Source organism: Nicotiana tabacum, chromosome 3 (assembly GCF_000715075.1).
Source record: "Nicotiana tabacum cultivar K326 chromosome 3, ASM71507v2, whole genome shotgun sequence".
Lineage (NCBI taxonomy): Eukaryota > Viridiplantae > Streptophyta > Magnoliopsida > Solanales > Solanaceae > Nicotiana > Nicotiana tabacum.
In genome coordinates this window covers 185,589,871-185,734,049 of record NC_134082.1, presented here as the reverse complement: position 1 = coordinate 185,734,049, position 144,179 = coordinate 185,589,871, and the positions used below count along the sequence as shown (strand labels likewise).

The window sequence follows — 144,179 nt, the reverse complement described above, 5'->3', positions numbered from 1 at the left end:
CTAATGGGAGAAAAGGGTGAGTTTATTTGGGATAGGAAACTTATCATCTTGGAGGAAATGGTTAAGTGGCTGGTAGTTGATGACTAACCTAAGTTTTCCTCTTGTCTGTTCAGCTCTTTTGTTGACATAAAATGCTTCGCATGCCCATTGTGAATCTGATGGCTCTATTAGATCAAATTCCAAAAGTTCTTTACATTCTTTCTTTGCAAGCTGAAGATGGTCTAGATTCATTCCTGAATGGTTGGCTTTTGTTGGATCGATATTTTCATTCTTCTTGAAAGGGAGCTTGATAAAAAACTCTTCGTTTTTCCATAACGTGTGTTTCCCTTTCTTCATGAAATCCTTCTAGGATTCAACACATGAATGTTCAATGAGATTTTGCTCAATCTCTTTGATTTGTTCGTCGTCGGCGATTTGGAATATCCTTGGAATCTCAAAATAAGGTCTGAACTGCTTTTCAAAAGCTATCCCATTAGCCTAGATCTGGAGTTGATCTCTAAGTTGTGTATAAATGTCGAATCCAATAACAAGATCCTTTCCTAGTACATCAGACCCTAGCAGCTTGGTTCTGTACTTCAATCCTGGAAAGAGCTCAATTGTGACTGGGTGCTTTGTAACAACAATTGTTCTTGGAGGAAATGGTTAAGTGGCTGGTAGTTGATGACTAACCTAAGTTTTCCTCTTGTCTGTTCAGCTCTTTTGTTGACATATAATGCTTCGTATGCCCGCCGCAAATCTGATGGATCTATCAGATCAAATTCCAAAAGTTCTTCACATTCTTTCTTTGCAAGCTGAAGATGGTCTGAATTCATTCCTGAATGGCTGGCTTTTGTTGGATTGATATTTTCGTTCTTCTTGAAAGGGAGCTTGATAAAAAGCTCTTCGTTTTTCCATAACTGGTGTTTCCCTTTGTTTATGAAATCCTTGTGGGACTCAGTACATGAATGTTCAATGAAGTTTTGCTCAATCTCTTTGATTTGTTCGTCATCGGTGATTTGGAATAGCCTTGGAATCTCAGAATAAGGTCTGAACTGCTTTTTAAAAGCTATCCTGTTAGCCTTGATCTGGAGGTGATCTCTAAGTTGTCTGTAAATGTCGAATCCAATAATAAGATCCTTTCCTGGTACATCAGGCTCTAGCAGCTTGGTTCTATACTTCAATCCTGGAAAGAACTCAATTTTGGCCGGGTGCTTTGTAACAATAGTTGTGGTTAAGATTGCATTTGATACAATGTTGAAATCCTTAAAATGCGGCACCCATTGATCTTCAGGGAGAACAACAGGATTTATGAGTGAGGAAGCAGCTCCGGTGTCGATGAAAGCAATAACTCGAGTTGGTTTATCCCATTTGGATGAATAGACTTTGAGTTCTACTTAAGGAACGACTGTGAGAGCGTTGATCTCCTCTCGGTCTTCGATCACTGGTTCTGAAATTTGGTATTGATCATTGCCTTGATCTTCATAGATATCAAGAGAGAATAAAGTTTCTTCATTAGGTTCATCATCCACAGCGAATATGGATTCAAGGTCCTCTTCCTTTCCGAGATGTATGCCAGTGTAATCTTCAATATCTTCAATAAGTTGACAGATCTTCTTAATTATGGACAATTGTTTGCGAAATGTCCCATCTTATGACAAATAAAACATCTGTTTTTCTTAAACTTTCTGCCCAGGCCTAGTTTCCTACTTCGTGAACGTGGTCAAAGCCTCACGTTTGCGAAGCACAAAAATCCCGTTAACCAAAACTTTTCTTCTCGAACGCGACCTCACCATCGCGAACGTGATGCCTCAGCCTCACCAACCTACGCGAACACGACCAAGCCTCTCGCGGACACGATGCTTACAATTTCGGCCCCTTCATGAACGCGGAACTCCCCTTATCGAACGCGAAGGCCAAACCTGACGCCTCCCTTCCTAAACCTTGATGAACGCGAGGGTCCACTCGCGAATGCGAAGACCAAAATATCTGCAATAGCTGAAACCATTTTCTTCAATTTTTCTTAACTTAAAATGATCCGTTCAACCCCTTGAAACTCACCCGAGGCCCCCGGGACCTCAACCAAAGGCACAAACATATCCCAATACCTTATCCAAACTTGTTCCAATCTTCAAAACACTTCAAACAACATCAAATCAACCAAAGCACATCGGATTCAAGCCTATGTTTTCAAAATCTTCCGAATTTCGCTTTTGATCAAAAACCCAACCAAACCACGTTCGAATGACCTAAAATTTTGCACACACATCACAAATGACATAACGAAACTACTGCAACTCTCGGAATTCCATTCTGACCCTTATATCAAAATCTTGCCTACCAACCGGAAATCGCCAAAATATCAACTTCGCCAATTCAAACCTAAATCTACTCCGAACCTCCAAAACTCATTCTGATCGCACTCTTAAACCCCAAATCACCTCCCAAAGCTAACCGAACCATCGGAACTCACATCCGAGCCCTCTAACACATAAGTCAATATCCGATTGATTTTTCCAACTTAAGCTTCCTTAAAAGAGATTAAGTGCCTCAAACCTTACCAAATCCCTTTTCGAACCCTAACCAATCAACCCGATCACATATAGAACCATTATACAAAGCAATTAGAAGCAGAAATGGGAAAAACAGAGTGGTAACTCATGAGACGACTGACCGGGTCGTCTCATCCTCCCCAACTTAAACGAACGTTTGTCCTCGAATGAGTCAAGAAACATACCTGAAGCCTCAAACATGTGAGGATATCGGCTCCGCATCTCCCGCTCGGTCTCCTAGGTAGCTTCCTCCACGGGCCGACCTCTCCACTGCACTTTCACTGAAGCTATATCCTTTTACCTCAACTTCCAAACCTGACGACCCAAAATAGCTACTGGCTCCACATCATAGGTCAAATCATCATCCAACTGAACCGTGCTGAAATCCAGAACATGAGACGGGTCCCCAATATACTTCTGGATCATAGAAACATGAAATACTAGATGCACACTCGATAAGCTGGGTGGCAAAGCAAGCTCATAAGCCACCTCCCCAATCCTCCGAAGCACCTCAAAAGGCCTAATGAACCGCGGACTCAATTTACCTTTCTTTCCAAATCTCATAACACCCTTCATGTGTGAAACCTTCAACAGAATCTTCTCACCAACCATGTAGGACACATCTAAAACCTTCCTGTCAGCATAACTCTTTTGCCTTGACTGTGCTATATGAAGCCTCTCCTGAATCACCTTCACCTTCTCTAAAGCATCCTGCACCAAATTAGTCTCCAATAGCCTAGCCTCACCAGGCTCGAACCAACCAGCTGGAGACCTATACCGCCTCCCATACAAAGCCTCATACAGAGCCATCTGAATACTCGACTGATAGCTGTTGTTATAAGCAAACTCTGCGAGCGGTAGAAACTGATCCCATGACCCTCCAAAATCAATGACACAAGCACACAACATGTCCTCCAATATCTGAATAGTGCGCTCGGACTACCTGTCCGTCTAAGGATGAAAAGTTGTTCTTAACTCAACCTGAGTAGCCAACTCTCGCTGCACAGACCTCCAAAACTACGAAGTAAACTGAGTGCCCCTATCTGAAATGATGGAAACTGGGACACCATGCAAACGAATAATCTTACGGATATAGATCTCTGCCAACCGCTCTGAAGAATAAGTAGTACACACAGGAATGAAGTGCGCGGACTTGGTCAGCCGATCCACAATCACCCAAATAGCATCGATCTTCCTCAAAGTCCGTGGAAGTCCAACAACAAAGTCCATAGTAATCCTCTCCCACTTCCACTCGGGAATATCCATCTGCTGAAGCAAGCCACCTGGTCTCTGATGCTCATATTTCACCTACTGACAATTGAGACACCGAGCTACAAATCCCACAATATCTTTCTTCATTCTTCTCCACTAGTAGTGCTGCCTCAAATCCTGATACATCTTCGCGGCACCCGAATGAATGGAATACCGCGAGCTATGGGCCTTCTCCAGAATCAACTCCCGAAGCCCATCTACATTGAGCACACAAATCCGGCCCTGCATCCTCAACATCCCATCATCTCCAATGGTCACATCTCTAGCATCATCATTTTGAAATTTGTCCTTAAGGACAAACGAGTGCGGATCATCATACTGGCGCTCTCTGATGCGATCATATAAGGAAGACCGAGAAACCATACAAGCCAATACCCGATTGGGCTCCGAAATATCTAACCTCGCAGACCGATTGGCCAAGGCCTGAACATCAACTGCAAGAATTCTCTCCCCAACTAGAATATATTCCAAACTCCCTATACTCATTGCCTTTCGGCTCAAAGCATCGGCCACCACATTAGCCTTTCCCAGATGGTACAATATAGTGATATCATAATCCTTAATCAACTCCAACCATCTCCGCTGTCTCAAATTAAGATCCTTTTGCTTGAACAAATGCTGAAGACTGCGATGATCAGTGAACATCTCACAAGATACACCATACAAGTAATGCCTCCAAATCTTCAAAGTGTGAACTATGGAAGCCAACTCTAAATCATGAACGGGGTAGTTCTTCTCATGGCGCTTCAACTGACGAGAAGCATAAGCAATAACTCTACCCTCCTGCATCAACACACAACCAATCCCAACTCTCGAAGCATCACAATACATGGTATATGAACGTGAGGGTGATGGCAAGACCAACACTGGAGTTGTGGTCAAAGCTGTCTTGAGCTTCTGAAATCTCTCCTTACACTCGTCCGACCATACAAATGAAGCACCCTTCTGAGTCAACTTGGTCAAGGGCGATGCGATAGATGAGAATCCCTAAACAAACCGGCGATAGTAACCCACCAAACCAAGAAAGCTGCAAATCTCTATGGCTGAGGATAGTCTGGGCCAACTCTGAACCGCTTGTATCTTCTTCGGATCAACCTGAATACCCTTGCTGGACACCACGTGCCCTAAGAAAGCCACTGAACTGAGCCAAAACTCACACTTGTAGAATTTTGCATAAAACTTCTCCTTTCTCAATCTCTGCAACATAACTCTCAAATGCTCCGCGTGCTCCTCCTGACTACGCGAATATACCAGAATATCATCAATGAAGACTATGACAAACGAGTCAAGATAAGGCCGGAACACACTGTTCATCAAGTACATGAACGTTGTTGGGGCATTGGTCGGCCCAAAAGATATCAACAAGAACTCATAAAGACCGTATCGGGTCCTGAAAGTTGTCTTAAGAATATCCGAGTCCTTGATCTTCAACTGGTGATAACCTGAATGGAGATCAATCTTGGAGAACACTCTCGCTCCCTAAAGCTGGTCAAATAAATCATCAATGCGAGGCAAATGATACTTGTTCTTAATTGTTACCTTGTTCAATTGCCTATAATTAATACACATCCTCATAGTGCCATCCTTCTTTTTCACAAATAGGACCGACGCACCCCAAGGTGACACACTAGGCTGAATGAACCATTTATCAAGGAGTTCCTGAAGATGTTCTTTTAATTCCTTCAACTCCGCTGGTGCCATACGACACGACGGAATAGAAATGGGCTAAGTTCCTAGCACCAAGTCAATACCAAAATCAATATCCTTGTCCGTTGGCATGCCCGGCAGGTCTGCAGGAAATACATCGGGAAAATCCTTCACAACTGGAATAGAATCAATACTGGGAGTCTCAGTACCGACATCATCAAGAAGGCTATATATGAAAGACAATCCTTCCCAACCATACACTGGGATTTCAAGAATGAGATCACTCTACCAGGAACATAATCAGTCACACCTCGCCACTCAATCTGTGGCACACCCGGTATAGCCAATGTGACTATCTTAGCATGACAGTCCAGAGCAGAACGACATGGAGATAACCAATCCATGCCCAAAATGATGTCAAAATCCACCATGCTCAATAATAACAGATCCACTCGGGTCTCCATACCCCCAATAGTCACCACACACGACCGGTACACACGGTCTACAACAACACTATTGCCAACCGGGGTAGATACATGAACATGTGAAGCAAGAAACTCATGGGGCGTAACCAAATAACAAGCAAAGTATGATGACACATAAGAAAAAGTAGAACCAGGATCAAATAATACAGAGGCATCTCTGTGGCAGACTGAAACAATACCTGTAATAACGACATCTGAAGCAATAGCATCGGGTATGCTTGGAAGTGCATAAATTGGGCCTGACCGCCACCTGATCGACCTCCCCCTCTAGGGCGACCCCTAGCTGACTGACCTCCACCCCTAGCTGGCTGTGCGGGTGGTAGTGAAGTAACTAGCGCTGAAGCCGATGACTGACCTCTCTACTGAGATGAACTCGTGAGACGACGAGGGCACTACCTCCACATATGACCCATCTCACCACACTCATAACAACTCCCAGGTGATGGAGAAGGGGACTGAAGGGAACCCTCACACCGGAGTGACTAGCAGATGCACTCGGCATAGAAAAGCCCTGAACTAATGAAGCACATGACAAACTCTGAGCTGGAAGGGCACTAAGTGATGACTGACCCTGATGAGAACTGTGAGAACCATGACCCGATGACGCCCCACGATAACCTGGGCGAGCTGGTTGAGCATGCCTGAATGGAAGGCCTCTGCCATACTAAAACTGACCCCTCGAAAGAGTACCACTGTAACTACTAGATCCTCGAGACTCCTCTCGCTCCTGGCAACGAATAGACTCAATCTCATGGGCAATATCCACAACCTCCTTGAACATAGCACCAGTCACCCTCTCCCTAGTCATGAGAATACAGAGCTGATAAGTGAGACCATCAACAAACCTCATAATCCTCTCTCTATATGTCGGGACCAACTAGATAGCATGACGAGCTAACTCGAAGAACCTCATCTCATACTGCGTCACAGTCATCTCTCCCTGACACAACCACTTAAACTCTTTACGCAGTTCCTCTCTATGGGACTGCGACATATACTTCTCCAGAAAGAGAACGGAGAACTGTTATTAGGTAAGGGGTGCTGCACCAACAGACTTACGCCTCTCAAAAGCCTCCCACCAAGTAAAGGCAGCTCCAAAAAACTGATAAGTAGTAAAAGCGACCCCGCTGGTCTCCAGAATACCCGCTACACAAAGCATCCTCTGGCACTTATCTAAGAAACCCTGGGCATCCTCGCCCTCTGCACCACTGAAGGTCGGAGGCTGCAGTCTACCAAACCTCTCCAACCTATGTTTCTCATCCTCCGGCATAACCGGAACTACATAGTCTTGAGCAGCTGCAACCGGTTGGGCTGGATGGGCCCCCAATGTCTGAAGTCCCTGCACAACTGGTCAGGTGTGTGAGCAGCGGGAGTCTGATTGCCTCCCCCAGCCTTAGAAGTAGCTGCGGCTGTAGCGGCAGAAACTGCCTGAGCTAGGCCGGTGCAAACTGATATGATCTGAGCCAAGGCCTCCTGAAGACCCGGAATCACAATGCGCACAGCTGGTGTCTGAGCTGGTGTTGCAGGAGCATCCATAACTGGGACCTGATATTGAACTGGGGCAGCTGGTGGATCTACAAGTGCTGCCCTAGCTGCTCTGCCCCTACCATGACCACGGCCGCATCCTCAGCCTCTGGTGGCCATAGCTGGTGGTACTAGTGGTCGTCCATCCTGACCGGTAGTGCGTGTCCTCACCATCTGTGAGAGAATAGAACAACAGAAGTTTAGTACTCGGATCAACAAATTCGCACGACAAGAGTTTCAAGAATATGAAGTTTTTCCTAAAGGTTCTGCAGCCTCTTGAGGATAAATACAAACATCTTCGTACCGATCTGCGAGACTCTACTAAACCTGCTCATGACTCGTGAAGCCTATGTAACCTAAGCTCTGATACCAACTTGTCACGACCCTAAACCCGGACCAGTCGTGATGACGCCTCTTATGAAGACAAGGCCAGCCAGTTAAACCCAATTCCATTTTTAAACAATTAAACAATAAGAAAACAGCCTAAGCATGAATAAATACACCAAACTAGCGGATGACATTATAAATAAGCGGAAGAACAATCCAACACAGCCCGATACTGGGGTGTCACTAGTCATGAGCATCTATAAGTCATAATACAAGTCTGCTAAGTCTATAAGCTAGTACAAATGTCTGAAAAGAGATAGAAATGATAAAGGAGGAGAAACACGGGAGTGCGGACATCAAGCAGCTAACTCGTGGGCTCCGATATCTACCGGGAGCTCTCAACTCGCACTGGCAGGGTTTGCAATGCCTGAATCTACACACAAGGGTGCAGGGAGTAAAGTGAGTACTCCAACTCAGTGAGTAACAAATGTAAATAAAGACTAAAAGTAAGAAAACACGTAAGGCACAAGGCATTCTATAATAAAGAAAAAAAACCATTTAAAAATAGTAAACCAGTTAAAAGATAAGTAAAATCCTTTTTCAACAAGTAAGCAGATAATTGACAGGCAATTAAGGAAAAATAAACACGTAAAGGTTCGCCCCTCAGGCACTGTATCAACAAAATCGCCCCTTGGGCGACATCTCAAACAACACCAACCCCTCGGGATCAATCTCACATCACAATGGGTACCCGCGCTCATTGGGGGTGTGCAGACTCCTGGAGGGGCCTCTTACGGCCCAAGCGCAATATCAAGCCACCTCGTGGCATCATCACTAGGCCCTCGGTATCGTATCAATCAATCCACCTCGTGGCATACATATCTCAGGCCGTCGGCCTCATAATCGGTATGAAATGTTTCCTCACGACATAGTCCCTCAGCCTTACTCAGTCAAAAATCCTCACAAGCCACTCGGGCAATAGTAAAACAGTGTTTCTCAGCCCAATCATCATTTAAAATATCATTTAAGCATTAAAACTGAGTAAACATAGCCGAGTATGAAAACAGTGGAAAATAATATGACTGAGTTCAAGTATAAAGTCTAAACAGTAAAGAAATATGAATAAAAATCCTCAAAGGGTTCAAATAGTTGGCACGAAGCTCAAATATGGCATTCAACCCAAATAATGATGATAGTAAATAGATTTCAGTCAAATGCGCAGTAAAACCATCACTCGGGACGGACCAAGTCACAATCCCCAATAGTGCACGACCCCACGCTCGTCATCAAGTATGTGCCTCACCTCAATATAGCACTGCGATATGCAAATCCGGGGTTTCAAACCCTCAGAACATCATTTACAATCATTACTCACCTCGAACCGATCAAATCTCTAGCTCGCAACGCCTTTGCCCCTCGAATCGGCCTCCACTCGCGTCGAATCTATCCAAAATTAGAACAAGGGTGTCAAAATATGCTAAGGGAACGAAGCCAAAGCGAAAATAATCAAAATACGACACAAATCCCGAAAATACCAAAACCCGAGCCCCGGGCCCATCTCTCAAAATTCAATAATTTTTACATTAATAGATTCCTTATCTCACCACGAGTTCATACATATAAATCCTCAATCAAAGGTCTAAATTTCCAAGCCCTAGTTCTTCAATTTTTGACTTAATTTCCATGATTATTTAGGTGAAATTCACATTAGAATCGAGTTTTAAGTCCAAGAATCTTACCTCCAAGTGATTCCCCTTGAATACCTCTTCAATCCCCTTCAAAAAGCTCCAAAAACAACCAACAATGGAAGGAAATAACCCCACATTCGTGGACAAGACGACCTTTTAAACCTTCTGCCCAGGCCTAGTTTCCCTCTTCGCAAACGCATTCAAAGCCTCGCATTCGCAAAGCATAAAAATCCCGTTAACCAAAACTTTTCTTCTCGAACATGACCCCACCATCGCGAACGCGATGCCTCAATCTCACCAACCTACGCGAACGCGACCAAGCCTCTCGCGAACGCGATGCTTACAATTCCAGCCCCTTCGCAAACGCGGAACTCCCCTTATCGAACGCGAAGGCCAAACCTGACGCCTCCCTTCCTGAGCCTTGATGAACGTGAGGGTCCACTCGCGAATGCGAAGACTAAAATATCTGCAACAGCTGAAACCATTTTCTGCAATTTTTCTTAACTTAAAATGATCCGTTCAACCCCTCGAAACTCACTAGAGGCCCCCGGGACCTCAACCAAAGGCACAAACATATCCCAATACCTTATCCAAACTTGTTTCAATCTTCAAAACACTTCAAACAACATCAAATCAACCAAAATACATCGGATTCAAGCCTAAATTTTCAAAATCTTCCAAATTTCGCTTTTGATCAAAAACCCAACCAAACCACGTCCGAATGACCTGAAATTTTGCACACACATCCCAAATGACACAACAGAACTACTGAAACTCTTGGAATTCCATTCCGACCCCTATATCAAAATCTTGCCTACCAACCGGAAATCGCTAAAATATCAACTTCGCCAATTCAAACCTAAATCTACTCCGAACCTCCAAAACTCATTCCGATCGCACTCCTAAACCCCAAATCACATCCCGAAGCTAACCGAACCATCGAAACTCACATCCGAGCCCTCTAACACATAAGTCAACATTCGATTGACTTTTCCAACTTAAGCTTCCTTAAAAGAGACTAAGTGCTTCAAACCTTACCAAATCCCTTTCCGAACCCTAACCAATCAACCCGATCACATATAGAACCATTATACAAAGCAATTAGAAGCAGAAATGGGGAAAACAGAGAGGTAACTCATGAAACGACTAACCGGGTCGTCACACTCTCTCAGCTCGGCTTGAACCATAACCCAAATAGGATGAGATAAAAAACCACGTTTCTCCACCTAATAAAATAAAGTTTGTGGCCACTCTTTGAAATAGGTCTTTTAATCTAATAATTACGATTTTTAAATTTCTTTTTGGGTCTTGGTCGTACAGATACAGTCAATGAAATATTATATTGTGTTTTTCTTTTGTCTAAACTATTAATGCTATAGGCTGCCTGTAATTGTTGTGTGTATTGACAACTTTCATTATGCACTTTAGCTGTGAGTGTTGCTTTATTGAGCAGTATTTTTGTTTATTGATATTTTTTAATAAGCAACATTTTGACATTATAAAATGACTCGAAGGATGCAAAAGCTAATTCTATTTATATTTTTATGGAATTTTTGGGGATTGGTTGCATTAGAGTTATTTTGTAACAAACATATGAAGAGTTTTTTAGCATAAAATGATTATTCTTATCATTTTATTTTGATGGTCTAATATTAATAACTTATTTGGGTACGGGTCAAATCGGGTTGAAGGAAATTGAGCCAAACAGGGTAAGGTCATTTAAGCTAATGTGATCATTAGATTTTTGTAATAAATTTAATGCCAAGTAAGAATAGTGAGTTTTGTGAAATATACACTTAGTTGGATGCTATGTAACCACGAGATTACGAGTTCGAGCCATGGAAACAGCCACTTGCAGATATGCAAGGTAAGACTACATACAATAGATCTTTGTGATCCGGTCCTTCCTGGACCCCGCGCAAAACGGGGGTTTAGTGCACCGAGGCCGAGATTGCCCTTTATACACTTAGTTGGATGACCACCACTGAAATTAACCCTCCAAAACCAAATCCCTTTGCTTTCCTTTCTCTTCTTATCTCTTTCATTGGCGTCAGACTTCCAGATCAGAGGCAACCATTTTCCTTCTAATGACCCAAAGAAGAAGGATGATAATTAGAACGAAGAAGATCTTGATAGTGTAACACTCCTCAAATCTATTAAAGTTTCAAGACTCGTTAAATATAAAATTTAATATTTATAATCTAAAATTATACTTCTATTACGGATTTAAACCTTGTGATTGATTTTGAGTTACTTCTCTATTTATAAATAATTGAATATACAATTAGAGGAATATTAATAATTTTAATATTTTTAATTATTAAAAATAGATATAATTAAATATTAGTTAAGTTAAAACAAAAAAAACAAAAAAGGGAAAAACAAATAAAACAAAAATAGAGGACAAGACTGATTACGCCCAACTATGCCTTATAAAAAGGACAAGCGGTCGTTACAAATATAATCCGAGTATTTATCCCAGAGTCGAATCCCACAGGGAATTAACCTACCAATTACTCTTGTCAGACTCACTAAATTCTTCGTAATCAACTTTTCAGATATTTTGAATAATAATTGGTGATATTTTTACTAACTATAACTGAATAAAAGTAAGTAAACTAAGAGCTAACTATGACTGGGTTGTAAACAAATAAGAGAATGATCTAAGGTTGTGATTTTTCCTATTGATGGAATCCCTTCGTGTTATGTTTCGCATAGAATTTCCTAATCGTCTCTATCGATCATGAACACTTTTCCTACCGTAAATCTCTCCCGAGTAATTACGACAATTTACTAGACGTACTCTCCCGAGTTATGCTAGCTGACTTTTATTACAGCTCACTTTAGATCGCACCCAAGGTTTCGTTATCCCTAATCCCACCTTTAAACCCTCAGTTATTGATTCCTCATATACTTTGGGAGTGATGTTGTTCAACAATTACCTAAATATGCACTCTCTCCTGAGTAATACATACTAAATAGGCACAACTAATTGAGGATCATATCAATTAACTACAACAAGAACGTAGTTGAACAAATAGAGATTAAACTGGGCAAACTATATTAACATAACACGAAGTTCATCCTTCAACAGGTTCCATCAAAACCCTAGACTAAATATTTAGCTACTCATAGTCGTATTCATACTAACAACATCAAAATTCATCATAAATGGTAAATACAAAAGGAAGAAAGGAAGAACTCGATGTCGAATTATCCTCCTTGCCTCTCCATGCCTTCAACTAAGCTGTAAAAACCTTGATAATGTCCCTTTGGGCGAGCTAGACCTCTTATAGGTTAAGTGGAATTACCCCCGAACTTCCAAGTTTACCCCGAAATTATATGTTCCGAACTGGACTAGCGCGGCTGCGCTCGTTCCCACTCTAATGGCCGCGCATATAGCATAGTATTCTGTTTGGAGGTTCTAGACTAGTGCGGTCGTGCTAAGGCCGCGCTAAGCCAGGTCAGTATTTTAACTCTTCTTTTCTCTCTTCTTTCACCCGTACTCAGCTCCGATGGGCTTCCCTTGCTTTAATTTAGCTCCAAACACTGTCCTAAGTCCTTATAAGCGCAACTCGCTCCTGGAAAACATGAAATTCACAATTAGAGCCAATTTTTTGTCATTTAACTATCCTAGAACAGTGAAGCATAGTCAAGTTGGGGAATAAACATTCGCCAAATTACATGAATCTAGCCTATTATTAACACCACACACTTAAATCATTGCTAGTCCTCGAGCAATCTACCACACTCTATAAAGGTTCCTTCACTAAGCCTTTCCCCTAATGTATCACACCAAGAACAAATCACCAAAGTTACGTCTAGTAGTGTACAATCTTTTCCTCAAAAGTCGACTCTCACGTGCCGTGCAATATTCGTACTTACTCAAATTCCTTTATACATAGGTCAAGACTTACCTTTCCTTCGTGAATCACATGCCCTCACATTGCACAAGAGAGTAGTTCCACAAATAATAATATTAAGAACAATTAGGAACTTAGATAGATAGAATTCGCTCACTCTCAAAAAGAACATTCACATGCCACACAGATGCACCATAAGCTTGACCGTAGTGTAATACTCTACTTATCGAACCCATTCAGTCTAAGATCAATTAAGACTTCATTTGGTTGTAATGTAGGCTAAGGGACGGGTAGAATTTATTTGGATATAGTGGCTAACCTCCCTAAGCACTTTTAATACAATTACATTAACATTCAAAACCATACTGATGTCAAACCAGACATACCACAACACTTCTATTTATAACACCCCAACTCCATTAGGTGCAATTGTATCAAGTCACCACTTATCAAATACTATATTTACTCATTCTCTCTTTTTTTCCTTTTTAAGTGGTGCTTATTCTTTTACTTTTTCAAAATATTGCACCTTTTTCTCTATTTCATCGGTTCCACTCAAAAACCAAATCACCACCCCACACTTTAGCTTTTGCATATTTTATAACCATTCAAGTGCTCATGAGAGGTAAAAGGGTTCAAACAGATGAGCCGTTCAAACAATTGGGTAAGGTTTGTCATGTGGCTGCCAAAGAAACAGGCTTATAGGCTTAACGAGGTTAACTACGATGTATCGCATTCAGGTGGGTCTACTTTATATATATGGCTTAACAAAGAAATGCCTATATCACTTCTCAGACTGAATAATGCTAATATTTCGCTTTGCAAACACATAGGGCAAGTTCTAGGCATCAAATGTAGAGCATAGAATACAGTACAACTCACACATACATGTCACATGAATTACTCCAGATTGGCTTATCAAGACACTCTCGTTTGAGTACTCAAGTCAGTTACAAACATACAATTTAAGGCATTCTAGCAAGAATCAACCATTGAGACTAAGCGTCACACTCTAGTGTCTACTGTGTTCAGGTGTATCAACGCCAAAGACTTCTCTTTTTATTTCAGCTCATAGCCCATCAATACTAACTAAAAACTAGAAACAAAAAAACAAAAACTAACTACACCCGGTTCAAGCAAAATCCATGGAAAAGAACCGTGACCTAAAGAAAAACCAAGGGGGAGTTACTACACTACCCAAAAAAAATCTTTTTGGTATTTTATTTAGACTTACTTCCCTCAAGAAAACTGTCTAGAAGATCCGTCATCAGGAAAAGTCCAACATATTTCTGTTTTTTTCCAGATTTTCACGTCGACTTAGACCCTCAAGAACCTCGTCGAAAGAGATCCGTTGTCGCGACAAGTCAACTTACCTAATTTGACTATTACTCAAAACCACCGAAAACAATCAAGAAAAACAAAAAAAACATCAAATAGTCAAGTTGTTACATATACACACATACATTGAAGTATCCCCCACCCCACACTTAAAAGGAAGACATGTCCTCATGGCATACAAAATAAAGAATAGTGAGGTAAAGGAACTTCCTTGAATATGACTCTTGATCGGAGACTGTGTCTGGGTTCAGATTGCAAGCACGACCCAGAGCTCTCAGCCAACACAATATTTTCTTCTCCGATTTCACTTGCTGGGCAGCCACCACATCAACCCGTGTACCTTAGTCAGCTACCGAGGTACGCAATCCCTTCCTTAGTTACTAGACTTCATCCATATAATTTCCTTGCCGGGTGCACAAATTGTTGCAAAGAACCTCTCCCACTATGTGTGATCTGTCATACATCTCATAGTAGTTTTCATACGGATCCACAGGAGCGGGCAACTGGTATATCCTCCGTATAGCCTCAACAAAGGCATCCATCGCCTTTCTGCGCACTGTTACTACGCCATTCACATGTTCTTTTACATTAGCGTAGAATTCACGGACAACCATCACATTCCCCTCGTCCGGCTCTTCAAGGAAGATTTGTAGCCCCCGTCTTACTAGCTCATTATACAAGTTAGAGTATCCCAGCTGGACCGACCCTATATCTATGCCCCTTTCGGTATCGGTTTCTTAGGGGCCTTATCCGCAAAGCAGTCCTAAGCCTTGGCGGAGACGAACCTGCTACTATCAAAGGGATGAGCAGGAGCTGACCCGCGTGCCCTGGACGATCCAGCTTGAGCACTGGAAGAAGCACCTGTGGTGCGGCATTTCCTGGATGGTACCATAGTACCTGGAAGATGAATAACATTAGCACAACTCAAAAGAAATATGACTCAAATGCGGTTACTCATACTTCACTCACACAATTGGTCATAATTACTATTTACACTCACTTTGACATTTAAACAAACACCTGGTGGGCATTATATACCGTAACTCTAATTCAAACAAGTTGTAACCCCATAACCACCAAAATTTCCCCAAATTCACCCACTATGTTAAGAGACAACTCCACCAACATCACCACCCACAAACACTACACAAACACCACCAATTACTACTAAGAAAAGAAAAGGAAAAAAAACTACTACATAATTAAACAAATAATTAAAACGAAAATCTGTAAAAAAAATGGCAAAAAGAAACCTTACCTGTGGTGGGATAAGATGGTGAGAAGTGAAGAAGAGTAGGAGGGTTGGGCTTGATCCTTGGGGAATTTGGGAATGGAGAAGAGGAAATTTTTTGAGAAGATGAGAGTTAGGGTTGGAAATTTGAGCGTTGGGGATTTTTGGGGATAAAGAAGAGGGGAATAGTTAGGGGGGGGGGTTACTAAACACTTAATATAATTAATATACAAAATAAAGAATAAAAAATAAAAAAATAAAAATATTTAAAGCAAATGTTAAGTTAAAGTGTTAAACAGGAGGGACTAGCGCGGTACGAGAGCGACCGCGCTAGTGAAAATAGTGTACTTGGCCATATGCGCGGCCACTAGCACGACAAATAGAGCGTCCACTAGCATGGTCGCACTAGTGGTTGAGATGCTGAGGTAGAATGTTTGCCCATATGCGCGGCCTGTAGCACATGCGCTCTCCTGGGCTAAAATATTTTCCACTTTTCACCTATTCTTTCTGCGTCCGATGGACTTATCACCTGCCCAAGCTCACCTGCATTGGTTAGTACTTACCAAAATCAAAATTAACAACTACTAACTATTATTGGGTTGCCTCCCAAACAACGCCTTAGTTAATGTCATGGCACAACAGTTATAATAAATCAATGGGTTGCCTTTCATGCAACGCCTAATTTAACATTGCGTCACGACGCATATAAGCGAATTTAAGGATCGCTCGACCTCTGAGGTTCAGTCATATGAATCACTGACACTTCCTTTGGTTTATCCATGCCTACATATGGTTTCAATCTCTCCCCATTGACTCTATATGTATGCGAGTCTTTCTCTAAGGCAATATCTATGGCACCTGAAGGGAATACTTCAACCACTCGAAATGGTCCCGACTATCGTGACTTGAGTTTACCCGAAAATAGCCTTAATCTTGAGTTAAGCAATACCATGTCTCCGGGATTGAAATTTCACTCAACAATGTTCTTGTCGTGCAACCGCTTCATTTTCTCTTTGTACAACCTCGTGCTCTCAAAAGCAAGATATCGGAACTCGTCGAGCTCATGCAATTCAGTAACTCTAGTTGTTCCCGCAGCCTCAGATTCAGCTGTTTCATTGCCCACCAAGCTCTATGTTCTAGTTCCACTAGCAAGTGATAGGACTTCCCGAACACTAACTTGTATGGTGACATACCAATTGGTGTTTTGAAAGCAGTTCTGTAGGCCCAGAGTGCATCATCTACCTTTTCCGCCCAATTAGTTCTTGTGGCATTCACAGTCTTGGTCAATACACTCTTTATCTCTCTATTAGACACTTCGACCTGTCCACTAGTCTGAGGATGATATGGTGTTGCCACCTTGTGGCGCACAACGTACTTTGCTAGCAATTTCTCGAAGGCTCGATTACAGAAGTGAGTGCCTCCGTCACTGGTAATAGCTCCCGGGGTCCCAAAACGGGTGAATATATTCTTCTTCAAAAACCCCACCACCACTCTTGCATCATTGGTGGGAAGTGCTGTAGCTTCCACACATTTGGACACGTAATCTACAACAACAAGTATGTACTTATTGCCAAAGGAGCTGATGAAGGGGACCATGAAGTCTATCTCCCAGACATCGAACACTTCAACCTCTTGAATTGGGTTCATGGGCATCTCATGGCGATGGGAAATGTTCCCGGTTCGTTGTCATTCATTACAACCCTTCACCCATTGATGTGCATCTTCAAACACTGTCGGCCAGTAGAACCCGACTTCTAGCATTTTTGTTGCCGTCCTAACTCCTCCAAAATACCCGCCATACGCCGATGCATGACATGCCTGCAAAACAGAAGATTGTTCTATCTCGGGGACACACCTTCGGATCATATTGTCAACACATATTCGAAACAGATAAGTTTCATCCCAGTAATACATGCGGCAGTCACGATAAAACTTTTTCTTTTGCATAGAGGAGAGGTCATAGGGAACTATACCGCTTGCTAGGTAATTAGAAAAGTTTGCATACCATGGCACTTCCTCAAGGCTTGTAGCGAGTAGCTGCTCGTCTGGAAAGGTTTCCAAAATATCCTCTAACTCAACTGAGTTTTCAGCTTCTTTAAGTCATGATAGATGATCAGCGACTTGATTTTTTGTGCCCTTACGGTCACGAATCTCCAGGTCGAACTGTTGCAGTAACAGCACCCAATGAATCAGGCGTGGTTTGGACTCCTTCTTCTCAATCAAGTACCTGGGAGTTGCATGATCAGTATATACAATTACCTTAGAGCCAATCAAGTATGATCTGAACTTGTCGAATGCAAACACCACTACCAGTATCTCCTTTTCAGTCACAGTGTAGTTCAGCTGGGCATCACTCAATGTTCTACTAGCATAGTAAATCAGGTGCATTAGCTTGTCTTTTCGCTGTCCCAGCACTGCCACCACTGCATAGTTACTGGCGTCATACATGAGCTCGAATGGTTACTCCCAGTCGGGGGCAACAATGATGGGTGCTGTGACTAGCCTCTTTTTCAACTCCTCGAATGCTACCCTGCAATCATCAAAAAATAAGAAAGGGTCATCTTTTTCCAACAACTTACAGAGAGGGTTGGAAATTTTTGAGAAGTCTTTTATGAATCTTCGGTAGAAACCGGCATGCCCGAGGAAACTCCTGATTACCTTGACTGAAGTGGGGGGTGGAAAATTTGCTATCACATCAACTTTAGCACGATCCACCTCGATTCCCTTGCTTGATACATGGTGTCCCAAGACTATGCCCTCTTGTACCATGAAATGACACTTTTCCCAATTAAGTACCAGGTTAGTCTCAATACATCTTTTCAACACTCGGGTTAGATTTATAAGGCACTCGTCGAATGAGTTTCCCACCATTGAGAAATCATCCATGAACACCTCCACTATGTCTTCGACCATGTCAGTAAATATGGCCATCATACACCTTTAGAATGTGGCGGGTGCATTGCATAGGCCAAAGGGCATCCTCCAAAAAGCATAAATTCCATATGGGCATGTGAAGGAGGTCTTCTCTTTGTCCTCTGGTTTAATGGAGATTTGATTGTACCCTGAGTACCCATCCAGAAAACAGAAGTGGGACCTCCCTACCAATCTTTCAAGCATCTGATCAATGAAGTAAAGTGGGAAGTGGTCTTTCCAGGTGGCCAGATTTAATTTCCTATAATCCATACAAATTCTCCAGCCTGTGATGGTTCTTGTAGAGATCACCTTATTGTTATCATTTTTGACCACCGTCATACCACCCTTCTTAGTAACACATTGCACCGGGCTAACCCAGTTACTGTCAGAGATAGGGAAAATGATTCCCGCATCCAACCACTTAATCACCTCTTTCTTCATCACTTCCTTCATGTTGGGGTTCAGCCTTCTTTGGTGCTCCCTAGAAGGTTTGTGCCCCTCTTCCAGCAGAATTTTATGCATACAATATGTCGGGCTGATCCTCTTAATGTCTGCCATGGTCAACCCAATGGCAGTCTTGCACTCTTTGAGTACCTGCAAAAGTTGTTGTGCCTGCACATCTAACAAATTAGATGAGATAATAACAAGTAATATGGAGTTAGGTCCTAGGAACTCATACCTGAGATGGGCGGGTACTGGCTTCAACTCCAGCTTTGGTGGTTCTTCTATAGATGGTTTCGCTGGAGGAGTTTTTCTATTTTTGTAAATGCAGAGGCTCGAATTCAAGTGTTCTATCCCAAAACCCTCTGCCCTCTAAAGCCATCACCCATTCTGCCAATTATTCCCCATTTACCTCATCTAAATTTACAAGACAAGTAGCAAGAGGGTCCTCAATAGTCAACGTCTCATCATCTGCTTCTACGATTACATCCACAGCATCAATAAGAGAGCAATTGGCGAATTCACTAGGTCACCTCATAGATTTATGCACATTGAATGTTATCTCCTAATCATTCAACCTCATATTGAGCTCCCCAGTTTCACAATCAATGAGATCTCACCCTGTGGCCAAGAACAGCCTTCCCAAAATTATGGGAATTTTTTCATCCATCTTGAAATCCAGAATCACAAAATCTGTAGGGAACACAAATTTCCCTACCTGAATCAACATGTCATCCAAGATACTAGAAGGTCTTTTCACGGTCCTATGCATCTACCCGTTCACTCATTTTCGCATTTGACCTAATAACCTGCTGCATCATTGCCTTGAGTCTAGCAAACCCATCTTCATGTCTCCCACCATGTTGCTGTTGAGGAGGATTATAACCATGATGCTGATTTTGATTGTTGTATCCCTGTGGCCTTTGGTAGGGCGCCATATTATTGTGAGGTCGCATGCCTCCCATATTTCCATTGTTGAGCTGTGGCTGGACTGGCCTATATGGCTGATTCTGTTGGCCCCAATTCTAACCACCTTGTCTCTTGCCCCCATAATTAGACACATAATTCATGTCCACAGGGTAATGGTGATGATCACTTTCTGCATTCCATTGGTTACCAATTGGCTGACTAATGTAAGATGTGCATAAGCCCCCATTGGTAGTATCAACAATGTGCACTTGCTGCTTCTGCCCTGACTCTTCCACCTTTTTGGTGAGTATACTCATCTGTGTCATTAAGGTGGCCATATTTTCAGCAAGAGTGTTGGACGGATCTAAGGGCACTAAGTGAACTACTGGAGTGATAGGTGCATTCCTGGTTGTCCACCCCGAATTCTGCGCCATCTTGTCAAGTAGGCTCTAGGTTTCTCTCCATGTTTTGCTCAAGAATGCTCTACCAACTGAAGCATCAACATTAGCCTTCACGCTATCTGTCAACCCCATGTAAAACTGCTGCCCCAACATCTGATATAGAATACCGTGGTGCGGACATATAACCAACATCCCTTTGAATCGTTCCCGTGTTTCTTGCAGTGTCTCCATTGATTTCTGTTTGAAACTCAAATTTCATCAATTTACTGAGCAGTTTTGTTGGGTGGATGAAACTTATTCACAAATTGCTTGACTAACTCCTCCTAAGTCGTGATGGAATTAATGGGAAGTGAGTTTAGCCAGGTCTGGGCAGCTCCTGTCACTGAGAATGGAAATAACAGCAACTTTATTACTTCCTGAGTTACGTTGGGCTGCCTTTGAGATGTGCAAATTGACAGGAAATTCTTCAAGTGCTGCTGAGGGTCTTCAATGTGTGACCCCAAAAATAGTCTCTTGTTTTGCAACAAGTGCAGTATGTTGTTTGTAATTTGACAAGATTCGGCCTGTATCTGCGGGACTAATATCACTGTGGCCAAATTCTCTACTGTGGGTTGTGCCAAGTCATATAGAGCAGCCTCTGGCACAAGAGGTGCTACTGGCGCAGCTGGGTCTAACACGTTATCCCCCATGTCTGATTCGAGTTGTTCAGTTGATTGTTGTTGTTTGTTTTTCCGGTTGGCCCGATTCAAGACCTTGAAAACTTTTTCGGGATCAAATAATGCTTTAAATACTTCACCAGTTCTCGATGAGTTTCTAGGCATGCACCTGTACAACCAAGTCAACAAACATTAAATTTCAATGTCTAGATTGAAAATAAAGAAAACTAACTACATTAAGAATTTTTTGTATTTCTTTCAACTGTAATTTATAACACCATTAATTCTCCGGCAACGATGCCAAAATTTGATCATGCCCAACTATACCTAATAAAAAGGACAAGCAGTCGTTACAAATATAATCCGAGTATTTAGCCCAGAGTCGAATCCCACAGGGAATTAACCTACCAATTACTCTTGTCAGACTCACTACATTCTTCGTAATCAACTTTCCAGATATTTTGAATAACAATTGGTGATATTTTTACTAAATATAACTAAATTAAAGTAAGTAAACTAAGAGCTAACTATGACTGGGTTGTAAACAAATAAGAGAAGGATCTAAGGTTGTGATTTCCCCTATTAATAGAATCCCTTCCTGTTATGTTTCGCATAGAATTACCTAATCATCTCTATCGATCATGAACACTCTTCCTACCGTAAATCTCTCCCGAGTAATTATAACAATTTACTTGACGCACTCTCCCGAGTTATGTTAGCTGACTTTTATTACAGCTCACTTTAGATCGCACCCAAGGTTTCGTTATCCCTAATCCCACCTTTAAACCCTCAGTTATTGATTCCTCATATACTTTGGGAGTGGTGTTGTTCAATAATTATCTAAATATGCACAACTAATTGAGGATCCTATCAATTAACTATAACAAGAACGTTGTTGAACAAATAGAGATTAAACCGGGCAAACTATATTAACATAACATGAAGTTCATCTTTCAACAGGTTCCATCAAAACCCTAGACTAAATATTTAGCTACTCATAATTGTATTCATACTAACAACAACAAAATTCATCATAAATGGTAAATACAAATGGAAGAAAGGAAGAACTCGATGTCGAATTATCCTCCTTGCCTCTTGCCTCTCCTTGCCTTCAACTAAGCTGTAAAAACCTTGATAATGTCCCTTTGGGCGAGCTGGACCTCTTATACGTTAAGTGGAATTACCCCCGAACTTCCAAGTTTACCTCTAAATTATATGTTCCGAACTGGACTAGCGCGGCTGTGCTCGTTCCCACTCTAATGGCCGCGCATATAGCATAGTATTCTGTCTGGTGGTTCTAGACTAGTGCGGTCGTGCTAAGGCCGCGCTAAGCCAGGTCAGTATTTTAACTCTTCTTTTCTCTCTTCTTTCACGCGTACTCAGCTCCAAGGGGATTCCCTTGCTTTAATTTAGCTCCAAATACTATCCTAAGTCCTCATAAGCGCAACTCGCTCCTTCAAAACATGAAATTCACAATTAGAGCCAATTTTTTTTCATTTAACTATCCTAGAACATTGAAGCATAGCCAAGTTGGGGAATAAACATTCGCCAAATTACATGAATCTAGCCTATTATCAAAGACTAAAAACCCATAAAGGGATGTTGGAACTAAAAAGGATTTAGAATCCATATATGACAATAGAAGGCACCCTAGGTGCAAAAACAAAACATTCTCACGAACATGGAAACTGAGGCAACGTTGATTTCACACGGAGGCCAGGAAAAGATTCTAGAGTTCTTTACAAATAACAAATTATTGAACTCAGGTATATAATATTCCCTATGGTCAATTACCCTACAGTAGTAATAGGTAAGAATTGAATAGTTAATTCTCTTCTTCCTCTATATCAACAAAAAATTTCATGTTTAGGTATGAAACTTTAAAGTTGATTAAAATTCACTGGTTGTTGTAGAATCGATTATTTGACTAGTGTCAATTGGATTGGGTCCTACGTATTGGCTCGAGAAGTTTTGAGTTGAGTTGATATAACCCTTTACTAAAGTGGTTTATACTCACAAAAGCACGCATACAGGGTGTTTGATGAATTGCTTAAAAGAGTTTATATGTACTTAATTGGAGCGACTGATACCTATTAACTTAGAATTGTTCTAACTAAAGTTTAACTGATTTATTATGATATATGTGCATAAATTTTCAGATTTTTGTGTTATTCTTATATGCCATTTTCATGTTGAAAATTCATGAAGGAGAAAGAATCTTTAGATATCCTTTTAAATATTTATTTCATTCTTATGCCATGATTTACCTTTAAGGGTACCGCTATGAGTACGTATAGGATGTTTTAGAAAAGATTTAAACTTGAAAAGTCACAAGAAGAAGTTTAGAAAGAAAAGATTTTTGGAAGTATCCTCTATTCTGAGAAGGGGTCATCGTCCAGGCATAACTTAATAGGATGGCTCCAGCATAACTTAATGAGTTGAGAGAACAGTTGAAAGACCTTGTTGACAAGGGCTTCATCAGGCCGAGTGTTTCACTGTGGGGGTGCCCCGGTCCTGTTTGTCAAGAAGAAAGATGGGTCCCTCAGAATGTGCATCGACTATCGGCAATTGAATAAAGTTACCATTAAGAACAAGTACCCACTACCAAGAATTGATGATTTATTTGGTCAACTTCAGGGTGCAAAGTACTTTTCAAAAATAGACTTGAGGTCGGGGTACCACCAGTTGAGAATTAGAGAAGAGGATATATCTAAAATAGCATTTAGAACTCGCTACAGGCACTATGAATTTCTAGTAATGTCGTTCGGGTTGACAAATGCTCCAGCTGCATTCATGGACCTCATGAACAGAATTTTCAAACCATTCCTTGATACCTTTATTATCGTGTTTATAGACGGTATTTTGGTATATTCTAAGAGCAAGGAAGATCATAGAGAACACCTCAGAATAGCCTTGCAGACCTTGAAAGAGAATGAGCTTTATGCCAAGTTTTCAAAATGTGAGTTCTGGTTGCAGTCAGTGGCATTCTTAGGCCACGTGGTATCTACTGAAGGCATAAAAGTAGATCCCCAGAAGACAGAAGCAGTCAAGAACTGGCCTAGGCTGACAACGCCAACCGAAATTAGGAGTTTCTTGGGGTTAGCTGGCTTTTAGAGAAGGTTTGTAGAGGGGTTTTCCTCACTTGCAGCTCCATTAACTAAGTTGACTCAGAAAGCAGTTAAGTTCCAGTGGTCAGACGCTTGTGAGCAGAGTTTTCAAGAGTTAAAGAAGAGGTTGACCACTGCACCTGTGTTAACCTTACCGATATGTTCGGGGGGGTTCACAATGAATTGTGATGCCTCTAGGGTTGGTCTTGGTTGTGTTCTTATGCAAAATGAAAAAGTTATTGCTTATGCTTCCAGGCTGTTAAAGAATCATGAAAAGAACTATCCCACACACAACTTGGAGCTTGCAGCAGTGGTGTTTGCATTAAAGATATGGCGACACTACCTTTATGGCAAGCATTCTGAAGTGTTTACAGATCACAAAAGCCTCCAATACATTTTCAAGCAAAAAAAATTAAATTTGAGACAGAGAAGGTGGCTCGAGCTATTGAAGGATTATGACATCAACATCCTTTATCACTCAGGCAAAGCTAACGTAGTAGCAGATGCACTTAGTAGGAAGTCAATGGGTGTCTTGACCCATCTTGACGTATAAAGGCGAACTTTGGGTAGAGAAATTCAAAAACTAACAAATGGAATTAGATTGGATGAGACCGAAGAAAGAGGTATAACTGCTTATGCCTTAGCGCAATCCTCCCTTGTTGCGCATGTTAAGGCTAAGCAAGACGAAGATCCGTACTTAGTGAAATTAAAAGAAGGAGTCAGAAGCAAAGAAATCACTGCTTTCACTCTAGGAAGTGACGGAGTTTTGAAGTTGAATGATCGGTTATGTGTGCCTGATGTAGATGGTCTTAGGAAGGCCATAATGGAGGAGGCTCACAGTTCGAGATACTCTATCCACCCAGGTGCTACCAAAATGTATCTAGATTTGAAAGAGTTGTATTGGTGGAAAGGCATGAAGAAACAAGTAGCAGATCATGTGGCTAAATGTTTAAATTGTCAGCAAGTCAAAGCCGAGCATCAGAGGCCTGGTGGCCTAGCTCAAGATATAGAGATACCACAGTGGAAGTGGGAGATGATTAATATGGATTTCGTAGTAGGTCTACCTCGCACATACCGTAAACATGATTCAATTTGGGTTATTGTAGACCGACTGACAAAGTCCGCGCATTTCCTACCAGTAAAGACGACAGACTCCGCAGAGCAGTATGCGTAGTTGTACATAAAAGAAATAGTCCGATTGCATGGTACTCCAGTTTCAATCATATCTGACAGAGGCCCTAAGTTCACGGTGCATTTTTGGCAGGCATTTCAGAAAAGATTAGGTACCAAGGTCAATTTGAGCACCGCTTTCCATCCACAGACCGATGGCCAGGCAGAAAGGACCATTCAAACTCTCGAAAATATGTTGCGAGCATGTATTATATATTTTGGAGGTAATTGGGATGATCACTTGCCATTTATAGAATTTGCTTACAATAACAGCTATCAGGCCAATATTGGTATGGCTCCTTATGAAGCGTTGTATAGGCGAAGATGTAGGTCTTCAGTGGGTTGGTTTGAACCAGCAGAGGTACCATTGATTGGTCCAGAGTTTGTTTGTGAGGCCTTAGAGAAAGTCCAGCTAATCAGAGAAAGACTGAAAGCGGCTCAGAGTCGTCAAAATTCCTATTCTGACTAGAGGCATTGTGACTTAGAGTTCATGGTTGGTGAAAAGGTGTTTTTGAAAGTTTCACCAATGAAAGGAGTTATGAGGTTTGTAAGAAAGGGAAACTTAGTCCTAGATTTAGTGGACCTTATGAGATTATAGAAAAGAAGGGAAACGTGGCTTATGAGCTAGCGTTGCCCCTTGAGTTGTCTTCTGTTCATCCTGTTTTTCATGTGTCTATGCTTAGAAAGTAAATTCATGATGAGTCCCATACAATACCTGCCAATACCATAGAAATTAAAGAAGGCTTGACTTATGAAGAGCTACCTATAGAAATTCTCGATAGGCGAGTAAGAAAGTTGAGAACAAAAGATATAGCTTCGATAAAAGTTTTGTGGAGTAATCATGATTCAAAAGAGGCTACGTGGGAGGTGGAGGAAGATATGAGGAAGAAATATCTATATTTATTTGAGGAAAAAGGTATCTGAACCTAGGTTTGGTTTCGCATTTATATTTTATTTATTAAATATAAGTTAGCATGTGTTTATGTCCTTGCTGGATTACATATAGTTGTTGAAGTAATTTAGTTTCTGTCAGAGTATATTTAGTTATTTAATAATTTAGTGCCATGCAAGAGTATATTTAGTTATTAAAGTTATTTACTTTTTGCAGAAGTATTGTGCTTTAGATTTTGGTTGGTTATTGTGGTACATCCTTGCCGAAGTGTGAGTAATTAGTTTATGAGCTGTGTATGGTGTCTATAAATGGCTTATTATGGTATATTTTGTTGTGGTTGGTGTAGTTGTGGTATTTGTGACAGAGATAATTTTTGGATAATCCAATTTATGGGGAAGACTCTGCTGAAATTTTTGAAAATTTAGGGAGTTAGCCAAAATTTTAAATCTTTTAGAAGAGTGAGTAGTGCTAAGAAAACTTAAGAGGTTCAAGGACCTAAGGAATGATTGTTAGTTTAAAAATAAGGCCCTAGCAACATTCGAGGATGAATGTTTTTAAGGAGGGAAGATTGTAGCACTCCTCAAATCTATAAAAGTTTCAAGACTCAATAAATATAGAATTTAATTTTTGTAATCTTAAATTATACTTCTATTAAGGATTTAAACCCTGTGATTGATTTTGAGTTACTTCTCTATTTATAAATAATTGACTATACAATTAGGGGAATATTAATAATTTTAATATTTTATTATAAATAGGTATAATTAAATACTAGTTTAGTCAAAACAAAAAAAGGAAAAACTAAAACAAAAATAGGGGACAAGACTAAAAGCCCATAAAGGGCTGTTGGAACTAAAAATGATTTAGAATCCTTATACGACAACAGAAGGCACTCTAGGTGAAAAAACAAAACATTCTCACGATTCACGAATAGGGAAACAGAGGCATCGTTGATTTCACATGGAGGCCAGAAAAAGATTCTACGGTTCTTTACAAATTATTAATTCTTGACCTCATGTATATAAAATTCTCTATGGTCAATTACCCTACAGTAGTAATAGGTAAGAATTAAATAGTTAATTCCCTTCTTCCTCTATATCAACAATAAATTTCATGTTTAGGTGTGAAACTTTAAAGTTGATTAAAATGCACTAGTTGTTGTAGAATCGATTGTTTGACTGGTGTCAATTGGACTGGGGTCTACGTATTGACTCGATAAGTTTTGACGTGAGTTGATATAACCCTTTACTAAAGTGGTTTAACTCATAAAAGTACGCATACAATGTGTTTGATGAATTACTTAAAAGAGTTTATATGTACTTAATTGGAGTGAGTGAGTACCTATTAACTTAGAATTGTTCTAGCTAAAGTTTAAGTGATTTATTATGATATATGTGCATAAATTTTCAGATTTTTGTGTTACTCTTATATGCCATTTTCATGTTGAAAATTCATGAAGGAGCAAGAATCTTTAGATATATTTTTGAATATTTATTTCATTCTTATGGCATGCTTTATCTTTAAGGATACCAGTATGAGTACGTATAGGATGTTTCAGAAAAGATTTAGACTTGAAAAGTCACAAGAAGAAGTTTAGAAAGAAAAGATTTTTGGGAGTATCCTCTATTCTGAGAAGGGGTCATCATCCAGGCCGAGTTGACTTCTTGAAACTATTTGTGCCAGAGTAAGGAGTACACGAGCCGAGGGTCTCGTCGGTGAGAATTTACTTAGCCAGGCTAAGGTATGATACATGAGCGCTGAGAACCATGAAGCGAGTGATACCTCGTGGATTGAGCCTATTCGATCAGGTTGGGATCGAACTCGTGCCGATCACACGTTGACTAAGACAAAAATAAGTCAGGATAGTTGGAACTCCCAAAAGTATAAAGTGAAGTATTTTTTTATAAGAAAGAAAAAGAAAAGAATTTCTTTTAGAATATTCATAAACTGCTATTATGCAATTATTTTAGAATTGTTCTTATAAGCTTTATATTTTACATGCATTTAGAATCTTTGTTTGTAATATATATGTTATTAAAGTTTTGTGCCATGTCGTTGAGACTCACTGAGTACAATGGATGGTACTGACGTTCTCTTTTGGGAACCTATGTTGGTCTGCGGTACAATGTAGGAACCGATTTTGCAGGCGAGCAAGCTACAGTTAAGGACTTCCCTCCCTTCCAGTGCTATTGGTGAGCTCCGCTTTTGTTCGTAGAGTATTCCTGAGAGTCAAATTTATTTAGTTATTTCTTTGTTTACTTAGAGAATATGCCAGGAAATCTCATGTCCTAAGCAGTGCGTCAGTTTATCAGTAGAGGCTTCATAGATACAGTCAATGAGTTAAGGTTCAGATGTTTTTGATAATAACTTAGTAGTATTTCATTGGTTACTACGAACAAAGTTTTGGAGTTGATTTATTTTAGATATTTAAATTAATTAAAAGTATTTGGTTATAGTATTGCCTTGTGGCATATAAAGTTTGAAGTTATAATAGATTTGATAAGCGCAAATGGTTCACTCGGTCATGTTTAGTGATCGGGTGCCGGTCTTGGCTTGTTTAGAAAATAGGTCGTGGCAGATAGTATCTATACTATCACTCGACTAGATTTGGAGAGGAAATTTTTTTGACAATCCAATGATATGATATCATAGGTACGATTGTGAAAAAATAGGGGAAAAGGTGTATTATATGGAAAATTTTATTTTGTGTCTCATACAACTGACACTAGTTGTATGAGGCAAGTTTTTTATCTCACAGTTTTGTAGGTCCATATTTTTGTGGACCCAAAAGTATAAGATTGGGGTCCACAAATTTATGAGACAAAAAAGAAGCCTCATACAACTAATATAAGTTGTACGAGACACAAAATAAAACTTATGTTTGCCGTACATATAAACGGGTGAATGGATTAGGAAGTGTGACCAAGATATACTTTTCCAATAAGTACATTTTGACCTTGCCGTATAATATAGTACTATGCATCAACTTTTTGCAGATAATATAATTGAAAATTTGAAATCTGTCTAACTGCTTCCTTCGTGGACTCGTGGTATATTACGTCTTGTTCAGTCATCAGTGTCCTCTCTTCTTCCCTTTGAATCTCTGTTTGTGTGTGCGCGCACACGTGTTGGGAGTTGAAGCCTCTCAAGTCTCAACTACAGGTGATTTCAATTTTCTATTCTTCTGCTATCATGTCCAGGGCTATGCACGGATCGGATCGGATCGGATCGGATTTAGTACATTTCGGATTCCAATTTCGGATTCTAGAAAATGCAATTCGAATCCGATCCGAATTATATCGGATTGGATCGGATTTTAAAGTTTGGATCGGATCGGATTTCGGATCGTATTATTATGCCTCAAAGTTGCAAACTAATATGTATATTTTCTTTGTAAAAGAGGTAATACATTAAGAAAAATTCATGTTTATGCAATTATGAGAGTACTATGATGCCAATATAGTTAAATCTAGCAATTGTAAAGGTAATAACTTGGAGGAAGATGTAAAGGAAGTAAACTATCCGAAATTAAAGTGTAGTATTTATACATTGCCTAATAATTTCGGATTTCGGATCGGATCAGATCGGATTAAAATATACCAATCTGAATCCGATCCGAAATCCGAAATTTTAATAAATACAATCCAAAATCCGATCTAATCCGAAATCCAAAATCCGAAATTGAATGGATCGGTTCGGATTTCGGATATCCGATCCGAATGAACAGCCCTAATCATGTCCGTATTAAATCAACCCCATTATGTAGGTCGCCTACCTAGTAGCGGCCCAAGCGTATATGGGCTTAAAGTGAGTTTAATATGGAGCCTTATTTTTTATTGTTTGTCAAAAATTTGTCAAGAGCTTCTTTTTGAGATTTTATTAAATTTTCAACTTTTTTTTTCTTTTGTATTTTTGAATAACCAGATGCATATTTTCTTGTTGACATATTTATATTTTAAAAAAAAATTAAACAATATGTACAGAGTAAAATTAATAAAATAATAAATAACAAATAAAAATAATATTAGAAAGTTAGAATAATATTACAATGACCGACTGATTCAAGAAGTTTGAACACTTTGATTCCAAAATATCTAGTTGTTGGCTTGTTAGAGTCTTGGAGAAAGAAAGAAATCTAGTAGAAAGAATTATGAAGATGAGCATAAATCATGAATAAAGACGAGAATAAATGATATTAGTACTAGAATTGAAACGTTGGCTAGGGATTACTTGGAAGAATAAAAAGTAGAGTTGTCAAATCAAATCAAATTGACAACTACTTTCTTACTATTTTAAACTTTAATTTGTTAATATATCTAAAGTTTTTCTTTCTTTTTATATGAAAAGTACAAAAGTACTATATACATAAATTTGTTTGTTTTAAAAGAAAAACCTATAAACCTATAAAATATACTTCTTATTCCTAAAAAATGGGGGCCTAAGGCACTTGCCTAACCCCATGTTAGAGCCGCCCTGCGCTTACCCTCTAGTTGACTTAATGTTAATTTCCTTGCTCAAATGCGGGCAGAGTAGGAACTTGTCTGAGCCTTTAAGGATTAATGTGAAGGCATTTCTGACATAGCTCTTTGGCTATAAGGTTAACGATTCTATACTTTAGAATTTTTTATCTTTATAGTATATATTTTCACTAAATCTATAGGAAATTTAACGTTTGGGTTAATATTTTCAGGCAATTATCAAGAAAGATGCAGAGTATAATTACTGTTTAAGAATCAGATATTGCAACTGGCTTAGGTGTAGGTTCATTCTTATTCCTTTTGGCTAGTCAGCTACTCATAATGTTGGCAAGTCGATGTTTATGCTGTGTGAGGCCACTGCTACCAGGAAAATCAAGAGCATGGGCTGTTGTCTTATTTATCACCTGCTGGTTTGTTTATTTTTTTCTGGTGGATTTAATTCCATCACTTATTTTGTGTCCTTTACTCTTTGGGAAATTTTCTGTTCTAAGATTATTTCCAAGTATACGGCTTTCTTTTCAAGGCAAAAGTTTCCAACTTCAATATTAGTAATTCGGACAAATCAATCTAGGGACTACCCAAGTCCTTGTTTGCCTTGATGGTACAGGTTCATCTTCTTGAGTGGAGGAGATTTTTATTTCCCCTTTTCAAACAATTTTTCTATATTTATTTATTTTTAAATTGTATAAAATCTTTGACTATCGACTTATTATGACCTACCCAGAATGCCTTTATAGAATAAGACATTACTCACAAGGCCGAGTGGAAGGGGGCAGTCAGATGGCTGCTTCTTTGCCTTGCGCAGCAACTACATCCCCAGTGGCCTCTATTCCTGACGTGAGGCACTTTGCATTAGTTAGACTTCACACACTATATAAATAAATAGTTAAAGTGTCACGTGCTCAATGAAGAACACAGTCAATGCAATCCTAAAGGGTTGGGATGATGAACAACCCTTGAACAGATTTGCACAATTGAACTGGAAAACAAGAATTGAAGAAGAAGAAGAATGTGATCTTATTGATAGAATACTCAATTTCTCTTGGATGATTACAATTGATCCCCTCCCTTGTATTTAACTACCCCATTCTCTATGTTTACTAACTGGATTCACAACTGACTTCTAACTACCTCAGCTAATATAATCGACTACTAACTACTTATATAGTAAAAAGACTATTATGCTCTTAGGCTCCTACCTTTCTAGTTATAGTTCATAACAAATTTCCCCCACTGAAAGAGTCCTTATCCTCAAGGACTGGAATGAGGAAATTGCTGAGAAAGTGCATAAGTATCCATCCAAGTGTTGTCTTCCTCGGGACAATTGAACCATTTGATTAACACTTGGTCGACCTACTTCCCTCTGGACTAGACTGACCTCCTATCTAGGATAGCTTCAGGCTCCAAGACAATGTGGCCATGAGTGGATAATGAGACCGGCAAGTCTGAAACAGCAGCCACATTTCCAATGTACTTCTTCAACTGTGACACATGAAAAGTATGGTGGATCTTGGCCTGGGAAGGAAGTTCCAGTTGATAAGCTATTGTGCCCACCTTCTGCAGAATCTTAAATGATCCAAAGTGTTTAGGATTAAGCTTATGATAAGAGTGTCCTCTTAAAGACATTTGCCTGTAAGGTTGTAGTTTGGCAAAGACCAAGTCCCTTATCTCAAAGCTTCTGGGAGATCTCTTCTTGTCAGCCTGAGCTTTCATCCTACATTGTGCCAGTTCTAGGTGATTTTTGAGCAGCCTGATAGTTGATTCTCTAGCATGTAAACTCTTCCACTTGATCAACCATGGAATGATGAGCTACATAGGGTAAATGGAGGGGTGGTTTCTGTCCATACACTGCTTCAAATGGAGTCATTTTGATGGCAGTATGATAGTTGGTGTTATACCACCATTCTGTCAAGGATAACCATTGCACCCATTATTTTGGTCTTTCACTACACATGCACCTGACATACCCTTCCAAACATTTGTTCACAGCTTCAGTTTATCCATCTGATTGAGAGTGGTAGGCAGTGGAATAATGTAATTGAACTCCTTGTTCTTCAAATAATGCCTGCCAAAACTTGCTGAGGAATATAACATCTCGATCATTGACTATAGTTTGAGGTAGGCCATGGAGTTTATAGACATTGTCTAGGTAAGCTTGAGCCACTATGGAAGTTGTGTAAGGATGGACCAATGTGATGAAATGAGCATATTTACTCAATCTGTCTACTACTACCAAAATCACAGATTTGTTGTGTGCCTTTGGAAGCCGTTCTATGAAATCCAAGCTAATGTCCTCCAAATTTTCTCAGGAATAGGGAGTGGTTGCAGTAGTCCTAGATATTTGACATTTTCTCCTTCGCACTTCTGACAAGTTTCACAACTCCTGATATGATTATAAATGTCTTGTTTCATCTTCTTCCAATAGTATAGTCGTCCAACCCTGAAGACAGTGGCAACTATACCTGAATGACCTCCAACTGCTGAGTTATGAAAATATTGTAGAATCTCCTCCTTGAGAACAGGGTTAGGACCAATAACAATCCTTCCCTTTTTGTATAAGACTCCTGCATGTAAGAGGTATGGTAGATTAGATAAAGGATCTGTTTGTAGTTGAGTTAGCAGATGTTATATCTGAGAATCCCCTATGTATGACTACTGGACCTTCAGAAAGGAAATCAGAAGTAATAGTGGTTAACATCTGCAACTGAACTAGTGTAGCTGGGCATCTTGATAGTGCATTAGCTGCTATGTTGTCTTTCCCTTTCTTATACAGTATAGTATAGTCATAACCCATCAATTTGGCTAGCCATTTTTATTGGCTAGGAGTGGAAATCCTCTGCTCCAGTAAGTACTTGAGGCTCTGATGATCCGTTTTGATGACAAAGTGTCTCCCAATTAAGTAAGGCCTCCATTTGTCAATGGCAGTTACAATGGACATCATCTCCTTGTCATACACTGACAGCTGCTGATGTTTTGGACTCAAAGCTTTGCTCATATAAGCTAAAGGTTGCTCAGCATGCATTAATACTGCTCCAATACCCACCCCACATGTATCAGTCTCAATCACAAACTCCATAGAAAAGTCTGGCAAAGCTAGTACAGGGGCAGTACTCATGAATTACTTCAAATTCTGGAAAGCTTTAGCAGCTTCTTCTGACCAACCAAACTTATCCTTCTTAAGCAATTCAGTTATAGGTCTAGCTAGTATTCCATAGCCTTTAACACACCTTCTATATAAGAACCCCCTAAGTTCTTTAAGGTTTTGTGGACTAGGCCAATCTGTCATCACATATATCTTGAAGTGGTCACCCATTGCTGTATAATAATGTGACCTAAGTACTCTACCTCAGGCTTCCCAAAAGAACATTTACTGAGATTCACAAACAAGCTCTGTTCTTGTAGAATATCAAAGGCTTTTTGTAAATGAACTAAGTTTCAGACCAGGAGAGACTAAAGATAAGGATATCATCAAAGAACACCAAGATGAATTTCCTAAGGTAGGGTTAGAAGATCTTATTCATGAGGCTTTGGAAGGTTGAAGGGGCATTAGTGAGGCCAAATGGCATTACTACAAACTCATAATGATCATTATGGGATCTAAAGGCTATCTTCTCAATATCCCTCTATGACAACCCGGCCAGTCGTCTCATGAGTTATTACTCTGTTTCCCCCATTTCTATTTCTTTATGCTTCGTTATGCGTATTTTATGTGATCGAGTTGGTTAGTTTGCGTTCGGAGTGGATTTGGTAAGAAATGAGACACTTAGTCTCTTTTAAGAAGGTTTAAGTTGGAAAAATTAACCGGATGTTTACTTATGTGTAGAGGGCTCGGATGTGAGTTCTGATGGTTCATTTAGCTTCGGGAGGTGATTTATGACTTAGGAGTGTGATCGTAATTAGTGTTGGAGGTCCGGTGTAGAATTAGACTTGAATTGGTGAAGTTTGTGTCACACCTCCTTTTTCCGCACCCGCGGGGCGCAGGGGGAGTTTTTCCAATTAAAGGACAATCGAAACGGGATTGGTTTATTTATCTCAGAGTCGCCACTTGGGAGATTTAGGGTGTCCCAAGTCACCAATTTTAATCCCGAATCGAGGAAAAGAATGACTCTATATTACAGTCTGCGTACCAGAAATCTAGATAAGGAATTCTGTTAACCCGGGAGAAGGTGTTAGGCATTCCCGAGTTCCGTGGTTCTAGCACGGTCGCTCAACTGTTATATTTGGCTTATTTATCTGATTTTTAGTACAATATGAACTTATGTGCAAATTTATCTTTTAACCGCTTTACTATTATTGTTTTTTAAAAGAAATGTGAACATCATTTAAAACACGTCTTTGGACTACGCCACATGAAATGCACCCATAATCCGGAACACATTTTATTTGATGTTTTGGGATCGGATTTGGGTCGCATGAAATGCACACCCGAGCTTAAGAAAGTAAATTATTAAACACGCGCCTAAAGAGACTATCGCGTTATTATTTTGGGAAGACCACGAAATTCACTAAGCGGCCCTCCTGAATTCTAAGTAATTTAAAACAAGTATTTACTGAGGGCCCCGCAATTTGTATTTTTATTCGGCGAGGCTCATCTCATTCTTATTTTTAAAGGAATTTGCAACGTCATGGAAATACATCTCGGCCACGCCACAATCAATGCGCCCGTGACTAGAGACACATTTCGACTCCGTTGAGATTTGGATTTGGGTCACATAAATGTGCACCCGAGTTTAGGGAGATAACATTATTAAGGCGCGCCTAAAGCAACTAGCGCATTATTATTTTTGGGGAGGGCCGTGAAATTTGTTAAACGGCCCATCCCGGAATCTAAGTATTTAATACATATATTTTGTGAGGGCCCCGCAATTTGTCCCTTTTATTCGGCGAGGCTCGTCTCATTTTATTCTTTATTATTACTATTATATTTTTTATTTTTATTTTTTATTTTTTAAAAGGGATGCCATTTTTTACGCTTTTAACCATACTAAACCTTACAGCTTCTTTACAACTAAAATCTCATAACTTGTTAGAAGTTTAATAAAAAGAGTTTTAGCGAATGAGTATTTCGGGAGTAGTAATAACATGTACTAATAATAAAATTTTTGAATGAACTAAGCGAAGTAAAGGACGAACAAATTAACGTCAAACTTGTGTCATAGAACAATTAGTCAAACTTAATTACATGACGTCAAGTAAACAATAATAACATAACACAAAAATGAACTAATGCATACGGTGAAACATAAGCAGAATCTCAATTGATATATTGCAACTTCAAACATTGAACGTGAAATTTCTTTAATCCAATACATCGAGACTTACTAACCTGAATAAACAGAAATGCTTAGAGCCATGGACCGAACCTCAACATCGACTTCAACGAACAAACTCGACGCGCCGGACCTCGACGAACAAAGACGACCTCAACGGACTGAATAAACAGAAATGCTTAGAGCCATGGACCGAACCTCAACATCGACTTCAACGAACAAACTCGACGCGCCGGACCTCGACGAACAAAGACGACCTCAACGGACTGCACGACAACAGTGAAAGAATAACGATAACATCAGCTGAAGCAGTGGTGGTCGCGTTTGGACGGTGGGGTTGCGGGCAGTGGTTGACGGGCCTGTTTGGTGGTCGACGACCGGACTGGGACGACGAACAGCTGAGGTCGTCGGAGTGCAGCGATGGAGGGAGTTTTTAGTGGTCGTCCATGGTGGTTTTGAGGCAGCAGGTTGACGGGGATGGTACGTGGGGGTGCCGGAAGGTGGTGACTGGTTGGTCGCGATGGCTGGAGCTTGGACGTGAGAGAGTGGAGGCTATGGCGTTGTGGGTGTTCGTGGTTTTGGGGAGTTTGACGTTGGTTTAGGGTGGTTTTCCGTAGGGTTTTTTGGTTTTTTAAAGAAGACCCAGGAACAGTGGTCGTTGATGGAGGGTGTTCGAGCGTGGGGGCGTTGGTCCGGTGCTCGGGGGAAAGTCCGGAAAAAATGGAGGGGAAGGTGACGGGGTCTCCTCTCTTTCACAGTAGGGTTTTTTGCTTCTTCTTCGTTTGAAGAAGAAGCGTGAACAGTAGTATGTTTTCCTTTCAAAATTTCCAAAATCTCCAGTTTTTTCAACTTTTTTCAAAAGTCCTCCCCCCTCTCTTTCGTCCGTTTTTTCTTTTTTATACAGTACCCCCTTTTCCAAAATTTCAAAATCCCTTTTTCGTTGGTCCCCCCTTTCTTTGTGTTTGTCCGTGTTTCAATGCCCATGAAAATGAGCCCGCCGCGTGGTGGGGTTCGAGGCATATGTCCCCCACGCGTGGTGGGGTTCCCCACGTGTCCTGGACACGGTTTATTATGGGCTAGGTCCGAAAATTAGGCCTAAAACCGGGTAGTTTGAACCCGAATATTATTCTTTTGCCCGGACTCGAGAAATAGGAACACGTTGCTTAACTAGTCCTATGTAAGAAAAATAACTACCAAAAATAAAACTAGTATTTAAACAAAACTATATATATTTTTAAATATTTTTTCAAGATTTAAAATAGCTACAAAATATTAATAAAACTATTTTTTTGTAATTTTCGTTTTTAAATATTAAGATAAAATATGAGGTAACTTTTTTGTATTTTTCAAAGTTTAAAATGACTATAAAACCTTAATAGAACTATTTTTTTTTTGTAATTTTTGAAATTATATAAAGTACAAAAATAAAGTGCAATTTTTGTATTTTTCAAGTTTATGAGAGATACATAAACTAAAATTTATATATATATTTTTTGAAATTTTTTCTTTTTGCAACGAAATAAAGTAAAAATAGTTAAAATAGCTATACTAGACCCAATTTCACATATTCACACTAAAATGTGAAAATTCTCGGGGAGGGTCAAAAATCACGTGCTTACAGCTGCCCCTCTTTGACTGGAAACACGAAGAGTTTTCCGACAAAGAACGACTAGACGTGTTTTTGACCCGACCATTATTTGGACGGACTACACGTAAGGAAAGGGAGGGAATGTGACCGAGCCCTGGTATCTGAGCTGCCTACATATCCTTGGTTATACAGGAATCAGGCCACGTGTAGTTCGGGAATGAGAGAGATAGTGAAGTGTACCGAGGTGAAGAGCCGATCGAGGTGCCGTTCCGTTGAGGTTCCGGTCCGCGGTCCTGCCATTACAACAAAAATGAAAACTGAAAAAGACTAACTAAGCCTATCAGTTACTAGTTACAAGGATTCCTATCTCTTAAGTCTTCTGAAACTTGGTCTTGAGTCTTGAATGGTGCTTCATGCAGACTTTGGATTTGAACCTTGATACTTGCTAGTTGTAGGCGCTAGTTCTTGAGCAGATCACATCTGTTCTCCACTTCCGTGCTTTGGATTCATTCATTTTTCTTCTTTTTTCTTCTTGTTTTTGTTGTTTTTTTTTTTGTGTGTGACCAGCTTCTGTTGATCATCCCAGACTGTTGACTTGCATTCTTGGGGTGAGCTTCTTGTTGCTTCTACCTTGGATTGAGTGCTGGGGATTTTTGTTGTAACCTTCTGCTTTCCAGTGGGTCACTGCTTGATCTTGAAAAATGTTTCTCCGTTCTACAGGCGGACTCCTGACTTCTTCTATCTGCGACACGCAACAACCTCCGTTCTACGGGCGGGTCCCTGACAATCAAAATAAATAAAACAAACAAAATTTTCTAACCCAGTTTGTACTGGGAAGATTTGTGAGTCGTTAGCAAAATTGTAACTCACTTACACTACTGATGCAATGATGAGAGTAAACTAAAGACTAGGCTAGGATGTGCATCTCCTATGAGTAAAACCAAAACTCTTGCTAGCAAATGTGTCTGCTAAAATAAAACCCTCAATGACTCAAACTAGAAAGTGTGTCTTCTATGGTTGAATCGGAATGAGCTAAACTAGGAAGTGCGTCTCCTAAGGGTGAAAACTTCAGTGACTAGAACTAGGAAGTGAGTCTCCTATGAATAAAATCTCGATTAGGAAGTGCGTCTCCTACGGGTAAACTTCAAAAAAACTGGACTAGGAATTGTGTCTCCTATGGTCGAACTTAAAATGAATCAAACTAGGAAGTGCATCTCCTAGGGGTGAAATCTCAATTCCGGAAGTGCGTCTCCTGAAATATAATCTATAACCTGAGTGAACCAGACTAGGAAGCGTGTCTCCTAGTAACGAAAACTTAATTCAGGAAGTGTGTTTCCTGTGCATGGAATTAAACTTAGGAAGTGCGTCTCCTAGGGGTAAAACTAAACTTTAGGAAGTGCGTCTCCTAATGGTAAAACTGAACCTAGGAAGTGCGTCTCCTACTGGTGAAACTTTTTAGGAAGTGCGTCTCCTACTTGTGAAACTTTTTAGGAAGTGCGTCTCCTATTGATGAAACTTGCTTAGGAAGTGCGTCTCCTATTGGTGAAACTGAACTTAGGAAGTGCGTCTCCTATCGGTGAAACTTATCTTAGGAAGTGCGTCTCCTGCTGGTGAAACTTGCTTAGGAAGTGCGTCTCCTATTGGGAAAAACTGTTCTTAGGAAGTGCGTCTCCTACTGGGTGAAACTATTTAGGAAGTGCGTCTCCTACGGTGAAACAGAACTTTAGGAAGTGCGTCTCCTATTGGTGAAACTGACTTAGGAAGTGCGTCTCCTATTGATGAAACTTGCTTAGGAAGTGCGTCTCCTATTGGTGAAACTGAACTTAGGAAGTGCGTCTCCTATTGGTGAAACATATCTTAGGAAGTGCGTCTCCTATTGGTGAAACTGAAACTTAGGAAGTGCGTCTCCTATTGGTAGAACTGAACTTAGGAAGTGCGTCTCCTATTGGTAAACCTGAACTTAGGAAGTGCGTCTCCTATGGTAAAACTTGTCTTAGGAAGTGCGTCTCCTACTGGTAAAACTTGCTTAGGAAGTGCGTCTCCTCAGGAAGTGCGTCTCCTATTGGTGAAACTGAACTTAGGAAGTGCGTCTCCTATTGATGAAACTGGCTTAGGAAGTGCGTCTCCTATTGATGAAACTTGCTTTAGGAAGTGCGTCTCCTATGGTGAAACTTGAACTTTAGGAAGTGCGTCTCCTATGGTGAAACTGACTTAGGAAGTGCGTCTCCTATTGATGAAACTTGCTTAGGAAGTGCGTCTCCTATTGATGAAACTTGCTTTTAGGAAGTGCGTCTCCTATTGGTGAAACTTTTTAGGAAGTGCGTCTCCTACTGGTACAATGGATTTAGGAAGTGCGTCTCCTATTGGTAGAACTGAATTTAGGAAGTGCGTCTCCTATGGTAAAACTGAACTTAGGAGGAAATGCATCTCCTATGGGTAAAACTAAAACTTAGGAGGAAATGCATCTCCTATGGGTAAAGACGTGGAATGTATGCCTCTGTTATCTGGGCGGGCTCCCAATTTCAACACTTAAAAGTAAAGACTGAAATGTATTCCTCTCGTTATACAGGTGGGCGCCTGGAACATGAAATGCAAATACTGAAATGTATTCCTCTCGTTATTCAGGTGGGCGCCTGGTGGTAAAGATATGAAAAATGATATGCCCGCATTATACTGGTGGGTGACCTAGAAAAGAAATGAAAAGACAAAAATGTATTCCCGCATTATACTGGTGGGTGACCTAGAACATAAATGAAAAGACAAAAATGTATTCCCGCATTATACTGGTGGGTGACCTAGAAAAGAAATGAAAAGACAAAAATGTATTCCTCTCGTTATTCAGGTGGGCGCCTGTCTTCAATAATAATTTTGAGAATAATATCCTATTTGAGGGCGGATGATCCCAACATATCCTATTTGAGGGCGGATGAACCCAACATATCCTATTTGAGGGCGGATGAACCCAACATATCCTATTTGAGGGCGGATGAACCCAAACATATCCTGTTTGAGGGCGGATGAACCCGACATATCCTGTTTGAGGGCGGATGAACCCGACATATCCTATTTGAGGGCGGATGAACCCGACAGATCCTATTTGAGGGTGGATGAACCCGAACATATCCTATTTGAGGGCGGATGAACCCAAACATATCCTATTTGAGGGCGGATGAACCCGGCATATCCTATTTGAGGGCGGATGAACCCAAACATATCCTGTTTGAAGGCGGATGAACCCGACATATCCTGTTTGAGGGCGGATGAACCCGACATATCCTATTTGAGGGCGGATGAACCCGACAGATCCTATTTGAGGGCGGATGAACCCAAAATATCCTATTCGAGGGCGGATGAACCCAAAATATCCTATTCGAGGGCGGATGAACCCAAAATATCTTTAAGACTTGAAAATGTCTTACCTTGAATACTTTGCTGGGGATTGGGATGAATTTTCCTTGTCTACCTTCCCAATTTTTATTATTATTCTTTTTTTTTTTTATTTATTTATTTATTTATTATTATTATTATTATTATTAATAGCTTCCTCCTTCGAAGTCTAACCGCTGAGGATACCGATTTTCCAACCTTGTGTTGGACCCCTCGCAACTGCTAGGGATAACACTGTTGAGGAATTATTTACTTACCTGTTGGGGGTAAAATGTTATCAGCTGGGGGTACCTGCCTTCCAGAAAATTTTCTAAATGGAAGGAAAATTTTCTGCCCCAGTTTGATAATATCCCTTGTGGCATGCGTTTCTGCCTCAATGCCATTTCCCTTACCTGTTTCAAATCAAACAAAATTGTTAGTCTAAAACATGGTGGTTGGTTGTGATACTCCTACTGGGATGGCTTTTCCCTTTCTCCTTCCTTGCTCTGCGTTCAACAACTTGTTGGGGATGATCTTATGTGCTGGGGATAATCCCTTCCTAATGGGGGATATCCCTCTTCTTTTGTGGCATAGCTTGGAAACTGGCATTTCCCCGACCTTTTAGTCTAGTATGGATCTCGCTAAATCACGCTCACCGCTTTCCTTGCTTTGTTCATGGGCCTTGGCCTTGAGGTTTATAACTTTTGTTTTGGCAAGGATATCTCTCTTGACGCTTGTCAATCCTTTTGTCAATTCCCTTTGCTGGGGATATCTTTTTGACACTGGCCTCGCGTTTGTTCCCTGCTGGCTACCACTTGGATGTACTAGTCAGATCTCATTTTGGAAAGCTGATGGCCTATTTGAAGTTATTTCATACTTGTTCTGACCAGACAGACTCTATTGGGGAAATTTTTATGAAAGGAGAAAGATAAAAGAAACAAAATAAAAGACAAAGGAAACGAATGACTCTTTTACAAAAGAAACTATAAATAAAAATCTGTCAAACGCAGATACCGACTCTAATGGCCATGACATGCGTATGTGGCCTATCCTCTGCCGTCAATCATCTTTTAAGATCTTCAATTGGCGATTCCCCATCTGATTCTTAATCTTGTTCGACTTGCAGTGCCCGAAGGGTTTTCACTATCAAGTCTCTCTCATTTTTAGCTTTTCTCTCAGCTTTCATCGCCTTATGGTGCCTGTGAAGGTTTTCACCGATAAGACTCTCTCATTTGTATCTCCCTCCAGCTGGGGGGGATTTGGAGTGTTGCCGGTATAACTCTTTCTGTTGGAGATTAGAGTCCTTTCTGCTGTGGAACAGAATGTTATGTTCGCCGGTAAGACTCTTCATTTGTCTGACTTGGCATCTTTCGGAGACTGATCAGAAGGTCTTTCTTTGGACCGTAGTGTGGGTTTTGGATAGGCTAGAAAGAAAAGGTATAAAAGGCTCAAAAATGCATTAATTTTGGGTTATTAGTTACAACCTTCGGAATTAGATTTATTTACATCAAACGCAACATCTGCCCCAGTTTCTTGCTTGGGGATATTTTAATTGATTATTTTTCAAAACTATGACCGAGCCGTGAAGCGCCTACGTATCCTCTTTGAGGAATCAGGTCAAACGTAGTTCTCAATTCCTCTTTTTTTTCTTGTGACTTTCTTTTCACTCATTCTTATCTTTGTTTTCTTTTTCTTTTGCCTTTTTCTTTCTCATTTCTCCTTTCTTTTGTCGTTTTTTTTCTCTCTTTTTTCTTTTATTCTTCTTTTCCGTTTTGCTGTTTTCTTTTCTTTCTTTTCTCTTATCTGCCATGCTTGCGTATTCTAATCGCTGCTACCAATTCCGAACGAGGGGTATGAAAGAAAATAAATAAGGGTCAAAGGGCTAACGAAGGATAAAGTGTTTGGGTAGCAGAACAAAATGCCTTCGTCATTCCAGTCTTCAACACATGCCAAGTGCAAACAACACAATTAAATAATAGATTTATAGTCTCTTCCGATGGTGCCGGACTTGACAATTATATTCAACATCTGTTTGTTCACTTGTCACTTCTAAAACACCGTTGGGCGACACTCTCATCCTCATTATTATGAACGACCCTCATGCCAATTTAGGCGAATCTTTCTTTAACGGTTTTCTTTGTGTTTAACTTGCCCCAGTTCCACATGACTCGGGCTCCAAATAGTCTCAAACCGTCCTTATTTTCTTTAAATGGTTTGATCGCCTTTCTGGGGTTTTATGATTAACTTTAAAGACTAGGCCCAAACTGTGTGCGCATGTCGTGTCACTAGAATCAGTGCTGAATAAAAATGACATAATGACTAAACAGAAAGATGACTGGGAATAATCAAAGACTGAATTTTTTTGCATTGGACTGAACAAATGGTTTTAAAAACAAAGCAAAACGGAATAAAATCCTAGACAACTTGGACAAAACTTAAACAAACCGCTATGACAAAACGGAAAAATGAGCGGAAAGTCATTGACACAAAACAAATCCGAACTACAATCCTAATAATCCGAACAACGGAAATGACAACAAAATAGACCATCAAAGATCCTCTCTGGTTGACCCAAAATGGAGTGTCTTTCCAACTATCCAAGCACGGCATCTCCGGCTGACCCAAAATGGAGTATCTTCCAACTGCAAAGCATGACATTTTAGCCATTGAGCTCTATATCAACATTGCCAAGACCATCCCCAACTTCAGTATTATCAACATCAATCAACAAGTTCTCAAGATGATTCGCCTGCTCCCTGTCACTGTCGTCGATCACAATTGCCCCTTCCTGAATCATTCTTTCGATTTCCTTTTTCAAAGAACGACAATCTTCAATGCTATGTCCTTGGACATTAGAGTGGTACATGCATCGTACAGCAGGATTGAACCCTTTTGCATATGGATCTGGAGTATAGCCAAGGAGCGGCTCAATTAGTCCTGAAAGCTTTAGCTTTTCAAACAAACTTGCGTAGGACTCCCCAATTGGCGTGAAATTGTTTCCTTGCCTTTGTTTTCCCCCATGCCCCAGTTTTCTAGGGTCGTTGGGTGCTTGGAAACGATGTGAAGGCAAGAATGCATTATGTGGTGCTGGCTCTCGCCAACCGGGGTGACTTGATGGTTGACCCTGCGACCGGACCTTGTTTGGAGGATAATATTGAGGCGGATTATATGGAGCTTGGGGGCAGGCTTGGGCATGATAGGCTGAAAAGAGTGGCTCTGATGGTGGGTAGTAGGGTTGTGGAAGGTTGTATGGAGTGCGTGGATAATTTGGATGACTGGGTTTGGGCTGGTAGTGAGAGGAAGGACCTCTGAATTTGGACCTAGTACCTGCTTCGACTGATGCGACCTCGCGCGCACCTCCCGTGCCGCTCTGAATAGCCTGGGTCATTGCCTTGAGCGCTGAGTAATTTAGGATCTTGTTAGACCTTAGGCCCTCCTCTATCATGACCCCTATCTTTACCACTTCATTGAAGGATTTCCCAACCGTTGTCACCAAGTGACCAAAGTAAGTTGGATCAAGTGTTTGCAAGAAGTAGTCCACCATTTCTCCCTCTTTCATGGGAGGATCAACTCTGGCCGCTTGCTCTCTCCAGCGGAACCCAAACTCACGAAAACTTTCCCCAGGCTTCTTTCCAGTCCTCAGCAATGTGAGACGGTCAGGGACTATCTCGAGATTGTATTGAAAATGACCTGCGAAAGCCTGCGCCAGATCATCCCAAGTATACCATCTGCTGGAATCCTGCCTGGTATACCATTCTAGTGCCGATCCACTCAGACTTTGGCCGAAATAAGCTATCAGCAGCTCATCTTTGCCGCCTGCCCCTCTTATCTTGCTACAAAATCCCCGCAAATGTGCCATGGGATCACCGTGCCCTTCATATAAATCAAACTTGGGCATCTTGAACCCAGCCGGGAGTTGGACGTCGGGGAAAGGGCATAGATCTTTGTAGGCCATGCTGACCTGGTTGCCCAATCCGTGCAGGTTCCTGAAGGACTGCTCCAGGCTTTTGAATTTTCTCAACACCTCATCCTGTTCAGGGGCTTTAACCGGTTTTTCGATCTCTGCCGGTACCTCCAAGTGTGGATTGTAAGCATGTGGTTTGGGGGTATGGAATGCAGGCTCAGGGGGATAGTATTGTGTATCGTGAGCCTGAAACAATGGCTCACTGGTCGTTCTCTGCAAAGGGGCTGATGTAGGTCCCACAAAAATGGGAATATTGGGTGTGGGGAGAGGTTGATGGGGTGGTGGAGCCTGGGAATCATGATGGCTTCTTTCTTGATGGTAACGGGGATTTGGGAGGCTTGTTGAAGGGCCGGAGTGAGGGTATTCCGGCATGTGCCCCAATGGCTCAGGGCTCTTTTGTGCTTTGGCTAGAGCTAGCTGCATTGCATTCATATCTAGTCTCATCCTTTCTATCTTTCCCATCGCTTCCTTTAACAACTGGCTCATCGGCCTTTCCTCCTCAGTACTATTCTCTGAAGTAGTCATGCTTGTTGTTATCGGTCCTTTGGATCTAGTTTGGTAAGGGTGTGTTGCCAGAATTCTTTAACAACTAACTGTTTGAGATTCGGAAAACAACAAACTTGTTAGCGTTTAGAGTGTAACAGAATTGATAACAACACATTGAGGATGCAATGCCCCTAGGCAGTTAACCGTTTCTAACATGCTTTGCTTCAAACAACATGCGTCATCCCGGCTTGCTTATTTGCCCCTTTGAAGTACTTTGGGAACCCCTATATTTTATTCTATTCGTATTTTCTTTTTCTTATTTTTTTTTTATTTTTTTGTTGTGGTCGAATCTTATGGAGATTGCCTACGTATCATGCCCCCGCATGAATCAGACCTTGCGTAGTTCGGGCCAATAAAATAAACAATAATGAACATTTTTTCTTTTCACTTTCCTATTAAAACAAACTGGGTTTCAAAGGTTTAAAGATGACCTACAAACTTGAAAATCAAATAACCCATATACTTTAATCAAGAGATTTATAAACTCAAAAACAAAAGGCTAACTCCCTTTCTCTGTTCGACAAATGCAACCAAATGGTTATTTTTGCAAATGTGGCCCCTTCCGACTTTCACATGAATTTTGAGGCCGGGGAGGATTATTTTATGACACTTTACAAACTTGTCCATTCTTTTACGAAAATAGCCTTTCGACCACTGAAAGATACTCTAAGGCTATTTCGGCAAGAACGGTTTAAGACGCGGCCGAAACTGGCTCGGCTTATTTTATTTTTTCATATTTTTTTTTTGACTAAACATCCAAACGGCATTCACCCGACCGTTGACTCTTTGTTTTTTTTTTTCAAATTATGATAAAAACTTGGTGTTGCAAACACGGCCCTTCAGCGCCTCGGAGACGAAGATTTATAAGGCTGTGTGGGTCAACTAGACCAAAAATCTTAAACATGACCCGAAGGTGGCTATTTATGCAAAGTCAGCCTTCCGGCGTCCCTTCCGGGAACATTCGGCTATTTATGGCAAAACAACATCACCTGACTTATTTACGACTCTTTTTATCATTTTTTCAAATTAGAAAACTCAATATTGCAAGCACGGCCTTTCAACGTCTCGGGGACGAAGATTTTTAAGGCTGTGTGGGTCAATTGGACCAAATCCCAAAACATGACCCAAAAGTGGCCGTTTATGCAAAGTCAGCCTTCCGGCGTCCCTTTTCGGGAACATTCGGCTATGTCTTGATAAAACAGCGTCACCCGACTTCTTTATGACAAAACTAAAATTTGACATGTATTTTTTATTTATTATTATTATTTGTTTTTTGGCTTTTTTAGCAAAAGGTGGGGTTGGACCCGATGAGGGTTGCCTACGTATCTCACATCCGGTGAGAATCAAACCCGCGTAGTTCGGGCAAATAAGCTATTTTTGAGAAGACCCTTTTCCATTTCTATTTTTTTTATTATTATTTTTCCCACAACAATCAAATAGACTATTATTTTTCATTCATAACAAACAAACAAATTAACGAAAAACATAAAACATTCCTTCTTTTTTGAGAAGGTGGGGGTTGGACCCGATGAGGGTTGCCTACGTATCTCACACCCGGTGAGAATCAAACCCGCGTAGTTCGGTCCAATGAACTACTTTAAAAGAAGAAAGGAAGCATTTTTTTTGATTGATTTTCTTTTTAAAATAAACAGTTCTAAGATATATTTTTTTGAATTTTCATTTGCTCTTTTTTTCTTTACTCTAAAGAAGAAGAAGAAAATATTTTTTCGGAATTTTACTTTTAATAAAAGAAGTGCTTTCTCAAAATGTTTTTTTTTTTGAATTTTGAATCTTCTTTTCAATTTTGAAAAAAAGAATCAAAATATTTTGCTTTTTTATTTTATTTTATTTTATATTATATTATTTTTTTGAAAACAATTAGAAAAACTTCCTAGAGAAGCCAATAATGGAGAAAATATTTTTGGATTATTTTAATTTTTGTCATTTTCATAAATAAATAAATAACACATATTTTAAAAACAAGACACTTTTTTTTTCATTTTTATGGCAAGACAAACAATTTGCTTTTCTATTAACACTTTTTTTTTATATATAAAACAAACTAATAAGACATATTTTTTATTTTATATTCTCAAAATTTTGGCAGAGTTTCGACACTACTTGGACATTTGTTGTTTTTCTAAAAATAAGTAGTTATATTTCTATACTGCCATTTCCTCATCTTTTCACGATTTTCTAATTTGTGGAAAACGATGACAATATACAAAATATTTTGAATTTTCATGCCTTGTTTTTATATGTATTTTTTATTTTTTTATATTTATTGTTATTTTCTTTCAAAATGTGGCATGGGAGACATAATGATTTCCAAAACTTCTTGGATTCCGCAAATGCTCCCCATGCGCTTTTCCCAACATATGAAGCGTGGGGGACATATGGGAATTCCAAGACTTCTTGGATTCCACAAATGTTCCCCATGTGCTTTCCCAAAAAGCAAGCGTGGGGGACATAGGGAATCCCAAGGCTTCTTGGATTCCACAAATGTTCCCCATGCTTTGATTAAAATAACATCATGCTGGAAATGACCAAATGACCCATACGCCCTTGACTAAATATAACATGTAGCACATAGGATGCCGAAAGATCGTCTATTATTTTCAGGTTGCTTGTCCTAGACGGACCCAACCCCTATGTTGAGTCCCCTAAGTCAAATGCACATGATGCAAATAAACGTTCCTACTAGGGATCCGGCATGTGGCTTTGTTATACTAGGTTCAAAAACCTGGGTCGGTGTTCTAGACAGTGTACCCGAGCGGACAACTCGAGCTGAGGAAGGAGCTCCTTTCCGGGAACCAAAAGGCCAGCCGGCTTAGAAACTTTCTGAGCCTCTTTTATTTAGGGTATGACACTAACAGAATAGGGAGTCTCAACCAGTGAGCACATCCCCGGAGGTAAGAAGAGAAAGGTTTCGGCACAGTTTATATACAGTTCAAATAATATCAAAGCGGTAAAAGCAGCATTTAGCACATTAGGCTCAAAACATGTAATAATCAGGTAATAAATAAAGCCAAATAATAACAATTATTCTAAGCTCGAATTCTTAACCCTGAACCAGTGGTTCTGGGTAAAAACTCATCCCCAGCAGAGTCGCCAGAGCTGTCACACCTCCTTTTTCCGCACCCGCGGGGCGCAGGGGGAGTTTTTCCAATTAAAGGACAATCGAAACGGGATTGGTTTATTTATCTCAGAGTCGCCACTTGGGAGATTTAGGGTGTCCCAAGTCACCAATTTTAATCCCGAATCGAGGAAAAGAATGACTCTATATTACAGTCTGCGTACCAGAAATCTAGATAAGGAATTCTGTTAACCCGGGAGAAGGTGTTAGGCATTCCCGAGTTCCGTGGTTCTAGCACGATCGCTCAACTGTTATATTTGGCTTATTTATCTGATTTTTAGTACAATATGAACTTATGTGCAAATTTATCTTTTAACCGCTTTACTATTATTGTTTTTTAAAAGAAATGTGAACATCATTTAAAACACGTCTTTGGACTACGTCACATGAAATGCACCCATAATCCGGAACACATTTTATTTGATGTTTTGGGATCGGATTTGGGTCGCATGAAATGCACACCCGAGCTTAAGAAAGTAAATTATTAAACACGCGCCTAAAGAGACTATCGCGTTATTATTTTGGGAAGACCACGAAATTCACTAAGCGGCCCTCCTGAATTCTAAGTAATTTAAAACAAGTATTTACTGAGGGCCCCGCAATTTGTATTTTTATTCGGCGAGGCTCATCTCATTCTTATTTTTAAAGGAATTTGCAACGTCATGGAAATACATCTCGGCCACGCCACAATCAATGCGCCCGTGACTAGAGACACATTTCGACTCCGTTGAGATTTGGATTTGGGTCACATAAATGTGCACCCGAGTTTAGGGAGATAACATTATTAAGGCGCGCCTAAAGCAACTAGCGCATTATTATTTTTGGGGAGGGCCGTGAAATTTGTTAAACGGCCCATCCCGGAATCTAAGTATTTAATACATATATTTTGTGAGGGCCCCGCAATTTGTCCCTTTTATTCGGCGAGGCTCGTCTCATTTTATTCTTTATTATTACTATTATATTTTTTATTTTTATTTTTTATTTTTTAAAAGGGATGCCATTTTTTACGCTTTTAACCATACTAAACCTTACAGCTTCTTTACAACTAAAATCTCATAACTTGTTAGAAGTTTAATAAAAAGAGTTTTAGCGAATGAGTATTTCGGGAGTAGTAATAACATGTACTAATAATAAAAATTTTGAATGAACTAAGCGAAGTAAAGGACGAACAAATTAACGTCAAACTTGTGTCATAGAACAATTAGTCAAACTTAATTACATGACGTCAAGTAAACAATAATAACATAACACAAAAATGAACTAATGCATACGGTGAAACATAAGCAGAATCTCAATTGATATATTGCAACTTCAAACATTGAACGTGAAATTTCTTTAATCCAATACATCGAGACTTACTAACCTGAATAAACAGAAATGCTTAGAGCCATGGACCGAACCTCAACATCGACTTCAACGAACAAACTCGACGCGCCGGACCTCGACGAACAAAGACGACCTCAACGGACTGAATAAACAGAAATGCTTAGAGCCATGGACCGAACCTCAACATCGACTTCAACAAACAAACTCGACGCGCCGGACCTCGACGAACAAAGACGACCTCAATGGACTACACGACAACAGTGAAAGAATAACGATAACATCAGCTGAAGCAGTGGTGGTCGCGTTTGGACGGTGGGGTTGCGGGCAGTGGTTGACGGGCCTGTTTGGTGGTCGACGACCGGACTGGGACGACGAACAGCTGAGGTCGTCGGAGTGCAGCGATGGAGGGAGTTTTTAGTGGTCGTCCATGGTGGTTTTGAGGCAGCAGGTTGACGGGGATGGTACGTGGGGGTGCCGGAAGGTGGTGACTGGTTGGTCGCGATGGCTGGAGCTTGGACGTGAGAGAGTGGAGGCTATGGCGTTGTGGGTGTTCGTGGTTTTGGGGAGTTTGACGTTGGTTTAGGGTGGTTTTCCGTAGGGTTTTTTGGTTTTTTAAAGAAGACCCAGGAACAGTGGTCGTTGATGGAGGGTGTTCGAGCGTGGGGGCGTTGGTCCGGTGCTCGGGGGAAAGTCCGGAAAAAATGGAGGGGAAGGTGACGGGGTCTCCTCTCTTTCACAGTAGGGTTTTTTGCTTCTTCTTCGTTTGAAGAAGAAGCGTGAACAGTAGTATGTTTTCCTTTCAAAATTTCCAAAATCTCCAGTTTTTTCAACTTTTTTCAAAAGTCCTCCCCCCTCTCTTTCGTCCATTTTTTCTTTTTTATACAGTACCCCCTTTTCCAAAATTTCAAAATCCCTTTTTCGTTGGTCCCCCCTTTCTTTGTGTTTGTCCGTGTTTCAATGCCCATGAAAATGAGCCCCACGCGTGGTGGGGTTCGAGGCATATGTCCCCCACGCGTGGTGGGGTTCCCCACGTGTCCTGGACACGGTTTATTATGGGCTAGGTCCGAAAATTAGGCCTAAAACCGGGTAGTTTGAACCCGAATATTATTCTTTTGCCCGGACTCGAGAAATAGGAACACGTTGCTTAACTAGTCCTATGTAAGAAAAATAACTACCAAAAATAAAACTAGTATTTAAACAAAACTATATATATTTTTAAATATTTTTTCAAGATTTAAAATAGCTACAAAATATTAATAAAACTATTTTTTTGTAATTTTCGTTTTTAAATATTAAGATAAAATATGAGGTAACATTTTTGTATTTTTCAAAGTTTAAAATGACTATAAAACCTTAATAGAACTATTTTTTTTTTGTAATTTTCGAAATTATATAAAGTACAAAAATAAAGTGCAATTTTTGTATTTTTCAAGTTTATGAGAGATACATAAACTAAAATTTATATATATTTTTTTTGAAATTTTTTCTTTTTGCAACGAAATAAAGTAAAAATAGTTAAAATAGCTATACTAGACCCAATTTCACATATTCACACTAAAATGTGAAAATTCTCGGGGAGGGTCAAAAATCACGTGCTTACAGCTGCCCCTCTTTGACTGGAAACACGAAGAGTTTTCCGACAAAGAACGACTAGACGTGTTTTTGACCCGACCATTATTTGGACGGACTACACGTAAGGAAAGGGAGGGAATGTGACCGAGCCCTGGTATCTGAGCTGCCTACATATCCTTGGTTATACAGGAATCAGGCCACGTGTAGTTCGGGAATGAGAGAGATAGTGAAGTGTACCGAGGTGAAGAGCCGATCGAAGTGCCGTTCCGTTGAGGTTCCGGTCCGCGGTCCTGCCATTACAACAAAAATGAAAACTGAAAAAGACTAACTAAGCCTATCAGTTACTAGTTACAAGGATTCCTATCTCTTAAGTCTTCTGAAACTTGGTCTTGAGTCTTGAATGGTGCTTCATGCAGACTTTGGATTTGAACCTTGATACTTGCTAGTTGTAGGCGCTAGTTCTTGAGCAGATCACATCTGTTCTCCACTTCCGTGCTTTGGATTCATTCATTTTTCTTCTTTTTTCTTCTTGTTTTTGTTGTTTTTTTTTTTGTGTGTGACCAGCTTCTGTTGATCATCCCAGACTGTTGACTTGCATTCTTGGGGTGAGCTTCTTGTTGCTTCTACCTTGGATTGAGTGCTGGGGATTTTTGTTGTAACCTTCTGCTTTCCAGTGGGTCACTGCTTGATCTTGAAAAATGTTTCTCCGTTCTACAGGCGGACTCCTGACTTCTTCTATCTGCGACACGCAACAACCTCCGTTCTACGGGCGGGTCCCTGACAATCAAAATAAATAAAACAAACAAAATTTTCTAACCCAGTTTGTACTGGGAAGATTTGTGAGTCGTTAGCAAAATTGTAACTCACTTACACTACTGATGCAATGATGAGAGTAAACTAAAGACTAGGCTAGGATGTGCATCTCCTATGAGTAAACCAAAACTCTTGCTAGCAAATGTGTCTGCTAAAATAAAACCCTCAATGACTCAAACTAGAAAGTGTGTCTTCTATGGTTGAATCGGAATGAGCTAAACTAGGAAGTGCGTCTCCTAAGGGTGAAAACTTCAGTGACTAGAACTAGGAAGTAAGTCTCCTATGAATAAAATCTCGATTAGGAAGTGCGTCTCCTACGGGTAAACTTCAAAAAAAACTGGACTAGGAATTGTGTCTCCTATGGTCGAACTTAAAATGAATCAAACTAGGAAGTGCATCTCCTAGGGGTGAAATCTCAATTCCGGAAGTGCGTCTCCTGAAATATAATCTATAACCTGAGTGAACCAGACTAGGAAGCGTGTCTCCTAGTAACGAAAACTTAATTCAGGAAGTGCGTTTCCTGTGCATGGAATTAAACTTAGGAAGTGCGTCTCCTAGGGGTAAAACTAAACTTTAGGAAGTGCGTCTCCTAATGGTAAAACTGAACCTAGGAAGTGCGTCTCCTACTGGTGAAACTTTTTAGGAAGTGCGTCTCCTACTTGTGAAACTTTTTAGGAAGTGCGTCTCCTATTGATGAAACTTGCTTAGGAAGTGCGTCTCCTATTGGTGAAACTGAACTTAGGAAGTGCGTCTCCTATCGGTGAAACTTATCTTAGGAAGTGCGTCTCCTGCTTGGGAACTGCAAGTGCGGTGTTGCACGTGCGAAGGTAGGGACCGCAGATGCGAGAGTAGTCTAGGTGGCCGCATCTGCGAAGCCGCAAATGCGGAATTTTCCATAGCAGATGCGGTTTTGGCTAGTAAGTGAGTGATCGCAAAAGTGGTTAATTGGGCCGTATATGTGGTACCGCCGAAGCGGGGTTTGGACTGCAGATGCGGAAAAGCCTGGGCATAAGGTATATATTTCATCTTTCGCGATTTTTGAAGGGTTTCATCATTTTTAACTTCGGATTAAGGGCTTTTGGGCGATTTTGAAGGGAGATTTCAAGAGAACTTCGATAAGGTAAGGATTTTGGACCTAAAACACACTTCTACGGTAATATTTCATGGATTGGGACTGAAATTTAAGGAATTAATGGACTAAAAATGGAGATTTAGGGCTTGAGTTTAAGAGGGCTTAAATTAAGGATTTGAGGGGTCAATTGAACTCCGATTTTTGTGATTTTGATATGTATGAACTCGTGGGGTGATAAGGAATATAATGATTTAAAAATTTCTGAGTTTCGAGAAGAGGGCCCGGGGCTCGGGTTTTGCTAATTTCAGGATTTTTTGATATTTTTCTATTATTTTCGCTTGGGCTTCATTCCCTTAGCATATTGTGACGTATTCGTTCTGGTTTTGGATAGAATTGACGCGCGTGGAGGTCGATTCGAGGGGCAAAGGTGTCGCGAGCTAGAGTAGTAGCCGGTTCGAGGTGAGTAGTGATTGTAAATGATGTCCTGAGGGTTTGAAACCCCGGATTTGCACATCATAGTGCTATATTGAGGTGAGACACGCGCTGGATGATGAGTGTGGGGTCTTTTACTACTGGGGATTGTGACTTGGTCCATCCCGATTGATGATTTTACCGCGTATTTGACTGAAACTTACTTGTTATCCTCATGATTTGGGCTGATTGCCATATTTGGGCTTAGGCCAATTATTTGGATCCTTCGGGGATTTTTGTCACTATTTCCTCTCTGTTTGACTTATTACTTAAACTCAGTCCTGTTGATATCTACTGTTTTACAAACTCAACCACTTTTACTTATATTTGAAACTTAAATGATATTTTTAAATGATGTTTTGGGCTGAGAACTACTGTTTTACTAATGCCCGAGGGGCTTGTGATGATTTTTGGACTGAGTGAGGCCGAGAGCCATATGTGAGGATATACTGAGTGATATGAGGCCGAGGGCCTGAGATACTTTTATACACCATGAGGTGGCTTGAGTGATGTGAGGCCGAGTGCTGAGTGATGTGAGGCCGAGTGCCTAGAGATGATGCCACGAGATGGCTTAATATAGCGCTTGGGCCGTAAGGGGCCCCTCCGGAGTCTGCACACTCACAGTGATCGCGGATACCCATTATGATACTGAGAGTGAGCCCGAGAGGCTGATTCTGTACTGAGAGTGAGCCCGAATGGCTGATACTGTTCTGAGTGATTGATATTGTGCCGAGATGCGGATTTCTACTTGTTAGTTACTTGTCAAATTACCTGTTTACTTGTTAAAAGGGATTTAACTTGATTTCTTCACTAATTTACTGCTTTAAGTGATTTTACTGCTTCGGTATAGATTGCTTTGTGTGTTCACGTGTTTTCTTGCTTTCAGCCCTTATTTATAATTATTACTCACTGAGTTGGAGTACTCACTTTACTCCCTGCACCCCTGTGTGCAGATTCAGGCACAGCAGGTCCCGCTCCTGAGTGCTGATCCCTCCAGTCCAGGCGGTGTTTCGGAGACTACGAGGTAGTTGTTTGCGTCCGTAGCCCCCGTGCCTCCCTTATCTATTTATTTTTGTGTTTTTGAACTATTGTATCGGACCTCATATCGAGTAAACTTGTATCAGGATTTGTTAGCTGCTCATGACTAGTGACACCCCGGTTTGAGCTGTGTCGGGTTGGTTTCCACTATTGTTATCGTCGTTTCCATAAATTATGGTTATTATATCATGTTTTAGAACTATTTATGATATTCAACTACTTAAAAGAAGTGTTCTGTTTTGGTCTGGCTGGCCTTGTCATCATGAGAGGCGCCATCACGACTGGGTTTAGGGTTAGGGTCGTGACAAGTTGGTATCAGAGCCTAGGTTACTTTGGTCTCACGAGTAATGAGCAGGTTTAGTAGAATCTTGTGGATCGGTATACGGAGACGTCTGTATTTATCCTCGAGAGGCTGCAGAACCTTTAGGAAAAATTTTATATTCTTGAAATTCTTGTCGTGCGAACTTGTTGGTCTGAGTACTAAACTTCTGTTGTTCCATTCTCTCACAGATGGTGAGGATGCGAGCTACCAGGCGAGGTGGACGAGCACCAGTGCCACTAGCTGAGACCACCAGAGGCCATGGAAGCGGTCGTGGTCGTGGTAGAGGCAAAGTAGCAAGGGCATCACCTGTAGATCCACCAGCTGCCCTAGCTCCGGATCAGGCTCCAGCTATGGATGCTCCAGCAGTACTAGTTCAGGCACCAGCTGTGCCCATCGTGATTCCGGGTCTACAGGAGGCCTTGGCACAGATCTTGACAGTTTGCACAGGCCTGACTCAGGCAGTTTCAGCCACCAAACCAGCAACTACTTCACAGGCCGGGGGAGGCAATCAGACCCCCGCTGCTTGCACACCTGAGCAGGTAGTGCAGGGACTTCAAATTTTGGGGGCACCTCCAGCCCAACCGGTTGCACCAGCTCAGGAGTTTGTTGTGCCAGTTATGTCGGATGATGAGCAGCGTCGTCTTGAGAGGTTTGGTAGACTCCAGCCTCCGTCATTCAATGGTGCTGAGGGCGAGGATGCCCAGGGTCTCCTAAATAAGTGCCAACGGATGCTCCGTACAATAGGGATTCTTGAGTCTAGTGGTGTGGCATTTACCACCTTTTAGTTTTTTGGGGCTGTCTTCACTTAGTGGGAGGCGTATGAAAGGTGTAGGCCGGTTGTAGCAGTTCCCCTTACTTGGCAGGAGTTCTCCACTCTATTCTTGGAGAAGTATGTACCGCAGTCCCGCAGAGAGGAGCTGCGTAGATAGTTTGAGTGGTTGAAGTAGGGGGATATGATTGTGTGATAGTATGAGTCGAGGTTTTCTGAGTTGGCTTGTCATGCCGTCTGTATGGTTCCGACAGATCGCAAAAGGATCAGGAGGTTTGTGGATGGCCTTAACTACCATCTCCGTATTCTTATAACCAGAGAGAGAGTATTGGGTGCTACGTTCGAGTGGTTGATATCACTCACGAGATTGAGACGGTTCGTCGTCAGGATAGAGAGGAGAAGGAGGCCAAGAGGCCTCGAGGATCTGGCAGTTATAGTGGTGCTCCTTCGAGGGGCCAGTTTCAGTATGGTAGAGGCCGCTCTTTTAGGCCTGCTCAGTCAGCCCGTCCAGAGTATCGCAGGGCATTTTCAGGTCATGGTTATCATGGGTCTCAACAGGGCTAGCCTTTACTCAGTGCCCTCCCAGCTCAGAGTTCGTCTCATGCCCCGTTAACTCAGGGTTTTTCTATACCGAGTGCATCAGCTAGTCACTTCGGTGCGAGAGGTTCCCTTCAGTCCCTTTCTCCAGCATCTGGGAGTTGTTTTGAGTGTGGAGAGTTTGGGCATGTGTGGAGGCAGTGCCCTCGTCGTGTTGCTAGTTTATCCCAGCAAAGGGGTCAGCCCTCGACTTTTTCTCCAGTTACTTCACCACCTGCCCAGCCAACTAGGGGTGGAGGTCAGGTAGCCAGGGGTCGCCCCAGAGGGGGAGGTCGATCAAGCGGTGGCCAGGCTCTTTTCTATGCTATTCTAGGTAGGTCAGATGCCATTGCTTCAGATTTTGTCATTACAGGTATTATTTCAGTCTGCCATAGAGATGCCTCTGTATTATTTGATCCCGGTTCTACCTTTTCTTATGTATCCTCGTACTTTGCTCATTATTTGGGTGCCCCGTGAGTTTCTTGCTCTACCTGTTCATGTATCTACCCCGATGGGCGATATTATTGTTGTAGACCGTGTGTACCGGTCATGTGTGGTGACTATTGGGGGTCTGGAGACCCGAGTGGATCTATTGCTATTGAGCAAGGTGGATTTTGATGTCATTTTGGGCATGGATTGGTTATCTACGTGTTATGTTATTCTAGACTATCATGCTAAGACAATCACTTTGGTTATGCCGGGTGTACCGCGGATCGAGTGGTGTGGTGTGAGTGATTATGTTCCTAGTAGAGTAATCTCTTTCTTGAAGGCCTAGCGTATGGTTGCGAAGGTTTGCCTTTCATATTTAGCATTTGTGAGGGATGTTGGAATTGAGACTGCTAGTATTGATTCTGTCCCAGTTGTGAGGGATTTTCCCGATGTTTTTCCTGCAGACCTGTCGGGCATGCCGCTGGATAGGATATTGATTTTGGTATTGACCTAGTGCCGAGCACTCAGCCCATTTCTATTCCGCCATATCTTATGGCACTAGCAGAGTTGAAAGAATTGAAGGAGCAGCTTCAAGAACTCATAGATAAGGGGTTCATTCGGCCTAGTGTGTCACCTTGGGGTGCGCCCTTTCTGTTTATGAAGAAGAAGGATGGCATCATGAGAATGTGCATCGATTATAGGCAATTGAACAAGGTAACAATTAAGAATAAGTATCTTTTGCCTCGCATTGATGATTTATTTGACCAGCTTCAAGGAGCGAGAGTGTTCTCCAAGATTGATCTCCGTTGGGGCTATCACTAGTTGAATATCAGGGATTCAGATATTCTTAAGACTGCTTTCAGGACCAGATATGGTCATTATGAGTTCCTTGTGATGTCTTTCGGGTTAACCAATGCCCCAGCAGCGTTCATGCATTTGATGAACAGCGTGTTCCGGCCTTATCTTGATTCGTTCGTTATAGTTTTCACTGATGATATTCTGGTGTACTCGCATAGTCAGGAGGAGCACGCGGAGCATTTGAGAGTGGTATTACAGAAATTGAGATAGGAGAAGCTTTATGCAAATTTCTCCAAGTGTGAGTTTTGGCTCAGTTCAGTGGCTATTTTGAGTCGACAGGTTCAAAAATTGAGATCAAAAGATATAGCATCAGTGAAAGTACAGTGGAGAGGTCGGCCCGTGGAGGAGGCTACTTGGGAGACCGAGCAGGAGATGCGGAGCAGGTACCCGCACCTATTTGAAACTCCAGGTATGTTTCTTAACTCGCTCGAGGACGAGCGTTTGTTTTAGTTGGGGAGAATGTAACGACCCGAACCGTCGTTTCCTGTATTTTCATCCCGTATTCCCCGTTAAATGCTTATTCATGTTTCAATATGTGTACTTGGTGAATTTGAGTCAATTCGGATCGAGTTTGGTATGAAATGGGACAATTAGTCTCTTTAAGGAAGAATTAGTTTGGAAAAGTCAATCGGACCTTGACTTGTGAGTTAGAGGGCTCGGAATTGAATTCTGATGATTCGGTTAGTTTCGAGGGATGATTTAAGGCCTAGGAGCGCAATCAGAATTAATTTTGGAGGTCCGGTGAAGAAATTAGCTCATTTTGGCGAAGTTAGTGTTTTGGCGATTTCCGGTTGATAGGTGAAATTTTGATCCGACGGTAGGAATGGAATTCCGAGAATTTTGTAGCTTCGTTATGTCATTTTGGACTTGTGTGCAAAATTTGAAGTCAATCAGACGTGATTTGATAGGTTTCGGCATCAGAAATAGAAGTTGGAAATTCTAAAGTTCATAAAACTTGGATTGGAGGTTGATTCATGATTTTAGCGCTATTTGATGTGATTTGAGGCCTCGAGCAAGTCTGTAATGTATTTTTGGACTGGTTGGTATTATTAGTCGGGGTCCCGGGGGCCTCGGGTGTGTTTCAGATGCCCAACGGGTCATTTTTGGAAGATTTTTGTCGTTTTGAGCATAAATGTAATGATCTAAAGGTTCATTTTTAGTTCTAGATATCAGAATTTGATTTCGAGACTTCCAGAATTTAAATCATGAATTATAAGACTGATCTGGAAATTTTGGTTTAATATCATCAAGTCGCGATTGGGTTTTTGACGTGAAATGTGAGTTAATTGTTTAACGAGCGAAATGGGTATTGAACTGGGCAAACGAGCTCCGAATTGAGTTTATATTGAAAGGTTGTGTTTGTATTATTATTTGTGACTCATAGGAACAAGAATCGTCTAATTCCGAGTTCATATGATGGAGTTAGAGCCATTTTAGTGAAAAATGGTTGTGCTGCAAATTTCTTAAAAGTTGTTGTATTTTCTGCAGCAGTGAACAGTACCCGCGCGTGAACAGTAATCGCGCAGGTGAACAGTGAACAGTGACCTCACACGCATGAACAGTTCCCCCGCGTGAACAGTACCAAAAATTTCGGGACAGATTTAATGTCCAGCAGTCCGAGTTTGGTCATTTTTTTTACTTCCAAACTCGGATTTTGGGCGATTTTTAGCAAGAAATCTTGGGAAATCTTGAGGTAAGTCACTTGTAATTATTTCTACTCCATAATATTGAATTATCGTCGAATAATCTGACTAGATTACATGTTTTTGAGGAGTAAATTGAAGATTTAGGCCTAGGGATTTGAAGATAAGATTTGAAGATTTGAGGGGTCATTTGAACTCCGATTTTGGTAAATTTTATATGTACGGACTCGTGGCGAGACGAGGAATCCGGTAATGTGACTTTCGTAATTTTTCGAGAAGTGGGTCCGGGGCTCGGGTTTTGCGAATTTCGTGAATTTCGATATTTTTCGAGTCTTTTCGATTGGGTTATATTCCCTTAGCCTATTATAATGTATTCGTTGTGGTTTTGACCAGATTCGACACGCGAAGAGGTATATTCGAGAGGCAAGGGCATAGCGGAGTAGACGTTGAACCGTCTTGAGGTGAGTAATGATTTTAAATGATGCACTGAGGGTTTAAAACCCCGGATTGCCCAACATACTGCTATGTTGAGATGAGACACGCATTGTATGACGAGTGCGGGGTCATTTACTATTGGGGATTGTGACTTGGTCCATCCCAGTTGATATTTTTACCGCGTAATTGATAAAGATTTATTGTTTTTCACTATGATTGGGCTTATTGCCATATTTGGGCTTCGTACCAATTATCTGAAATCTTTTGTGAATTACATCACTATTTTCCTCACGAATTGAAATATTATTTGAACTCAGTCCAATTGAATTATATTATTTTGTGAACTCAGCTACATTTATACTCAACTCGAGATTTTATGATATTTATAATGTTGTTGAGCTGAGCACTATTGCTTTACTGATGCCCAAGAGGCTTATGATTATTTTCTGGACTGATTGAGGCCGAGGGCCATACGTGAGGATATGTTTAGTGATGTGAGGAGTCTTTCAGGCCTCGAGTGTTATATGAGGAGGCTTTCAGGCCTCGTGTGTGATGTGTGAAGGCTTTCAGGCCTATTGGTATCGCGCTTGGGCTGTAGGATCCCCTCCGGGGTCTGTACATACCCCCAGTGAGCGCAGGGTACCCAGGTGAGTTGGGAGTGGGCCTGAGAGGTCGTTGCTTGTGTGTGGTGAGTTGGGAGTGAGCCCGAGGGGCTGATGTTGTGTGCTTGTGAGTTGGGAGAGAGTCGAGGGGCTGATACTATACTGAGATTTACATATTGAGCCCGAGGGACAAGCTTTTAATTTATCCTTACTGTTGGAAATTATTTATCTTTATTGTTTTAAAAGAAGAATTATCTGATACTCACTATTTTACTGTATAACTGATTTTACTGCTTGGGATAGCGCTATATTGTGCCGTTATGAGATTTCATGTTTTCAGTCGTTATTTATTTTTATTACTCACTGGGTCAGAGTACTCACATTACTCTATGCACCATGTGTGCAGATACAGGCAGAGCTGAGTTCGCTCCTGAGCGCTGATTCTTTCCAGACCAGGCGGTGACTAGGAGTAACGAGGTAGCTGTTGACGTCCGCAGCCCCGTTTTCTCCCTTATCTTTGTTATTTATGATAATTCCAGACTTTGTAAAATATTAGTAAACTCTGTAGTAGCTTATGACTTGTGACACCCCGATTTCGGGCTGAGTTGGGAGGGTTTTCCTTGTTCTATCATATTTATTTCACATTTAAGATTATGTTGCCCATGATTTAGACTTATTCCTGCTAAGTAATTATAAAGAGATGTACTGTTTTGTTGATTGGATGGCCTTGTCCTCACGAGAGGCGCCATCACGACCGGGTTGGGATTTTGGGTCGTGACAAGTTGGTATCAGAGCCTAGGTTACATAGGTCTCACGAGTCATGAGCAGGTTTAGCAGAGTCTTGTGGATCGGTATGGAGACGTCTGTATTTATCCTCGAGAGGCTGCAGCACCTTTAGGAAAGACTTTATATTCTTGAATTCTTATCGTGCGTCTTTGATTCAGCTTGAAAAAGTGACTCTTATAATTCCTTCCACGTGTTCGTATGCGCGAACGAGCGCTCAGTATTAGATGTGCCTTGATGGCTTGTGATTACCTGATCGAAGGGAGAGATGTGACCTCTGTGAGTTGATGTTGGCCCAGTCTGAAGGACTTGAGGACGGATCTTTGCCTATGGCTTGAGCACCGAGGTGCTAATTGTGCGAGCAAGTGTTTTGAACTTATATGTCTAGTATTGTCCCTATTAGTGGGAATGATGGTTAGATAGCTACGTGAGGAGTATGTTAGTACTGCAAGATGTATCTATATGACTTGGAAGTGACGAGGAAGGGCTGCAGGATGATAGATGAACTATTAAGTGTTTGATTTTCATTGTGATTAGATGTGTAGCCCCGAATTATGGGCGCGTGGAGAATCTTTTCATGTCTCCTATTTGGAGTGAAGTGAATTTCATGTTACGGTATGAGTTTAGACTCAGAAAGATTAAGTGATTGTGTAATGTGTATAACCGTGGAAGGTATACAAAAATGTTAATTGGAGGTGAAGCAGGTGGGTTATCTCCTGAGGAGTGTCCTAAGGTGGTGCGATCCTTATGTTGTCTATTAGAAGATATCATTTACAAGTGAAGAATATGCATTGAAATCTAAATTGGGCCTCTTAAAGAGTGGGCTTAACTGTTGTGTGAGTGAATGCAAGAATTGTAGAAGAGTTAAAATTCTAGATGATTCGTGTTTCCACAAGCTTATGAAGGAGTGAGTTTAATCTCGCTATGGTATTACGGCAGCAATAGAGTATATGCGTTGTGAATTATTGAGTGTGTTTTGATCTATGGCTTTGAGCCAAGTTGGGGAGTTTGCTATTAATTAAGTCGATTGCACGATTATGTGCTATATTGGTTCCAGTTTGAGGCATGTTGGTGAGTCAGTTATGGCTTACGGAGATTTAAGGTCGATTAGGCGATGGCCGGTCCCATTTTTATGCTATTCCAGGAAGGGCAGATGCTATTGCTTCAGATGATGTCATTATAGGAATTGTTCTAGTCTGCCACAGAGATGCCTTTGTATTATTAGATCTCGGTTCCACCTATTCTTATGTGTCCTCATATTTTGCTCATTATTTGGGTACGCCCTTGGAGTTTCTTTCTTTATATGTTCATGTATCTACCCCAGTGTGCGATACTGTTGTTGTGGACCGTGTGTACTGGTCATGTGTTATGATTATTGAGGGTCTGAAGACCCGAGTTGATCTATTGCTATTGAGCATAATGGATTTTGATGTTATATTGGGCATGTATTGGTTATCTCTGTGTCATGTTATTCTAGACTGTCATGCTAAGACAGTTACTTTGGCTATGCCAGGTGTACCGCGGATCGAGTGGAGTGGTATGACTGATTATGTTCCTAGCAGAGTAATTTCTTTCTTGAAAGCCCAGCGTATGGTTGGGAAAAGTTGTCTGTCATATCTAGTTTTTGTGCGAGATATTGGAGCTGAGACCCCTAGTATTGATTCTGTCACAGTTGTGAGGGATTTTTCCCAATGTATTTCCTGCAGACCTGTCGGGCATGACACCGGATAGGGATATTGATTTCGGTATCGACTTGGTGCCGGGCACTCAGCCCATTTCTATTACACCGTACCGTATGGCACCAGCAGGGCTGAAAGAATTGAAGGAGCAGCTTTAGGAACTCCTAGATAAAGGGTTCATTCGGCCTAGCGTGTCCCCGTGGGGTGCACCAGTCTTATTTGTGAAGAAGGATGATGGCACAATGAGAATGTGCATTGATTACAGCCAATTGAATAAAGTAACAGTGAAGAACAAGTACCTTTTGCCTCGTATTGATAGCTTGGTTATGTGCGAACAGATTTGAAAGTTTTCTTGATGGTTTTTACCATGGTTCGAGCCGGATATCTTACCGGTGCGCGGACCATATTGTATATTATGAACCCCTCATAAATGGGAGAAAATAGAATATTTCTAACTGCCGGAATGTAATTTTCCTATAGCCAGGAAATTCTAATGATATTCTTGCATTTGCAAAATGATGGCATAATAGACGTGGTATGTTATGCATGTTTAATATTTTCATGTACGAGGTGGCAGTTCATTCTTGAAGAAAAGGACATGAATTCTGGATAGAATAGTCAGTTTCAGATATTTAGATTGAATGTTATAACTGCTCGGTAAGGCCTGAGAAGGATGCACATTACATTCTGATTAACAGATGTCTATTGGCGTTTCAACGCTCACTTGGTTGATCGACTACCAATATTTCGATCTTGTTATGTATTTAGAAAAAATTTGAAAATAATTATCTCGGGATGATCGTACTTGAGGGACGTGTCAGTCATTTGGGTGCTGAGGTTGTGATCAGTTACTGTGATTTATGTGATCTATGAATTTGGAGACGGGGAATTCTCAAAAATATACTATTTCGGGATTGTGGCATGTTGAGGAGAGTATTTTATCTAACTCATTGGATGCACTAGTCGAGCTAATTGATGGTGATAACTATACGCTGTGAGCGCAGATATATGTGAGGTTTGAACATGTGTGCAAGCACCGAGCCAATATTCGTGCTCGGAAGATACGTAGGCTATGATATGCCTAGAGCGGGATATTGAGCTTAAAGGTATAATGTTTCTCGTATTCGTAACTCTGTTAAGAACTATCTGGACTATACTTGAGATTTCCAAGATGCTAAATTCCAGAACAAACTTGGTAATTACCAGTTTTGTGCTAACTTGCTGATTTGAGCTATGACAGCGCAGTTTGCTCATGACTATGATATAGAGTGTTATTTATGCCAGTCCAGGAGCATGAGAATCTTGTTTCACTTAGCATATACATGTGTACTTTCTGGATTACTTCTATATGATATGCTTGGATTGGAGGTTTGTGACCGTGCCAGGTGGATTATGTTATTGGCAATTAAGTTGCTCGTGAAGTTAATGTCAATGTGAGTTATAGAAGAGCCGGTTATTATTATTCTATTCATGTATCTTGGTTCCACTGTGATTGACGAGCTCATAGCATATCGTTGGGGTGGTACTTGTGGAACTTGCAAAGCGGCTCTCTTCTTTGAGGTATTTTCCCTTTCTGGGGTAACCGGATGGTGCAATAGTGAGGTTTACTGGTATGACATTGTATTATGTGCTTCTCCATGGGCATGATGATTCTCTTGTGGTACTAGACATCAAATTGTGCTTGGTTGATATGGGAAATGGTTATGGCTTACCGCGTGATTTAGTCATCATTGGCAGCATATGAAAGTGTGAGATGAGACTTTAGTTGATAAGAGTTTTTCTATCGGCATTCGGGTGTTGTGTGCAGTTGTTGTGATTAGGAGTTATCACTACAAACGTTTGAGTTATGTGGTCTATCATGTAATAGCACCTGAGGTTGCAGGTGTGGATTATTACAACTTGTTCGGGCTTATTCACAGTATAAATGTGGGATTCTGATCATATGAAAGATTTCAAAAGTGGAAACGTGGTCCTATGGCTTATGGGCTAGATTGGATTGCAAAATTTAAGTTACAATGTATTGTCGGACCTATATGAGATAGGGTGACGTGGGATCACCCCCGGGTATATGCGTGGCGAGGTTACTAAGCGATTGTTTGGCTATTGGGACAACTCTGGGCACGTTCGAGGACGAACGTTTGTTTTAGTTAGGGAGAATGTAACGACCCGAACCGTCGTTTCCTGTATTTTCGTCCTGTATTCCCCGTTAAATTCTTATTCATGTTTCAATATGTGTACTTGGTGAATTTGAGTCAATTCGGATCGAGTTTGGTATGAAATGAGACAATTAGTCTCTTTAAGGAAGAATTAGTTTGGAAAAGTCAACCATACGTTGACTTGTAAGTTAGAGGGATCGGAATTGAATTCCGATGATTCGGTTAGTTTCGGGGGATGATTTAAGGCCTAGGAGCGCAATCGGAATTAATTTTGGAGGTCCGGTGAAGAAATTAGCTCATTTTGGCGAAGTTAGTGTTTTGGCGATTTCGGTTGATAGGTGAAATTTTGATCTGACAGTCGGAATGGAATTCAGAGAATTTCTGTAGCTTCGTTATGTCATTTTGGACGTGTGTGCAAAATTTGAATTCAATCGGACGTGATTTGATAGGTTTCAACATCGGAAATAGAAGTTGGAAATTCTAAAGTTCACAAAACTTGGAATGGAGGTTGATTCATGATTTTAGCATTGTTTGATGTGATTTGAGGCCTCGATCAAGTCCGTAATGTATTTTGGAACTGGTTGGTATTATTGGTCGGGTCCCGGGGGCCTCGGGTGTGTTTCGGATGCCCAACGGGTCATTTTTGGAAGATTTTTGTCGTTTTGAGCATAAATGTAATGATATAAAGGTTTAGTTTTAGTTTTAGAGATCCAAATTTGATTTCGAGACTTCCAGAATTTAAATCATGAATTATAGGACTGATCTGGAAATTTTGGTTTAATTTCATCAAGTCGCGATTAGGTTTTTGACGTGAAATGTGAGCTAATTGTTTAACGAACGAAATGGGTATTAAATAAACGAGCTCCGAATTGAGTTTTGATTGAAAAGTTGTGTTTTTATTATTATTTGTGACTCATAGGAACAAGAATCGTCTAATTCCGAGTTCGTATGATGGAGTTAGAGCCATTTTAGTGAAAAATGGTTGTGCTGCAAATTTCTTAAAAGCTGCTGTATTTTCTGCAGCAGTGAACAGTACCCGCACGTGAACCATAACCGCACGGGTGAATAGTGAACAGTGACCTCACGCGCATGAACAGTGCCCCGCGTGAACAGTACCGAAAATTTCTGGACAGATTTAATGTCAAGCAGTCCGAGTTTGGTCATTTTTTTGACTTCCAAGCTCGGATTTTGGGCGATTTTTAGCAAGAAATCTTGGGAAATCTAGAGTTAAGTCACTTGTGATTATTTCTACTCCATAATATTAAATTATCATCGAATAATCCAACTAGATTACATGTTTTTGAGGAGTAAATTGAAGATTTAGGCCTAGGGATTTGAAAATAAGATTTGAAGATTTGAGGGGTCATTTGAACTCCGATTTTGGTAAATTTTATATGTACGGACTCGTGGAGAGATGAGGAATCCGGTGATGTAACTTTCGTAATTTTTCGAGAAGTGGGCCCGGGCTCGGGTTTTGCGAATTTCGTGAATTTCGATATTTTTCGAGTCTTTTCGATTGGGTTATATTCTTTTATCCTATTGTAATGTATTCATTGTGGTTTTGACCAGATTCGACACGCGAAGAGGTAAATTCGAGAGGCAAGGGCATAGCGGAGTAGACGTTGGACCGTCTTGAGGTGAGTAATGATTTTAAATGATGCACTAAGGGTTTAAAACCCCGGATTGCACAACATACTGCTATGTTGAGATGAGACACGCTTTGTATCACGAGCGCGGGGTCTTTTACTATTGGGGATTGTGACTTGGTCCATCCCAGTTGATATTTTTTCCGCGTAATTGATAAAGATTTATTATTTTTTACTATGATTGGGCTTATTGTCATATTTGGGCTTCGTGCCAATTATCTGAAATCTTTTGTGAATTTACATCACTATTTTCCTCACGAATTGAAATATTATTTGAACTCAGTCCAATTAAATTATATTTTTTTGTGAACTCAGCTACATTTATACTCAACTCAAGATTTAATGATATTTATAATGCTGTTGAGCTGAGCACTATTGCTTTACTGATGCACAAGAGGCTTATGATTTTTTTCTGGACTGATTGAGGCCGAGGGCCATACGTGAGGATATGTTGAGTGATGTGAGGAGGCTTTCAGGACTCGAGTGTTATATGAGGAGGCTTTTAGGCCTCGTGTGTGATGTGTGAAGGCTTTCAGGCCTATTGATATCGCGCTTGGGCTGTAGGAACCCCTCCGGAGTCTGTACACACCCCCAGTGAGCGCAGGGTACCCAGGTGAGTTGGGAGTGGGCCCGAGAGGCCATTGCTTGTGTGTGGTGAGTTTGTAGTGAGCCCGAGGGGCTGATGTTGTGTGCGGGTGAGTTGGGAGTGAGCCCGAGGGGCTGATACTATACTGAGATTTACATATTGAGCCCGAGGGGCAAGCTTTTGATTTATCCTTACTGTGGAAATTATTTGTCTTTACTGTTTTAAAAGAAGAATTATCTGATACTCACTATTTTACTGTATAACTGATTTTAGTGCTTGGGATAGCGCTATATTGTGCCGTTATGAGATTTCATGTTTTCAGTCGTTATTTATTTTTATTACTCACTGGGTCGGAGTACTCACATTACTCCCTGCACCATGTGTGCAGATACATGCAGAGTTGAGTTCGCTCCTGACCGCTGATTCTTTCCAGACCAGGCGGTGACTAGGAGTAACGAGGTAGTTGTTGACGTCCGCAACTCTGTTTTCTCCCTTATCTTTGTTATTTATGATAATTCCAGACTTTGTAAAATATTAGTAAACTCTGTAGTAGCTCATGACTTGTGACACCCCGATTTCGGGCTGAGTTGGGAGGGTTTTCCTTGTTCTATCACGTTTATTTCGCATTTAAGATTATATTACCCATGATTTAGACTTATTCCTGCTAAGTAATTATAAAGAGATGTACTGTTTTGTTGATTGGGTGGCCTTGCCCTCACGAGAGGCGCCATCACGACCGGGTTAGGATTTTGGGTCGTGACATTTGACCACAACTCCAGTATTGGTTTTGCCATCAACTTCAGGTTCATATACCGTGTATTGTGATGTTTCAAGCGTTGGGATTGGTTGTGTATTAATGCAGGAGGGTAGAGGTATTGCGTATGCTTCTCGTCAGTTGAAGCCCCATGAGAAGAACTATCCCACTCATGATTTGGAGTTGGCCGCTATAGTTCATGCATTGAAGATTTGGAGGCATTACTTGTATGGTGTATCTTGTGAGGTATTCACTGATCATTGCAGTATTTAGCATTTGTTCAAGTAAAAGGATCTTAATTTGAGGCAGTGGAGATGGTTAGAGTTGCTTAAAGATTATGATATCACCATATTGTATCATCTGGTTAAGGCCAATGTAGTGGCCGATGCTTTGAGCCGAAAGGCAGTGAGTATGGGGAGTTTGGCAAATATTTTAGTTGGGGAGAGACCCCTTGTAGTTGATGTTCAGGCCTTGGCCAATCAGTTTGTGAGGTTGGATATTTCAAAGCCCAGTCGGGTGTTGGCGTGTGTGGTTTCTCGATGTTCCTTATATGATCGCATCGAAGAGTGCTAGTATGATGACCCGCATTTGCTTATCCTCAAGGACAGAGTTCAGCATGATGATGTCAGAGATGTGACCATCGGTGATGATGGGGTGTTGAGGATGCAGTGCCGGATTTGTGTGCCCAATGTGGATGGACTTAGAGAGTTGATTTTGGAAGAGGCCCATAGCTCGCGGTATCCCATTCATCCGGGTGCCGCGAAGATGTACCAGGATTTGAGGCAACACTATTGGTGGAGAAGAATGAAGAAAGACATTGTGGGATTTGTAGCTCGGTGTCTCAATTGTCAGCAGGTGAAATATGAGCATCAGAGACCAGGTGGCTTGTTTCAACAGATGGTCATTCCCGAGTGGAAGTGGGAGAGGATCACTATGGACTTTGTTATTGGACTTCCACGGACTTTAAAGAAGTTCAACGCTATTTGGGTGATTGTGGATCGGCTGACCAAGTCCGCGCACTTCATTCCTGTGTGTGCTACTTATTCTTCAGAGCGGTTAGCAGAGTTATACATTCGGGAGATTGTTCGGCTACATGGTGTCCCAATTTCTATCATTTCAGATCGGGGTACTCAGTTTACTTCCCAGTTTTGGAAGTCTATTCAGCGAGAGTTAGGTACTCATGTGGAGTTGAGCACAGTTTTTCATCCTCAGACGGACGGACAGTCCGAGCGTACAATTCAGATATTGGAGGACATGTTGCGTGCTTGTGTTATTGATTTCGGAGGTTCATGGGATAAGTTTCTACCGCTTGCAAAATTTGCTTATAACAATATCTACAAGTAGAGTATTTAGATGGCTCCATATGAGGCTTTGTATGGGAGAAGAGGATGCCTTAGAGAAGGTGAAGGTGATTGAGGAGATTCGTACAGCCCAGTCGCGAGAGAAGAGTTATGGACCGGAAGGTTCGAGATGTGTCCTACATGGTTGGTGAGAAGGTCTTGCTGAAGGTTTCGCCTATGAAGGGTTTTATGAGGTTTGGGAAGAAAGGAAAGTTGAGTCCACGATTCATTGGGCCTTTTGAGGTGCTTCAGAGGATTGGGGAGGTGGCTTATGAGCTTGCTTTGCCACCCAACTTGTCGAGTGTGCATCCGGTATTTCATGTTTCTATGCTCCGAAAGTATATTGGGGATCCGTCTCATATTTTGGACTTCAGCACGGTTCAGTTGGATGATGATTTGACCTTTGATGTGGAGCCAGTAGCTATTTTGGGTCGTCAGGTTCGGAAGTTGAAGTCAAGGGATATAGCTTTAGTGAAAGTGCAGTGGACAGGTCGGCCCATGAAGGAGGCTACCTAGGAGACCGAGCGGGAGATGCAGAGCAGATATCCTCAACTATTTGAGGCTTCAGGTATGTTTCTTGACTCGTTCGAGGACGAACGTTTGTTTAAGTTGGGAAGGATGTGACGACCCGGCCAGGTGTCTCATGAGTTACCGCTGCATTTCCCCCATTTCTACTTCTTTATGCTTCATTATCCGTGTTTTATGTGATCGAGTTGGTTAGTTTGCGTTCGGAGTGGATTTGGTAAGAAATGAGCACTTAGTCTCTTTTAAGAAGGTTTAAGTTGGAAAAGTCAACCGGATGTTGACTTATGTGTAGAGGGCTCGGATGTGAGTTTCGATGGTTCGGTTAGCTTCGGGAGGTGATTTATGACTTAGGAGTGTGATCGGAATTGGTTTTGGAGGTCCGATGTAGAATTAGACTTGAATTGGCGAAGTTTGTATTTTGGCGATTCCTAGTTGATAGGTGAGATATTGATCCGGGGGTCGGAATGGAATTCCGAGAGTTGCTGCAGCTTATGTCATTTGGGATGTGTGTGCAAAATTTCAGGTCATTCGGACGTGGTTTGGTTGGATTTTTGATCAAAAACGAGTTTCGGAAGATTTTAGAAAACTTAGGCTTGAATTCGATGAGTTTTTAGTAATTTGATGTTGTTTGAGCTGTTTTGATGATTGGAACAAGTTTGAATGAGGTATTGGGTCATGTTTGTGCTTTTGGTTGAGGTCCCAGGGGCCTTGGGGTGATTTCGGATGGTTAACGGGAAGATTTTGGACTTAAGAGGTTTTAGAAAAATTTGTTGCTTCTAGTGTTTTCGCACCAGCGGCTTGGGAACCGCAGGTGCGGTGTCGCACGTGTGAAGGTAGGGGCCGCAGATGCGAGAGTGGGCTTGGTGAGCAGTTTCCGCAGGAGCGGTCTAGGTGGCCGCATCTGCGAAGCCGCAGATGCGGAATTTTCCATCGCAGATGCAGTTTTGGCTAGTAAGTGAGTGACCGCAGAACCGGTTGATTGGGTCGCATATGCGGTACCGCCGAAGCGGGTTTTGGACCGCAGATGCGGAAAAGCCTGGGCAGAAGGTATATATTTCATCTTTCGTGATTTTTGAAGGGTTTCATCATTTTTAACTTCGGATTGAGGGCTTTTGGGCGATTTTGAAGGGAGATTTCAAGAGAACTTCGATAAGGTAAGGATTTTGAACCTAAAACACGCTTCTACGATAATATTTCATGGACTGGGACTGAAATTTAAGGAATTAATGGATTAAAAATGGAGGTTTAGGGCTTGAGTTTAAGAGGGCTTAAATTAATGATTTGAGGGGTCAATTGAACTCCGATTCTTGTGCTTTTGATATGTATGAACTCGTGGGGTGATAAGGGATCTAATGATGTGAAAATTTCTGAGTTTCGAGAAGTGGGCCCGGGGCTCGGGTTTTGCAAATTTCGGGATTTTTTGATATTTTTCCATTATTTTCGCTTGGGCTTCGTTTCCTTAGCATATTGTGACGTATTCATTCTGGTTTTGGATAGATTCGACGCGCGTGGAACCTGATTCGAGGGGCAGAGGTGTCGCGAGCTAGAGTTGTAGCCGGTTCGAGGTGAGTAGTGATTGTAAATGATGTTTTGAGGGTTTAAACCCCCGGATTTGCACATCGTAGTGTTATATTGAGGTGAGACACGCGCTGTATGATAAGCGTGGGGTCTTTTACTACTGGGGATTGTGACTTGGTCCATCCCGAATGATGATTTTACCGTGTATGTGACTGAAACTTACTTGTTATCCTCATGATTTGGGCTGATTGCCATATTTGGGCTTCGTACAAATTATTTGAACCCTTCAGGGATTTTTATCACTATTTCCTCACTGCTTGACTTATTACTTGAACTCAGTCCTGTTGATATATACTGTTTTACAAACTCAGCCACTTTTACTCACATTTGAAACTTAAATGATATTTCTAAATGATGTTTTGGGCTGAGAACTACTGTTTTACTAATGCCCGAGGGGCTTGTGATGATTTTCGGACTGATTGAGGCCGAGGGCCATATGTGAGGATATACAGAGTGACATGAGGCCGAGGGCCTGAGATACTTTTATACGTCACGAGGTGGCTTGTGTGATGTGAGGCCGAGTGCCGAGTGATGTGAGGCCGAGTGCCGAGAGATAATGCCACGAGGTGGCTTGATACAACGCTTGGGCCGTAACGGGCCCCTCCGGAGTCTGCACACCCACAGTGAGCGCGGGTACCCATCATGATACTGAGACTAAGCCCGAGGGGTTGATACTGTACTGAGAGTGAGCCCAAGGGGTTGATACTGTACTGAGAGAAAGCCTGAAGGGCTGATACTGTTTTGAGTGATTGATATTGTGCCGAGAGGCGGATTTCTACTTGTTATTTACTTGCCAAATTACCTGTTTACTTGTTAAAAGGGATTAAACTTGATTTCTTCACTAATTTATTTCTTTAAGTGATTTTACTGCTTTGGTATAGATTGCTTTGTGTGTTCACGTTTTTTCTTTGCTTTCAGCTATTATTTATAATTATTACTCACTGAGTTGGAGTACTCACTTTACTCTCTGCACTCCTGTGTGCAGATTCAAGCACAACAGGTCTCGCTCCTGAGTGCTGATCCCTCCAGTCCAGGCGGTGTTTCGGAGAGTACGTGGTAGTTGTTGGCGTCCGCAGCCCTCGTGCCTCCCTTATCTATTTATTTCCATGTTTTTGAACTATTGTATCGGACCTCGTATCTAGTAAACTTGTATCAGGATTCGTTAGTTGCTCATGACCTGTGACACCCCGGTTTCGGCTGTGTCGGGTTGGTTTCTACTGTTGTTATCGTCGTTTCCGCAAATTATAGTTATTATATCATGTTTTAGAACTATTTATGGTATTCAACTGCTTAAAAGAAGTGTTCTATTTTGGTCTGACTGGCCTTGTCATCACGAGAGGCGCCATCATGACCGGTTCAGGGTTAGGGTCGTGACACCCTCTCCTCCATTCTTATTTGATAATAGCCTGATTTAAGATCCAGTTTTGAAAAGTATTTTGATCCCCCTAACTCATCTAGCAATTCTTCTATCACTGAAATAGGGAATTTATCTTTTACTGTGCAGTCTATTAACGTTCTATAATCAATGAAAAGCCTTCATGTACCATCTTTCTTTTTAACCATAACAATAGGAGAAGAGAATGGGATTACACTAGGTCTGATGAGACCGGATTCCAGCATTTCTTTAATCATTTTTTCAATCTCATCCTTCTAGCTTGCAGGGTATCTGTATGGCCTCACATTGATGGGTGAGACTCCCTTCGTCAGAATGATCCTGTGGTCATGAGCTTGATGGGGTGGCAGTGTTGTTGGATTCTCAAAAAGGGGTGCATATTGTTGAAGCATCTTCTGCAAATCCTCTAAATTCTGCACTTACTGAGAGTTTGATGTTATTCTTGTTTCCTGCACTGAGTTTGCTTCTTGTGAGGGTTGAATGAACACCATTAACATCATATGAATTTGACTAGGCTTGTTGAGTACTTTCTGCATTCGAACATCAGCTACTACCTTGAAAGCCCCAGGTTGGCTACCTTTTAGTGACACCTTTCTTCCTCCAATTTGGAACTCCATTTTCAACTGTTTGAAATTCCACCTTATATCTCCTAATGTAATGAGCCATTGAATGCTGAGTACTAAATCAGCTCCTCCCAATGGAATAACCAACATATCAGCTTTGAAATCTACTCCTTGCATCTTCCAAGTAACTCCTACAGTCATCACAGAACTGTGAACTTTACTGCCATCTTCTACAGACACAACAAAAGAGGGAATGGTTTTCAATCTACAACCTAACTTCTTGGCCACTACAAGGTCCATGAAATTATGGGTGGACCTTGAATCAATTAAAATATGAACCATTTTTCCCTTAACAGCTCCCTTTACTCTCATTGTTCTGTAGTTACTAGTTCCATTAAGGGCATGAACAGAAAATTGAGGATTCAAGGCTGATTCCTCAGAGTTTTCACTTTCTTCTAACTCATCTTCCCAAAGAGAATCCTCGAGCTCCTCCTCCAGTTCTAGGATAAACAGTTGCTTCTTTCGACTACATTTATGTTCTGCTGTGTACTTTTCATCACAGTAGTAACAAAGGCCATTTGCCCTCTTCTCATCCATCTCCTTAGCTAATAACCTTCTTGACCCTTGAAATGCTGGCTTACTAGCAATCTTGTTGAATTTGCTAGGACCTGAGGTTCTGTTGCCTTCACGACTTTAACTGAAATTGGACCCTCTAGAACTTGATCCCCACATGCTACTAGGTGTGGTTAGTAAGGACCTTGAATTCCTTACTAAGGCTTGTGTGTGACCATGCTGCAATTTTAAGGACTGTTCTGCCAACCTTGCTTGACTATAGGCTTTCATTAGTGTTCTTGGCCCTTGCATCCTTACTTGGACCTCAATCTCGTGTTTAAATTGGCTAAGAAGATGCTGATGGAATACTCTTCTGTTAGTTCCACTTGATTCAGTAATTCATCAAATTTGTCAAGAAATTCTTGAACACTCCCATTCTGTTTGAAAGCCACCAATTCCGCCATGGGATCTGCATGTTCCACATCTCCAAACCTCAAATATACTGCCCTAACATAGTCTTCCCAATTTGGGAATCTTCCCATCCTAGGCTTCATGTACATCTTGTGCCATTGAAGGGCCTTGCCTTCCATATTAATAGAAGCAGTTTGGACCATATTTTCCTCCGAAATGTGCTCATAATCAAAGAATTGCTCTACTTTATACAACCAGTCATTAATGTCTTCCCCATTAAATCTGGGAAAATCAAACCTCTGATAATGATCCTCCTGATTAAGGTTTCAACCTCGAACTTGCTTTTCCCCAATTTTAGCAGCTTCTAGAGCTGCTTGGGCCGCCGGAACTCCATTGTTGGTCGCCAACACCAGTATCATCTGTTTAATTTCTCCCAGTGCATCACCTTGAATACGAACTTGTTTGTGTAATTCCTTCATTTTATGCCTCACTTCTCCATTTCTTATGTTAGTTTCCGGTATGACTTCCGGCCGAGAACCGCCTTGCTCTGATACCAATGTCACGTGCTCAATGAAGAACACAGTTAATGTAATCCTAAAGGGTTGGGATGATGAACAACCCTTGAGCAGATTTGCACAATTGAACTAGAAAACAAGAATTGAAGAAGAAGAAGAAGAAGAAGAAGAAGAAGAAGAAGAAGAAGAAGAAGAAGAAGAAGATTGTGATCTTATTGACAGAATACTCAATTTCTCTTGGATGATTACAATTGATCTCCTCCCTTGTATTTAACTACCCCTTCTCTACGTTTACTAACTAAATTCACAGTTGACTTCTAACCACCTCAACTAATATAACTGACTACTAACTACCTATATAGTAAAAAAACTATTATGCCCTTAGGCTCCTACCCTTCTAGTTATAGTTCATAACATAAAGTGCCAATAGAAAGCACAAAAATGAATTAATTGACTATTGGGAGCAGCTCAAACAAAGAAGAGTCTAGTCCGATCTGAATTCAGGCACCACATCAAGTGGAAGAACAGTTCGATGAGGTGGCTCCACAACGTGACAGAATACTCAGAGATTATGCAAGGCCGGATCATTTTGAAGGAGAATCAAGTGTGAGGAGACCACCAATTGCAGCAAACAACTTTGAAATTCGCACAGGCTTGATTCAAACCATTCAACAGTCATGTCAGTTTACTGGTGATGCGAGTGAAGATCCTCACACTCATCTAATTGATTTTCTTGAATTAGTTGAAACTTGCAGGTATAATGGAGTCACAACAGATGCTATCAGGTTATGACTTTTTCCTTTTTCATTAAAAGATGAAGCAAAAATATGGTTGCGAAGTCTGCTAATAGGTTCAATCACTCCATGGGACCAAATGACTTAGAAATTTCTTAATAAATATTTTTCATCTGCAAAAACATTTAAAATGAAGCAAGAAATCAATAATTTTATGCAAACAGATTCTGAATCTGAATACCAAGCATGGGAACGATTAAAAGTAATATTAAGAAAATGCCCACACCATGGTATCCAAGATCGTGACATCTTATATATTTTTTATCATGGTTTTAAACCCTCAGCTAGAAATGTTATTGATGCAGCATCAGGAGGATCCATAATGAGCAAAACCATTGTAGAAGCTATGCAATTGCTTAACGAAATTTCAAAAAATGCTGCTCAATGGCCCTTTGACAGAATAATTGTTAAAAAAGCAGCAGGAGTCAATCAAGTGGAAGCTTGGAATTCATTAGCGCAACAAATTGCAACTCTGACACAAAAAGTTGAGGCCTTTCAGGTAAATACTCAATCATCATCTCAACTTGAGAATTGTGATGTTTGTGGATGTAATCATCTCAATCATGAGTGTCAAACTTCAACACAAAATAAGGAACAGGTAAATGTGATTGGTTATAGAAACAATTACTCATTCGATAGTCCCATGACACAAAAACATCCACGATTTCAATGGAGCAATCCTAATGGTGTTGAAAATCCTCAAAGATTTTTTAATCAAAGCAGCAGGTACAAGGACCACCTAGTTTTCAAAATCAAAATAGAGGGCAACAAAATTTTCAACAAAATCAGCAGCAACCCCATAGAGCTCATCAACAAAGCCTTGAAGACCTGATGTACAAATTCATTAAGGCTACTGACGAGAAGGTTAAAAGTCAATATTCAGCTATCAAGAATTTGGAAATTCAGGTAAGCCAATTAGTAACCCTCATGTCTGGGCAAATAAAAGGTTCTTTACCAAGTAACACCGAGAAAAATCCAAAGGAACACCTCAAAACCATCTCTCTGCGATCAGGTAAAACTCTTGATGATCCATATGCAAATAGACAAGGAAAGCCACAAGAAGTGGAACACATAAATGAAGGTGAGAATAAAAGAGACACTGAACTTCTAAAAGAACAAAAAGTTAAAGGAAAAAAGGTACAAGAAAATGAAGTGATGATAAATCCTTACTCTGTACCCCTTCCATTTCCCCAAAAGCTAAAAAGAAAAAAGCTTGACAAACAGTTCTCAAAGTTTCTAGAAATTTTAAAACAGCTTTACATTAACACACCTTTTACATATGCTTTGAAGCAAATGCCGGCATATGCTAAATTTCTTAAAGAAATTTTGTCAAGTAAAAGAAAACTGGAAGAAGTTTCAGTAGTTAAGTTTACAAAAAAATGTAGTGATATACTTCAAAATAAGCTTCCACAGAAACTTGGTGATCCAAGCAGTTTTACAATTCCTTGTACTTTGGGAGGTGCTCACTTTGAAAAGGCATTATGTGATTCAGGTGCTTCAATAAATCTAATGCTTTTTTAATTTTCAGGAAATTAGAACTTGGTGAAATGAAGGACACTGGTGTGTCTCTACAGTTGGCTGATCAAAGTACTAAAAACCGAAAGGAATACTTGAAAAAGTCATTATTAGAGTTGATAAATTTATATTTCCAGTAGATTTTATAGTACTTGAAATGGAAGAAAATACTGAGGTACCATTGATTTTAGGCAGACTATTTCTAGCAACAGGAAGAGCAATAATTGATGTCCATCAAGGACAATTAATTTTGCGAGTTGATGAGGAAAGAGTGATTTTTGATATGCAGAAAATAATGAAATATCCTGAGGATGAGTCATCATCATCTTGTTTTCAAATTGATTTGTAGAATCACCTTGCAAATGAATATAAAGATGATCAACTGATTACTGATTCATTGGAAAGATGTTTGGCATAGTCAGGTACCATAAGTGATGATGACATCACAATCAGAAAATAAGCTGAAATACTGGAAAAAGATTCTGAAAATGAGAAAGTCTCACTAGAAGAAGTTCAACCAAAAATTGAACTCAAAACTCTTCCTTCTCATTTAAAATACGTTTTTCTTGAACCTAAATTATTTTCAGTAATTATTTCATCTTCTTTGACTGCAAAACAAGAAATAAAACTAATGAAGGTGTTAAGAGAACACAAAAGAGCCTTAGGATGGACTATAGCTAACATCAATGGAATCAGTCTAGCTATTTACACGTATAGGATTCTTATGAAGGATAATTACAAGCCAATAGTCCAACCCCAGAGGAGACTAAACCCAGCAATGCAGGAAGTCGTCAAAAAAGAAGTGGTGAAACTTCTAGCAGCATGTATCATTTATCCAATATCTGACAGTCCTTAGGTACGTTCTGTATAGGTAGTACCAAAGAAAGGAGGTATGACAGTAATAAAAAATGAAAATAATGAAAATAATGAACTCATACCTACTAGAACAGTCACAGGATGGAGAGTCTGTATTAATTACAGACGACTTAATGATGCCACAAGGAAAGATCATTTTCCTTTACCTTTTATTGACCAAATGCTTGAAAGAGTTGCAGGCCATGGTTTTTACTACTTTCTTGACGGATATTCAGGATATAATCATATACCAATTGCTTCAGAAGATCAGGAAAAACCCACATTCACATGCGTATGTATGCTTATAGAAGAATGCCATTTGAACTATGTTCGCTCCTGCTACATTTCAGCGCTGCATGTCGGCAATTTTCTCAGACCATGACTGAAAAGTTTCTTGAAATTTTTATGGATGATTTAACACTTTTTGGTATGACATTTGAATATTGTCTCTATCATTTAACTTTGGTGCTTAAAAGAATGAAGAAACAAATTTGGTTCTTAATTGGGAAAAATGTCACTTCATGGTAACGGAGGGAATTGTTTTAGGACATAAAATTTCTGCTAAAGGAATTGAAGTTGATAAGGCTAAAATTAATCTTATAGCAGGATTACCCCCTCCTACCACTGTTAAAGGTATTAGAAGCTTCTTAGGGCATGCAGGTTTTTATAGAAGGTTTATAATAGATTTTTCAAAAATTTCAAAACCCTTGACTAACCTACTGATGAAAGATGTGAAGTTTGAATTTTCAAATAATTGCAGGAAAGCATTTGGGATTCTCAAGGAACATTTGACTAATGCTCCAATTGTTGTTTCTCCTGATTGGAGCGAACCATTTGAAATAATGTGTGATGTAAGTGATATAGCAGTTGGAGTGATATTGGGACAAAAGAGAGACAAGATTTTCAGGCCTATTTACTACGCCAGTAGAACCATCAATGTCACGACCCAAAATCCACTAAGGGATATGATGGTGCCAGACACCGCTGTCAGGCAAGCCAACCATAAATACTTAATTAAATTCTCGTTTAAATAATTGTAAAAACTATGATCTTCCTTCAATTCGGCTAGTAAAAGATAATATTTACAAAATAAATAAAAGAATGTTTAGAAGTTAATACAGAATACCCCTTAAACATCCCAGAACCCGATGTCAGAAGTGCATGAGCAATTTTTAGGAAATAATATAATACAACAACTGTCCGGAATACAAATTGAACAGAAAAAGAAATACAGTACAATATTCTGAAGGAGACTCTGCTGGCTGCGGGTCATCTCAAGAGGTGCAACCCACCTAAGTCTCCGTATCAACCATGCCCCTATGCCCAACTAGGCCACTAGACATACATGTGCATGTGCAACAAAAATGCACAGCAAGTGTAGTATGAGTACAAAAACAACGTGTACCCAGTAAGTATCCTGTCTAATCTCGAAGAAGTAGAGACGAGAGATCGACTTCGATACTTACTAGTGGTCCAATAATAATATATTAATAATTCGAATAATCATAGATTTATTAAAAACGGCAGTAAACTCAATAAGTCAAAAAAACAAGTAAACATTCCTTTTTATATTTAGAAGTCTCCAAATTCATAATCCATTATTTATCAATTTATCTCAGACCAGGGAGGCAATATCAATTTGTAAATCTCAAGCAAGAATTACAAGCATGCGCAAATCATGCCGAGGTCGTACGGCCCGATCCAACAAATATTTAAATTGTGCACTACGAGGTGGTCGAATAGCGCGAACCACAGATACATCTATTACCCTGCTCGCGAATCATACGTGCGACGCGGTCAAATATAAATAGTAGAGTTACCCCGCTCGCAAATCATACATGCGATGAAGGTACTCATAGATACACAGTCAAACAGTCAATTAAGAATTTATCAAGAAACATTTATCCAAGGAAAAGTCAATTCTCTTTTAACGATTTAAGAAAATGAGGTTTAACCCTTTTTAGAAATTCTTTTACTAATTCGATATGATTTAGGCAATTTCAGTTGTCAATGAGATTACAAATATTTCAGGTATAGCATGCTTTTGGGTCCTAGACTACCCGGACTTAAACATAATAGTAGCTACGCACGGACTCTCGTCACCTCGTGCGTACGTAGCCCCCACAAATAGGAGCACGTAACCAATTATTTCACATATGGGGACAATTCCCTCTTACAAGGTTAGAAAGGAGACTTACCTCGCTCAGAAGTCCAATAACCGGCTTCCAAGCCCCTTCCAACAACTCAAACCAATGCCCCAACGCTCCAACTAGCCAAATAATGGGCAAACTAATGAAAATATACCCTAATACTCATAAAAATTCAATTTATATAAAATTCCAACTCCGCTTGAAAAGTTGATAAAATTACCCTCGGGCCCACGTGACCGGATTCCAAAATTTTTCGAAGATAAAGTTTACCCACAACCTCACGAACTCAAATGTATAATTGGCTCTCAATTTCATGTCCAAAATCATGGTCAAAATCCAAGAATACAAATTTCCTAGGTTTTCTTCAAAATCCCAAAATTTCTACTAATTTACATGATTTTCCATGTTAAGATCTAGATATAATCCAAGTAATTAACTTGCAATAGGTGAAAATCACTTACCTTGATATGGATGATGAAAATGGAGCTCCAAAATCGCTCCTAGGTCGTCTCCCATGGAGGAAATAAGATGAAATAAGACAAGCCCATTTCTTTACACTTATACACTGCCCAGACAACTCTTCTTCGCGTTCGCGAGGCCCCCATCGTGTCCGCGAAGAAGAAAATTCCCAAATCCATTTTCCAAACTCTTCTCAGACATCCTCTAGTATAATAGATATAACTTTTTGTACAAAACTCCAAATAACAAATGATTTAATGTTTTGAAAATTAGACACCAATATACAACTTTAATATTTTGGTCATCTCCCAATTCCTTATAGATTTTGAGATATAAGCTGTCAAATTCAGCCCTGTGCAACACAAATTTCTTCTTCATTTTCCCGGACAGCCTATAGTGTATCAGCAATAACTTTTGGTACACAAATCCAAATGCTAAATGGTTTACTTTTCTGAAAACTAGACACAAAGGGCTACAACTTTTATTTTTGTATCATTGCCAAATTTCACATAGATTATGAGATATGAGCATCTGAATTCAGACCTGTGCAACAGAGATTTCCTTCTTCGCGAACGCGAGGATCTCTTCGCGAACGCGAAGAACAGAGTCCCTGAAGCCAAATCCTTCTTCGCGAACACGAGAGGATCCTCGTGAACGCGAATAACAACACCAGACACCAGCAACAGCTATTGCAAAACAGCCCGAAACAATCTGAAACCACCCCAAAACACACCCGAGGCCCCCGAGGCCCCGTCCAATCACACACAAACCAGTCCCATAACATAACATGGACCTGCTCGAGGCCTCAAATCACATCAAACAACATTGAAATTAGGAATCGCACCCCAATTCAAGCTTAATAAAATTTAGAACTTCAAACTTCTACATTCGATGTCAAAACCTATCAAATCACGTCCAATTGATCTCAAATTTTGCACACAAGTCACATTCGACATTACGGACCTACTCCAACTTCCGGAATTAGATTCCGACCCCGATATCAAAAGGTCCACTTCCGGTCAAACTCCTCTAAAATCTTCAAATTTCTGTCTTTAGCCAAATTATTCCAAAATGACCCTAGGACCTCCGAATTCACTTCCAGTCGCGCTCCCAACACAAGAATTACCATACGGAGCTATTCCCAGACTCGAAATCTCAAACAGACATTGATAACACTGAAATGCACTTCAACCCAAACTTATGAAATTCTTTCAAAAATGCTAACTTCCACAATAGGTGCCGAAACGTTCCCGGTTCTTCTAAAACCTGATCTGGACATACGCCCAAGTCCAAAATCATCATACAAACCTGCTGGAACCTTTGAATCCCGATTCCGAGGTTGTTTACTCAAAAATCCAATCTTATTCAATTCTTTCAACTTAGAGCTTCAGAAATGAGGATTTTCTTTCCAAATCAACTCCGAACTTCCCGAAATTCAATTCTGACCATGCGTACAAGTCATAATACCTGAGGTGAAGTTGCTCATGGCCTCAAACTACTGAACGACGTGCTGGAGCTTGAAATGACCGGTCGGGTCGTTACATTCTCTCCCACTTAAACATATGTTCGTCCTCGAACGTGCTGAGAACTACACTGGAGTAGTCTGAAATCGTTGTTTAACACCTCGTGCACCTACCCGTGCTACCACAACTCAGTTAAGCACATTAGCTCGATCAATTCTGAAGATATTCCCTTTTATTCACGCAAATAAGCTTAGAGCCCAATTCCAACATCTGGAATTCTCTGCTAGGCCTGCATCCAATATATGAACACTGTATCAATCACTACACGAGGTACCAGAACATGACTGCATGCCTTTGCTGAATTCTCGTCATGTAACACCTTATTTATAGGACCACAATAACATTCTCTAATTATAATAACCAACATTCCCCGAATTTGATGCTCGCAACGCACCTCATGATATACATAGGTCTTGCTCTAACTCTTACAATACCACCACGACGGAAGTGACGTGTAGAAATTCAGAACCAACTGTCGAATCAACAAATCATTGGATCTATACTCGTGACAAGAACCGTCACCTCATTCTAAACCAAGTAATGGTCTTTTCTCCTTAATATACTTCATATAATCAGATTGCACTGATCCTAAATCTAATGATCTCATCACACCCAGTACGAACTGCTCAGGCAATAAGCCACCCCGGACATGATCAAAAGTCTCATATGATGCCACAATGTGCCAATAGGCTATGAACTCGAACGTGACAAAAGGAAAACGAACTCTATAAGGGACTACTCAACTCACGCACTAATATGGACTTTCCTTAGAAAATAGGAAACAAGGCACACAAAAATAGCATATAGAAAATTGTACTCAACATCACACTGTTGTGGCGTGCAACCCGATCCAAATAACATACCCATGGCGGTGTGTCACCCGATCCACACATAGAATTCACATAAGGAGATATACATCGAGCTAAATTGCTCATTACAACAAAATACCGAATATCGGTCACAAGCACGCTAAGTGCATAATGTCATCCCTAGGGAGACATATAGCACCATACGCTACAAAACTCAAGCACAACCGATATGCGACATACGATCTGAATCTCAAGAGCCATCCTGCTCGTATAACATCGTCTCTACGTAGAACCTCAACACATAAGAAATTTACCAAGTCGTTTCACAACTCACATGGCACAAAGTAATATTACATGAAATAGCCGATGATGAAATAACATTCAACGGCTGAATATTCCTCCATAAGGAGCGTTATGCCGAAATGAACACATCCGGCCTGAGATAGAGCCTATATTCATACTTAAATCCATCCACATACCTCCAGCCGATTCTGATCGTATCGAACTAGGCCCATAATCTTTTCTGGGTCCATAATAACCCCTTTTTCCCATAACACACAAGAACAATCATCATAACCGGAGCAGTCCTCCATAGTCCACAACCCAATAAACCGAGTGCCCTCCAGGCTTAAATTCTCAAATTAATGATATCACCACAATCTTCATACTTGGTTAAATTCTTCAATCAATCAAGTGACTACATGCTCCACTTATACAATCTTCTCGTGGGCCACGCTCCCACGACCTTCCGTAACAGATAACAAGTCTGCACACCCATACCACCGGCCGCACTAATACTGAAAAGCGATCAAGAATCCATAACCAGGATGCAAAGCCTCTTTCACAAAACACCAATCTCAGGTGACGCTGAAGACAATGCCAACTTACTCTAATCATTCAAATCCTTTTCATGCTCATCCGAGCTCGTAACATCCTTGTCAACACCGAACCGCAACCTTGATCCTCACTTTCAAATTCCATATCACTCATTGCACTCAACATGCCAATATGCGATAGCACAAGATCTTCATCTTAACTCCTGGACCACTAATATTGTAAACACTTCATCACCTGGAAACGTTTTACTTAACTCCTTCCAGGAGGACCATAGCAACACGCGAGTTAATTCTCATAATCGTAGAACATTCAATTCTTCAAGTAGTGGCCTAAACCACCACAAACCTTTCGGGGTCCACCTACACATAATAGGCCATAATACTTGAATACTTCCGAACAATATCAATTACGGCGGTCGTCGAGCCTCGCATGCATCGCCATCGCTATGCCAATAACCAGTTTCCAAGCCCCTTCCAACAACTCAAACCGATGCCCCAACGCTCCACAACTAGCCAAATAACAAGAAAACCAATGAAAATACACCCTATTACTCATAATAATTCAATTTATATAAAATACCAACTCTGCTCGAAAAGTTGACAAAATCGTCCTCGGGCCCACGTGACCGGATTTCGAAATTTTTTGAAAGTAAATTTACCCACAACCTCATGAACTCAAATGTATAATTGGCTCTCAATTTCATGTCCAAAATCATGGTCAAAATCCAAGAATACAAATTTCCTAGGTTTTCTTCAAAATCCCAAAATTTCTACTAATTTACATGATTTTCCATGTTAAAATCTAGATATAATCCAAGTAATTAACTTGCAATAGGTGAGAATCACTTACCTTGACATGGATGATGAAAATAGAGCTCCAAAATCGCTCCTACGTTGACTCCCATGGAGGAAATGAGATGAAATAAACAAACCCATTTCTTTACACTTATACACTGCCCAGACAACTCTTCTTCGTGTTCACGAGACCCCCATCGCATTCGCAAAGAAGAAAATTCCCAAAACCATTTTTCAAACTCTTCTCAGACAGCCTCTAGTATAATGGCCATAACCTTTTGTACAAAACTTCAAATAACTAATAATTTAATGTTTTAAAAACTAGACACCAAGATCTACAACTTTCATGTTTTGGTCGTATCCCAATTCCTTATAGATTTTGAGATATAAGCTACCAAATTCAGCCATGTGCAACACAAATTTCTTCTTCATCTTCCCGGATAGCTGTAGTGTATCAGCCATAACTTTTGGTACATAAATCCAAATACTAAATGGTTTACTTTTCCGAAAATTAGACACAAAGGGATACAACTTTTATTGGATCATCTCCAAATTTCTTATAGATTGCGAGATATGAGCCTCCGAAGTCAGACCTGTGCAACAGAGATTTCCTTCTTCGCGAACGCGAGGATCTCTTCGCGAACGCGAGGATCTCTTCGCGAACGCGAAGAACAGAGTCCCTGAAGCCAAATCCTTCTTCGCGAACGCGAATAACAACACCAGACACCAGCAACAGCTATTGCAAAACTGCCCGAAACAATCTGAAACCACCCTAAAATACACCCGAGGCCCCGTCCAATCAGACAAACCAGTCCATAACATAACATGGACCTGCTTAAGGCCTCAAATCACATCAAACAACATCGAAATCATGGATCTCACCCCAATTCAAGCTTAATGAACTTTAGAACTTCAAACTTCTACATTCGATGTCAAAACCTATCAAATCACGTCCAATTGATCTCAAATTTTGCACACAAGTCACATTCGACATTACGGACCTACTCCAACTTGCGGAATTGGATTCCGACCCCGATATCAAAAAGTCCACTTCCGGTCAAACTTCTCTAAAACCTTCAAATTTCTATCTTTAGCCAAATGATTCTAAAATGACCCTAGGACCTCCGAATTCACTTCCGATCACACTCCCAACACCAGAATCACCATACAGAGCTATTCCCAGACTCGGAATCCCAAACAGACATTGATAACACTGAAATGCACTTCAACCCAAACTTATGAAATTCTTACAAAAATGCTAACTTCCACAATAGGTATTGAAATGTTCCCGGGTCTTCCAAAATCTGATTCGGACATACGCCCAAGTTCGAAATCATTATACGAACCTGCTAGAACCTTCGAATCTCGATTCCGAGGTCGTTTCCTAAAAAATCCAATCTTAGTCAATTCTTTCAACTTAGAGCTTCCGAAATGAGGATTTTCTTTCCAAATCAACTCCGAACTTCCCAAAATTCAATTCTGACCATGCGTACAAGTCATAATGCCTGAAGTGAAGCTGCTCATGGCCTCAAACTGCTGAACGATGCGCTAGAGCTTGAAACAACCGGTCGGGTCGTTGCACTCAATGAAGCTCAAAAGAATTATGCCACAACTGAGAAGGAGCTACTTGCAGTAGTATTTGCATTTGACAAATTTCGTTCCTATTTGATAGGAATGAAGGTTATAGTATTTACTGATCATGCTGCTTTAAAATACCTCTTAGCAAAGAAATATGCTAGATCTAGATTGCTAAGATGGATACTTCTTTTGCAAGAATTTGATCTTGAAATAAAAGATAGAAAAGGTTCAGAAAATCAGGTGGCTGACCACCTATCACGTTTGGAAAATCCTCCAACTGAAACAACAGATATCAAGGAGGAATTTCCTGATGAGCATGTTTATACAATCGCTACAGTTACAAATCAGACACCTTGGTTTGCTGACATTGCCAACTACTTAGTTGGAGGATGGATCCCAAAAGATTTATCTTACGAACAAAGAAAAAAGCTCAAAAAAGAAAAAAGATACTATTTTTGGGAAGATCCTTACTTGTTTAAATTTTGTGTAGATGGTATGATCAGGAGATGTGTAGCAGAAATAGAGATGAACAATATCCTAAGCCACTGTCATGATGGAGCTGTAGGAGGACACTATGGAGGAAGACGAACAGCTGCAAAAGTGCTTGAAGCTGTTTTTTTGGCCCACAGAGATGCAAGAAATTATGTCGCCACTTGTGACAAATGCCAGAGAAGCGGTAACATTTCAAAAAGGAATGATATGTCTCTTAACTCTATAATTATGTGTGAAATATTTGATGTCTGGGGCATTGATTTTATGGGTCTTTTTCCTCCTTCAAACTGTTGTGAATATATTTTAGTTGCTGTTGACTATGTCTCAAAATGAGTAGAAGCAATGGCCACTAGAAAAAATGATGCTCATGTTGTTTGTGCTTTTATCAAGAAAAATATTTTTTCTTGATTTGGAACTCCACGAGTTATCATAAGCGATCGGGGAATTTATTTTGTAAATAAACAATTTGCTAGTTTGTTGTCAAGATATGGAGTAACTCATAAAATAGGAACTCCATATCATGCTCAACAAGCGGACATGTTGAAGTATCCAATAGTGAATTAAAAAGAATTTTAGAAAAAACTCTTTGGTTCTTCTCGAAAAGATAGGTCTTTAAAGTTAGATGATGCTTTATGGGCATACATAACTGCTTTCAAAACTCCCATAGGCATATCTCCTTATAGACTAATTTTTTGAAAAACTTGCCATTTACTCGTGGAACTTGAACATAAAGCATATTGGTCTATAAAGTTGTTAAATCTAAATTTGCCAGATGCAGGTAAAAATCGTCTGTTGCAGCTTGATGAATTGGAGGAGTTCAGACTTGAAGCATATGAAAATGCTAAAATGTACAAAGAAAAAACAAAAAAATAGAATGATAACTTCATTCTCCATAAGGAGTTTACAATTGGAGACCAAGTTCTTCTGTACAATAGCCGGTTGAGATTATTCCCGGGAAAATTCAAGTCACGTTGGTCAGGACCGTACATTGTAACAGAAGTTACCTCCTATGGTGCCATTGAAATACAACATACAGATGGGGGAGACAAATTCAAAGTAAACGGTCATCGTTTGAAGTCTTATATCAGCAGATTCTTCAACAAACAGGCTTCAACAATTGTTTTTGCCTAATTTTTAAAATAAGTCGAGCTGGCGACGTTAAACTCAGAACTACTTTCTTTCCCTCTCTTTAATTGTTTAAGTAATTAGTAGTAACATATAATATTTCCTTTTTAGTAAGTTTATTTAATAAATTTAGTTTTTTTTCTTCTTATATATATAAAAAAAAAGAATAAAAAAATAATAATTGCATGTTTGTATTAACATATGTGTGTGTGTGTATTTAGTATGTATTGATATATTTTGCCATGATAAAGAAGCAATCCCATAATTTTGACAATGAAAGTTTTCTCCTATCATGAAAAAGAATATTTTCTTTGCCATAATCTTGTCTTTGTTATATGAGAAAAACCTTGAGAAGCCAAGGAAAAGGAAATGAGTACAGAATAAAAAAAAATCAGGGAAGCACCTTTATCTTCATTTTTTTTAAATTTGTTTATCATGAGGACATGATATTATTTAAGCTTGGGGCAGAGGAATATTTTTGTTATATATGTGTTTCTTTAAAGTTTTTTTTCTTTTTCCTCTATTAAAAGCAAAAGGTAAAAAAAAAACTCGATAAAAATTGAGTTGCCTTATTCCTAAGGCGACTTATTTCATGGACTTCCATGAATTTCTTTTTCGGTTCTTTGACATGGTCGTAATATTTTGAATCGAACATTTTTTAGGACTTTTAGTTGTTTAATTTGTTTTGGTAAATAAGTTGGCTAAACTTGATTTGACTTAAAAAGCATGAGACTTAAAAAAAATGAAATTGATTAAGTACCAATCACTGGTTTTATGATTACATTTTTAAGCTCATACTTACTTATTGATGATTGAAATCATAATTTTTGTGGCTCCAAGTGTATTGTGCGGTTAGCTTATATTGTCTAGTTCTCCTGCTTATTTGGAAATCTAGAACTTGCCTTGAATGTGGTTTGAAGCGAAATTCTAGGTAGATCTTTGAGTTGAGAAATGAAAGTAGGCCTTCTTTATTGAGCCACAACCTAAATTAACCTACATTGATGATATTTATCCCTAGTTAGCCCAGTTGAGCCTAAATAATTATTTTTTTGTAGTCAAGCTTTAACTCTTATTTAGTTTGTTGTTAAGACTTGTTATTTGTTCACCTAATTCCCTTTGGGCACTTTAAGAGTTGATCTAAATGTAAAAATCTAGGGGTGAGGTGTAATTGTGGAAAGAACTGATGCAAGAACAAGTATTTGAGCTTGTTGATCTCTTGAGATGTTTTTATAAAAGGAAAAAAAATAGTTGCTTTTGAAATTCAAAAAAAAATGAAAGTTGTGAATGGGTTAAGAAAAAGAAGAAGAACAAGAGGGATGTCGATTGCTTAAAGAAATATGGAAGACAATCGTGCTTGAGCGATAAAGTAAAGTATAGAGCCTATAGGGAATTTGAGTCACCATTATCCATATGTATCCTTCTGATCCCTCCCTTGTATTTAACTACCCTGTTCTCTACGTTTACTAACTGAATTCATAGCTGACTTCTAACCACCCCAGCTAATATAACCGACTACTAACTACCTATATAGTAAAAAGACTATTATGCCCTTAGGCTCCTACCGTTCTAGTTATAGTTCATAACATAAAGTGTGTGATAGAAGACAGAAAAATGAATTGATTGACTATTGGGAGCAGCTCAAACAAAGAAGAGTCTGGTCCGGTCTGAATTCAGGCACGGCCCGCCAGTCTGCTATTGAGATGAGGTTGACGAATTTATTTCTAGTTTTCCTTTTCCTTGATGGCTTGCAACATAGTAGCAACATGTAATGGTTATCTTTTCCTCTATAAATGATTTCGTCTAATCCATGTAATGCATCAGAGTACGTTTAGTTCTAGAAGTGGAAGAGAATCTGAAAAGAGGAATATCGTGTGTTATCACATGTTTTTGTATCGGTTGATAAGAGAAAAATAGCATGCATAAGTTGAGCTGGAATCTAAATTTTAGTACTAATATTTTTCTCTTTTTTTGTAGGAAACAATTAAACTAATAAGAAAAAAGGAACAATGAGAAGAAAAAGTTCACTTTCCAAATTTGCAAAGAAGAATTATAATGCTGAAATCAAAAGTAAAGTGGTGTATGCAACTTTACAAATGATGAAAGTAGTTGTGCACATGAAAAAGTCCAAGCAAATGGTCCACCTGCCGATTTGGAGGATTACATTTTAGCAAACTTTACAACTACAAGCACTTGCAAGTTGCCAATTTGGGAAAATATATGTGAGAAATCAATGTACATCATATATTTTTCCATCTATAAATAGTGCTACATTGAGCTTCTGTAGAGGACACAAAATTGAGAGAGCTTTTTCTTTTCCTTGCTTCTTTCATTACTTTCTTTTCTTCTTTTAGCTATTACAGTGTCTTCATTTCTAGTTCCGAATAAATTACTCTAGCACCTGTTTTTAATTAAATAGAGGGAATTATTCTCTTGAATATTTCTTTCTATTTTCTTATTTAATTGGCAAGAATATTTTCTTTGTCAGTACTAACTCCATTATGGAGTAACTTTTCTTGTGTTGGTAGAGTGATGGATCTTAATATTTCTATATAATAGTAGATATTATCCCTCAATTTCACATGTTTAAGCTGAAGTTTTTCATTTAAATTTTATCTGCTTTATAGTTAGGTGTTATTTAATTTGTTAACATCTATCTATTTCGCACTAAACATTAACTTCTTACTAATTCTGTAATCGAAAGAGGCGGAAGAGTAATATAGTTAATGTTGGTATTGATAAATGTTAACTTTTATTTAGTGACATCTAACTCTTATATGTTAAAATTGATTCTACACTTATTTGTAATCGAAAGAGGCGAATATTGTAGTAATCAATTATAACAAGTAGGGTAACTGAAAGGGACTTACTAAAAGAGCAAGTTTTAGTTTAAGCATATATTTCTGGCTCTTTAATACTATTTTGACGATTAATTTGTATAACCTAGAAGAATTGCAATTAATTGTTCAACTTAAGTAATAATATATAAATATAATCGCGAGAGACATTTATATATTTGTGAGAAATAAAAATTGAAGGATAATTTTATCTATTATATAATAGAAATATTAAGTGAAGTTATGATCCCAACACCTTTTTATTATATTTGTGAAAAATAAAATATTTTCTATTGCTCTATTCAAGCATTTTTAGTTAGTTAATTCACAATTCAACTCTTCCTGATTTTCTCAAATAGTAATTAAAACAAGAAACGTCTGTAGAATAGATAAACCAATCTCTGTGGGTTCGACATCTTTCTATACTGTAATTTAATACAGTACGAGTTTAAATTTTATACATGTCAGACTCTCGTCATCGGTGAAGTTCACGAGTTGAAGATAAGCAGACTTGAACCGCTCACATCCATGATGTTAATTAAACCATAAGTCTCCGACTGATTCTAACATACAGGCCAACAATAGACAATGACTACGTTTCCTTCTTCAAGTTTATTTAGCTTTCATCTGATTTTATTCATTTTTTTCAGGATTTTCTTTATCTGGTATTATCTTCGAATCAGATAAGAAAGTATCATTGCCCACATATACTTTCTTCTTCTTCTTCACTCAAATGGAAGAAATGAGAAGAGAATACTCTTATGACATTGTACTTGAGCATATATAGGCTTATGATCAGTCTCAATACCACGTTAGTCCCCCCATGTGCTCTCTTATACCAACTTGTGTTATATGCCACGAAGGGACCCCGAGAACACCAAAATATGTGGATTGTGGCTTCCTCACAACAAATGAAAGATTTTTCTTTTTTCTTCTTTTATCTTGGGTGGGAAGAAGGGGATGTGTACACAGATCCAAATGAAGCATACATATAATGTGTTCAACTTATCCTAATGTTTTCCACACGAAATAGAAATATGCGAACTAACTGCTAAAATTTTGACAAATATTAAATTATGAACCTCTCCTTTCACTTATATTCCCTTAATGAAAATTCGCTACCCCTTCATTTCAATCTAAATGATGTAGTTTGACTTGACACAAAGTTTAAGGGAAAAAAAAATTTTGAAATATGTGGTCCTCAAAGTTTAAGGAGCAAAAGCTTTGTGGGGCCATGACATTTGTGTGGCTATAAAAGCTTCTCATTAAGGTTAAAATTGATAAATTAAAATGTTTAAAGTTAAATTATTTCCAAATATAATTTAGAAATGTGTCATTCTTGTTGGAACGGACTAATAAAGAAAGTGTGACATAATGAATAAGAACTTTTTTAAACTTTTTCCTACGACCAAATATAAATAAGGTTAGAGTTCCACGAATCATCACGCGTTCACACGGGATTCGGAAAATGTGATAACCAAGGGGTCTATCCTAATACAAATATCAGTAGCTGATTGCACGACTCGAACATGTAACCTACGGGAACAGAAAAAACAATGCTACAAGAAGTAGGGAGCAAGAAGGGAATGACTAACCTAGCTATTAGACAGATGTAGGGAGCACAAGAATTCTTTGCAGAATTATTGAAGATATCCATCTAAACATATTATACATATCCACAAGAATCTTCTATCACATCTAAATCATTCCACTCCTAGCTGGAAAAGACCCCATCAATCCCTTCTATTTTTTATCTGTCAAAATTCTCACCTTTTGCTATCAAGAATCCATGGCGAAAAGAAATCTACACAACCTACTGTACTTGTTTGCTCAGTGAATTGACAAAGAATGAGAATGGAAACTGAACATTATAGCATGAAGCTTATTATCAAAAGAAAGTTTAACTTTTTTATACCAAAAGTATACACAAATTTGTGCCCAATCAATCACTAAAAAAGATAACTATATCTAACTTCTCAAAAAGTGGAGTTAGCAAGCTGGAAAATTAGGTAAGTTTCACGTTACGACAAGTTTAATACACTTAGTGTATTGTCAGTGTCTATAAGTTAAATACTTATTAAAAAAAAAAGACAGTTTCAGAAATTCGACAGTTACATAGATAAAGAGATGATATGGGAATATACATTTTGTGAAAAACCAAGGTCAAGTTACTAGTAGTAATTAACAAGACTTGAACAATAGCAAGCATGAAATTTACATACTAAAACAAATCCTTGAACTGATCAATATAGACAAACTCTTCTAATAAAATCGATATTTCATTTCTCTTTATTCCCTTATGGTTTGATCTCTAAATCATCCCATGCTATATTGAGATCAGCTGTACACAACGTGTCGATTTCGTTCCAATTCCAATAACTTGACATATTTTCAGTAATATTATTGCTTGTTTCTGGAATTTTCCATGGCTGAGAAAGGAGATCACTGCTGCCTGTAATTGGCATAACTGTAGTTATGGATGACTCCTCCACTGTACTATCAAATTTTCCCATGTATTCGTTACAAATATTTGAAGTTTGAGTACTAAGAGAACATGGAACAGTATCATAAGAGAAAGAAAAATGTGTGTTTCCATCTAACTTCAGACCTGCAAATATGTCATTGTAATTGCCACTGAAAGGTTTCTTGGAAAAACTGCTAATTGTATGATCAAATTGTAGTGATGTTGAAGGAAAATTTAGTGTTTGATAGAAAATATCAGATTCCTTTTTCTCTTCATCATTAGTAGTAACATTTCCCCTTATGGTAGAAGATGGCACGGTCGTGCTGATTAGAGGACACCTCTGATCTTTCACCTCTAATGTGACACATTCCATCCTAGTTATACGATCAACAGGATCAGTCGGCCTCAACCGCTTGTTTTTTCGGCCACCGCCTACGGGAACATTACGAAGAGTGCCACCTTCTGTCCAATGTCTTTTACAACCTTTACAATAATGGCGAGGCTGTGATTTGTTGTAATTGTTGTAGTAACAAAACTTGGTATTGATTGAACCACACCTCGGACACTTCAATGGCTCCGGTTTCGGTGTCGGCTGCCGCCTTGTCGACGGTGGCTCTGGTAGAGAATTCTGGCTCCAATTATCAAGCCCGTGATCATCAAAAGAAACCAACTTAGTACTCAACCCCATATTTGATACACCGATGATAAGCAAATCAAGAATCTTGTATTTGATCAACTTAGTAGTGAAATAATTCTAAGTAGTTTAGCCTTTGGATCTTGATGCAAGAAGAGATATGGAAATGAAGAGAAGGGAGTTATTATATGGTTTTTTTTTAAGAAGGATTTATGAGGATGCATGGTATATATCAAGTTTATAAAAATTCTTAGGAAGATGATGAGAAATGAGAGCATGTCATCTAAGATTCTCCATAGCAATATTTTTTTTTATAAATGTGAAAGTGTGTATATACTTGTGGAAGGGGTCAATGGTTATCAATCTGTTTGTGTATATATATATATATTAGTACTTTATATATTATAATAGGAAGGGGGCATGCAGTACTGGAGAAAATCTATAATTCTTAGGTATGATCACTTGAGAGCAACTTGTATGGTCCAAGAGGAGGGTTTTGATTGATACTTAGTGGCTGTGGGGTGTAGTCTTTGGTGTCAATTGTATTAAATTATGACTCTTAGGTTTCCTTCTAGCAGACAATCTATAAACATCCCTTCCATTATTGTATTCATCTTATAATTCTTTATTTTAAACAATATTTTTGTGTTAAAATTTCAACTGTAAAAAAACCTATTAGTGTTTTTATAACATTGATTTCTGTCACGACCCAAGTCGATGGGCCACGATGGGCACCAGATACTTTATTCAACCAAGTATCAACATAACATATCTTTTCATGTTATACTATCATAGATAACTGAGCCGGAATGCTGTCGTGAGATAAGTAAAATATAACATGTGATATCAACTAATACACAAGACATACGGGCCCAGAAGAGCAAAATAGCCACTCGTACACTAAACATAAGCCGACAAGGCCATACAAACTTTTACGTACATGACATCTGTCTACAAGCCTCTAAGAATACATAATTTTCATAAAGGCCGGGACAGAGTCCTGTCATACCAAACAATACACGTCTAAATCATACTAACCAAACAAGCAACTCCGAAGCAAATGGAGCGCACCAACATCTTTCGCTGAGCTGATAGCCTACTTGGAGGGCTCTCGACCTGTCTATCGGGACCTGCGGGCATGAAACGCAGCGTCCCCAGGCAAAAGGGACGTCAGTACGAAGAATTTACCGAGTATGTAAGGCACATAAATAAGTACATAAGAGACATGGAAAAAATATAGAGTACATAACTCAACCTGTAAGTCTGGACAACTTTGTAAATCAAGAAATACTTATAATGGCATGCATATGCGTATGAATATCATGTCGTGCATAAGTACATGTGTTCATAATGTCATCAAGCCTCTGAGGGCATCCTATCATATCATCTCAGCCACTGTGGGCAAAATCATCAACGTATACCAGCTGATCAGGTGGTGGTGCGTATATAACGCCGTAACCTTTTCCCATATTTAATATACATATATATATATATATACATATATACACGTATATAAATATATACACATACATATACGCGTATATAACGTCATCTGGTCATGGGTCAATGCACATGTATAAATGCATGAAATGCATTAGAAATAATTAATAGGGTTTTATCGGAATGCCATAAAAAATCAATATGTCTTTCGGATAAACTTTATGAAATATATATTTTTCTTAGACCCATGAACAGAAGATATAATAATAATTCACATGGGAATCAAGAATATAGACACCCCTAGTATTTCTATGAGTAGATTCATTTATGAAAATTGTGCATTTGCTCGTTTCGTTTGGCGTATAGATCATGTCAAAAGGAAGAAGGGATAGCCTTAACATACATGAGTCGATCCTCGTGACAATCCCTCTAACACACGTTAATTGCGACGAAACACGTGATGGCAAGATCAGAGTAGGAAAAAATTCATATGATATTCTTGAGAAAGATTGCACTGTACTCCTTTAGAATTGCAAAATCTCACGCTGCTACGGTGCTAAGAAATCCCGTTGGGATTGTTTTGTTTCAAGATTAATCTCCGTTCTTGTTGGAGTGAGATTAACTTTCATTCTTGTAAATGTTTGAGTATGAAGAAAGCTATAAGCTTAGTTTGATTATTTTAAGGCTAATGAAGCCAAAAATGCCAAACTTTTTAATATATCTACGTAAATGTCAAGTGTATGACATTTAATATAGCCACCTTCAATTCTAAGTTGTGAGTCACTTGGTTTGCATGGGGGCTGCCACCTCATGCTCTTTAATGCTTATTCAATATATCCCCAATTAATTAAGTAATATCCTGTTACCCGATAATTAGTCAATTCACCCGCATAATTAAGAATTATCTCAACTTTCTTAAAATACTAGTCGCTTTTAATATACCTTGTACACCTTATTATCATGGTCATGTAGTACCTTGTATGGCACTAACCCATAAATATCAGGTATTAGCGCTCGGTCCGTATTTTATCCTAATATGCCAAACTTGGACGAAAAATTTATTTTTCTTTAACTTGATTCCCCTCTCACCATCACGAATTTACTCATTATTTGTTTAAAATAGTATAATCCTTATAATCTCCAAATAATCTTTTTCCTTGGACTAATGTCAATTGCCTTATGACAAATTCAACGTACAATACTACAGGGTGCAACATCATCGTAATTCAATACTGCGAAGCGTAGCATCATGGTAATATAATACTGCGGGACGTAATATCGACGTAATATTGCGGGGTGTCACATTATTCCCCCAGTTGGAACACTTGTCCTCAAATGTTGACTGATGCTCTTATCATTCTCATAACTTATAGGTCTTGCGAATACTTTAGTACTCGTCTTGCCATCTAGGCGATTGTTCTGTGAATGAATCCCAAAGGCCAGGGCATTTCCCCCTTTAAGCCTTTTTCTCACACCATGACTTGTAGTTGGAATCCTTCTAATCTCGTAACTATTGCTACCTTCTATCATGCAGACTTTACGACTTTAACTGTGTATGTGCGCCTGACTCTTCTCTTCTCTTCCAGCTTTTAGCATATCTAGGCTTCACTTTGTGAACATATACAAAATTATGTCAAGTTATCCCTCTGGGTGTCATTAGCATTACTACATCTAAATAGGCCATATTATACCAAAATTCTTACCTCGATTTATCGTTAACGAGGTCTGCTACCGAACTCCATGTTACTCTTATTGCTTATCCTATATGCATAAAGCTAAATCCTTTAACGCTTCTTCATTACTTCTCATTTTAAGACTGATGGCCCAATCTCATCTTGTACTTTGCAAATTTTTTTACCTATCCATTGTCAATTCACCTCAATGTTGATCTACAATCATCCATTGATAACTTGAATTTTTTTTACGTAATATATTGCCACAAGGGCTTATATTACTTGCATCGTGGAATATTTGAAGTGATTTTTCTAACCCACCTGGGTGATACGATATTATACTTCCATAGTCGTATTTCATAGCATCTCAATGTGACTCGCCTTACGTGGCTATTTTAATCTTGTCTAGTTCATGAAACCCTTTCTTTTTTTTCGTCAGACCATTACTCAATCGAAGGCCCAAACGTCGTCCTTTATCTATCATAATCACATCCCCATTCTACAGTATCCTATCTCTCATAAATGTTATTAGTCTTAGACTCTTTTGAGTTCATTCAGGCTATAGTGAGCTTTGTATAACTTAGAGAAACCGTTTGCTCTTCTTGTTTTCATGGGTTTAATCCTAAGGACTTATCCATTTTTGTTACCTTCTCACTCGCCCTTTCTTATCCTTACTCATGTCTTCTATAACCTTGTTGCTTCACCATAAAATAGCTTGAAACCTATACATATCTATTTATATTACTTGCAACCTTTCAACTTGGTTGCATCATAAATTTTCTTATGTTTTTCTGGAATATCAAGCGAGACATCACATCATCTCTAACTCTTCTTTATTCTCTTAGTCAGGCTTCTCGATACCTAGACCATAGGCTGGAGGATATGCTACTGATGATGCCGCTATTATTCCTAGATATTGAATCCCCGTACTTCTAGCCTTCTGTCCTACGTAAGGACTATTCACAACCTTCTGTATCTGAGTATCTCGTGTGTTGTCCACCTTCACCTTACTTATCTTAAAGTCTCACATCATATCATTTATCTCTTATATGACCTCCCTTTCACATAGGTATAATCACATCCACAACTTGAAGCTCTCTTATAATACTTGCACCCCTGGTGCATACACCATCTGGTGGTAGCTCCATACTGGCTTCTTATGAGGCTGGTACTTTTCTAACTGGCTTTATCTTGTGGTCGTTATAGAATATGGCTATTGTACTATCTCTTTTGTACCTCTGATATTAAGAGTGATCCTGCAATATTCTCAATCACGATTTCTATAATTTTCTGGGTCCAATAATCAAACTTCTGATTTACTTGGTTGATGTAACTCTTTAGTGTCCTCTTCCTTCTGATCAGCCTTTATGTAGGCTTAAGCTATCCTCCGATCTGCGGATCATGGTATTACTTAGCCTTTCATGGACGCTATGGAATATCCATGATACAACCTTCTAATAATTTAATCCCTTATCTATAACCTGGACTTAGTTCTTCCTTTTAATTTTTACCGGAGTCTTCTACGACTGTATGATTGTTCACATATGTGCTGTAGGGATAATACTCTGAAACCTTGAGTGCATTCGTAATGTAACTCACTCTGGATCATTAATCGAATAAATCTTTTTGTTCCTTCTCACTTTTCTTTAAACGTAAGCTATTACCTTTTCTGGTCTTTTTGCCCCTTGTTGCATGTTTACTTAGCTTATCTTAGTTCCCATGCATGCCAGAATTTTGTGCAACTCATATGGTCTCGAATATTACTTTTAATTTTACTTCACGTTCATTAGCCATGGTAGGTGTCACTTTCTTTTGGAGTGCTTACAATGCTGTTGTGAGACTGTTGTTACACGACCATTTCCTTTTTAGGTTAATGTGCTTAGGTTGAAGCCTTATTCCTTATGTCCTTACTTGCCTATAATTATCCGTAGTTACTTATCTCCACGCCCTTGTGCTTGTGGGGTTGTTCCTGAACTGATATTTTTGATTGTCTTACCAGTGACACTCTCTTTTGTTTCCGTAATACTCATACGGTACCTTTTTAGCTTTCCCATATGAATATATCTCAAGTATTATAATGTCATAACTGAGAGGCTGATTTCCCCATATTGGGGTTCACTCTGTTTATCTTGTACAATCTATTGATTTGTTTATATCCTCTTATCTAGCCATAACTAGGATCTTCCTGATTCAACTACTAACCACTCGTTGGCCCACTCTTATATCAATATTATGTGTAACCTTTATTGGGTTATTTCCTTTGTCTTAACTTACCTCTCGCTCTGGCTCCTTATTTATCAATAACAACCCAGGCAGGAACCTTTATTTCTCTTCCTTGACATCGTTTTTGCATAATGTCCTAGAATCGTGGCATTTCTATAGGATTTTAATAAGTGCAATTTCATCTTTTTCTTATTTTTGTCGCATTCTTTCTTTATTATTACATAGTTATTAGAACCACTTAATTCTGACTTAATATCACGTCAATCCATATTCCCCCCTTTAGGGGAGTACTAAGAGTTGGAGCTACGAGAATCTGCCTATAAATATTTTACCTCTTCATTTTTGGCATCCTTTCACATCATCGATGACCCTTACTCTCCTTGCGGTATTCCTTCTGTACTAAGGATAACGAAATTCCTTACTCGCGAGGTGACAATTACTATAACTGGCACATACAATCTCTTAAGCTTAACTTTGCTCACATTGCTTACTTTAAGGAAGCGTCTTCCTGAATGACCATTCTCTTAATTTCTCATGAATCTTCTTCTGTTGTTCATTCTATTATTGTCGGTATGAAATCTGAAATTCTCATGATGTCGACTATTATCAAATCACTAAATCCCCAATTTATTTTTATTTTATCCTATTCACCAGCCCATACTGATCTCTATTATTATGGGGTCTTGCTTTTCCTATTAGAAATCACGTTAGAGTCACGAACTTACTTCTCGAAATGAGGATACAACCTTATGGCCTATACTCTTTTGTTGTCTTAAGGCCTATCACCTCTCGTCTCTTCCTTCACCTGACTATAGATTCTGTAATACTATCATCTTTTGATCTACTGTTTTTCATCCATGTATCACATCTTACTCATAATGCTTCCTTATCTCTCTTCTTATTTCCCTGCTAATATTTCTATCTATCCCTTTCTTTCGGAACCTTCAACAAGACATTCTTTTGCTTTTTAGCTTCCATTGTTTCATTCATTGGTTCTTTGGTTTGCTCAACGTTTTCGCTCTACTAGGGACAGAAGCCACACTAAGGTAATATTTATCCCTTCCAGGCTTTCAGTGCCTATCTTCTGCATTTTTTTCATGCTAGTATTCACATCTAATTGTAATATTCTAGAGTACACCATCTGGGTGTCTCACAAGGAGTTCTATTAGCACCTTTGTAATATCTTTCGGAAATGTCAACTAACGCAAACCATCCATCCATTATTTTGGGTTACTCTAACCCCAGTCGGATCCTGATCTCATGTCCTTCTCTTAAACCATATATGTTAGCTCTCATTGGGCATGACTGAGATGGGTGTGGTCGATTGTACATACATCTGTTGTTGTCGAAGATAACCCAAAATAATTTTGTCTCTTCCCGAATTGTAGATAACGCTCTTCCTTACTAACTGGGCACCTTGTACCGTTTTTCACCTTACTTCTTGTACTTATTGAAACATGTACCTTATGATTCTCTCGTTGCTTTTTACCACATGGGTGGATAGATATTCATGCATTTGGGATTCTTATCAAGAAGCTTACACCTTTACACACATGATTTGCGGAAGACCTCACATTTACTCATCATAAATATCGTGTAAAATCAAGTTCCTCTAACTCAACTCTTCCATAGCCGCATGCAATCTTTTACCAACTGTCTTTATGGATAGGCAACATCGTATTATGAATAGGATAGAGTTTATTAAATTGAGTTCTTACAACTAGGCTCTACCACACGATATAGAGTAATAAGAAAGAGTGATAGTCCAAAATGCCCTGTAGCCTCCTGCTTATAAGTGTGATGCACAAGATACCCATAAACAAGACTCTACTAGACACGGCTTGTAGACTCCCTAGGACGGAACTACTCTGATACCACTTTTGTCACGACCCAAGCCGATGGGCCACGACGGGCACTCGGTACCTTACTCAACCAAGTACCAACATAACGTATCTTTTTATGTCATACCATCATAGATAACTGAGCCAGAAGGCTGTCGTGAGATAAGTAGAATATAACATGTGATACCAACTAATACACAAGACATACGGCCTCAGAAGAGCAAAATAGCCACACGTACACCAAACATAGGACGACAAGGCCATACAATCTTTTACGTATATGGCATCTGTTTACAGGCCTCTAAGAATACATAATTTTAATAAAGGTCGGGACAGAGTCCTGCCATACCAAACAATATACGTCTAAATCATACTAGTCAAACAAGCAACTCTTAAGCAAATGGAGCGGACCAACATCTTCCGCTGAGCTGATAACCTACTTGGAGGGTTTCGACTTGTCTATCGGTACCTGCGGGCATGAAACGCAGCGTCCCCAGGCAAAAGGGATGTCAGTACGAATAATGTACCGAGTATATAAGGCACATAAATAAGTACATAAGAGACATGGAAGAAATATAGAGTACATAACTCAACCTGTAAGTCTGGACAACTCTGTAAATAATGAAATACTTAGAGTGGCATGCATATCTGTATGAATATCGTGTCGTGCATAAGTACATGTGTTCATAATGTCATCAATCCTTTGAGGGCATCCCATCATATCATCTCAGCCACTGTGAGCAAAATCATCAACGTATACCAGTTGATCAGGTGGTGGTGCATATACAACGCCGTAACCTTTTCCCATATCCCATATATATTTATATATATACATACATATATGCAGATATAACGTCATATGGTCATTGGTCAATGCACATGTATAAATGCATAAGAAATACATTAATAGGGTTTTCTCGGAATGCCATAAAAAATCACTATATCTTTCGGATAAACTTTATGAAATATATATTTTTCTGAGACCCATGAACAGAAGATATAATAAAAATAATTCACATGGGGAATCAAGAATATAGACACCCCTAGTATTTGTATGAATAGATTCATTTATGAAAATTATGCATTTGTTCGTTTCGTTTGTTGTATAGATCATGTCAAAAGGAAGAAGGGATAGCCTTAACATACCTGAGTCGATCCTCGTGACAATCCCTCTAACACGCGTTAATTGCGACGAAACACGTGATGGTAAGATCGGAGTAGGGAAAAATTCATATGATATTATTGACAAAAATTGCACCGTACTCCTTTAGTATTGCAAAATCTCACATTACTACGATGCTAAGAAATCCCGTTGAAATTGTTTTGTTTCAAGATTAATCTCCGTTCTCGTTGGAGTGAGGTTAACTTTCATTCTTATAAATGTTTGAGTATGAAGAAAGCTATAAGCTTAGTTTGATTATTTTAAGGCTAGTGAAGCCAAAGATGCCAAACTTTTTAATATATCTACTAGATGTCAAGTGTATGACATTTAAGATAGCCACCTTCAATTCTAAGTTGTGAGTCACTTAGTTTGCATGAGGTGCCACCTCATGCTCTTTAATGCTTATTCAATATATCCCCAGTTAATTAGGTAATATCCCGTTACCCAGTAATTAATTAATTACCCGCATAATTAAGAATTATCTTAACTTTTTTAAAATACTACTCGCTTTTAACATACCTTGTACACTTTACTATTATGGTCATGTAGTACCTTATATGACACTAATTCATAAATATCGGGTATTAACGTTCGGCCCGTATTTTATCTCAATATGTCAAACTTGGACGAAAAATTCATTTTTCTTTGACTTGCTTCCTCTCTCATCATCACAAATTAATTATCATTTGTTTAAAATAGTATAATTATTATAATCTCTAAATAATCTTTTTCCTTGGACTAATATCAATTGTCTTACGACAAATTCAACATACAATACTACAGGGTGCAGCATCGTCCTAATTTAATACTGTGAAGCATAACATCATAGTAATATAATACTGCGGGACGTAATATCGACGTAATATTGCGAGGAGTTACAATATCTAGATCGGATTACATGGAAATCGACTATCCTATCAAATATCAAAGCGATGAAATGATTCGTGAAAGAATATGTACCGTTGATAGTGCGCACCGTTAGTTTGGTAAAAGAGAAGTTTCATATGCTAAATTTGTACTAAAAATGGCCATGTGTGACATAAGGATTATTCACGTAGTCATGTGGTCAATTAGCAATTAAAAGAAAAAGTAAAGGGAAACCAACAAACATATAGAGAACAAGAGTACCACCGTCCTTGGTTTCTTAGATATATTCCCTTAAACTAGCCATACAAATTGTTTTTTCAGTCAAGTTGGTATCATTATTTTAGAGAATGAAAGGGAATTGTCGGTGATGAATTGACTCTCCTTGTGAAATTGTGATGCTATAAGAGGTTAAGATTTTTAGGTGTAATGGGTGGGCGTAGTGTTTCTTTAGGCTTTTAGGATGACAAACAATTCTAGAAAATGCGTATGTGTAAAAAAAGTATCTAATATATGTAACATGTCGAATAATCTTTAAATCGAATAGTATATTTTTCATGGGCAGTTTGGTCATATACTTACTTGTTATACGAGAATTATAGTGAAAGAATTATGTATACGAAAATTATAATGGATCGGAGAGTTATTTATCCGATAATTAATAATAAAAAGATTGTTATTTATGAAATGCTAATTTACAAGGATATTTTTGTCTTTAAATAATTTATTGCTAATACATGTATTCTTATTCACATGATATCATACATTAACTAATACATAATTTCTCGCATAGTTTAATCCCGGTATTATTTAGTACCACTAATCAAACATTTCATTAGTTATACGAACGATTATTTTTTTTCCTTATATGGCCAAGCAAACATTGTATTATCTTATCCAAGATTTTATACCGAGATTAAGGGCCTGTTTGGACATAAGAGTTTTTTTACTTTTTTCGAAAATTTTTTATTTTTTTCAAAATCAGTGTTTGGCCATAAAAATTTTTAATTTTCATTTGAATATAAATTTTGGAATTTTTCGAAAATTTAAAAAACTCCAAAAAGTTATTTTTCAAAATTTTCACTCAGTTCAAAAACAACCCTTGTCCAATCACAACTCTAATTTTCAAATATTATTTTCACTTGAAAAAAAAAATCACTTTTTTGGGAATTTTACAATTGTTATGTCCAAACCCCCACTAAATATTCTGAACTAACCAAAACGACCCCTTACAGTTATTGGTACATATCGGAAAAATCTTTAGATCGAATAGCAACATCGAACTTGTGTATAACATCCTATTCATTATTTTCAATGGTATGATGATGATTATATATTTGTATTGGCTGCAATATTATCCCATTCTAAAAGTAAACGGTAGTGTCAAATATGTCTAGTTTTGGCCATTTCTTGATGCTAAGATGGCCATAAACGTAGTCCGGGGCGTATGTAGCGTATAGCTGACGAGCTCAACTGAACTCATAATTTTCGATGTGGAACATATATTTATGTGTAAAATTTATTAAAATTGCAATAAATAATTGATTTGAACTCATAGCTTTATAATGAGTTCAATGCTAAAAATCTTAAAGGTTGAACCTATAGGGTTTAAATCTTGGATCGGCCTCTGAATGTAGTGACATGGCTTCTCATATATAGCATGGTTCTGCAATCTAGTCATCTATTGAATGATTATTATGAAAACCATAGCCATGTCTACCTATTCCTAGAATACACTACTGTTTTTTTGTTTTTTGTTTTGGTCCATTTGGAGATATTCAATAAAATTGAAATGATATGCATCCGAAATTTTAAATCAGTAGGTGTAAACTACCATTGTGTCGTACGTCCTTCTTCTTAATGACAATGGCTGAGTCATTATATAGCTAGTGTTTATTTACCCATGTAAATTAGAATCAAATATTAAATTTATGGATTAATTGTTCACATCGAGATTATTGAAATAAAGGGACGAGACATCTTTTAAGGTAGTAACCGCTAACCACTCAATGGCTAACAGGACTAATCTAATTCATTTAAAATAATTCATCCTACAATTAAAATTTTCATATGTCAACACTACAATTAAAATTAAGATGGAGATTACAAAGAATAGTTGGTGATAACATGATAATGATGGTAATATCAAGTACTTTGTTCCTAAAGTATTCAATATTGGAGAAATGTCGCTATATCTACTATTCATTCTGTCCAAATTATTGTTCAATGTTCACTTCACATTATTGAAGAGATTAATAGTATATATATTCTGCATTCAATTACTTAAAGTTCTGAATTCGCATATGATGAAAATTGTTTGTCCCTTTTGACGTTTTCTGTATTTTCTTCTTATTTCAGTGTCAGTTTTAACGCGAAAATTCAATCGGTTGGTTATTTTTAGCTTTTGATTCTTTTTTTCATATACTAGGCATGGATTCTACACTTTGAAAGTTGATCGATATTGACTGTTGAATTCACTTGGTAAAAAAAAAAAGTAAAAATTGAGTAGTTACCAGTAAATTGTTAGTACCTTTGTATCTTAAAGTGTGACCCTGTGAGTCTGATCACCATCCACAACTTCAAAAAAAAAAAGAAAAAAAAAAGGAGAGGATTGATAAATATTCAAATGAAATTAAATGTTTTTATATGTGAACCACATGCATGTAACCAAAAGGTGCTGATTAAGAGGAAAAGAAGTCCAGTCAAGCACATAATTAAAATTCTCTACATGTTAATAGGGTGTTATCATTTTTAGTCCGTGCTAGAAATTTTTTATATTCGCTAGCGAAAGTTTGTATAATTTTTTTATATATAACATACATAATATATATACAAAAATATATAAAAATTATATATTTTTTCGACTATTATTTTAAGAGTGATTATATATTGTCACTTTTAGCTAATTTTATTACTAAGATATTAGTACTATCAAAGAAATCAAGCGTGGTCGGCTTGTTAGGTAAGGTCACTTTGAGAATGTCTTTTCCCCTCAAATATATTATAAAAAGACAAAACAGAATATTTTTTGGTCGGACAACTAAGACTTCTTCTTAGACTAGTTATAAAGCTTAGATTGAATTAAAATGATAAATTAAACTAGAATTTTAAAGAGGAAGAAAGATTCTAATTTGACAGGCTGATTAGTGTGGGTTAATCAATTGACTATAGCACGTGTGTACATAATCCACTATCTCAAATCTTTGTGCGCTGTGGATTAAGCAACTTTTGGTTTTAGCATCATTCTTATTCCAATGTTCCATTCTTACATTAGATCCCTTTTGGTTTTCTTAGTTGTATTAACATTAATTAATTAATGGGAGAAATCATTAATCATGGGGCATGATGTGGTGTACCAAACCAATGGACCACTTGAGAAAAAAGAATTGTATGATAAGTTCCAGCTTGGTTAAATGAATATGGGGATCTAAGCCATGAACTAATTAAGGCAGGTCACGGGTGCAAATTTAATCATGATTTAGTTCAGCTAAGCCCACCACTGTATGATTATGATTATTGCCACTACGCAATTCTGAAGGGAAAAAATTATGCAACAGTATTTAGATTTTTGGACAAAATTAGCCAAAGATTATAATGTGAGAAACGTAATACAAAAGTTAACAATTATTAGATTAATTAGTGCATATACTTGTTTTGGCTAATAATTGACTCATTGTATTGAAAATGGGATACAAGACGTACACTATTTAAGTTTATCATTTTACCTTGTTTTTTAAGTAAATAGAAAGATAAAACATTGTTACTTTGGTCTTTTAGGTGTTTTATCTTCATAGAGCTAAATATTGATTCCTGTATAAAATAATGTTGCGCTTGCGGTATAAAGGCTTTTTTCGCTTTTAACCCGTATAAAATTTGTATAACATTTGTATATAACATACAGAATGTATATATATATTTTCGATTATTATTTTGAGAACGGTTATACAATATCATTTTTCCTATAATTTATACAGTTATTGCTTATACCGAAAACGAATTACCAATCAAATGTAACATAAAATAATACACGGATTGCATAATGAGATTATATTCTTAATCTCGGTATCTAAACGACCCCATGCTGTCTTAACCTAGTAAAAAGAATTTGTTTGCTTTCTTTGTTGACGTGAACGTTATATCCTTTCTATTTCCACTGTTTCCATCCTGCTTTTATACTTCCTTTCGTATCCAGCTGAGCTTAAGAAAATCCCTACGAATAGAGACCATTTAAGGAAAAACATATCATTTTCTTGGGATAAATAGGGAACGAAATGTTGCATTTAGGTGGTCATTTTTGCAAGAACAGTAACACATTTTCACGAAATTGAGCATTATTTTACTGCTAATATGTCAATATTTGAACCCCTGGAAGTTGTGTAGAACCATGAAACATGCTTTCAATCATGGGAAATCTGCAAAAAGAAAAGGAAAAAAAAAACTTTCATGTTTAACTGAGTTCTCATACAGTATAAGATATCATCCTCTCTGTATCAAGACACCTGAGTCCTGAAGAGAATAGTCCATTTCACACAGTACATTAAGAATTTGTATGCTTCATAATTTCTCGTATAAAATACCTGCTTGCATATGCATCATAAGTGAATTTAGCTAGAATAGTGATGCACTAGAAAGTAATTTGAATCTTGAATGATCCTAGCGATAAAATACTTCAAATGATTATTCATTTAGGCAACAAGAAAGATTTTGGATATAAACCTAGCTCTAACTTCTCTCTAGGGTCCGATCAAACCTCAGTATTCCGATCACCAGCATTCCCCCCTCTCAACCATCTTTTCTCATTCTCTCAACCTCCTTCCACACCCTTCATTCATATCTTCACTCTCATTCTCAGAGCAACCTTGGATCTGTCTAGATACAAATCAGTTTCTATTTCTTAGTAATTCTAGCAAAATTCACAGATTCTACATATGCAAGCAAATAATTTGCATGTTCGCTAGGATTTGATTAACTTCTCTCGATAGAATACACAAAGAAGAAAGCCATCTAAGCCCCTTCCCACACCCAAAATCCCCAATGGGAGAAAAGAACTCTAACAGGAGAATAACCTATGCTCATTTCCTCAAAAGAGTTACCTAACCAAATTTTCAGTAATTAATTAGTGTTCAGAAGTTGATCTCTCTAACAATCTTACTAGTATTTCATACTGATATAGTGCCTACAAAGGTTACTAGAGAACACACTTGATCTCAGGCGGATTCAAGATTTTGGGAAGATGGATGCACTATTACTAAAATGTGGATCTACTATATAAATTTTACGGGTTCAACATTTAGTACTTACTATTACACCCATTACACTTTTGAAAGTATAAGTTAAAAATTAATTTTTTTAAAATAGTAATTTTCTTACATCTACATCTATACTTCGTGTCAAAAATGTTGGAGTCAGTTCAACCCATTGATTATATGCTAATATGCTATATCATACACAGCTACTAGCTTAATATACACAAGAATAAATTAAATAAAGAAAGAAACAAAATAAAAAGTACTTCATTAATACGCAAAAAGTGACACCAGATACACCCATCGCCAATGGGCACCTAGTTCTAGGGAAAAAAGGAAAAAATAACAAGATTGACATAAGATTTGAATTCATAATCTTGCATATAGAGGTGCGCCCAAATCGCAATAACCATCGCATCATATAATACGTGGAGCTTGGGTGCACACATATATACTTAAGTATTTTTGAAAAGATTACAACATTACGATACCTAATCTAGTGAGGGGAGCATGGGTTCACGTGCCCCATGGAACCCTCTAGATACGCCCATGCTTGATTTTAACCAAAAGGCTGAGAAAGGTATCAAAGGTTAATAAAGAATAAACCATAAAGCTCCTAAATGCAATGGATGCAGCAATAGTGAAGACAACTCCGTGAGAGTGAGCGAAAAAGAAGCCTAAAATGCAATTACTACATATCTTAATAACGACCTTAGGTTAAATTAAGGAAGATCATAATGTGCATCCTTGTCAGAGAAAATAGGATTCTACTTCAGAAATCAAAGACCAGCAGAAAAGTCTCACCATAGAAATGAGCCTCCTACTTCTGCCGTGGTCTAAGCAACTAGCAGCAAGAAGTTGCATGTTTATGATCCATGAAGATACTACAACTCAGCAATTCTGCATTCAGACAAAAATGAGACATAATATAAAAATAGTTTTAAGAGTTTGAAAGCAGCAATAACAAAGATGATTATAGTCTGGAAGGAATTGAGGATACCGAACTCACCCACAAGACGCTTGGAACTGCAATCAATAAAATGGACGCAGGTACGGATTGGATTTGAAAATTAGGACCTCCTGCCATCAATCAGTCAATCAACTGTGCTTCAATCACAAATTGGTTGGGGTATCGGCTGTATGAATTCTCTTTATCCATTCATCTGTTCATCTCTGTTCAAGTCCATTTCATCCCAAAGATCCTTTATCTTAATGAGCACGTCCCAGTGAATTCAGTATTCAACAAGGAGAAAAATAGTAGAAGGCCCCTCTTTCCCTGCTTTTGGCACCTCTTCCTTTGGGGAAACTCTTGAAGTTGCATCTTTCATAATGCCATGGAACTTAAATTTTAATAGGTGACGCAGAATTTGTAACTAGTTGTTAGGATACAGGAGATAGAAAGCAAAACGAAGGCCCACGACGGTGCTATGATTCAACATAAAGACAAGTTCAGTGTCTGCCATGCATATTTATCCCGAGTCCTAGGCAAATAGTTCATTTTGTGCAGAATATCTAACCTCTGTGCTACGATTCAAAACATAACAACAAATCTCCACTAAAAGAGTAGCTTTAGAATCTGGCAATTTTTTTCCCGTATAAATGACACATTCATGTAATAAACAGCAGAAAAGGCTTTTTTTTTTAAACCTCAGAGAACATAGACATAACAGGAAAATTTGAATCGGCTGCAGAGACGACTACATCCGAATTTAAAGAGGCATTCAAAAAATATATTTATACTGTTCTACTACATTCACAAAATGACCCAAGAACTAGTAAAATATTAGCAGCAAATTTATGTACAGCAGCAAAAGAAATGCCACCCTAACAAAACAGACACTTTTGTTAGTTAATTTTGCGTGTGTATAAATATCTATGAACACTCTAGTTGATTTCTTCGTTTCGGTAATTTCTTGGAGAAGTACTCCCCAAATGGCTTCTCAGGGACAGGTATCAACTTCCCAAGAGCAGCAAGGGGCCAGCTTATAAGTCCAACGGCTATTGAAACAAGCCAAAATTGCCAACTCAGTCTCACAGTTGAAACGAATTTTCCAAGAAAGAATATTATGATAACCTGAAGCACCAATGTGAGGCAGACGATTGAAATGAATAGATGATTTTTGTGGACTCCTCTGAATACATCTCATCTGGCTTCCGAGCATGAATTCATTGAAAATCTGACATAGGACAAAAGCATTGAAAATCAAGGTATTCTTCACTTTAACAGCGCACTACCTCGTCTCATGCTCTAAATGCAAAATTTGTTCAACTCGAAAATTGAGGATTAGGAGAACTGTAACTTGATACAGAGCCTGTATTATTAGGTTTCTCCACATGATATTGGTGACGAGAGGTTCCCTTCGAACAACAGGAGCTCGGCGCATTAGATGATCAGTTGGTGGTTCTATGGCCAGTGCAAGTGCACCCATGGTGTCCATAATAAGATTTACCCAAAGTAGATGAACAGCATTCAATGGGACATCACCAGCAGAAACTGCAGCAACAACATTAATTATTAGAGCAGCAACGTTAACAGTTAGCTGAAACTGGATGAATTTCTGGATGTTAGCATATACGGATCTGCCCCATCGGACAACCTTCACAACAGAAGCAATTCAAGTACTACTAGCACCAAAATGATCGCTTTTCATATGAGACGTTCCTCAAGTACAAAGCTTGCATCATAATGACTCTTTCTCCTAAGTCATCTCCCAATACTTTCATATGTTGACTCCCCTAACTAGTTGCTACAAGGTGCTATTTCAATCTCCAGATGTTAAAACAGATCTGAAATCTGGTTTATAACCCAAAGCCTTCATATCCACCCTTAATTCTTCCAGCATAAGATAAATGCTTTTTTTCTCTGGGTGTTCCTGATCGCTTGCATAAAATTTATGGGCTTTACCGTTAATAGTAATCCAACTAAAGCCTGGCTCCTTTTTAACCCCTTGCTTTTTCATAACATTTCTCAGGTCAATTCCCTCTCTAAAATTCCCAGTTTCCATATATGTATTGGATAAAAGAACATATGTAGCTGAATATTGAGGGCAAACAGAAAGGATTTTCTTGGCAGCTATTTCTCCCAGCTCAGAATCTCTATGAATCCTACATGCACTTAACAGTGATTGCCAAACCATTTCATCCGGTTCAACAGGCATTTTTCCAATAAATTCGAACGCTTCAATTAGAAGACCCACACGGCCAAGGAGGTCAACCACACAAGCATAATGCTGCATCTCTGGTACCAAATTATACCTTTTACCCATTGACCAAAAAAAGTGAAGACCTTCTTTAACCAATCCACCATGGCTACAAGCAAACAAAATGCTCAATAATGTAACTGCAGTGGGTTTAATGCCCAATTGCTCCATTTTCTTGAATAGTTCAAGTGCACAAAATACAGAACCATGTTGGGCATACCCAGATATCATGGCAGTCCAAGAAACAGCATCAGCATTGGAAATACAACCAAATACCTTTTCTGCCTCAGTTATGCTCCCACACTTGGCATACATATCTACTAGTGCACTTTCTATGCAACTTTCATTCTGTAACCCAGTTTTGTACTGGAGCCCATGAAGTTGCCGACCGTACTCAAGATAGCATAGGCTAGCGCATGCAACAAGGGTGCTAGCCAAAGTATACTGATTGACTGCACAGCCTTCTTCCCTCATCTGAGAAAAAACGGCTATAGCTGCCTCCCATTGGGAACCTTGAGAATATGCAGTCACAAGAGTGGTCCAAGACACTATGTCTCTTTGTTCCATTCTGTCAAAGATCTTCCTTACACCCTCAAGAGACCCACATTTAGCATAAGCATCTGCAATTGCATTCTGCACACTAAGGGATATATTATCATATTCAGATTTAAGAACCGCCGCATGAACCTCCATTAAAAACTTGGAACATTTTGATTCAGCTATCGCGTCGAACAGACTACAGTAAGTGTAAATATCAGACCTAACATTCTTTTTACACATATTAACATATAGCTGTAAAGCTTCTTGGCTACATCTACACCGTGTATAACCAGAAATCATTGCGTTCCATGGCATATTTACTCCACAATTGCTGAAATTAGAATCAAAAACAGTCTTTGCCTCACATAAAGCACCGCATTCAGCATACATATCAATCAGTGCAGTGCCTACAACAACATTAGAATCCATACCTAACTCACAAACACAGCTATGGACTACCTTACCCTTGCCAATATCACCTAAACTCCCGACTGCCTTCATTACACCAACTAAAGTGTATACATCTGGGGAAAATCCTTTATTTTTCATTTCAAGAAAACGATTAAACGCTTCCAAATGAAGACCATTAGCAGTAAGTCCTGATATTATTGTATTCCAAGAGACTGCATTCCTTTCACTCATACTGTTGAAAACCAGAGATGAAGCCTCAACATTCCCCAACTTTGCATATATGTTAAGAAGTGATGTATTAATAATAACATTTGAAGTAAAGCCTCTCACAACAATCTGAGCATGTACCATTTTACACAATTCAAGGCTGCCTAAAGCAACGCACAACCGCAATGCAGCCGAGTAAGCAAATCCATCTGGCAGCATTCCGTACTCTAGCATCTCTCGGAAGTATTTGAACCCATCATAGAAAAATCCATTTTCTATTGATCCCACAATCATGACAGTCCAAGAGAAGACATTCTTCTGCAACATTTTATCAAACAATACCTGACAAGAGCCAAACTCTGAGCATTTCGAATATGCGTGTGATACATGATTAAGCAACAGCAACAAGTTATTATCTGAAAAATCAGACTTCAGAATATAACCATGAATGGCTTTGCTTTCATCTAATAACTCTTCATCAGCGCATACATGGAGTAGATCAACCAGTTTTTGGACTTGAGCTTTGATGGAAGCTTCAGAACTAACACTAGTTTCAAGCATCTTGTTACAAACAACCCCATTATTTCTCTTGATATTTGGCAACGACAATTGTGATCTCGATACAACTACCTGTATAGAAATTAAAATAGTATCACTAAACTGTCACTCAACTAAGCGGAAAGTAACTTAAATGGCTGAAACATATAAAGTAATTAAGATGATATGTGCACTATCAGAAAACCAACTAGACCAATTATGACTCTCTTTGTCACATTGTGGAAGAAAGTATTTGACTTAAGCTTTGTTTGTTCTCTAAATATAACCATTCAGATCTCAATTAAGATTCATACAGAACTAAAACTAGTTTCAATCTTCCTTTTCTTTTTCTTTTTTCCTCTTACAACCATTTATTTGCTCTTAACATGTATGATTCACTCCAGTCTTGTAGAGAATCTTAAAGTTATTAAGATTCCTGTGACGGTTATTCTTTTATCACTACTCTATTCACTCCCAAAGCACAACCACCACCACTAGCCACCACCTCCACTGCCAACCACCTTCACTGCCAACCATCTTCCCCCGCACAAACAATACCACTAACTACCACCATCAACCAATATCACTAGCCTCTACCACACAACCACACCATCAACTACCGCACAGTCATCACTTTCTATTACCATTACAAAACTACCACCAACAGTTACCTCCACCAACCATGACCATGATGAGTCACCACCTCACAACCATCACCATCGGTAGCTGCCACTACCACCAGCTTTTAGAATATGCCTCATTTTAAAACACCATGTAAATTAAGACTCACTCTAATATTCTATGGATATAATATTTAATTATTACTTAATTTAAACTTTATTATGTAATCGTTTGAAATAAAAATAAATTATACACATTCAGATGTTGAGAAAATAAACCAATTTACTTATCCAGTGTTTAATTTATAGACAACATCTAAATAATCATATATGTGATGAAGTCCAGACATCTTAATCTTTAGAAAACAACAAACGGAACCTTATATAATATATTAGTAATAGTGGAAGAAATTAATAAGGAGTAATTTACAATGAAAAATGGCAGCTAACAGTCTCCAATTTTCTTTCTGATAAGTAGTCTACAAGCATTTATACCACATGTTTATCTCTTACTCTGTTACTTGAAGGAATAGTGGGCAACTGGCATTGAAAAACTGGACAGAAATGATTAGCTTCAAGAATCCCACATTTAGCAGAGGACTGACAATTCATATGTGATATTTGGTGCATTGAAGCTCATGGACTACGATATTCAGCATATATACTTCGTTCAGGAACTATATCAAACATCTGGTTGGCATACAAATGGGTGTGAAACAAGCATTCAGCTTTCGTGCTTTACACATTCGAAGCTTCCCTATAGTATTTACCGCTGGGAAGTATGAATGAGAGAATTAAGAGGGCTTTTCCTGTATGGGACCATAATATCCATTTGATCAAAGAAAAGTTCAGTAAAAATAACTTATTTTTTCTTCAAAACAATGAAAATAGCTCTCTCTCTCTCTTATCTTATCTCTATGTTGAAAAAGAAGGAACTTATCTTTTTTCGCACCCTTCTCTCTTAGTAGTATTTTTTGTTTCAGCTATATGGTATTCCGAATTCACTATCTGGATTCGATGAATTCAAGTTCATTAAATGAAAGAAGCACTGTCCGCACCCGACAGTAGTTTTTTTTTTTCTTTTCAAAATGCAATGTTGGAATAACTCAATTCCTTAATTTCTAAAATAAAAAATTGCAAAAACCCTAATGTAACTTATTATCTATTTATAAATATCTGAAATGCTTGAAAAAATGCAATCTAAGAAATACTATTTTGACTGTTCAAAATCTTGGCGATATTCACACTCAGTGTTTATTGAATTTTAGAAAACTATAATTGCATAATGTGCCACGCATATGTTTCATGAACATTTCATATTAGTCATCAATAGGTTATCATTTCCTTGGTGAATTGGTAATCTTCACTTGAATAACTTTTAAGACAATAACTAATTGTATCACTAAGCCAAACCTTGAAGTAGTTAACATGCAGTAATATTGACAAATCGAATAAACTTCTTTCTGTTCCTCAGAATGCTAAGGGTTCTCTTTGGCACCCACCATCCATTTTGCAGCCACAGAGCTCCAGTGCCAAACCATATGTTTCGGGCCATGGATAATAAGTATAGCTATCCCTTTGTCTCGTGTCTAAAACCACCACTATAAGAACATAGTAACTTTCTCAACATTTATTTCTCTTACGCCAGTAGGCCTGTTCACGGTTTAACGAAAACCGATCCAAACCGAAAATCAAACCAAACCGATTAAGTAAACCGATATTTTTTTTGATTTGGATTGGTTTTGGTTTTAAATTTTAAAAACCGATAATATTTGGTTTGGTTTTGGTTCTATTATAAAAAATCAAAAAATAAACCGAACCAAACAGATTAATTATATACAATATAATATTTTTTCTAAATAATTTTAAAAAATTTATGCAATTTAATTGTTAGTTTGAATTTTGATTTATCCTACTTATATCTTAAAAGATTACCTAAGCCCAAAACAATAGGAATCGGCCAATTTTCTTTTCCTTAAGAAACTTTAATTCTCTAACCCTCCGCACATACTTTTGCCTAATAGAAGAGTTAAAAAAAATCCTACCATAAGAGTAAAGAAAGCAAACTCAAATTGCAGGACTACAGTGGCTAAAGCTTGAGAAAGCAAACTTTTAGTTTGTTTTTTTGTTCATTCTTTTCATATAAAGAGGTAAATAAACTTTTAATTCCGGAAGAAATATATAAAAAGCATAAATTTACCAAATTATTTTCAAATTATTGTATAGTGTTGTTTTACTATTATCGACTTATTATTAGCTTACTAAGAACCGAAAAACCGAACCAAACCAATAACAACCAAACCGATGGTTTGTATTTAACTTGGTTTGGTTTTGGTTTTAAAATTTTAAAAACCGATTAAATTGATTTGGTTTTGATTTTAATCAAAAACCAATCAAACCGAACCGTGAACACCTCTACTCTTACCCTAGTATTATACATGAAGAATTAAAATGACCTAAAAAGAAAATATCTTGTAAGACGTGAAAACAGCTAGTAAATGTAATATTGTAATGGTGCAGCCCGGTAGCAAAATGGGCACAACTGTACGATACGGAGACTTGAGAATTAATGCCAGCGCAGATGAAGGGACAGACACGGGAAACAGCAAAGCTTAATGACTTCTCAAGTAATAGTCGTACATTTACGTAACATCTATATTGGAACTAAAACTAAAATTACAATCAAGTTGCACATATTTGAACTAGAGCAAGAGAGTTTTTCAATGTTCAGGTACAGCTGAACAACCTTACAGTTGCGTATAAACCGTCAACGACAGCATGCAGAAGTGAAATGAGAGCGCCATAAACTAAGATTCACATTGACAGGATCAAGTTATCATACAGCATTTCCTGTGCTTAAACGCATGGAAAATACTTCACTACAGCATACAGATCTCTCGTAGTGCAAAAACTGCAAATTGGCCAACTAATGCTATTCCTTCAAGACGGGATGCCCCTTAGCTGGAAATACTGCAGCCCTAAAGTAACTAGATGGTACATTATATAAACCCAAAACCACCTCAAAACTTGAAGTCCTTCTTTTTGGACTTGCCTTCCTTTTCCTGCATTTTACGTTTCCTCTTCTTCTCGTTCTGCAATAATTTCATCTCATTAGTACAGATGCTCCTCAAAAACCAATAATTCCAAGAAACATATGGTGGGTGCGGAAAGATAGAATGAAGAGGAAGAGACTAAATAACCACACACCTCTGCTACCATGTCACTGAAATCTTCACGCTGGCTACGAAGCTTCTCTTCCTCTCTAGCTTCCTCATATCTATAAAAAGCACAAGAATGTTTTAGAAAAACTTAAACTAACATGTAGAAGCCTCTAATTAGAAAGTATTAAAAGAATCGCTACTTACTTGGCTGGTAAGACATTGTCCATGAGTTCCAACTCTTCAGGTGCCAATGTGACATCAACTCTATCTGACTTCTGACCTTTGAGCAGATCAACCTGCAGTGAACATTTCAAGCAATTAGCCTCAACTTCTAATCTAGTGCCTCGCCTAAATGCGTACAAATGAAATTGACGTATTGAATAAGATTAGTCAAAAAGAAACAAGACTTTTGGTGGTGGTACTTCGCCCTTGTCTTTGATTACGTGATTTTCCATTAGGGCCCAATTACTAAGAAAACAAAGTTGAAAATTTTGCCCTATTATGTTTTATCCAATTGCCCCATCAATAGGGCTTTGAGAAAACTGAGATCTTGTATTCTGTTAAGATTTCAGCATTAATTGTTCATAAATAAAACCCAACAAGAAGGTAAACTTGCATTTGAACACGGGGGACACAGCACAGAAAGATTCCCTTACCCTTTTGGCACCAGTCTTGTCTTGAGTACCAGTGTTGATCACATACCTGTAGGATGAGAGCACAAATCAGTTACACAGTGGTGGAAAGGGCTAAATGTTAATGCTCAACACTATTTGTGGGAGTATAGAAAGGTAGGTAGATTACTTACGTATGGGTTGTTCCAAGAAGCGTTCCAGGAGCTATCTTTTCTTCTTTTTCTTCAAGCACCTTAATAGAAGAAGAGATGTAATGAGTTTCCTTACAAGGAGGAAAAAGTAATCAGGCGAAACGCAAGAACTGGAAGTCAAAGTTGGTCCAATTACCTGGTAGAGGGGCTTCTCGGGCTCCTTCCTCTGCTGCTTGCGAAGGTCAATAACATCAGGAGTCTCAACTCCAGTAGGAGTACTACACCAAAAACAAAAATACATTGAGAAAAAAGCCTCAAATGGATCCTAGAGAGAATGAATAAACTAGTGAAGGGAATTAAAAGCTAGGACAATGTCAAGCTACTTCAAGATTTCTGATAGATAATGGGTATTAAAGGTATGGATCAAGTGCAATACCTTGAAAGGCTGTCCACTGACTGAATACCATCCTCCAGCTCCTCTTCCTCCATCTCTTCTTCCTCTTCTTCTTCCTCCTCTTCTTCCTCCTCCTCCAAGTCACCCCAATGCTTAGTCTTGTCAACAGGTTCATCCTACACATGAAGATCGGCACGATTTACTTAGACACCACACAGGAAAAGTGACACACAAGCTTTTGTGGCACCAACTACAAGACCACATACATGAATTTAATAACAGCATTAAAACATCATTAGTGGGACACCTTTGCAAGGTTACCAAATAAAGTTAGTTTAAGAATTCTTTATTTAACCATTCTGAAATATGGCAGCATACCAAGCAAAAAAATAACACAACATACCTCATAATTAGGCTGGTCTTGTTGCAACACACCAAAGACATCTCCATATAAAGGGCGTCCGAACTATGTCAAATAGAAGGGAAGAAAGGTTAAAACTCAAAATAAGAAGAAATTTTATTGCAGTAAACTGAAAGAGAATATAAAAAAACTCTAATATACTTAAAAGGTTGTAAAACCTACTTCATCAACAGGTGGTTTACCCCAACCTCCCGGCTGATAGCCAAACTTGGCTCCTGGTGGAATAGGAGCATTGAGTCCAGGGATTTTCAGCTGAGGATAAGAGGGTGGAGGACCGTATCTCTGCACAGAAAATTGGAGGTTTAAGACCACATCAGCAATGGAACTCATTCTAGTAATAAAACAGAACACGGGGGAACAAAATGATCTCTTCCAATAAAAACAATTAGTTTTAAGGGTTTTCTTTTGTTGAAAGTAGCAAGTAGTTTTATTAGCTAACCTGCATATTGATGAGCCAAGGAGGAGGAGCACCTTCAGGCATACCAAGGGCCTCTTTCAGTTCATGAGACAACATTCCAGGTTTCATTTCCCTCAACTTGACCTGCGCGTCAAAATCAAATGGTGGTTAACAGACAAAAGAGCATATTAATAAAGAATCAGTGTTGTCAAAGGAGCGCTTAAGCCCTGAAGCGAGGCTCAAAACACGTTGAGCGCTTCGCCTCGCTTTGTGGGCGCTTTAGTGTCACATCAAAGCTCTAAGGCATACTTTTCCTTGCAAGGAGTGTAATCCTGAAAATGCGACCTTAAACAATTGATATTTCACTTCATCGTGAATTTTTTTTTCAATTTCTTTGTCCATATATTTGTTATTCATGCTTATAATCATTAGTCTTGGACTAAATGCATATTTTTACTTTTTCTCCCGTTACGCCTTTTTTCATTAAAGCCCACGCTTTATTTGCGCTTAAAGCCCCAATGGACCTAAAAGCTTTTTTGCGCTTTTCGGCTTTGATAACACTGTAAAGAATTAGCCCTCATACAGCCCAACACAATCAAAGATCAAATCAACACATAAGGTGAAACACATCTCCAAGTTGGGCAATTCTATCCAAATCACCCCAGTTCGGTCATATGAGATAACAACAAAAAGACTGCCATTGCTATTCCCAGGATTGATGAAATATATGAGCAATGCTGAGAATGGTCAAAATTAGCATGAAAAGCTAGACATGAAAGAGCATAAGTTTGATGAACAATGACAATGGCTATTTGTACCTCAAACTCCTTCCCTTCATAATACAGATCGCCATGATGTGTCAACTTCGGTTTAGTCTGATACTTAAAAAAGGCATCATGGAGAACCTGTGAAGAATAATCCAGAGCAGTAAGCCTCAGAAACATAAACATTTAACTAGTAGTTCATAAGTATTTAAAAGGTCAATATTATTGAGGAAACAGAGGCTATGTAAAAACCTGATAATCGATATCCATCTTCCCCATTTTTGGCTGCATCCTTTCCCGCTGCTTTTGTTTAAGCTTCTTACTGTCCTCCTTTTCAATATAAGCCTGCAGAAAAAGAGTAAATAAGATATACTCAAACAGCGCAAGGAAACCAGAGAAAACTACATACGCTCACAGAAAGGTATCATAATTCAATAAGTTTTCACACAACTGATTCCTAAACTCAGCATCTTACTCCAGGTAAATAGTTTTACGATAGTCTGCTTTGCAATTAGAAGTTTAGAACTGCTAAAGGGTCAACCGCAGGAAAGAACACATTTTGCATGTGAAGTCTAGGTGTTTTAAAAGTCCTTTTTGGTGTAAGAAGAATATTGTAATCAAAATTGCCTCACTGATGGATCTTTTGTGTTCTTTCAAGATATAGGAGGCGTAAGACCTTCTGACCCCCCCCCCCCCAAAAAAAAGGCCAAGTGTTTGCTTCCATTAAAAGAACAGGGTCACTTAGGCTCATCTCAAGATAACTTAAAATGAGAAAGCATCAAGGAGTTTTACTCGAAACTTTTGCTTCATTTTAATTATAATCATTACTTTACTACTATGATAAAAGACCAGCCTGCTTCTCATTTTTCTGTCGTCAGAATGAGAAACCTCCATTTCTTAATGCACGTATTTTTGTAGTTGATCATATTTGAGAACAATCAAAGCATCTACTTGAGAATCATTTATTCAACACATTCCTATTTAACAAAGCCATCTGGAAAGAAAGCTAAAGTTGGACAGAGTAATCATACTTGTCTAATTTTCTCAATTCCTGTTGCAGCTATAAAGTCAGGAAGTTGAAATGGTTGTTTCTCAATTCCACGCTTCCCCTGAAAAAAATTCAATGTCAGTGAGATAAAAGCTACTAAAAGAGAGACTAAGATAACTGTATCGACATACTATGAGCAGCTTATATGACTATACTACTGTACTGGCAGATCCCATCATAACAGAAAATCTAACTTTGAGCAGACAAATAATGCAAAGACAGCTGAAACTACAAGAATTCGGATAGTTGAAAAATATTAGTCACTCAAACTTTAAGATGCATGCTTGAGAGCAGCCCGTCGTTTCAAACAGATAAGACAAAGTGAATCCACAGCACCATAGACACCAAACAGACAAATGCATTTATCCCAACCCACTAAAATATATATAGAAACAGATATCATGCAAGGATTCTCCTTGCCAAACACCTACATGTTTGAGGCTCCACCAGTGTCACAGCCGCTCTCCTGCAAGAACCACATGTATATACATATAAGACAAACCTCATTTATCTTCTATGAGCCCCTTCGTAAACTAAACCTTGTTTCCTATCAACCAATTCTATTTTAACTAGATACATGCGGAGCAAGGGGTATAAATTATTCCTCACTATTATTAACCTTGCAATATATGTACCATTGCGATGACTAACCTGCAAAAATTTCCGTTTCTGACACCAGTGCCTTGGAACAGGAACAGTATTTCGATAAGATTTCAGAAATACCAAGAGCTTAGGATCTGCTGCAGTAGCATCCCACACCTAAACAAATATATATAATCAGTACCAAGGGAAAGTAAGCTACACTTAGAAACAAAATCCAGAGTCTAGACATCAATAACTAGCAGTTATCTCGTATATAAATAACTAAAAGTAAGATAACTTATATTATATACAAGTTAAATATAAACAAGATAAATTCTCGTACAAATAAGAAACCAGACATTTTATCACACCAACGATGTCATACTATCAAAAAAGTATAACCAAAACCTGTGTGACCATCATGCAAAATATACTTCCAGTAAAAGAAAAAGATGATGATTTGCGTGATGACAAAAAGAAAGAACCGAAGGTTATTATGTAGTTTTATCTTAGGGTCACGCTGACCCTCCAACTTGATCTGCAAAGATAACAGTTCAAAATATTCGCAATCTGGCAGTTTACATGGGGGCACTTTGCCTTTTGTGAACAAGTGAGCAGAAAAGAAGGTAGCACATAAGACAAAGAAACAGCAGAAAAATATTCTTCCACGCTAGCCCAAACTAGAGATGCAAATAAAAAGGACATTAATACCTTCTTTTGATAGGTGATAATACTATATCCTTAAAACAAATTAATGTCTGAATCCTCATAAAGTCATACTTAACAAATGATTCAAACCATAACAATTGACACAACCAGAAAGCAAATTGAAAAGGCAAGCAAAGAAAATTCAAAGAGCTTAGGAAGGGAAGGGCATAATCACAAAAGAATGAACAGAACGACATACAGAAAATGACAATGTAGACATTTATTCAAGGAATAATAGTTAATAACTCATTTTGGGCTCATGACAAGACAAATACACAGGCTAAAAGTACGCAAAACTGCATGGAGAATATATGTCCAGTTAATAACAATGAAACAAAAGCCTTCCATACCTCAACGACATCAGGCTTCATAGAGATTTGTTTCAGTTCTGCAATCTTCATCCTACGCTGAAGCTGAAATGAACAAGCAATTCAGTGTGGGGCCTACTGAAGGTAAACAACTTAGAAGTAACAAGAAATATGAACAAAGAATGCTGAAAATCTAACTTTTTTCTTTTTGTTAGAGATGCCCTTCTCCTTTAGCTGTGCGTCATCCTGTTCGTCGTCCTCAGAATCAGAATCAGCCTTTTTCTTGGAGGCTCCATCCACAGCAGTTTCATCCTTTTTTTCATTCTCCTGAGGAGTTTCAAATGAAATGAAATTAGGCAAACTGGCTTCAGTGGAAAATGACCACCACCTAATACATTTCTACACTTTGACACGTGACAAGAGACCAACAACAGAAAATCCCTAATCTAAGTCCAGCTACACTCAAAACATCAGAACAAAGTTCCATTTACCTCGGAACCAGCAGCATCCGTGAAAGTAAATCTCTCAAAAACCTTCCTGAATTCCTCATCGAACTCACCATCTAATTCAGCCTTCTCTGGTACATACTCCACTTCAACTTGCTCCAAAGACTGTAGAAAACCAGGGAGTAAGGTCAACATCGAATGTTTAGGTAAATACACTTTTCTTATAGTGGTAAGAATATGTTCAATAACACAATAAAACCAACAGGAAAAGGTGCTTTTTGAGACATGGACCAAGTTTCTGCTGCTTCCAGAATATTCTTTTACATTCAGTGCTGCACATTTCAAAGGTGAAGCTTCAAAAACACATGATCGAATAAAGAATAAAACACCCATTTCTGCAATTTAGCAGCAAAAAGTTCTAGAAGGTTCGATATTTCTACAGATATAACAATAATCTCTTTGGAAAAGATTGACATCAAAAAGGAGGCAGTGAACCAAGTAATCCTGGTGGTCATCTATATCAGATCAGTATCCTTTTCAGAGACAAATAGATGAGCAGAATTTTCTAATTACTCGCTGAAGCTCGGAAATTCACCAATTGCCAACTATTTTATACACATTAGACGATGCAAATATAATAGTCAAAATATCCTTATTACACTTTAGTATATGAAAGCATACTACTAAAATCCAAAGGTTATAACAAAAATGCGCTTAAAGCGCAGAAGCAAGGCAAGGCGCAAGACTTGTGCTTTTCTGCCCTAAAGCGAGACATAAGATAAAAAGGGCACGCTTCAGGCAAAAAAGCGAGAAGCAAGGCGCAAGAGAAAAGCTCGCTTAAGCGAGGTCAACGACTACCTAGGGATTTTTAAAAAAAAAAATTGCAAATACACTCTTACGCGACTTTTCTTCCAAAACATCTGCTTCGAGTGACTGCTGCAAACCTTGCGAATTCTCCTCCTCCACTCTTGACTGTTGCGACTTCTCCTCTTCTCTTGATTGTTGCGACTTCTCTCAAGGTAAGTTTCTCTTCTCACCTGCTTCCTCTTGACTCCTCTCCAATTTTCTCTTCTCCTCTTTTTTCTCTTCTTCTTTTCTATTTTTTTCAGTTCATTTCTCTCTGTTTTCTATGTTCTGCTTGCTTCTGCTCTATTTTTTTGTTAATCTCTGTTCTGTTGACTGTTCTGGTTTTTCTCTCTGTTTTAACTGTTCTGTTTTTATTTTATTTTGTGTGATTGTAGTAAATTCTATCTTATTATTCAATGACATCAAGCCCAAAATAAAGATCCAGCTTGACTGTTCTGGTTTTTTTCTCTGTTTTAGTTGTTTTGGTTTTTTTATTGAGTTCTTGGTCATTTATCTAAAGCCTATTTAATATTTTTATTTATGTATTAAATTGTGCATGACATGAAAAAAAGCATTCACGCTTTGGAGAAGCGAGGCCTCGTCACTTTTTTCGCTTCTCACTCTCCAAAACATTGATAACAAGTAGCACTTCACCTATGGCTTCTAAAAACAAATGATTTCGCTCATATCATTTGCAAAACGGTAATCAGAACTATCCATCACCTTTTACAGCAAGGACATAAATATGTCAAAAGACCAACAATCACAAAGGTGCATATTTTCAATCCAGCAGTCCCGTGAAAGAACAAGTTTTAGACTGAATCTTTTTTCTCAAAAAGGGAGCCGGGACAGATAGTCTAATGTCAAATTCTTATAAGGGCATAACCTAATTTCTTCCACATCAATATTTATTTATTATTTAATAATGGTGGTGTTGGGGCCATCTTTCGTGCACCACGACCATTGCACTGGGTACCTGCTACCTCCACCACACCGGTATCGAGTAACTCTGCCTCCGAGGCAACTGGGAATAAATTTCTTCCACAACAAATCTTTCACGCTCCCAAATTTTTTAACTAAGAAAAGGTTCTCTAATTTCTGTATTGAAGCAATAACTCTATCAAACTAATTGATCTCAAATCTTCAATATGTATCTATAATACAGTAGAAGGTAGCCCACGTATATTACTTACTACTGAAAGATAAAAGGTTATGGTTGCCAACTATTATTATGCAATAAAGTGGTGTTAAATGCTTGATTGAGGTGCATTTAAACCCAAAAAATAGGTGCAAACTTGATCTTGCTTAGCAGACTCTTCCATGTGCAGGCACTAAGGCATATACCTTACCACCCATAGAGGCTCTATCTAGAAAGCGAAGGTACTTAACAGTAAATAAAGGAATATTATAATGAGCTTGTTATTGATTAAAATAGAAAATTAGAAAGTTAGCATCAGAAACTAGTACTAAGTCTGAATTGGAAACTCCTATTTGGATCTCCCTGCACATAGTCAAACGTCTAAAATCAGTTTTTCAAATTGATTTACATGTTTCAGCTTCTTACCTTTCCTTTAATCGCAGTTTTTCGAATTTCTTTGTTCCTATAATTATCATCTGTACTTATATTTTTTCTTGGACTAAGTTCACCAACAAAACCAGAACACCGTAAAATATTATTTCTTGGACTAAGTTCACCAACAAAACCAGAACACCGTAAAATATTACATTAAGGATCACCATAAAATACCTTCTGAGGATCGGAATTTTCCTTAGCGCTATCCTCAGCGCCGCCATTTGCGTCTCCGGCAGCGTTATCACTATCTTCTCCATTGGCGACTTGAGACGCCGCCTTGTTCTTCTTCTGCTTCCTCCGCCTACGGCGCCTCTCGCTTTCCTTCGATTTCTTAGAGGCGGCGTTAGGGTTTTGAGGTCTCAAATCGCCGTTTGGATAACCAAGAGTTTCAGCTACTCTGTTTGATACTTCAACCGGCATACTTTCCCGGCTGTTTTGGGTTAAAGTAGATTTAAGTTATGAAATTATTCCGGTGCCGTTGTACGAGAAAGGGGAGAGGGAGAAATATGGACGTAGTCGGAGGAGAAAGAAGAGCGAAAGGAGAAAATATCAGAATCGTTGCCAGTGATAGTTGGGCTGAACCTTTGAGAGAGATATAGTTGGGCTGACCGCTTTGTCTAGCCTTGGGCTTACATTTAATAAGGGGGTTTTCCACTATACAAAAATAGAATAATATTTACCCGGTTTAACTAGGTTTTATCACTAACAAGAGGGTTGCTCTGATGGTAAGCAACCCCCACTTCTAACCGAGAGGTTGTGAGTTTGAGTCTCCCCAAGAGCAACGTGGGAAGTTCTTGGAGGAAATGATGTCGGGGGTCTATTTGAAAACAGTCTCTCTACACACTACCCTCCCCAGACCCCACTAAGTGGGATTATACTGGGTTGTTGTTGTTATTGTTGTATGTACAAAAAGTAACAAAAGTTATTATATATATGGTCAGAATCTATACTTTATATATCATTCACTTCCAAAAAATGATCGTATACCTATATCAATTAATACATAATTATAAAAATTAGATCAATATTATTAAATAATATATTTGTATTATGAAAAAAGTTAAAGTTCCTAACAATGAATGTTGGTCCTTAGCTAGTTTAACGAAGGAAGAAATTATGTCCCGTAAAGGTTCTCTGATACCTTATTATGATTTGTGAAAACTTTTATGAGAATATCTTGTGAAAATTATTATTTGTATGATTTAATACTAAAAATAAAAAAGTAACACAAAAACATTTTTATCACAATTCTTCATAGATTTGTCAAATAACACACACAAAAAAAGATTGAATCATTTCCATGCCGAAATATCACAAGTAGGTCATCACACGGAAAACTATAACCGAAATCTTTTTTATCCGGCATTAATTTCGGTCCTTTAGAGATTTGAAGGAAGAAGTTGGCTATGTAGTTTTTAGAAAAAAATTGTTGAGTGACAATGCAAGCTAAGTGGATCTTTACACGAATAGCCGGCTATATTAATTATTATTATTTTTTTAGTTATATATATATATATATATATTATACGTTGATTACACATATAATGCATATATTATATATTTACCGACTATTTTTAGTTTAAGTGGTAGGGTGGACGACTATTTGGGTTAATTCTTGAACTCTTAAAAGTGACTAATATCGATTAATATTGTACAATAAATAACTTAATGTTTATAAAAAAAATATAGAAAATTATCATTTTTTGGAAGTGAATGCAAAAAGAAAAAAAATTATGAAAATTTAAATAAGAACTTAAATAGAGTTGTGATTAATACTTAAAATCATTTAGTAAAAAATTTCTACGTGTTACATTTACAAGATAGTTTTGGGTTTTGTTTTCAACGAAGAGGAAAATTGTGGCGGAATTTTATTCGAGTTCTAATTGATGTCTAACTTGAAGACCTTAACATTCTAAATAATTCATGTTTAGCGATTTATATAAGGTAAATATTTATTGATGTTATAATCCTAAATATTAGGAACTAATTCAAATAAGAAATAATGTAATAAGCAAAATTTTAATTGATTTTAAGCTTTTAAATATTAGAAAAATAATTAAAAGTTACTTTTGTCCGATGTGAAATCTATTTTAAAAGTGTAAAAAAAAGTAAACGATATTTCGTTAGGGACTTCGTGCTTTGACATACTTCAATTTATCAATGTCTCAAAAATATTTATATAAGTAGAATTAAACTTTTGAAATTAAGATTTAACTTAATTTACTGTGCTTAAAGGTGATGATCCTACTAAACAAAGAGGAGTATATAAAATTGACTAAATATCAGATAATTGTGTCTGGCAATTATGTGCTACTGTCATTCTACTATGTAATTTTAAGTCGTTTTAATAAACAAAATCTGGTAAATTTCAAAAAAAAAGGCATATATAATGCTGCAAAACATAGATTCTGAGGAACGAGGAACATAAAATAAAATTAAAAATAAAAACTTATTAAAACTATGTGTGGCGGTGTTCGCTTCGATAAAATCCCAAACTCATGATACCATAATCTAAAATACAGAAGATGCATAAGGATTAGATAGTAACTTATAAAACCCTATGGCAATTTTCTTTCGTTGATTTTTGCACTTGATGATCTTCACGAGTTCATCCAAACAATTTGAAGTAGCATAAATATCAAAAAATAGGACGGTTGTGACTTCAATAGCTGTTTCAATCAGAAAACATAGCTTTTTGAAGTGTTCTCCTTTTTATTGTAGTTTCTTTCTCCCAAACGAGTTTTTTATTAGATTGTCGTTTTTTACTGAATAAAAATATACATACTTGAATTCAACTTTTAAAGGAACAAAATCATAATTGAATAACTTGAATTCAAAATTTTAGTTATTAGGCAATAATTATTTTCCTAATATTTAGGAAAAAATTAGCTTTGGTTATTAGATCTTCCCTTACGTAGGAAATCCTAAATATTAGGAAAATATTTAAATGTCTATTTTGTCCAGTGTGAAGTCAGATTATAAAGGGTATAAAAGGCGAACGACATTTCGCTAAGGGCCTTCGTGCTTTTAATATAACTAGAATTAGTGTACGTGCGTTGCACGTGTATTATGCGTTATGCACAAAAGAACATATTTTAATAGGTAGAATAAGAAAGAATTAAGTATAAAGGTAATTGATGATGCAACAAACATTTAAATGGTAAGCTGCCAAAATAGTGTATATGAAATTGAATAAGAATGAATTAAGTTTAATAGCAATTGATGATGCAAAAAAGTTATGTAGATATTAAATTGAGTGTTACAATGAAGCTTGGATGTGGTGAAGTTACTGGACCCATTAGCTGGACTATTGCTTATCCTCTGTCATTTGTCGAAGAATGTTGATGTGCGCTAGGAAGAATGTTGCTTTAATTGTTACTGATAAGAGGAAGGCACCTCTAGAGGAAGGCACCTCTAATATAAAATGGTATTGTCGACGCATTCAGCGAAACAGTTCAGAATCTATAAAATAAATATAATATATAGTTATAATATATGTAAAATTCATATATAATATGTATACTTAATTTGTGCATAGTTGAGGAGATTTCATAAAAAAGAAAATATTAACATATTATTATAGTCTTTCTATCAACCCTGAATTTATAATTAAACATATTAATTACGAAGAAATATTTAACATTTTAAACTAAAACTTCTAACTTACATTTCGTTGATAAGCACTATCTCTCTTCGTTTCTTTGCATCTTCTCCCATTGAGGGTTTAACATCCACTAAAATTCCAACTATATCTAAAAAGAATATTAAAACAAATATATGTATGTTACTAAAAAATTAATAAGGCGAATAGAAGTAAAATATTATTTATATATTTAGTGAAAGATTACTGGATGAAATTTAAAGAACTTACCAAAAATTGTTCCATTGGTGCAGTTTGATGCCTCATCGAATGAAATAAAATTATTTGAAAAACCAATGGTCGAAAAGCGATTGTTGCTTTCTTCAACAAAAGTATTCTCCTTAAATCTAATCTCAAGCTCCTTGTGCACTGATTGAAAATTAGGATTAACACTATTAATGCCTCCGTTTATGATGTAACCGATCTTGTTTTGTGTAAATGTTCTTTCCACTTCTCAATATAACCACTAAAAAGTGTAGCGTAAATTTTTGTTCCCTGTAAAAAGTTCCACTTTAAGTTTAATCTGATGGTTAAAACTAATATCAAAAGACATGAAATAAATTACTTATATAAAATAATATTTACCTCTTTATCAACTAATGTCACAATTTTTTCGGGTGCCTTGATTTGTCTTATTGTTGAACTTTGTTACTATTCCACTCCTAAACACTAAGACTCGTATTACCCAACATAAAGAAGATACTCTTACACTATTAATTGGGACACATTGGTCTGACAATTCTTTTTCACTGACCATTACAGGTGTACCTAAAATAAAGCATGCGTAAGAGTTTTATAAGTTATCAAAGTGACTAAATCCATAATTGATTTTTTTAATGATATAAGGAAGATTATTTACCTGAACGGATGTAATTGGTGAAACCTGAGTGAATCAAGCATGGCAATTGCAAATAACATAATTATAAATCATGTTGTATTAATATTACACAAAATTAAATGAGATAGTCTAATTTTTAATTTTTTTTAAAACAAGCAACTTGAGGTTGCATAACAATAAGTATTATTAATTATACAACAAAGAAAAAATTACTAATATTTAAGTAATAAAACTTAGGTCGAATGTCTAACCAATTTCTACGATGAATTGCAATTATTCAATAACCAGTATTAAATTTATAAATTACGTGAGAGGTGAAATTAGCCACGTCTAAAACATGAAACAAAAAATTATATAGTAAAAATTTCTTCATGCAACACTAAAGATAAATTCTCGATGCAACATTAACAATTGATGCATGTAAATGTGCTTGCAAAATACGAAGTAGCAAAAGATGTTGATATTAGTAAAAGAAACAAAACCTGCAATCACGATGTTGGAATATGGCGAAGTTTGACGATTAAATTGTGACAATATAACTTCTTTTATAGACACAATTTGACACATGAAAGGAATAATATGCTCGTGGAGAATCTAATACTACAAAATTTTCTAGTTTAGATAGTTTAACAAATAATGTCATTTGTTGAGGTTAGAACGAAGCACTAATAGTTAAGGAAAAAAAGTTATTAACTTTTCTAGTGTACAAGAAAATTACCAATTATTTACTACTCCAAAGAATAAAGGGAATTTAACCAACTCCAATAGACATACGGTTATTTAATGAAAGTGAACCAAGTGTATCTTTCCGTTTTTTTTTCAAAAAAAAAAACCAAGTAGCGAAAGTTAGGAATTTTTTTATTTATTTATTAACTTTCCTTGTTTAAGAAACTTGAAGAAAAATTGATTTATTAACTTTCCTTTTGTGAGAAACGTGAAGAAAAGTTATACCAAATAATTAAGGCAAAATTTACTAACAATTAATTCTAGCAAAATATACCAAAATAATACAAAATTAAGTAAATGAATATTTTTAAGTATTAATGAATAACTTAAATTACTATATTGTCCCATGTGAATTGTATATTTTAAAGGGTATAAAAGGCGAACGACATTTCGCTAATGGCCTTCGTGCTTTTAATATAATATAGATAAAATGAATATTTCAATTGTAGCCATGAAAAAATTACCATCTTAGCAAATCCCTGCCAGAAATGGAACCCTTATTTTTTTAATCCTCGAGGGTCTTTCGGAAACAACCTCTCTACTCTTTCGGGATAGGGGTAAGGTCTGCGGACACACTATCCTCCTCAGACCCCACTAGTGAAATTTTACTGGATTGTTGTTGTTGTTCTTGTTGTTATGTCTTCTTCTTCGAGTTTCAATCTAACAGCTTGTTTGGATGGTTGTTGCACATCGTTTCATAATGTATCATATTGTATTGTATTGTACTATATTATATCGTTTGATAAATGCAATGTTTGGATAGATTGTATCGCTTGTTGTCGTTTCATGATATCATACACTAGCAATATGAAGAATAAATTTGCATATGATATGGGGTAAATTTATTATATTAAAAGGTAGGGTAAATGATAAAATAAAATTATTTAATAAGAGTGAAGGGTGAGATGAGAGAAAAAGACAAGATAACGATGCAACCACACCAAATCGTACATAAAGTGACACACTTCATTGTTACATAACGACGGATTTAACGATACGATACAATAAAATTTAAGTAACAACCAAAATAAACATCGTATTTAAAGTAACAATACGATACAATACAATACGTAATGACTATCATAACAAGTTGTAAAATTTCAACCAAAACCAACTCGAATCTTCACTCCCTCAAAATCAAGATGTAAACTCCAAAGAATATTCTCAGTTGTTTGAAACTACGCCCAATCCAAACAAATAATAATTTTGTAAAACTCAATTTTTAAATTTAAAGCTTTGAAACTTTTTATGGTTGTAATGGAACTTTTACTAGAATTTATACATAGTTGAGATGTACAGTTCTCTCTTCCACGTTAATTATTTAATAGCAATTGTAAGTTATTATTAAGGGTGAAAATCATTTACCTCCTTCAAGTTTATTTTAAAAATTAAACTCATCCTTCAACTTTGAACAAGTATCATTTTCATCCTTTTATCCTAGGCAATGTCTAATTCACCCTTGATATTTTCAACTCTCCATATATGTAGTACTTTTTTTATATTATTTAGATATTTTTAATGCAGGTATTTATTCATAAGTTAAAATATTATATTTTATTATATAATTTAATCTAAGTTCACTAACATTATATATAAAATAATTATATTATGAATTTATTACAAAATGTTTTGCTACTTTATTATTATTATCATTATTTTAATATTATATAAATTGCAATGTATGTCGATCTGTGTATGTAATTTTAAGTTCTACTATTTTTATTATTCTCTATGTGTATATAATTTTTGAGTTTTGATTGTTATTACTAGATTTTTTAAAATTTTAATTAAAGTTCATGTAAAGTGTAAATAGATATTTTTGCAAATTTATTATAAAATTTACCTCTACTTTATGCCCATTATTTTTTTATTACCAGTATTGTATAATTTATAAAATGTTCAGTCTCTTTTATTCTCAATTTTTAAATAGATTGAGTTTTGGTTGTTATTAATAAAATTACTGACACGAGTAAATTATTTATTGTATTTTTCTATATTTTTTTCTCATTTATTTCACTATTGAACATCATTAACTTATATGCTTGACTACTACTTCTTACTTTTTTGATTTCGAAAAAGTTCTTTTAATTTGTCTATAGGTAAGTCGATAACATAAATTAAAATTAAAAAATATCATTATATTAAAGAATAAAAATAAGAGATAAAAATTGTAGAGAGTAAAATAAGCATTTTAAGAAGTTACCTTTGATATGAGGAGTAGAATGATAATTGTTCAAAGTTGGAGGATGAGCTTGATTTCAAAATAAACTTGAGGATTGTAAATGATTTTCACCCTATTATTAATTGGTATGATTTGTATATGATATTGTAATTAAGTGATAACCTCTCCACGAGTCATAAATAAGTTTATAATGTCAGTAAATGTTTCATTGATAGTAGTTTGGGTTTCACATGGTGTAAGTGCAGGGAAAGTGCACATATAGCTACTTGGAGGACCTTTATTTAAGGCGCAGTCGAACATTGCGAAGTATTTGATATTTAGTCACGTCATAATTAACTCCAAACTTCTGTAACTAAAGTTCAAATTTTGGTGACTAACAAACTGCACATATACATGTTTGAATGCGTAATTTCAGACATGTATGTCTTTAGTTGGCATATTTTTTGTGTAGTTCGAACTTCTAATAAGTATATCTAAAATTAGGATTAAGCATACACAGACATTCAATCAAGAAGTCATCAGGGAACAATTATCCAAAGAAAAACCAATTCTCTTTTAACCATTTAAGAAATGAAGTTTAATCTTTTTAGAAGTTCATTTACTAGTTCGATGGGATTTAAGCAATTCAGACTGTCAATAAGATTACAAATATTCCAAGTATAGCATGTTTTTGGGTCCTAGACTACCCGGACATAAACATAATAGTAGCTACGCATGAACTCTCGTCACCTCGTGTGTACGTAGCCCCTACAATTAGAAGCACATAACCAATTATTTCACCTATGAGGACAATTCCCTCTTACAAGGTTAGAAAGGAGACTTACCTCGCTCCGACGTCCAATGAACGACTTCCAAGCCCTTCCGACGACTCAAACCAATGCCCCAACGCTCCAAAACTATCAAATAACGGGAAAACCGATAAAAATACACCCTAATATTCATAACAATTCAATTTATATAAAATCCCAACTCCGCTCTAAAAGTTGACAAAATCGCCCTCGGGCCAACGTGCCCGGATTCCAAAAAATTTCGAAGACAAAGTTTACCCATAACCTCACGAACTCAAATATGTAATTTACTCTTAATTTCATGCCCAAAATCGGGGTCAAAATCCACCAAGTTTCTACCCATTTTAATGCTCAAACCCGTATATAATCCAAGTATTTAACTCAAACTAGTAGAAACCACTTACCTTGACATGGATGATGAAGATGGAGCTCCAAAATCGCCCAAAGATCGGCTCCCATGGAGGAAATGGGGTTAAAATGAGCCAAACCCCCATTTTAAACAAACACACTACCTAGCCTGACCACTCGCACCTGCGGTCGGGCAGTCGCACCCGCGCTACCGCTTCTATGGCTCTCCTTCCGCACCTGCGATCTTGGTCGCTTCTGCGGCTACTGGCATCACACCTGCACTATCGCAGGTGCGCACATTATTTCGCTTCTGCGATCCCCATTAGCCTGTCTCCAATCCGCTTCTGCGAGCCATCTCCCGCACCTACGGGCTTGCACCTACGGCCCTCCTCACGCAGGTGCGGTTACACCGGATGCTCAGCTGCTTCAGCTCTTCCTCAACTTCCTTTTTCGATCCGTTAACCACCCAGAATCCACCCGAGGCCCTCGGGACCCCGTCCAATCACACCAACTAGTCCCATAACATAATACGGACCTGCTTGAGGCCTAATATCACGTCAAACAATGCTAAAATCACGAATCACACCCCGAATCAAACTTGATGAACTTGAGAAATTCAAACTTCAACGTTCGATGCCGAAACCTATCAAATCACATCCGATTGACCTCAAATTTTGCACACAAGTCATATTTGATGTTGCAGACTTACTCCAACTTTCGGAATCGGAATCCGACCCCGATATCAAAAGGTCCACTTCCGGTCAAACTTCTCAAATACTTTCAAATTTCTATCTTTAGCCAAATGACTCCAAAATGACCTACGGACCTCCGAATTCACTTCCGATCGAGCTCCCAACACCAGAATCACCATACGAGCTATTCCCAAACTCGGAATCCTAAACGGACATCGATAACACTGAAATGCACTACAACCCAAGCTTATGGAATTCTTCCAAAAATACTAACTTCCACAATAGGTACCGAAACATTCCTGGGTCTTCCAAAATCCGATCCGGACATACGCCCAAGTCCGAAATCATCATACGAACCTGATGAAACCTTCGAATCCCGATTCCGAGGCCGTTTACTCAAAAATCCAATCTTAGTCACTTCTATCAACTTAAAGCTTCCAAAAATGAGAATTCTCTTTCCAAATCGACTCTGAACTTCCCGAAATTCAATTCTAACCACGCATAGTACCTAAAGTGAAGCTGCTCATGGCCTCGAACTACTAAACAACACGCTAGAGATCAAAATGAGCGGTTGGGTCATTACATTCTCTCCTACTTAAACATACATTCATCCTCGAACGTGCTAAGAACTACACTGGAGCTGTCTGAAATCATTGTTTAGCACCTTGTGCACCTACCCGTGCTGCCACAACTCAGTTGAGCACCTCAGTCCGAGCATATCTGAAGATATTCTCTTTCATTCAAGCAAATAAGCTTAGAACCCAATTCCAACATCCGGAATTCTCTGCTAGGCCTGTTTCCAACTTATGAACACCGTACCAATCACTACACGCTGTACCAAAACATGATTGCATACCTTTTCTGAATTCACACCTTAAACCACTTTACTCACAGGACCACAATAACATTTGTTGATCATAATAGCCAAAATTCCACGAATCTGATGCTCCTGATGCACCTCATGACATATCTAAGCCCTGTTCTGACCCTTTGCAATACCGCCACGACTGAAGAGATGTACGGAAGTTCATAACCAACTGCCGAGTCAATAATTCATTGAGTCTATACTCCTAACAATAACCTTCACCTCATTCTAAACCTCATAATACCTCTTATAATCCGAACGCACTGATCCTAGATCCAATAGTCTCGTCTCACCCAGTACTAGCTGCTTAGGCAATAAGTTGCCCTAGACATGACCAAAATTCTCATATGATTCCACAATATGCCAATAGGCTACCAACTTGAATGTGATGCATAAGGAAACAAACTCTGGAAGGCACTACTCAACTCACGCAGCTATTACGAGCTTTCCTCAGAAAAATGGGAATCAAATCACATAAAAATATATATAGGGAACTGTACTCAATATCACACTGTTGCGACGTGCAACCCGATCCAAACAACATACCCATGGCGGTGTGCCACCCATCCACACATAAAATTCACATAAAGAGACACACGCCAAGCTAAATTGCTCATTACAACGAAAATACCGAATATCGGTCACAAGCACGTTAAGTGCATAATACCATCCCTGGGGAGACATATAGCACCATAAGCTAACAAACTCAAGCACAACTGAGGTGCGATATATGTTCTGAAACTAAAGAGTCATCCTGCTCACATAACAACATCGCTACGCTAAACCTCAACACATAAGAAAATTATAGAGTCGTTCACAACTCACACGCACAATATAGAATTACATGAAATAGCCGACGGCAAAATAACATCCAATGTCCGAATACTCCTCCACAAGGAGCGCTATGATGAAATGAACACATCCAGCCTGATATAGAGCCCATATTTATACTTAAATCTATTCACAGACCTTAAGTCGATTCTGATCGTACCGAACTAGGTCCATAATAACCCCCCTTTTTTCCATAGCACACAAGAACAACCATCATAATCGGAGTAATCCTCCACAGTCCACAACCCAATAAATCGAGTGCCCTCCAGGCATCAATTCTCAAATTAACGATATCACCACAATCTTTATACTTGGTTTAATTCTCCAATCAATCAAGTGACTACATACCATACTTATACAACCTTCCCGTGGGGCACGCTCCCACGACTTTCCGTAACAGATAACAGATCTGTACATCCATACCACCGGCTGTACTAATGCTGAAAAGCAATCAAGAATCCTTAACCAGGATGCAAAGCCTTTTTCACAAAACACCGATCTTAGGTGACGTTGAAGACAATGCTAGCTTACTCTAAACATTCAAATCCCTTTCCTGCTCATCCGAGCTCGTGACATCCTTGTCAACAATGAACCGCAACCTTGATCTTTACTTTCAAATTTCATACCACTCACTGCACCCAACATGCCAATATGCGATAGCACAAAATCTTTGTCATAAATCCTAAACCACTAATATGGTAAACACTTCCTCACCTGGAAACATTTTACTTAACTCATTCCAAGAGGACCATAGCAACACATAACATGCCATAATACTTGAATACTTCCAAATATAATCAATTACGGCGGCCGTCGAGCCTCGCGGGCACCGCCACCACTATGCCAATTCAACCATGGCTGACCAATCTAACTTCCTCTAATTCATCCTTAACTTGCCTTATAGATAATATTAACTTCATTCAACACATAACGCACTCAACCCGCACTCATACCGAGTGGCCTTGAAACACGAGACCATGCTACTCAAACCCCACGAACCACCTCATATCTTCCTCATGCGCATAAAGATCTCAACTAGTACATCCATTTTGATAATTCCTCTACGAATCCGAAGTCATTTTCTCTCATTCCCCCAAATGTTACACTATAATCCGGAGATATCACGGAACATGACAAGCCTCTTTTCATAATCTGCTGCAAAAGCTCGATTCTTAACCATACTTATGGGCTCGAAATCATTAGGCACCACACTTAAACTTTTGAATCCACTAGGACCGTTGTTAAGAGCCACCCACTCTGGCTTGGTACCGAATATAATCAACTCCATGAATCTTCTAGCACATGAACACCCTCTCGACGAAGCACCCAGCCGAATCACTTTCCTTGAAACCCGCATCTATATAAGGCATAAATCCTGAATCCTTCCCCAAGTCTGAACATGAGTCGATGAGGCCAACCATATCACACCTTTATCAAATTCTTTGCCCAAATTACCACATATGTTCTTTTCCCTTAGCTGTAGTAACTCACCAATACGCCGATAACCCAAAACCTCGCAAGTAAATAACCATGCAATCCAATTGTAGGCGGTGGGACTCTCCCACTTAGCTTGAAGCCAGTATTACACAACTCTGGAACCCACAAAAGATTCTTTATCTCTCATTGACATGACCTTGCGCAATCAAATCGCAGATCCCTCGAAATCCTTTTGTTAGCATTCCACGAATACTCCAAATTCTCTAGCAACATCAACATATTCAACCTTTTACTAGATAGCCAGTAAAATCCTTCGCAGAAGCTTCACCAACCACGCGGCCGCTGACCTGCTCTCAGGAGATAAACCACCTGAGCATGTGCTCGTTCACCAGCTGCACAAGTCCATTCACCCCTCGTGGACATCAACTAAGATGTGCGACAATATCTTCTTATCTAAAGTCATGTTGTATCCTTCTCCATATCAAGCAACTCCTTTCTGTCGTATCAATTCTCCCGCCGTATACTAGCCAGTATTTCAAATTAAGCCCGTAGACCCAATTATCGTTCACCAAAATTCCCTAAATCATTCCAAACTTTCCTTAAGGTGCGTAGTCATCCTACCACAAAACCCATATGCAACTCCGCCACTTTCCCACTTTGGCGAAACTCACACCTTTTAATTAAATACTCAGCCTTTGCTTCTTATACCTGGCCTTCTAGAAATTTAACCACCGTCGGATACTTCCAACATGTCCTTCCTCATCCTTTGTTGCCCGGTTGTTGTCTTGATCCAATCTCATTCTCTGTAACATTGGACCCAACAGATCGCCACTAACTTTAAATCTCCTCGAAGGTCATCTTTCTTGAGCCATCAACACTTAGAAACACCGATTAAATCTTGAACCACTGCACACCGCGATCTTTGACAGTCGCCTCTCCATTATCATTTCACAATATCCTACCCTAAAGGCGAATTGAAGAAAACCATAACACCGGCAAAACCTAACATATTCAATCGAGGATGACGATACCACGTTATAGATGAAAATTCCACCACACTTGAAAACATCGAGTCTCGTTACTCCATCAATCCAAATCTGGATATTCATAGGCCAATTGCTTTTCCTTCGCCGGAAATAAAATTTCGAATCTCTGAATCGTGCACTGAGTAGACCTCTATTCAAGTCATTCACTGCCCCAACACATGAGCAAGAATCCTATCGCCACGTCAATACCGTGCGTTGACCAAGCATGAGCAATCCTAGCAATCTACGCATTGCCTCAAACTCTTAGAAGTGCAGCTACCGAGCTGAAATGACATAATATCCTTCCGCAAGGCGACGACAATAGCCCAACCAACTATGCCGGGAGAAACATCCCATACCACATCTGTAGTACCATTACAATCCTTCAGTTCTTGATTTATAATAAGTGCCTCGCGTCGCATAAGGTTGAGTAGCAAGGAAATAAGGGCATAAGCCTCAAAGGAATCAAACCGCACGATGAGGAATCAAGAAGGGAAGTGCTCCTAACAGCTTCGTAGCCTCTCGAAGATAAGTACAAACGTCTCCGTACCGATCCACAAAACACTACTAGACTCGCTCATGACTCGTGAGACCTAAGGGAACCTAATGCTCTGATACCATATTGTCACGACCCAAAATCCACTAAGGGTCGTGATGGCGCCGGACATCGCTGTCAGACAAGCCAACCATAAATACTTAATTAAATTCTCGTTTTAATAATTTTGAAAACTATTATTTTCCTTCAATTTTACTAGTAAAAGATAACCATTTCAAATTAACTATAAATTTTAAAAAGTCAATACAAAATAACCCCTAATCATCCCAGAACCCGGTGTCACAAGTGCATGAGCATTTACTAGGGAATGAAATGAAATACAATAACTGTCCGAAATACAATTGGATAGGAATAAAAATTACAGTACAATACTCTGAAAGAGACTTTGTTGGCTGCGGATTGTCTCGCAAAATGCAGCTCACCTAAGTCCCCGCATCAACCATGCTGCTACGCCACTAAGCCACTAGCCACACGTGGACCTGTGCAACAAAATGCACAACAAGTGTAGTATGAGTACAAAAATAATGTGTATCCAGTAAGTATCCCGTCTAACCTCGAAGAAGTAGCGACGAGAGGTCGACTTCAACATTTACTAGTAGTCCAATAATAATATATTAATAAGATGAATCATCATGGATTTATTAGAAACAACAGTAAACTCAAGTAAATCAAGAAAACAAGTAAACAATCCTTTACATATTTAGAAGTTCCCAAATTCATAATCTATTATTTATTAATTTATCTCAAACCAAGGAGGCAATATCAATTTGTAAGTCTCAAGCAGGCATTACAAGCATGCGCAAATCATGCCGAGGACGTACGACCCGATCAGACTATATTTAAACTGTGCACTGCCAGAGGATCGAATGGCGCGAACCATAGATGCATCTATTTAATCTACCGAGGTGTTCGACCCGTTCAAAAATTAAACATACACAGACGGTCAATCAAGAAGACATCAGGAAACAATTATCCAAAGAAAAGCCAATTCTCTTTTAACCATGTAAGAAATGAAGTTTAATCTTTTTAGAAGTTTATTTACTAATTCGATGGGATTTAAGCAATTCAGATTGTTAATAAGATTACAAATATTCTAAGTATAACATGCTTTTGGGTCCTAGACTACCCGGACTTAAATATAATAGTAGCAACGCACGGACTCTCGTCACCTCATGCGTACGTAGCCCCCACAATTAGAAGCATATAACCAATTATTTTACCTATGGGGACAATTTCCTCTTACAAGGTTAGAAAAGAGACTTACCTCGCTCCGACATCCAATGACCGACTTCCAAGCCCTTCCGAGACTCAAACCAACGCCCCAACGCTCCAAAACTAGCCAAATAATGGGCAAACTGATGAAAATACACCCTAATATTCATAACAATTCAATTTACATAAAATCCCAACTCCACTCGAAAAGTTGACAAAATCGCCCTCGGGCCCACGTGCCCGGATTCCGAAATTTTTCGAAGATAAAGTTTACTCATAACCTCATGAACTTAAATATGTAATTTACTCTTAATTTTATGCCTAAAAGCGTAGTCAAAATTCAAGAATACCAATTTTCTAGGTTTTCCCTCAAACCCCAAGTTTCTACCCAGTTTCATTCTCAAATCCGTATATAATCCAAGTATTTAACTCAAAACTAGTAGAAACTACTTACCTTGACATGGCTGATGAAGATGGAGCTCCAAAATCGCCAAAGATCGGCTCTCATGGAGGAAATGGGGTTGAATGAGCCAAACCCCCATTTTAAACAAACACACTACCTAGCCCCACTCACACTTGCGGTCGGGCAGTCGCACCCGTGCTACCACTTCTGCGGCCTCTCCTTCCGCACCTACGGTCTTGGTCGCTTCTGCGGCTACTGGCATCGCAGGTGGGCACATCATTTCGCTTCTGCGATCCCCACCGGCCTGGCTCCAATCCGCTTCTGCGAGCCATCTCCCGCACCTGCGGCCCTCCTCATGCAGGTGCGGTTACACCAGATGCTCAGCTGCTTCAGCTCTTCCTCAACTTCCTTTTTCGATCTGTTAATCACTCGGAATCCACCTGAGGCCCCTGTGACCCCGTCTAATCACACAAACCAGTCCCATAACATAATGCGGACCTACTCGAGGCCTTAAATCACGTCAAACAATGCTAAAATTACGAATCACACCCCAAATCAAACTTGATGAACTTGAGAAATTCAAACTTCAACATTCGATGTCGAAACCTATCACATCACATCCGATTGACCTCAAATTTTGCACACAAGTTATATTTGACATTACAGACCTACTCCAACTTTCAAAATCGGAATCCGACCCCGATATCAAAAGGTCCACTTCCGGTCAAACTTCTCAAATACTTTCAATATCTTTAGCCAAATGACTCCAAAATGACCTACGGACCTCCGAATTCACTTCCGATCGCGCTCTCAACACCAAAATCACTATACGAAGCTATTCCCAGACTCGAAATCCTAAACGGACATCGATAACACTGAAATGTACTACAACCCAAGCTTATGGAATTCTTCCAAAAATGCTAACTTTCACAATAGGTGTCGAAACATTCCCGGGTCTTCCAAAACCCGATACGGATAAGTCCGAAATCATCATACGAACCTACTGGAACCTTTGAATCCCGATTCCGAGGCCGTTTATTCAAAAATCCAATCTTAGTCACTTCTATCAACTTAAAGCTTTCGAAAATGAGAATTCTCTTTCCAAATCGACTTTGAACTTCCCGAAATTCAATTTCGACCATGCGTACAAGTCATAGTACCTAAAGTGAAGCTGCTCATAGCCTCAAACCGCTGAACGACGTGCTAGAGCTCAAAACGATTGGTCGGGTCGTTACAATTTGTCTTTTTTCTGACATAGGTTCCATAGAAGCTTACACACTGCTGCCTTATTCCATATTGATATATCCAGAATGTTAAGACCCCTTGCAACCTTAGGACAACATAGTTTCTCCCACGTCAGTAGTGCTCTTTTGGTTATCTCCTCTCTACTCGTCCAAGGAAATTTCGGCATATAAATTCTACTATCTTGATCACTTTCTTTGAAAAAAGAAAGATCTGGGATCAAGAGGATGGATTGCAAATAAAGTATTTTTAATCAATTGTACCCTTCTTGAATAAGATAAGTGCTTAGAAGTCCATGATGTAATTCTTCACATCATCCTTTCCGAGAGAGGTTGATATTGGATAATGGACATTCTTTTGGAACTCAAAAGGAACTCCTAGTGTTATAAGGTCAAAAGCTTCCTAATTGGTTGGAGTAGTTCCCGAAACTATTTGTATTTTGGGTGAACGATTTAATTTTCTAAGTGAAATATACATCCTTCTTGGGGATAATACTGCATAAGGTTACTTACCAAATTCCCAAAATAACGCACTTCCATGCAGTTTACTTAACCAATTGATCAAACAATGTATTGCATTTAGAGAATTTTATTGTGGTTGATGTGAATTAAGGTCAATATTTTCATTTTAAGTGGCGAGGTAGTGACAAACAATACAAAACATATAAGAGACTATTATGAATAGGACCATGTCATCCATATTGAGTGTTCACTCAAAGGGTTTTAGCTGGTTAAGAAACACATTAATTGGTAGAACAACAATCATTTTTCTTTGGAATTTTTTTTTCAAGGAAACATATTTTTTTCGAATAAAAGAACTTCATAATATTAGATAATCTATCTATATTTATCTATATTATTATAAAAGTATGAATAAAAAGTTAGATTACAAAAATAACCTTTTAATATTAAGCATAATAACTCATAATAAAAGAACATAATCAGAATTCTAGACATTAACCTTGTAATCATATTAGTTTTAGGACATAATACTATACATTAGGAATTCTACATGATTACCTTTAGAAATCCTACTATTATAATTATTTTCGGGCATAGATATTAGATATTAAAATAGATGTGCGTCCTAGCGAAATATAATTATTGTTGCAATTCATAAATTACTTTCTCCGTAATTTTGTAGCTTTAGGAGAGAGACTTGTAACTTCAGTTATGCTATATAATGACCTAGATATATGCATATATACACGTTTGATTTTCCAAGTTAAGGTGAAACATATTATAGTTATATATTACGTACATAGTTCTAATAAGGAAGTAATTTTATAAGGTTAAAATCTTAATCAACTTTAAAGTCCTAAATATTAGGATTTATTACATAGTTCAAAGGAAAGATTTAATGAATAAAATTTTAATTGATTGCTAAATCCAAAATATTAAGAGAATGACTAAATTACAATTTTTTCCAATGTAAACTCTATTTTTAAAGAGTAAAAAAAGTTATATTACCAAAATCCATTTAGAAACAAGATAGTATATACTGTTATAAAGGCCGATTATTAAATAGAAGAACTCATAGGGAAAAACATAGTTATAATAATTTTTTTTGGACTACAGTAAATTCTATGTTAATTTTTTTAATATTTAATATTTTAAAATTAATACAATCTTGTCTATTAACTTCTTATTTAAAATATGTAGGAAAGTTTAATAAAATCAAATCCATAAGAATCCTCCATATTGATAATACATTATCACTCTATAATATTCAATACCAAAAAATAAGTAATGCTAAACGGACTGCATAAACTGTTGAAATTGAGAAAAAAATTCCCAAGATAATATATTATTATAGTATATCTGAATGGTTTCCTACTCAAATAATAATTTTTTATTATCAATTTTTCGTGTAATATAGAAAAATATACCCAATTATTAAAGAACAACTACGAATTTTTTTTAAGAATATAAATATGTGAGAAAAGAAAGAAAAAGGTTGGTAAGAATCCATACCACTAATGATTTTACAAACGTAAAGATCTAAACGTA

The 144,179-nt window shown here is 38.4% G+C and overlaps 5 protein-coding genes, 1 long non-coding RNA gene, 1 other non-coding gene and 1 pseudogene across 8 annotated transcripts; 1 reads left to right on the top strand and 7 right to left on the bottom strand.

Moving 5' to 3' along the window:
* Positions 1-32,084: 32,084 nt before the first annotated feature.
* On the bottom strand, positions 32,085-32,583 carry LOC142178436 (uncharacterized). Its single transcript, XM_075247893.1, has 2 exons — positions 32,249-32,583; positions 32,085-32,145 (listed from the first exon to the last, which is right to left on the bottom strand). Exons 1-2 carry the CDS (start codon positions 32,581-32,583, stop codon positions 32,085-32,087), a joined length of 396 nt encoding a protein of 131 aa, XP_075103994.1.
* Positions 32,584-76,068: 43,485 nt separating this feature from the next.
* LOC142179754 (small nucleolar RNA R71) lies at positions 76,069-76,175 on the bottom strand. Its single transcript, XR_012708292.1, has one exon. It is a non-coding gene; the product is annotated as a small nucleolar RNA R71 (small nucleolar RNA).
* Positions 76,072-78,312, top strand: LOC142178435 (uncharacterized). The gene is made up of 3 exons (XM_075247883.1): positions 76,072-76,539; positions 76,668-77,433; positions 78,044-78,312. Exons 1-3 carry the CDS (start codon positions 76,072-76,074, stop codon positions 78,310-78,312), a joined length of 1,503 nt encoding a protein of 500 aa, XP_075103984.1.
* Positions 78,313-93,209: 14,897 nt separating this feature from the next.
* On the bottom strand, positions 93,210-94,064 carry LOC107771047 (uncharacterized). The gene has a single exon (XM_016590377.2). It carries the CDS (start codon positions 94,062-94,064, stop codon positions 93,210-93,212), a length of 855 nt encoding a protein of 284 aa, XP_016445863.1.
* Positions 94,065-101,319: 7,255 nt separating this feature from the next.
* On the bottom strand, positions 101,320-102,521 carry LOC107771048 (uncharacterized). Its single transcript, XR_012704402.1, has 2 exons — positions 102,334-102,521; positions 101,320-101,921 (listed from the first exon to the last, which is right to left on the bottom strand). It is a non-coding gene; the product is annotated as an uncharacterized LOC107771048 (long non-coding RNA).
* Positions 102,522-110,220: 7,699 nt separating this feature from the next.
* Positions 110,221-111,074, bottom strand: LOC142178433 (calcium-transporting ATPase 9, plasma membrane-type-like; annotated as a pseudogene).
* Positions 110,221-115,541, bottom strand: LOC107771046 (pentatricopeptide repeat-containing protein At2g27610-like). 2 transcript variants are annotated; one of them, XM_016590376.2, is made up of 2 exons: positions 115,388-115,541; positions 110,221-113,447 (listed from the first exon to the last, which is right to left on the bottom strand). In XM_016590376.2, exon 2 carries the CDS (start codon positions 113,376-113,378, stop codon positions 111,222-111,224), a length of 2,157 nt encoding a protein of 718 aa, XP_016445862.1. In that variant the 5' UTR covers positions 113,379-113,447; positions 115,388-115,541; the 3' UTR covers positions 110,221-111,221. The 2 variants fall into 2 exon arrangements, with proteins under 2 accessions (XP_016445862.1, XP_016445861.1); XM_016590375.2 differs by lacking the exon at positions 115,388-115,541 and adding an exon at positions 114,488-115,099.
* Positions 115,542-116,572: 1,031 nt separating this feature from the next.
* Positions 116,573-126,015, bottom strand: LOC107771044 (uncharacterized). Its single transcript, XM_016590374.2, has 18 exons — positions 125,560-126,015; positions 123,012-123,131; positions 122,719-122,847; positions 122,563-122,625; positions 121,574-121,681; positions 120,906-120,983; positions 120,127-120,219; positions 119,929-120,015; positions 119,153-119,254; positions 118,876-118,995; positions 118,696-118,758; positions 118,335-118,468; positions 118,095-118,176; positions 117,941-117,999; positions 117,792-117,837; positions 117,340-117,431; positions 117,182-117,251; positions 116,573-117,066 (listed from the first exon to the last, which is right to left on the bottom strand). Exons 1-18 carry the CDS (start codon positions 125,803-125,805, stop codon positions 116,995-116,997), a joined length of 1,764 nt encoding a protein of 587 aa, XP_016445860.1. The 5' UTR covers positions 125,806-126,015; the 3' UTR covers positions 116,573-116,994.
* Positions 126,016-144,179: the final 18,164 nt, after the last annotated feature.

What these genes read in the sequence shown, in the direction of transcription:
- LOC142178436 (XM_075247893.1), bottom strand. Translation starts at nt 32,583, where the DNA reads ATGAAAGCTCAGGCTGACAAGAAGAGATCTCCCAGAAGCTTTGAGATA. An exon ending in GAAGCTATCCTAGATAGGAG is followed by an intron (nt 32,146 to 32,248) that starts GTCAGTCTAGTC and finishes GCACTTTCTCAG; the next exon opens with CAATTTCCTCATTCCAGTCC.
- LOC142178435 (XM_075247883.1), top strand. Translation starts at nt 76,072, where the DNA reads ATGAAGCAAGAAATCAATAATTTTATGCAAACAGATTCTGAATCTGAA. An exon ending in CAACACAAAATAAGGAACAG is followed by an intron (nt 76,540 to 76,667) that starts GTAAATGTGATT and finishes TCAAAGCAGCAG; the next exon opens with GTACAAGGACCACCTAGTTT. An exon ending in AAAGGCATTATGTGATTCAG is followed by an intron (nt 77,434 to 78,043) that starts GTGCTTCAATAA and finishes AATTATTTTCAG; the next exon opens with TAATTATTTCATCTTCTTTG.
- LOC107771047 (XM_016590377.2), bottom strand. Translation starts at nt 94,064, where the DNA reads ATGGGGTTGAGTACTAAGTTGGTTTCTTTTGATGATCACGGGCTTGAT.
- LOC107771046 (XM_016590375.2), bottom strand. Translation starts at nt 114,604, where the DNA reads ATGCACCAAATATCACATATGAATTGTCAGTCCTCTGCTAAATGTGGG. An exon ending in CTATTCCTTCAAGTAACAGA is followed by an intron (nt 113,448 to 114,487) that starts GTAAGAGATAAA and finishes ATTTCTATACAG; the next exon opens with GTAGTTGTATCGAGATCACA.
- LOC107771044 (XM_016590374.2), bottom strand. Translation starts at nt 125,805, where the DNA reads ATGCCGGTTGAAGTATCAAACAGAGTAGCTGAAACTCTTGGTTATCCA. An exon ending in GAATTGAGAAAATTAGACAA is followed by an intron (nt 120,220 to 120,905) that starts GTATGATTACTC and finishes CTTTTTCTGCAG; the next exon opens with GCTTATATTGAAAAGGAGGA. An exon ending in AAGACCAGCCTAATTATGAG is followed by an intron (nt 118,469 to 118,695) that starts GTATGTTGTGTT and finishes CTTCATGTGTAG; the next exon opens with GATGAACCTGTTGACAAGAC.